The sequence below is a fragment of the Diadema antillarum genome, unplaced genomic scaffold (assembly GCF_040938485.1).
Source record: "Diadema antillarum isolate AM-2024a unplaced genomic scaffold, OU_Dant_1.0 seq00000906_RagTag, whole genome shotgun sequence".
Classification (NCBI taxonomy): Eukaryota; Metazoa; Echinodermata; class Echinoidea; order Diadematoida; family Diadematidae; genus Diadema; species Diadema antillarum.
Window position 1 is genome coordinate 511,847 of NW_027271764.1, and position 123,439 is coordinate 635,285.

The 123,439-nt window shown below is 39.9% G+C and overlaps 4 protein-coding genes across 4 annotated transcripts; 2 read left to right on the top strand and 2 right to left on the bottom strand.

Annotated features, from left to right (window-relative positions):
• Positions 1 to 3,559: 3,559 nt before the first annotated feature.
• LOC139741154 (sarcosine dehydrogenase, mitochondrial-like) lies at positions 3,560 to 34,809 on the bottom strand. The gene is made up of 15 exons (XM_071651745.1): positions 34,502 to 34,809; positions 33,584 to 33,762; positions 30,658 to 30,837; positions 30,011 to 30,134; positions 29,475 to 29,680; positions 27,884 to 28,013; positions 27,073 to 27,250; positions 26,324 to 26,465; positions 18,574 to 18,657; positions 14,613 to 14,726; positions 11,132 to 11,270; positions 10,156 to 10,417; positions 9,177 to 9,436; positions 8,541 to 8,709; positions 3,560 to 6,668 (listed from the first exon to the last, which is right to left on the bottom strand). The coding sequence occupies exons 1-15, from the start codon at positions 34,797 to 34,799 to the stop codon at positions 6,404 to 6,406; spliced, it is 2,730 nt and encodes a 909-aa protein (XP_071507846.1). The 5' UTR covers positions 34,800 to 34,809; the 3' UTR covers positions 3,560 to 6,403.
• Positions 34,810 to 49,111: 14,302 nt separating this feature from the next.
• LOC139741155 (uncharacterized) lies at positions 49,112 to 60,480 on the top strand. The gene is made up of 9 exons (XM_071651746.1): positions 49,112 to 49,240; positions 50,286 to 50,349; positions 51,107 to 51,208; positions 52,034 to 52,147; positions 52,571 to 52,612; positions 55,440 to 55,567; positions 56,688 to 56,788; positions 58,314 to 58,455; positions 60,272 to 60,480. Exons 1-9 carry the CDS (start codon positions 49,112 to 49,114, stop codon positions 60,425 to 60,427), a joined length of 978 nt encoding a protein of 325 aa, XP_071507847.1. The 3' UTR covers positions 60,428 to 60,480.
• A 10,086-nt stretch (positions 60,481 to 70,566) lies between these two features.
• On the top strand, positions 70,567 to 74,110 carry LOC139741140 (uncharacterized). The gene is made up of 4 exons (XM_071651727.1): positions 70,567 to 70,775; positions 71,983 to 72,086; positions 72,931 to 73,119; positions 73,992 to 74,110. The coding sequence occupies exons 1-4, from the start codon at positions 70,567 to 70,569 to the stop codon at positions 74,108 to 74,110; spliced, it is 621 nt and encodes a 206-aa protein (XP_071507828.1).
• Positions 74,111 to 96,272: 22,162 nt separating this feature from the next.
• On the bottom strand, positions 96,273 to 108,778 carry LOC139741156 (palmitoyltransferase ZDHHC12-B-like). Its single transcript, XM_071651747.1, has 5 exons — positions 108,614 to 108,778; positions 106,080 to 106,213; positions 99,442 to 99,585; positions 97,765 to 97,931; positions 96,273 to 97,032 (listed from the first exon to the last, which is right to left on the bottom strand). Exons 1-5 carry the CDS (start codon positions 108,723 to 108,725, stop codon positions 96,708 to 96,710), a joined length of 882 nt encoding a protein of 293 aa, XP_071507848.1. The 5' UTR covers positions 108,726 to 108,778; the 3' UTR covers positions 96,273 to 96,707.
• Between the last annotated feature and the right edge of the window lie 14,661 nt (positions 108,779 to 123,439).

Genomic DNA, 123,439 nt, shown 5'->3' on the forward strand with positions numbered 1-123,439 from the left:
CGCTAGACCCCCGGGTCTCTTGTTTTTTTCTACTTTGTTGTTGCTCAAGTACCAATTGCTTGATACATGTATTTGCAATTAAATACATGTATGCAATTTCTGTATTTTACTTATCATCTCATAGTACATTGTATCACTTCACAAAAATTTAGTGTGATTTTGTGATGATTATCATCAGTATTATCATTATTGACATCATCGTCAGCTTCCTCACTGATGTAAAATACCAACCCTTTATCATCAACAATCTACAATGTCACACAGCAGTGACACGACATTTGCTCCTAGTCTTATTTCTCCAAGGACTTAAGGGTTAGTGTTAGGGTGGTGGTAGGGTTTTAGGTTTAGTTTGATGTGAGGATTAGAATTAGGGCTATGTTTGTGGGCAGAAAATGTGTTTGGCCTAGCATGCAGATACAATGTACTGTATTTCAAGGGAGCAATTGTCGCCATAGCAAATGTCATGGAACCACCACAGCAGATAACTCACATAATTAAAGAAAAAACAAGGAAAAGTAGAAATTACGCGGTGCGTAACATATGTCCCCGCCGGAAGTAGCATTTTGTAACAAAATGTGCAATATAGGTAAAAAATCAAGGTCAAAGGTCAAAGAAGTCAAAGGTCAAAATTCTGTGTAGAAGTTTTGAAGCCCTCACCTAGTGCCATCACATAAAGCAAATGGAATCGAAATTGGGTTAGAAATGGCGAAGGAGTAGCATTTTGTAGCCAATGTACAATATAGGTCAAAAATCAAGGTCAAAGGTCAAAGAAGACAAAGGTCAAAATTCTGTGTAGAAGTTTTGAAGCCCTCACCTAGTGCTATCACATAAAGCAAACGGAATCGAAATCGGGTTAGAAATGGCGCAGGAGTAGCATTCTGTAGCAAAATGCACAATATAGGTCAAAAATCAAGGTCAAAGGTCAAAGAAGTCAAAGGTCAAAATTCTGTGTAGAAGTTTTGAAGCCCTCAACTAGTGCCATCATATAAAGCAAACGGAATCGAAATCGGGTTAAAAATGGCGAAGGAGTAGCATTTCGTAGCAAAATGTACAATATAGGTCAAAAATCAAGGTCAAAGGTCAAAGAAGTCAAAGGTCAAAATTCTGTGTAGAAGTTTTGAAGCCCTCACCTAGTGCCATCACATAAAGCAAACGGAATCGAAATCGGGTTAGAAATGGCGAAGGAGTAGCATTTTGTAGCAAAATGTACAATATAGGTCAAAAAATCAAGGTCAAAGGTCAAAGAAGTCAAAGGTCAAAATTCTGTGTAGAAGTTTTGAAGCCCTCACCTAGTGCCATCACATAAAGCAAACGGAATCGAAATCGGGTTAGAAATGGCGAAGGAGTAGCATTTTGTAGCAAAATGTACAATATAGGTCAAAGGTCAAGGTCAAAGGTCACGACTGAAATTCTGTGTAGAAGTTTCAAAGCTCCCATGTAGTGCTATCATATAAAGCAAACAGAATCAAAATTGGCTCATAAATGACAGAGAAGTAGCAAATTGAAGATTTTGATCACACACGGACGCACACACGGACACACGGACACACGGACGGACGGACGGACGGACGGACGGACACACGGACACACACACGTACGGAGCCCGTTTCATAGTCCCCTGCTCGAACTCGTTCGGCGGGGACAAAAAAAGACTGGAAGTACTGTAAAACATAATATATTTGCAGCATGAAATTTTCACGAATTGGAGCCGACAGCCTTTTTTGAAGCATGAAATTTTCGCGAATTGCCACTGGCATTCAACGCATATAGTGTAGACAAGAACTTTCGAAAGCATTTTAATTTCGCGAATCTTGGCGCTAAATTAAAGTGCAAGGGAACATTCCTCACTTTACACTAGTCTCGAATGTGATAGTAGGGCTGTTTTGATTTTGCAAAGAGAACATCCGATCTTGACATCAACCTCGCTTTGACTTCTGTTTCGTCAAAATCTGCACAGCTCCGTCCAGAAATGAGCTTGGCTCACATGCCATGGTGACTACAGGAAATACAGGGACATGACTCAAAAAGTGATCATACTTGATAAAGATATTTTTATTAAAAATTTCAATTGCATACAAGATGTGAAATCATACAAATTAAGAGATAAACAAAACACGAAGGAAAAACTCATAGCTCATGGATTTGAACTGTGATAAGTTCCTTCCGTTGTGAGTTCCCTGAGAGTATGTAATACATATATGGTAAATGTATTCTGACCCTCATGAAACACATTCTTTATAATGATGTCACTTTAACAATAGAAAGTTCATACTTGCCTACCTTAACCATATAAAAAAATATACAATTCCTCAAAATGTGAGACATGATCACTCTTCATCTTTGTTACAAATTGAGTCCAGGAGAGCTGCCACTATTTTGTTCTTGCATGGTGTGGACCCTAATGGTAGAAAGTACTCTGATTATTGTACTATCACAAGTGTAGCTCTTGATAAATTCTCTATGACACTGCATACATCACAACACTTTCCATACATGTACAAGGAATTTGAGATTTGCACCTGTGTTACCTACAGAAAAGAACAGGAGAGGTATAGCCCAGATAGGTACTGACGTATCCTTGTCACTATTTTTTTTTCTTTAATTGGCAGTAGTCCAGTACTGGCAGTAGAGATGTTAGGCAGGACACTAATTAGGTCATGTCTCAATATTTTTGAAAGTGTGCCACAATACCAGTACACATGCCGATATGTGGCAGAGTTTTTGGTTCTTGATTCACATCTATGAATGCTTTTGTAAATAAAGTACAACCTATGTGAAAGTACTTAATTCATGCTCCATAAAATTGAGAACGATATTATCTGTCACTACATCACAAATCAACATGGAATTGTACAAGCACATATACCTAAAATGATTTGCATTGATTTTGATTACAGCATTCTATATAGACTTCCTCACACACAAATTAATAAACTTTCATCAAAAAGAATCCCAAACTCAACAACAAGATTACTAAATCATGTTCATAAATGTGACCTCATCACCCTAATCTTATGTGAAATACACTGGCTGCATATATAAAACCGGGCTAAAGTCCAGATTCTTTCATCAACTTTCTTTTGCTCACCAGGTTTTGGCCCATTATCTCTGCACAAAGAACTCGTCCAAAAATATCAACAAGGTAGAAATCATCTTTTAAAGTCCAAATCTCTCATCGTTGCAACCCCTTGTCATGACAAAATTTGATGGAGCATGAGTTTTGGCAGTGGCAGCGGCAGGACTGGAATGGTCTCCCTGGTGATATCACATATACAAAAGCATTTTAATTCTCTTAGAATGATGCAAAAAACACATTTATCATTTTACAATAAAATGTTCTATCTTTCAATACCACTCTAGATCTCACTATATCAATAGAGGGGATCCCCCCCCCCCCTCCATCATCTACTCTTTCTTGTCTCTTTTCTTCAACTGTACATAGAGACTTCTTTCAAAATGAGATATGAGCTATAAAAAAAAAAACATTTCATCAATATTATAATTGGTTTGCCCAGAGCTCCATATTGAAAAAAAAAAACAACAATAATTATGGTGGAAGACTATTCAAAAAAATATAACAAGGCTGCACAACAGAGAGAGAAAGAAAGAGAGAGATAGGAAAAAAAAAAGAGCATAGGGTGCGAGCAGTCCTTTAAATTTGAGTCAATCAGGATTATTATTAGTTAGTATTCTTTGCTTGGTTGCCCCAATCTCTTATACTTCAATGATCATGAACTAAAGAGACAAATGTATTACATAAATGCATAAAAAAATGAACAGATAAAACACACATGGCACTTATTGGTCATATGATGCAGAACTGTGCAATTCTTAATATGAATATTATCATGAAGGAAAAAAAATGGATAGTTTGATAAAGAGTAACTCCTTTTCAAGAAACTTTCTGCTGCACTAAAAAATGACATCTACCAGTATTTGACCCCAAAAGACGAAAAGACTGAGAATTCACTGTGTTCTGGTGTAGCATACACATGCAGTAACAGAGGAAAAAAAAGTAAGGCATGCTTTGAAAGAAGACAATGGCACCCTTTGTTAGGATCTGGGAAAAGTGTGGAGGAACCATCCAGTACTGTTAGGGTAATACATATTGAAGATCTGTACGAGGTTCGTCATTGGTCTTTGTTCACATTGGACCAAATCTTGCATTGTAGTTATTCACCATAGCCATCGTTCAAATAGGTTCGAACAGCAACAACAAAATACATCCACGTACAAGCCAGCAATGCTACACTGTATGATGAGATACTCAAGACGGCAGAATTCTTCTCTTCATAACAAAATCTCCTGCGAACAAAAAAAGTCCATACGTTGCTTCACAAATATACAAAGGGTAGAAGGACTACAGACTGTTGTGACACATGGTACCCCATTTACTGACTCCCATTTTCATAAAGCACACTTTTATGAAGGAAGGCCTAAAACTCACTCATCTTTAGATCCTACATGTAACTCCTGCACAAACACACACACACACACTCACACACACATACACACACAGTTGTAAACAGCTACACGTATGCACATGCATTGTAAATTCATATGGACAAACGGTGCAATATAGCCTTCAAGACAAGACACACACGTAGAAATTACTTTCACCCAATAGATCGCCTTTAACATACCTGTAATATAAACTGTGTCTAAAAGGCAACATCGTGTGGGAATGACTTGTCATAATCTTTGGTATACCGGTACTGTTTTAATACTCTTCTTTTGGCAATCATTGATATTGCAGAAATATTCAAGTAAAGTTATAGAGTTCTGGTGGGGGGGCGAAGGTTACATGTTATTTTACAGAATGCGCCTCACTTTATATAGAATGGAATCTCCCAAATATCACCATTGCAGAGATCAACTAATTTGACTAGTTGCAAATGACATGATTTTGTATTGGGTTATTAATGAATCAAGTACCTGACTACGCAACAACACATACTGTACTGTGTTAATTTACCAATTGGACACTTCAGGTTCAGGCCATTATCTTTCTAGGCAGCATGAAACAAGGGCATTTGGATAAAGTTGGGCTTTGAAACTTCATTAGAAGTCCTATGAACAATATTCGTCCATTACTTGAAAAGGAATCTATACGCAATAATACAGTGCTGTCAATGGGACCACTCTGGCTACAAAACATCACAACATGAGAACTTGAGACGTTTTGCAATACACATCCTCACTACTCTGAAAACTCACAATACTAGCTTCGACCCAAAAAAACTGAGAAGTTTCTGAAAGAACTGCACATTACTCATTCGACCATTCCAAGCATGCTGTTCTGTACGTGTGAAAGGCGATTGGATAGATGCAAATAGCGCAGTTGCAGATATGAAACTCTCCGATACAGCCACTTTCATGTCTAATTGTCACATGCTATAATAGGAGGAGAGGGAGCGGAAGTCATGTGAGCGTAAACGCAATTTTTGTGCTGCGTGCTGTCTCATTACAAAACACCTGACAAAGCTTTGTGCCAAGTCAGAAAAATTGCACTCTGGTTTGAAATTTTTGGTGTGAAGTTTCCTGAGGAAAGTGGGAGAGCTGCTCCGTTCAACTTTTACCCAAGTTTTGGGATTTTTCTAACTTCACAAGTTTTTAAGCCCCATGAGAATGGCCCGTATGTTCATGAATCAAAACCGGAGAGATTCCAGAAAACTTTTGGGAGGACTATCGTGAGCCGCACCCCGGTGGGTGAAATCAGATTCCAATCGTGGCAGCTTTCACATTCATCCCTCATGCTTCCAAGAAATAGTCACTGAAACAATTTCATGAAGCCTCCAGCAAAATCAAGAAGAACTGGCAGGTACTGCAATACAATCTACTTAATCAACAAGGACATAAAGGAATGATTCATGAAGAATACTTGCAAAGTTCTTGTGCCGTGCCACATGCACAAGTACCGAAAATTCAATTCAGTACACAGCTTCTACAACAGAGAAGTACTCAGAAAGACTGACCTAGAATCACTCAGATTTTGTTATCTACACTTGCTATTTACTTGCAATCTACAAGTGTAATTAATTTGTTATGCTACTTTCTTCACAAATTTGAACGCATCGATGGCGAGTTTCGTGATGAAGAAAAAGGGCAGTGAAAATGAAAAAGAATTACAAACACACACAATTAAGACTCGTAATTACTTCCAAACTCAGTTATTACAATTTTACCCTGTACTGCACAAAAATTCCTGCCGGCCACCTCTTGTAACGGACTGTAATCCAAGCATTAGTAATTTTTAATCATCACAGGTATGTTACAACCACTTGGCGACTCATAACCTCCAAGCAAGCCCAAGTCACCTGAACAATACTTTGTTGGCATTTCAGTCAGTTTTGTCCCGACTGTGGCTTGTCCACATATATAGCTGATCCTCGTCACCCAATCTCTAGTTGTAGATGCCCTTTATTCTCTGGTTGGTGGGGTCAAAGGGACTCTTGAGGTGGATCTGGGCCGGGTGGACATCCCCCATTCTCTCCAGGGTGTACTCCCCTTCCTTCAAGTAGCTGTTTGTCACCTTCCCACCGTCCGGCCGCGTCACGTAGCCGTAGCCGAGGCTCTTGTTGAGCTCAAAGGCAAACTCGGCACGGCGCAGGAAGCCGACGACCTCGTCGTTGCGGCGGATCAGCTCGTGACCCAAGAGAGGTAGGGAGCTGCCGGGGAGAGAGATACAATCGACAGAAGAGATTGGAACCTGCCCTAACACGGGAAGGGGGGCATGGCGTGTCAAATGGGAACCTTCACTGGTTAATGTGGCAGGTGCCTGCAGGCACTGCTAGCTTGACTAAAACAAGACAAAATCAGTACCTTGCTTGAGGACACTACGGCTGTTCCGGGTTGGATAAGGTATTACCTACAAAAGTAGAATATCTCAATCCTTTAGAGCATTACATTTGCAGGCAGGTGACACATGCCACGACAAGTACACCCTATTGCAACCTCCATGTAACACACCGTCAGGTTTTGTCGTTAACTATCACTTCAGGAGTCTTATGAAAAATTATTTTCTTTCTTTTTTTATATGTACAGAAATATTATATGTAATGCAACTTACTTGAACGACCGCATAAAGAAAAATTGATTCATAAAAGTTAAAACCTTTGGGCCAGAAGGAGCTATGTGATGGGACAGAAATCTTTTTCCAGTAGCAAAAAGGCTGCCCCATTAATTGACCAGTAAAGAGAGCTACCTTCACTCACATAGTTTTTTTTTTCCCCCTCACTGGGATATTCATTATTCTCTTTTATCTGTACACGTAATACATCATAATATTTCAAATAACATCATATTTCAAATACAATACAATAATACATATCAAGAAAATAGGTGTCTAAATAGACACCATTTTTTTCTGAAACACTTGCAACTTATGATTATTTCTTGCAATGAATTTCTCTTTATCATAATATTCCCTTTTACTATATCTACATAAATCAAAACGAGGTATCATTTTTCTTATTTTACAAACATAAATTTCATATCTCACAAGCACAGTAATACAGTTCACTCATATAGTCGATCACCTCTTTCGAGCTCTGTTGTGCTAACCCACTTGTGCGCCTATGTTCATAATATGCACAGGTATTCAGAATCCAACCCTTAAAGGGAAGGTAAACCCAAAGAGCAATGTGGATTGAGTGAAAGCAGCAACATTAGTAGAACACATCAGTGAAAGTTTGAGGAAAATCGGACAATCGATGCAAAAGTTATGACTTTTTAAAGTTTTGGTGATGGAACCGCTGGATGAGGAGACTACTAGAGGAAATGACGTATGAGTGGACAACGATACAAAGAAAATATAAAGGAAATTCAACAAAAATTCACTTTTCTAGAATTATGAAAGAGCAGTGGACCAACTGCTTTCAGAAAGCAGGGGGAATAATTGCTACCCTTAACATATGTCAATATCAAGTTGATGGAATTTGTAATTTTCATGAAAAATGGATTTTTGTAGTATTTTCTTTATATTTTCTTGGTATTGTTGTCCACTCATACGTCATAACCTCTAGTAGTCTCCTCATCCAGCGGTTCCAACACCAAAACTTTAAAAATTCATAACTTTTGCATCGATTGTCCGATTTTCTTCAAACTTTCACTGATGTGTTCTACTAATGTTGCTGCTTTCACTCAATCCACATTGTTCTGGGGTTTATCTTCTCTTTAATTAGCTCAGAACACATTACGAAATCCCTATTGCACCATGATGGCCTTCATGTGGGAATATTCACTGCTACAACCTAGTGGATTGTCAAAATTACATGGCTGCTAGTCTGTCTACATGCTTGTTTGTTTTGTTTTGTTTGTTTGTTTGTTTGTTTGTTGTTGTTGTTGTTGTTTTTTTTTTTTTTTTTTTTTTTTTTGGGGGGGGAATCATCCAAATGCCAATAAAGGGTGTTGCTGACTGCACAGGTGCATAACAGGTTAATAGCCCATATTGGGAGGGCAGGGGGCTCGTGCAGCTCTAGTTTATTCCATGAAAGAGGAAAGAGGGCTTTCTTTAACTGGAAGAATACTGAAATACTCACGGATCTGCAGTGAAGCAGGCAATCTTCTTCGTCAGTCCCTCCGCCTTCTGTCGCTCAAGAGCTTCCCTCCCCAGGAAGGGAGTATCCGACTTCAGCTTGCAGGTGAAGCCAAGGGCGCCCTCAAGGGGTGTGTCGTCTGCACGCAGGTCTGCATGCCAATGCCTGTAGCCTAGTGACAAGGAGACATAAAAACTTTTAAACACAGAATTGGACCAGGTAACACTGCACAAACAGCGCCCTCACACTACCTTCAAGCATATACAGCAGCTCTCTGTGCTAAACCCTCTCATGTGTACACCAAAAAGCATCTACTGAGTGCTAAGTTCTTGTTAAGAAATAGTAGCAGCCAATTACCCAGCAGGATGTCAACCCACTGCCATGGTAGTTGCTACTATTGCAACTTAATTCTACAGAAAGCCTTTGATAGAACAAACTAGTTATCAAACTTCAAGGTTGAAGAAGGGTTGTTTTTCAGGCATCACAATTGCTGAAACATTGTCAGAAAATCAGATGTTGCAATCAATACACAAGATGAATCAAAATATGTCACCAAGGTGCTTTGATAGCAAAAGAATGCTAATTAAGGCAGAGTGTATAGAACTTTAAGCAATGAAACCATTACACAACTGTCAGTACCTTTCTCAAGGCTAAGGGAATCTAGCGCCCGGTAGCCACCATTGGCAATGCCGAATTTGGAGCCTTCTTGCATGACGGCCTTGTAGACGTCGACGGCGGCATGATTCGGCACATGGAGCTCCCAGCCCAGTTCGCCAACGAAAGTCAGTCGGATGGCACGCACGGCGTGCCCTGCAACGGTGACAATCTTGTGCGTGGAGAATGGGAAGGCATCGTTGCTGAGGTCCGCATCGGAGATGAGTGCCTGAAGGACATCACGACTGGACATTTTCAAGAAAGAGCAATAATATAAAAGATCTGGGTATTGACCACATTGACAAAGCTCAATAGCTCTAAATTCTGCTTCAAAATGGTGGATGCTACAGTGCTAATCAAATATTTTAGATGTCTTTAATGAATAAAGTAATGCAAACAGAGGAAATTTCATCAGAAATTAGACATGGATTAAGAAAGTTACAGAATTCCTTAGGTCTCATGGGAAGATTTTAATAGCACATACTCATTTCTAACATCTATATTCTGGTACTCTCTAACTTTGTCATGAACATGCATCCAACAAGATGCAAAGTCAAAATGCAGATATACTCTAAAATTGATGCTCTGTGGAATTGTCTTTGGGGCTGTCTATGTGGCACGCTACATACAATGCAATCCAATCATTTCTCTAAAATATATCAGGGCAATGGCAAAACTGATGAGAAAACACATTGACCAGGATGAACAAGGATTATCAACAGTCAAAAGCCACTCCTGGAATAAGGCACCCACGACATCATCCTCTGCCAATACTGCAAAACAGAAATTTTCACACACATGAAACTTTATCGAATTTCACGAGGAGCCAAGATTTGCATGAGTACAATGCATGCAAAATAAAGTGTTTGCCAATACACAATGAATTGAATGCCAGTCGTCAATTCACAAAAGTTTCATGGCGTGAATGTTTATTTCTTTTCAGTAATGACCTTTGACCACTGACCTCTTGCGCCCCTGCACACTGATCACCCCCATCTCCTCGGTGACGTTGATCACCTGACAGTCGAAGTTTTGGTCCTGAATCTCCGTCAGCATGTGGACCTTGACGTGGTCGGCCGCGCCCCCTCCCGCCGCCACGTAGAAGCCCCGCCCTTCGAAGCTGGGGGCCAGGGGACCAGAGGTCATGGCTGGGTCAATGACACTCACGGTGAGGTCACCCTCTGTCTGCCCCGCCGCATTGCACATACAGGTGTAGATGGTAGAACCTGTTTGTTGGGTATTTTCAGAAAAACAACAAAACATATACATATAAATGGTTACAGCTTTTATTCCATTGTCATTCCGTGCAGGGCACACATTCACACTATGTGACTTCAAATTTCAATGATGAATAATTCTTAGAATTTTTGTTCATGTACATGACCTTTAACCCTGACTATGCTTTGTTCACTGATTAGAACGCACACTGCAGTGCCATCCCATTGATGTGGATGTCCGAAAACTAAATGTCACTGAATACAAATTAACTAATCTCCCCCGCTTGGGAAAATTCGGGAAAATTTCCAGACCAAAAAAAAATTTTTGCATTTACAGCATATCAATATGAGGTCTGTACAGACATTTCCATGAAATATCAAGTACCCTTTGACATGACATATGGGATTTTTGGTTCTAGGACTTTCAACAAGTTATGCTGTGAAGCTGACAAGTACATTTCTTGGTTAATATTTGTTTTTAATTGATTTGAGGCTTTAAATACAGCTCCCTACTTCTACCAAAACTAAATTTCCTTTTCCATCCATCAAAGACAAGATTTCAAACACCTTAGGGTATCTGACAGCGCAGTGGCTACTGCATACCTTCTCCTTCAGACTAGGAATTGAATACTTTGATCCAACAACTTTATGAGTAGTCACATGACTTTGGAATGGCCAAATTCGGACAAGAGAGGGCAACATCAAGTCAGTTCCTGTCCTCACCAACAGGCTTGTTGACATTGTTGGTGAAAATCCAGTCTGCTGCTGCTTGAGCATCTGGGCCTGTCAGGTAGAACTGCCCAAAATAGGACATGTTGAAGATGCCGACACTATTTCGCACCGCTAGGCACTCATTTCCAATCTGAAAGTCAAATACAAACAAACAAATGAATTTGCAAACAAGTACAACATAGTCATTTCTGACCCAAATATATTTTTCTGAAAGATACGTAAATAAAACACACATAAAATTTTGTCTTCACAGCAGGTTCAGGTGATGGAAATAGTGGTAGAAATTTCATTTCTTTTTTATAAATAACAAATGTCACACTGAAATCATTATTTTCATCATTGGCATTCAGTATAATTCATGCTGTTTTTCATTTAAAATTTGTCTTCATTCTTTCTCCCCCCCCCCCCCCTCTCTCTCTCTCTCTCTCCATTCCTGGTAATACATTCAAATGAACAGTCATTTTAAACATAGCATTTCATTATTTCTCTTGCCAGATGATCCGCACCTGACAAAGTGCTTTACAACCATGAAAACTTTACAGTGATTTCTGCCACTTATGGCAGCAACTCTGCAACAACTTATCAGCTTTACATACATGTCTTTCATTTGCTGTCATCATAAAGTGGCATCGCTTGCAAGTACCCAGCGGAGAAGAGGGGTATGATGATCATCATTATTATTATTTATAATCTTTTTTAACACAGGGCACAGAGAGCAGTTGAGAATTGCATTTGAGACTAGAAATGTCGCTTTGGTGACTGGTATGCCTCCACCATAATGCATGATTTTCCCAATAGGTCTAGATAGTACATGTGGACAATGTGTGATTACATTTTCACAAAATTGGCAAAATATTGAAATGACAAGTTTGTCACAAATGTGTTCAATGTTCACCTTCCTTGACCTAGGTTTAATTGGATGAATAGGAGAGCATGTATCTAGGGATTTAAGGACTTTAACTTGACTTTGACCCATTTATACATTTAGGCATTGAGTAATTTTCAAGGTACAGGTGTGGAGAAAAAGTGCAATTTCTGAATTGAATAGTAAATTGTTACCATTTTCATCTGGCCCTTGACCCTAAAATTCATAAGATAATCACTTTCAGGTAAAACATGCATAATATGTACTAAGTTTCAAGATAACTTGAGCCACTTCCGAGATATGGAGGAAAAAGTTAGTTCAGCACTTTCACTTGATCTTTGACCTTTTGACCTTTGAGGCAAAAAAAGAAGAAAAAAAAACTTTCCAGAGAATTTCTATTAGGTTACACATGCATACACCAAGTGTAAAAAAAAATAACCCTGCTGGCATTGCATAAATATGAGGGAAATAGTAAAATTTTGAAGTGTTGCACTTGACCTTTGACCCCTGACCTTTGACCCCATGAACCCTACATTCTCTAGATAATCACTTCCAGTCAGTACATGTATATACTATGTTCCATGAAGATACCTTGAACAATTTTCCAAGGTACGGAGAAAAAAAGAAGTTTTAATATTTTTACTTCACCTTTTGACCTTTGACCTTTGACCTCATGACCAAAACTTTCACAAGAGAATCTTAATTGCGTAATACATGTATACACTAAGTTTCAAGAAAATATCTTCAGGCATTCAATAGATGTGGTGGAAATAGTGAAATTTTATGTATTTGACCCTGACCTTTTGACCTTTGACCTTTGACCTCATGACCCAAACTTTCACCAGAGAATCTTAATTGGGTAATACATGTATACACTAAGTTTCAAGAAAATATCTTCAGGCATTCAATAGATGTGGTGGAAATAGTGAAATTTTATGTATTTGACCCAGACCTTTTGACCTTTGACCTTTGACCTCATGACCCAAACTTTCACCAGAGAATCTTAATTGGGTAATACATGTATACACTAAGTTTCAAGAAAATATCTTTAGGAATTCAATAGATATGGTGGAAATAGTAAAATTTTATGTATTTGACCTTGACCTTTTGACCTTTGACCTTGAGCATGTGCACCCAAAAGTTGATAGGCACAACTTCACTCCCTAATACACATACATGCCAAGTTTCATTAGGATACCTCAACAGGTTTTGATAGTTACCTTGTCCACAAAATTCATTACGGACGGACAGAAGGACGGACGGACGGACGGACAACCTTACGGTGATATACTTGTGTGTCTACCCCTTTGTTCTCCCTTTTGTTAAAATAGACACACAAGCAAAAATTTTAGCCACACAAGCCTGACGGAATAAAGGCCATCTATTGTGCACTATTGTTTTCCTAGCCACACAAGCATACTCTCGTTAGCACGGACGGACGGACGGACGGACGGACGACCTCGCGGTGATATACTTGTGTGTCTACCCCTTTGTTCTCCCTTTTGTTAAAATAGACACACAAGCAAACATTTTAGCCACACAAGCCTGACGGAATAAAGGCCATCTATTGTGCACTATTGTTCTCCTAGCCACACAAGCATACTCTCGTTAGCACGGAAGGACGGACGGACGGAAAGACGGACGGACGGACGGACAACCCGAAAACATAATGCCTCCGGCACCACTTCGTGGCGGAGGCATAAAAAATGTAATATGTCTTGAGACACACAGCAGACGTAAAATACTGTATCACTGAATTCTGAAATGCCCATAGACTTAATACACAGAGCACCAGGTTCCCGTAAGGGAAGGGTAAACCATTCAACATTTCCTTGTATATATAGGTACCCATTCCATTCAAAAAGGGAAAAGCAAACATAATGCCTACAGCAGGGCTCCACACTAACTTTTATTATTGGTGGCCCAAAGGCAAACATCCAACCTTTTTTGGTGGCCCGATCAGGCCACCAAATTCTTCATTTCTGAAATTTTGGTGGCCCGACGTGCGTTTTTGGTGGCCCCGGGCCACCGGGCCACCGTTAGTGTCGAGCCCTGCCTACAGCATCTCTCCTGGATGAAGGCATGAAGAGAGACAGCACAAAAAACAAGGTGAAGGTATGCAGAAAGAGAGGATAGGTGAAAGCAGCTGAGCAGAGGACAAGAAAATACAGAAAATAGGAGCAGCACAGACAAGGAAAGGGAGGAGGGTAGAATAGGAGAAAATAGGGAGCTTTAGATTTTAGACACGCGGACATTCAGAGGAAAAAAACATGTTCTGAGCATGCGCAGAAGCGCGCGTCAAGTCAATCTATTTTTAGCTTGCGTCGCCTGAGTTTCTCACTACGCGTACTGGGCTATTTTTACGTCCGCACACTTTGCAACGTAGAGAGCTACTTCATGCACCGATCATTTGGGGGCGCGATTTTATTTTTTATACGTTGCGTCCCAGCGTAATCTAAAGCTACTTTTCTACATGACGCAGGGGAGAGGAGAACATCCAGCGCACTCGTCGGCTCAAACGTCTGCGCGTCAAAATCTAAAGCTCCCTATTAAAGAGAAGGAGAAACAGACAGGCGGATACAGTATGACACAACATCAGCTACATACCACATCATGGTGCTTTGGGAAGTCAAATGTGTAGTCGTCCTCCAGTCTTTCCTTATAGGCGTAATTCTCGTGCAGCTCGTTACCATAGTAACCATAGTAATCATACTCTCGTAGCTAAAAAACAATAAGGACGAAAAAAAATAGAGAAGCATTGTGAGATAAAATTCACATCTCTGGAAATGCTGCAAAAAAGAACAAGAGACCCGCGGGTCTAGCGCTCACCTGAGTATCGCAAGTTCACCTTTCACGCAATCACTAATCTAAATTATTCACAGCTCTACCAAAATTTGACCAGGCATTCTCAAGTAGAAGATGAAAATGTACAATAAGGGCCCAAATTTTTACAGATTCCTTAATTTGGGGGGATTGGAGCCCCCTGGGGCCCTCTGGGTGGGGCATGGTGCTCATTTTGATAAATTGAGATCCTGACCCCCTCGGGATGCTACCTGCCAAGTTTGATGAAAATCCGTCACGAGGTGTTCAGGAAGAGAAGATGAAAATGTACAATTCAGGCCCCCATTTGGACCTTCCCAACCACCCCCCCCCCCCACCCCTGCCCCCAAGAGGGGCACCCCTGGATCTCCTATGAACAAACTTGAAACTACAGTCATTAATGTACTCACTCGTAGTATTATCTTAGCTCTATAACTTCTGATTCTAGAGAAGATTTTTAAAGATTCCTTCATTTTGGGGGTGTGGGCCCCCCTGGGGCCCCCTTGGTGGGGCATGGTGCCCATTTTAACAAATTGAGATCCTAACCCCTTAGGGATGCTACCTGCCAAGTTTGGTGAAAATGGGTCATGGGGTTCTCAAGAAGAAGATAAAAATGTACAATTTAGGCCCCATTAGGACCCCTCCTCACCCCCTCCCCTGGGTCCCAGGGGGGGGGGGGCACCCCTGATTCTGCCATGAACAAACTTGAAACTACAGTCATTAATGTACTCACTCATAGTATTAACTTAGCTCTATCACTTCTGGTTCTAGAGAAGAAGATTTTTACAGATTCCTTAATTTTGGGGGGTTTGGGCCCCATGGGGGCCCCCTGGGTGGGGCATGGTGCCCATTTTAAGAAATTGAGTTCCTAACCCCCTACAGATGCTACCTGCCAAGTTTGGTGAAAATGGGTCATGGGGTTCTTAAGAAGAAGATGAAAATGTACAATTTAGGCCCCATTAGAACCCCTCCCCACCCCCCTCCCCTGGGTCCCAAGGGGGGCACCCCTGATTCTGCCATGAACAAACTTGAAACTACAGTCATCAATGTACTAACCCATAGTATTAACTTAGCTCTATCACTTCTGGTTCTAGAGAAGAAGATTTTTACAGATTCCTTAATTTTGGGGGTTTGGGCCCCATGGGGGCCCCCTGGGTGGGGCATGGCACCCATTTTAACAAATTGAGATCCTAACCCCTTAGGGATGCTACCTGCCAAGTTTGGTGAAAATGGGTCATGGGGTTCTCAAGAAGAAGATAAAAATGTACAATTTAGGCCCCATTAGGACCCCTCCTCACCCCCCTCCCCTGGGTCCCAGGGGGGGGGGGGCACCCCTGATTCTGCCATGAACAAACTTGAAACTACAGTCATTAATGTACTCACTCATAGTATTAACTTAGCTCTATCACTTCTGGTTCTAGAGAAGAAGATTTTTACAGATTCCTTAATTTTGGGGGGTTTGGGCCCCATGGGGGCCCCCTGGATGGGGCATGGTGCCCATTTTAAGAAATTGAGTTCCTAACCCCCTACAGATGCTACCTGCCAAGTTTGGTGAAAATGGGTCATGGGGTTCTTAAGAAGAAGATGAGAAAATGTACAATTTAGGCCCCATTAGAACCCCTCCCCACCCCCCCTCCCCTGGGTCCCAAGGGGGGCACCCCTGATTCTGCCATGAACAAACTTGAAACTACAGTCATCAATGTACTAACCCATAGTATTAACTTAGCTCTATCACTTCTGGTTCTAGAGAAGAAGATTTTTACAGATTCCTTAATTTTGGGGGGTTTGGGCCCCCTGGGGGCCCCCTGGGTGGGGCATGGTGCCCATTTTAACAAATTGAGTTCCTAACCCCCTAGGGATGCTACCTGCCAAGTTTGATGAAAATCGGTCTTGGGGTTTTCAAGAAGAAGATGAAAATGTAAAAAGTTTACGCACGACGCACGACGGACGACGCACGACGGACGACGGACGACGGACGACGGACGACGGACGACGGACGACGCACGACGCACGACGCACGACGGACGCCGGACGAAGGGCGATCGCAATAGCTCACTTGAGCCTTTGGCTCAGGTGAGCTAAAAAAGAAAAAGCAAAAGCAAAAGCAAAATAGCAAGGACGACAAAAGGTTTACACTTTTCAGTCACGAAATAATAGAATCTCATGCCTGCAGAGTAAAATATAAACATTACACAGCAAATCTGCTGTATACATCAAAATGTCTCAAAACTCAGCTAAAAGCGCAGAGATATAACAGCACTTTAGTCACCTAAAAGACAAGTATATCTCAATCCGTTTGGAAAATTGATATCAAAAGTTCACTTTTAGACAAAAATTATTCTCTATCTCCTTCCCCAACACTGCTTTATAAAGGGGTGGAGGCCACAAGTTTTGACAACATCAGTCTGCAAATGTGTGAAAAAAAAAAACTAGAGCACTCCCACAGGAGACCCGTTCGAGCACATGTATCCCCCAAACCTGTCTCCCATACCCCATCTGGATTACTTTTTAGGCCAGAATGTTGTATAATATGGCAACTGTCACAGGATACAATAAAATCCGACGAGAAATGAGGCTGGTATATAGCACATTTAAGGAATATGACATGTCATCCTATAAAAGTTTGAACAATGAGAGCGCTGGTAATGAAAACTTTTGTTACCTTGAATAACTCCCCATAAACCTAAATAGCTAATTTGAATAAAATCCGACAAGAAATGTGGCTGATAGAGCATGCACAAGAAATGTGACTGGTATCCAAGTCGGAGCACTGAGGGCACCACCACCACAAACTATTGTGTCCGACATGAACATGTAGAATGGCCATCCGTTCACCGATTCTTAGCAAGTCTGAATAAAATCTCAGGAGAAATTAGGTTACATGTAGTATGGCACATACAAGAAATATGACACAGCATCCTTAAAAGTCAGAACAATGAGGGCGCTGTCAATGGAAACTTTTGTTACCTAGAATAACTCCCCACAAACCTCCATAGCAACTTTGAATAAAATCCGACAAGAAATGTGGCTTATAGAGCATATACAAGAAATGTGACATGGCCTCCAAGTCGGAACACTGAGGGCGCCGTCACCACAAAGTGTTGTGTCCTTCATGTAGAATGACCACCCATACACCTCCTTAGCAAGTCTGAACAAAATCCAGTGGGCAACAATCAAGTTATTGCAGAAATAAGCACTTTTGCAAATTTTGACATGATCAGGGTGACCTTTGACCCTGTAAAAGGTGGAACAGTGAGGGCAGCATTATCAATAGGTATAGGTGTATAGATTTGACTATGATACATTTACAAATCTGAAAAAACATCGGTCAAGAAACAAGGCCAGCGTCGCACACACAAACAGACCCTGTTAAATTTACCTTTTCATGACATGTATAAAGACGGAACAAGCGAGGGCGCCATCACCAGAAACAACAGGCATTTACTGTAATACACCTTCATGCAAAATTTGAAGATGATCTAAGAAGAACTGCAGCGAGTAGAGCGCTCACAAGAAAATCTCTGCGGCGGACGCGGACGCGCAACGAGGCCAAATCCATAGTATCCTCCAAACTCTGTTCAAGGGATACAATTAGTTGCATTTTCCTTTTTTTCCAGGCAAATTGAAAAAAAAAATGACAATCACAGGGAATCCTGCAATCTGGTACGTGAATGGGGTGGTTGCATCTGGCTGAGGTAAACCAGACCGGGATATGATACAACGCCAAATACTGGTAGTATTCGCTCACTTTTGACACGCCCTTTGGTGAGAAGTAACCTGGTCGCTCCCAGCCCAAGGCCTCCTGATACACGCAGCCAGCATCCAGAAGAACCTAAGTATAGATTTAGCCAAACACACAACAAAACAAAATTACATACAAGTCTGAAATGGAATCAGCTTTTCTTGTGTGTGTGTGTGTGTGATTGTTTTGTTTTTTTTCTGCACAGGCAGCACTACAAGTACCTTAAGTTAAAGGCATAATTAAAATTTACCATTTGCAGATGAAACAAGGAAAAGTAGAAATTACGCGGTGCGTAATATATGTCCCCGCCGGAAGTAGCATTTTGTAGCAAAATGTGCAATATAGGTAAAAAATCAAGGTCAAAGGTCAAAGAAGTCAAGGTCAAAATTCTGTGTAAAAGTTTTGAAGCCCTCACCTAGTGCCATCACATAAAGCAAACGGAATCGAAATCGGGTTAGAAATGGCGAAGGAGTAGTATTTTATAGCCAATGTACAATACAGGTCAAAAATCAAGGTCAAAGGTCAAAGAGGGCAAAGGTCAAAATTCTGTGTATAGTTCTGAAGCCCTCACCTAGTGCCATCACATAAAGCAAACGGAATCGAAATCGGGTTAGAAATGGCGAAGGAGTAGCATTTTGTAGCCAATGTACAATACAGGTCAAAAATCAAGGTCAAAGGTCAAAGAAGGCAAACGTCAAAATTCTGTTTAGAAGTTTTGAAGCCCTCACCTAGTGCCATCACATAAAGCAAACGGAATCGAAATCGGGTTAGAAATGGCGAAGGAGTAGCATTTTGTAGCAAAATGTACAATATAGGTCAAAAATCAAGGTCAAAGGTCAAAGAAGGCAAACGTCAAAATTCTGTGTAGAAGTTTTGAAGCCCTTACCTAGTGCCATCACATAAAGCAAACGGAATCGAAATCGGGTTAGAAATGGCGAAGGAGTAGCATTTTGTAGCAAAATGTACAATATAGGTCAAAAATCAAGGTCAAAGGTCAAAGAAGGCAAACGTCAAAATTCTGTGTAGAAGTTTTGAAGCCCTCACCTAGTGCCATCACATAAAGCAAACGGAATCGAAATCGGGTTAGAAATGGCGAAGGAGTAGCATTTTGTAGCAAAATGTACAATATAGGTCAAAAATCAAGGTCAAAGGTCAAAGAAGTCAAAGGTCAAAATTCTGTGTAGAAGTTTTGAAGCCCTCACCTAGTGCCATTATATACAGCAAACGGAATCGAAATCGGGTTAGAAATGGCGAAGGAGTAGCATTTTGTAGCAAAATGTACAATATAGGTCAAAGGTCAAGGTCAAAGGTCACGACTGAAATTCTGTGTAGAAGTTTCAAAGCTCCCATGTAGTGCTATCATATAAAGCAAACAGAATCAAAATTGGCTCATAAATGACAGAGAAGTAGCAAATTGAAGATTTTGATCACACACGGACGCACACACGGACACACGGACGGACGGACGGACACACGGACGGACGGACGGACGGACACACGGACGGACGGACGGACACACGGACGGACGGACGGACGGACACACGGACACACACACGTACGGAGCCCGTTTCATAGTCCCCTGCTCGAACTCGTGCGGCGGGGACAACAAAAACCCAGCATTAGTGCTTTAAAATAGTTATAAGATGTGAGTTAGGGATAGAAATAAGCACTGTAAAAATTTGAATTGGTAAAATCGATGTGAAGTATTGTTAAATATACAAAATACTTCCAGACTAAACCGCCTACAGTTACGGTTTATTGAGAAAAATACAGATATCTCCTAATATTTTAGGCTTTATCGTGAACATTTTATATGATAGGAGGTTTTGTGATACAACAGACCTACACATATGCATCAAATGTCATATCTTGAAAAATTTTTAAATCACTATTCCCAAAGGTAAACAGGACCTTTAAGCCACAAACACAAATCAAAATAAAGACAAATACAAGTCTGAAACAGACATCAGTTTTTGGCTTGGAGATAAATGATGCATGTAAGTATGACACGATGGCCCACTTCAACACTGCAACTCAATTTGATTTCATAGTACATATTCAAAGGAGGGGAAGGGTGGGGGGTCCAGTATAAAGAGTATGAGAAACTGGGTCTAGTCAATACACACACACAAAAAAAGAAAAATTAATGCAAGTCTGAAATGAAACTAAGTTTTGAGCTTGGGGTTAAAAGTGAACATGAGTCACTCATAATGGGCATATACATTTTGCTTCAACACTTCAGTTTAGTTCTCATAATACAGCACACATTGAAAGGGGGGGTCCAATATCTAGGAGGACGTGGATTTAGCCAACACTCAACAAAATTAGATACAAGTCAGAAATGGATATCAGTTTTTGGCATGGGGTAAATGATGCACATATCTTTTTTTCTTTTTTTAATCTCAGTAGTATTATAAATCCTGCATCATTTAGATTGTATTGAAACATGTTTGGTGTGTGTATGTGTGTGTGTGTGTTTGTGTGTGTGTGTGTGGGGGGGGGGGGGGGGGGCTGACAGTCAGAGCAGCCGGAGAACTAAAGGTGCTTTCAAGGCTGGCACAGTTTTGCTTGGGGCCCTAGCTGTATGATTCAAGCATTTAACCCCTCACTGAATTGTTCTGCACATTTCCCTGACAGAATGCATTTATAGACTGGTGCAAGCTGGGCGTAGGTGTTCGCCACCCAACTGGTTGAAACCGGCATTATCCAGTCACAGCATGAGCACATGACGAGGTTTTCCAATATTCAATGACCTAGCTGTGCAAGCTTTGAATCATGAATGCTGATTGAGCACATCATACAGGAATATCATGGGTGGAAAGATACCTAGTGCACTTTTGGGGGCATTAGTGCAAAAAGGGCAAAGAAAGAAGGATATGAAGGATGGCATTATTTTTGCCTTCTTTAATAGAGGACTTATTCATTCAACAATATGAACTCAAAACAATAAATGACAATGAGCAAAAAGATACAAAGGTCTGCAACAATCAATCACAGAACTACACTTGAGAACAAACCAGCTACACAATTTGTGACTGTCCAGCTCAAAACCCTAAAAAAGTCACAATTAGGATTTGATCTCTATAATGGACCAAAATATGTCACTTAGGTTGACAGACTGAATTTTTGAGTATTTCTTTGCAGGGAGAGTAATCTTTCTTCTACCAAAGTACTGTCAAAAAAAAACCCCAACAACAACCCTGGTATATTCTTGACCCACTTGGGCAAAATGAGTGAAAATCACCCTCAACAACTACGGTATATTCCTGACCCATCCGAGCCAAAAATGTGCTAAAATCCCTGCTTTTAACTTGGATGTACGTCCCGGCCATCCCTGGGTACCCAGGGGTTGGGACTAATATTAACAACTGCATGATTTGAAGGTGGAGGTTAGCATGGTGGTGTCGATAACGAAGATTGAGTTTACGGTTCACCATGTGGCAGTCCTAGTCCTGAAAAGGACTGTTGGAAGAGGAGATAGTAGATAAAGTGAAGAGGGAGAGGTAAGAAAAGGGAGAGGTGAGATGGAGAGTAAGCGGGAGTAGAGGTATTCTTTCTTGAAAATGTGTGAAGTCCTGAAGAGGACTGTGAACAAAAGGAGAGGGCAAAGAGGTTCACAGTCATTTTCAGGACTTACCACATGGTGAAACGTAGAGTCTTCGTTAACTAGCTGCATAAATTGCTCATTGCTGGTATCAGTATATTTGTACACATCTCTGAATGCTATGTAGAAAATGCCCCACTGCCCCACTACCATTCATTGTTCCAGTTAAAATGACTCCATGTCACCAACAGCCAAGATAAACATATTTGCAGTCAAGATGAGATAAACTTTAAAGAGAGCCATTAGTAGACACACAAATGCACTTACATACACACACACACACCACACACACACACACACCCCTTCCTGTACGTGTGCCAGACTGGTAACGGACAAACCGGATCAGAGCTTTTATTCATAGTGCTGCTTCAAGCGGGTTCAAAACAAATATCAAAGGTCTGCCGTGGATAAATACTCCAAGCCTACAAGGATTTGCTGAATCAGCGAAATGCGTGCAAACACACACAAACACACATGAACAGAGATAAAAGTGCAAAGAAATGCCCTTCCCTCCTACAGTAATGTCAACTCTGTGAAAGAAGTAGGCCTACAGTTCACTGCACCAACAGTAGCATTTCTTACATCCACCACTACCTACACTACTGCAACCAATACTTATGTAACCCGTTGAGAACAGGTCCTGGGTATACTAGGGCAAGTGTCTATATGGGAATTGCCTTTTGTAGCAAAATCAGTCCATCCTCAACTGGTCAATGATACTACTTTGCATTAAAAATGTCTACAACATAAAATGTTGCCACTGAAACACTACCAACTGAAGGCAAATTTGATGTTCATTGATGAATATTGATTCAATTTGACAAGCGAAACAATTTGCATTCTCTAAGACTGACTAAGATTGATATCTGGTATTGTATTCAATTGCCACAGAAGTGTACAGTATCTTCCGAATTTATAAAATGAAAAGAATGTCCACTAATGTGTAATAAAACAGAGTATGTTCACACATCAATGTCCCCTCCTCTCCATCCCCCTCCCCTCTCAAAATCTGCAGACAATGGCTCGTATTCAGGGAGGTGGTCTAAATTTTGTCCGCGATTAATACAATTTTTTTTTCCGTACAAATTGTGTATCAAAATGTGTGTGACAGATCACGTACACCAAGAGACATCCCATGACAACCCTACAATGATACTTGCGTGCGTAAGGTACTTTTTTTTTCAAGCTTAATTTAGTCAATGGACTAAATGTGGACCATGATTTTGACCTGAATCACCACCTCTGTGAATATACTGTACAAGCGCCATATATTTCGCGAGTCTAAATTTTCGCGAATCGGGACTTCCCGACAATTTCGCGAGTGGTTAAATTCGCGATCGTGGAGTCCTGTACTGAATGGAGAAATGTATATTCGTACGTCACATTCATATTAGCATTAGAGTCAATATTTTCGCGTCTTTAATTTCGCAAATAGCAGCTGACTTGCGAAATTCGCGAAAATAAAAACCTCACGAAATATTTGGCATAACAGTAGCCAAAGCGCCCCCTCCACCCCCCCCCCCCCCCACCAAAAAAAAAAGAAAAAGCCTTTACATGAACATCTTGATACGGTATCAAACAGCTGCTAAAACCATAGGAGGATGTTCTACCAGCCCTTGCAAGCAACAAAACCACATGTACATGCATCAGCCCATGTTTGCACTCAGATACGAAAGGTACATTCGCAAGATCTTTAACTAACAGCTTGGCTTGGAGTTGTAAACTCTGATAATCGGCTGGTAGTTTGGTATCATAAAAATGCACTCAAAAATTGGCTATCTTACAGATTACTCAATGATTAGAGCCACATGACTTCTCGAGGTTTAGACTCTATACAAGAGCCATGTGAACCCCCAACTCACAACTCACCATTATGTGACACTCGTTACAGAACACACTCATGACCATTTGTTATTCATATATCAACACAATACACGCTGAAGTATCAGCATCAAAAGTCTAACATGGCGTCCTTCGGGCATTCAAAAAAGTTAATTCCTCATCTATTTGTGTTTTGAAGGCCACTTGTTTTACATCTTAACAAGGGGGCTTTTCTCCATGAGCTGATGACAAGTGAATCAATAATCCATGGTGGAACACACACACACACACCATTCCTTCAAGTGAGAGGTAAATATCCTTACAATTTACAGAATCAATCAATTGAATTCAGTCATTCCATCATTTTGTATTTATTTATTCATTTATTTATTTATTTTTATTTATTATTTTATTTATTTTTTTTTTTTTGGGGGGGGGGCACAAAAACATATCTCGTACCCTATAGAAGAAACACAGCCACGTACACACATACAGCACAATAATGTAAGATTCATCGATAATTTCAAATGGTTTACAACGAAAACATTCCGGGCATTCTAAATGTTCTTTTGTGTGTGTGTGTGTGTGTGTCATAATGAGGCTACAAGCACGCAAACAATGGCCTCGATGGTGAATATTCCTCCCCCCTCCCAAAAAAAAAGAAGAATATAACAAAGGTCACATTTTTCCTCCTTACTCACAAATTTTACAAAAGCACACACACACACACACACACACACACACACGCACTGTCTGTATTCACCTGCCGTATCATGAACACAAAAGACGACCAAGTGCCTTTGTTCACATGTGCATTCAAACGTGTTATTTGTGCACCTCTTCCACACAATGGATCAATGGCTGCTTATTATGTGTACATATGATAAGAATCAAGAATAGCTGGTGATTTTTTCCCCCACTACGCGACGGTTACCAAATTAAAGGGACAGATGAATGAGCAACCTGAAAACACAACACCTCTGGCTACCTTCAAGTTTAACAGGGGCATACACAAAGAAACAATATAATATTTGACATAGAGGGGATTTGCTGGACAGAGAAGGTTTTATTTGTTAACACAAATATTGTCCTTTTTTAGAATTATTAGGAATATTTGATATCAAAATAGCTGTGATGTGTTCATGAGTGATATATCTGTCACAAAGCAACAACAACAAAAACATTTTTGCCTGGCTGTACCCTTTAATTCTGTGTGTTGGGAAATTGACTTCTGATGCAAATATAGTCGGAACTACAAGTGTAATTGCGCCGGCATAGCCTCCCAAGGTCAAAGTCCATTTACCTGTATGTAACACAGCATTTGTGCTTCAAGAATTGTTTCTCTTGCTGCTATTGAAAAGAGAACTTAAACACTTCTTGAAAGCCCACCTCTAAAGGTATTGTTAATCATTGGGAGCAGTGATTTTAAAAATGTTCAAGTGATCATATTTGATACATCTGATATCTCAAGTAACATCTTACCATAATGGATATTTTGGAATAAAGCCTTAAATATGAGGGATATTACTATTTTTCTCAATAAAGCATAACTGTAGACAGTTTATTCTAAAAGCAATTTTTCATCAGACCTACTGTTCACATTTTGTATATCAAAAGACACTTTGAACACTGATCAAATTAACATCTTTACATTCGTTGTTTCTATCCCTCACTCACATTTTAGAACTATTTTGAAGCACCAAAGCTAGATTTTTGTTTTATCTGCAAATGGTAAATAAATGTGTCAAAGGCAAAGTATTGCATGTGACCATCAATGCATCATTACATCTTGCATTGTACATCTCCACATATCCACAAGTTCTGTCAACGCTTTAAACTTAAACTTAAAGGGACTATACAGTACTGGTTGAGGTGAGGATTCAGCTTGTAACGTTTTGTGAGATATCTAGAAACCACTCTATGAAATGTTAAAGAGCATACAATTCTAATGGGAATCAAAAATTTATTTGAAGAAAATCAGTTTTGAAATGACTGAGATATCGAAAAACAAGCTATACTACTAAAAGTCATGGCCTGTCAATTCTATTAGGATCGCTTTTTTGATATCTCAGCTATTTCAAGGCCAATTTTCATCAAATGAACTTTGAATCCTTTTTGAAATTACATGCTCTTTCATATTTCATAAGAGGTGTCTCATTATCTCACAAAAAAATGTTATAAACCTGAATCCTCACCTCAACCAGAAGGAACAAAACGAAATGAAATAAAAAATCACACACACACGCACGCACACACATACACAAAACAAATGAAACGAACAAAAACAAATAAAAGCAAGTGAATAATTGCTAGGAAAAGGGGCTGTCTTACCTGATGGAGGGCATCTTTCCTCATATTCCTGGAGGCCAGCGGTTGATCGTGTGGGAACACTGTGGAGTAGTTCTTAGCGTAAGCCTCGTGGCTCCTTTCCGTGATCCATTTTTTGTCGTGGACCAGGGACTGAGCAAATCTCCTACAACATAGGACAACAGACACAGCAAAGACATTATCCACTGTGATTTCGCCGCACTCGGATTAAAAGCATAGTCTCAACAGATATGAACCTATGCACTGTATGTCTAACTCCTATAAAATATTTTATTTCTATTTGCCAGAACTGTATTGCCCACACTGCAATAGAGATGGACTGGAAATAGCTTTACTGTGAAAGCTGTCATTTTCACAAGGGTTTGATTTTTGCCGATTTCATGACTCATTGTTGGGCTGTGAATTCAACAAAATGTGAAAATACTGCTATCTGATCTTTGCCCCATTAAATCTTTGGACAGGATTATTGCACTTACAATGGCCTCCGTGTTAAATCATAAAAACGATATCTCGCAAAAAATGTCTGTGTCCTCATTTGTGAAATAATCTTCATACGAAAATATCAGCTCTTACAGCATTTGGAAGATATTTCTAACCTGCAATGTATTATACTTCTTTGTACACTGTGAATAGATTTTTACTGAGGCAATATTTCTATGACACATACGCAAACTACATCGATATCAATAACCTTCACTTATTCCTAAACATCACACTGTGGAAAGTGGCAAACCTGTTGTGTGTAAACTCACCTGATGTCATAACTGTACATATCAAGGTCTGGTCTGCCGTTGACTATCCATTTGGCTAGCTCCCGACCCGACCCTCCCCCGTACATGAGACCGGAGCTGTTGAAACCGCACCCAAGATAAAAGCCCCTGAGCTCTGGGGCCTCCCCCATCAATGGTTTGTGGTCAGGTGTGAACGACTCTGCAGAACAACAACACAAAACACACACATATATGCAACATGGGAGTGTGAACATGCTCACTTACATCATATAGCAATCAAGGTCTTCTTTTTGTGATAATACAATGTACAATGTATTGACAGTATCTCTATCACAGTACTCATTTTGTTATCACCTAATGCACTTCCGCTGCACTGTCAAAATATTGTAGACAACTGAAGAACAGGTATTTCATATCTTTTTATCTAGATATTCTAGATATGAAAAGTTCATATAAACTCAAGCAACATGCATGTATCTTCCAATTATATAAAACCTTAACTAACCAATTATGATATGCAATGTATACACACAGCTCATAGTCATCACACTCCAGTAGTTAGAAATACTATAGATTACAACCACTATTGGGGGGGGGGGGGAAGAGAAAGAAAAAAAATGTATGTATGTCAGTTTCTACCCTCAGCCAATGACTTGAGAGTATGCAATTTAGATCTAAATAACTCTACTTGATAATACAAACGACAACAACATCAACAACAACAACAACAACAACAACAACAACAACAACACATTAAACTAATCAGGCTGAGTAAACAACTCATGGAAAGAGTAAATGTTGCTGACGTGACTGACTGTCATATAACACTTACCTGGCCCACAGACTGTGGATTTGATACCAGTCTCTCCTATGATTGGTAACCGGTGAACATTGCCCTCAATGTGAGCACTGAAAACATCCCAGTCCAGGTCGTACAGTGAGAAGGCAAAGTTTGTCTTCATCTGCAAGTCGGGGAAAGATAGAATGGGTATCATACTCATGTATAAAGGCGGTTGTGGAAGTGATGAAAGAGAAGGAAACAGAGACAGACAGACAGACAGACAGACACACAAGCAGGTATATAGCAGACAAACAGATAAGCACACAGGCAGGTACATAGAGAGACAGGCAGGGATAGACAGAGAGACAGACAGATGGATAGACAAAAGGGTAGACAGGGTAGACAGACAGACAGACAGACAGACAGACAGACAGACAGCCAGAGAGACAGACAGAAAGACAGCCAGACAGACAGACAGATATGGGAAAACGAACAGACAAATGAACCGATGGACGGACAGACAGAAGAACACAAGAGCACACAGATTGACAGACAAAAAGAGATGTGCAAACAGACAGACAGATAGATGAAAAAAAAGACAAGACAGGCAGACAGCTAGAGAGAAAGACAGACAGACAGAGACAGACAAACAGATGAACAAACAGACAGACAGATACAGACAGGTACTGTAAAAGTAGATATTTTTGAATAAGTAATCTTTTGCATTGGCCATGTGAGATGCATTTTGCATGTTTTTAATTCTGCAGGAGCAAGACTTTAATTAGTGGAACATATGGCAAGCAAACATATTTGCCTGCTTTGACAAGATGGGCACCCTTAATGTTGACAAGTGTAGCTTTTACTGTGACTTCACCACACCAGTGAATCAGGTTTTATGTATGATTCTGATTTGTATGTGCTACTACATGTACCAGTACATATGTTTTGATTGATCTCTATTTATGCAAGCTTGTATTGATGTTTTGAGAGAATTTGATTGATGAGTGATAACTTAGAGACATGTTGGATGTGTCTTCTACTGCGTGGAAGATAGTAAGCAAATAATCAACGTTGGTGAAAGATAGCGTACACATTCAGATTGCCAAGGAAGTGATAGTTTGTCTCATTGCCTGAAACTAAAAGTTGATTATTTGCTTTATATTCCACATCTAGGGCCCTAGATATTCCCATTTTATTCCACATCTGAAACCATTTTAGCTGTCTAAGGGTATCCTCAGGGCTTAGGCTACGTAGTTTACTTTAGACATATGCGCGTAGATGACAAAACAACGAATTTGCTCCGCGCACCGCACGTGGCACCAAAATAAAAGTGCGTTGCACTGTGGTTTATCACTTGACCCAGGTCAAATGATAGACCACAGTGCAACGCACTTTTATTTCGCGCGTACTCCAAATTGTAAGTTATATTACGCGTTAGGACTGTGTGGACTAAGAGATCAGCGAAACAAAATGACTATTATCATAGAGTGTAACGAACTTTCTTCTCAGGTAATGTGATGGGCAAAACTACGCTTTATCACATGATCAGCTCTTGACCAATCCTATAGCAAAATTCTTTAGTATGTGGAATATAATTCTGACTAACTCTGAATGAACTGAGAAAAGTGAGTTTACGGGGTACCTCGTCCAGGATGATGGGGTTGGCCTCGTAGCCTCCAATTGACAACGCATCACCCTGGAGCTTCATGTAGATGGAGGCATCGTGGTCCCGGACATTGGGCATGTTCTGGATGCCCTCAATCCTCTCAGTGACGATGTAGGCGTGCTTCATGGGAACCAGGGGTACGGCCACGCCCGCCATGGCACCAATGCCTGGCGCCCACACACCTGTCAATGACACAGCACCAGCAAAAATCTGTCACTGCTTGCTCTACGACTTGTGTTTCCCCATGAGTGTATCAAAACATGTTTTTAAGTCAAATTCATGTTGAAGCTATTTCTTCAGTCCACATAGATTCCACTTAGGTGAGGTTGACTGCTCTTCTAACAATACACTCATAGCAAAACAGCCAATATTAACTTTAAAAGTAGCTCTATATAAAAGCAGGATTAGGAGCACATTCATCACATATCTTACTACAGGCAAGTCAAATGTACCAGGTTTCAACTACAGACAAAAACCTATAGATACGAATGAATCTAAAGCTCAGTACACACCTGTGCAGTTAACGACAACGGGCGTCTTGATGGTGCCTGCGGACGTCTCAACAGCCTTGACCCGCTTGACCCCAAAGTCGTCCTCACCGGTCTGGATTCCTGTCACCTGACAGTTGGTGATGACCTGCATGTATGTTCCACAAAAGTGCACTCACCTCAATCTTTCCAAGTGACAAAGTTAACTGTCGTACTGTGGAGAATACCTCCATCTGATAAAACTTTTGCAGTAATACTGTATGTGGCACAAAAATGGAACTTAACAAAATATTGAAGGCAAAATATATCAAATCTATGATGATATTGAATGCTGCTAGAATTACTGCCTGTTCCCCTGGAGTGGGAAATTTAACTGACTTTTTAAGTTTATGAAATTGAACACAACTCCAGAGCAGTTTAAATATTGCTGTATATTTCTCAACGAAATTTTTCTGTAGAAAAAAAAACAAACCTGACACTAAACTACTACAAGTACTTTCTCTCACATTTTGAGGCATGAATGTCCCCCCCCCCAAAAAAAAAACAACAACAACAACAACAGCAACAACAACAATGTTATACCACAGTCAACCAATTTTACAAATGTTCACTCAAAATGTTCTCAAGCAAATATAGTTTGGTACAAATAAAGAAAAGACTAGGGTACAGACTTTTGCTCCAGCTGCTGTTGCAGACCGCGTGAGAGCGGTGCAGAAGCCAGCAGGGTCGATGGTGCCATCCCCAGGGCTGTAAAGGGTGCCGTAAAGGTCGGACACATTCATCAATGGGTACAGCTTCTTCGTCTCTTCAGGGGAGAGGACGTGGGATTCTACTCCAAATGCCTTACCCAACTATAAAGAAATACACACACATACACACACTCTTAAATAAAAGGGAACATGGGCAGTTACATAAAACTCTGCACTCTATCTGAACAGTATATGGAAACAGCTCTGTATGTAAAACTGAAAAAAAAAAAGACTCTTCAAGCTCATTATTAAAAGTGACACAGAGTGTCTCAAACACTTCAAAATGGCAGGCAGAAAACAGATCTTTAAAACTGAAGATACAGTATGCCAAAACACCAAAGGGTCAATTAATTGACTGTTTATCGAGAAAGTGATATCTCCGTATATTTTAGGCTTTATTGCAAAATTTTTATAAGATAGGATGTTTTGTGATACAGCTGACCTCCAAATATGCATTTTAAAAAGTGATATCTCGAACATTTTTTAAATCACTGCTCCCAATGGTAAACAGTACCTTTAAAAACAGGGTATAGCAAATTCTGGTTATTCAATATTCTGATCAATTATCTGATATTTCTTCCACAATTGTTCCTGAGAAGGATTCTTTATGCAAGTTGACAGAGAACCAACAGATTGGTAATCCACCAGTGTGAAAGCAGTCAAGCGGTACACGTATGCCCTTTCCATGGTCCACTACATGTACTATCAAATAATAAAAAATATCACTTAAGGTGATTAATACCCCCGCCCCGTGACGACAGTCTTACCCAAGGAATGAACTTTCCTTGATCTTCTGCCATTTAAATGCCGTTACCATGGCAACGCAGCTTCCGACACGTCCGAAAAATATGTCTTGCACATCTTCCCACCAAGACTATTGTGTGTGCCACATTTCATAAGCTTTTGTCAAAAACTGAGGAAGTAGTTCAATCCACTAGATCTTTCCTTGATCTTCCACCATTAATATGCCGTTACCATGGCAACGCAGCTTCCGACACGTCCAAAAAATATGTCTTGCACATCTTCCCACCAAGACCAATGTGTGTGCCACATTTCATGAGCTTCAGTCGAATACAGAGGAAGTAGTTCAATCCGCAAGATCTTTCCTTGATCTTCTGCCATTTATATGCCGTTACCATAGCAACGCAGCTTCCGACACGTCCGAAAAATATGTCTTCCACATCTTCCCACCAAGATCAAGGTGTGTGCCACATTTCATAAGCTTTGGTCAAAAAACTGAGGAAGTAGTTAAATCCGCAAGATCTTTCCTTGATCTTCTGCCATTAATATGCCGTTACCATGGCAACGTACTTTCGGGTACGGTCAAAAAATGCGTCTTGCACATCTACAACCAAAGGCACACATCTATACCAAGTTTCATGGAAATTGGGCAAAAACTGAGGAAGTAGTTTGCAACACAAAATTTTCCATCATTTTGGCTCATAATATGTGAGCTGTTACCATGGCAACATACTTTTTGTCACTGTCAAGAAATGTGTCATGCTGACCTATATCCTAAGACAAACATTCAATATGAATTCCATGAAAATTGGAAGAACACTGATGAAGCAGTTTTGCCATGAAGCATTTTGCCCTATATTTTACCAATAACATGCCGTTACCATGGCAACGCACTTTTTGCCATTGCGGAAATATGTGTCTTGCACATTAACATATTCAGATAAACATCTGTACCTAATTTCATAAAAATTGATCAAAAACTGTGGGAGGAGTTCGCGATGCAAGATTTGTACCCATTTTTGCCCATAATATGCCATTACCATGGCAACATACTTTTGGGTACTGTCAAAAAATATGTCTTGCACATCTACAACCCAAGGTACACATCTGTGCCAAGTTTTATGGGAATCGGTTGAAAAATGAGGAAGTAGTTCGCGACGCAAGATTTGCAACGGACCGACCGCCCGACCGCCCGACCGCCCGACCGCCCGCCCGACCGCCCGACCGACCGCCCGACCGACCGCCCGACCGTCCGCTGATTCCTATATACCCCCTTCAAACTTCGTTTGGCGGGGGTATAAAAATATCGTATGAATAGAACGTGCGTTGATGGGCTCACAAACTCTTTTGTTATACACAAAAGAGGCATCTGAACAGGGTCAGCAAAACCAGAAATCTATTGAACTCAACTTTCCCTGACATCTTCATACAAGTTTTATAGCAAAACAAAGTGCACACTACATTGGATAAACGGCAAATAATTCCCCAATAAACACACTTTTCATACAGAAAGAAAACATATCGATACAAAAAACTCGAAATCTTTCTATCAAAGCCATTTTCTGGGCAGCAGAATAAAAACAACATGAATTTAGGCCACCAATGCAGGCACTCTTGTCTACATTTTGGGGACCTGGTATACTGGCTCCTGTAAAGGAACGGGTTAAGCGTGCCATTATTCCCACCTGCCTTCTGAAGGAGGTATTACCAAGTCAAGCACTTACTTTATATGCTAAAACAATGAAAATGTGTGGAATTTGTCTAAGTTACAATCTTTGTATCATTTGAGTACTGTGACATCATATACAGGTACTGTTGTAGCCTTCTTACAATTGTATCTAGTGAAAAATGGCACATGGATTGAACAAGAACTATTAAAATTCAGAACTATCGAGCAGGTTCAACTTCACTGACATGTTCTACTGATGTTCCTGCATTTACTGATTCCACAAGAGCAGTAAAGTCCACTTTAACAAATGCAACCAAACTCATCATGAAAAGAGTGGAATGGATTCATGTTCAATTGAACCAGAAAGGTCAAACCGTCCCCCAAAAGTACAGAAATTCCATGAGGAAATTCTCAATCCCGAGAGAAAGGCATACTCACCGTGCCCATGCGCTTGTATTCATCCAGCCTCTCCTTATTGGACGCTATGAATAATCCCCCATTTTCGATCCAGCCCGGTACCACACCCGTTTCTTCCTCTAGTACGTTGCGGACAAGATGCCGCATGTAATTGAGGAGTTCCATATCTGTATCTGCTGGACGTAGTCTCCATACAAGCCCTACAGCGTGATTAAAGCAACATAAAATGTATGGAAGTATCAAAAATATCAATGTGCTGAGCTATTTGGTTTAGTTCTTCAACATTAAGTGACTGCTGGCATTAAAAAAAAAAAGAATGAAGAAAGGATGAACTGTATAGAGTGTAATTAGGGCCCCACTTGCTGCACTTTATTCAAAATGCAGGGGTTATCTGTAAATACGATCATATTTCTTTTTTTTTTTTGTCTTCATCACTGACTAGTCATTTTCACTTCCCTCGCCAAATTGACCCCTGACCTCTGACCTTTGAGATGGAAGATCTAAAACGGTACCACACAGCATCTCAATGATTTGCCTGCCACAAGTGAAACCCGCAGTTAGATAGAAATGATAAAAACCTTGCATTGTCCTAAAAGTTGTATGAAATTAGGTTTTTGCTGTGACTTCTCACCTTCAAAAGTCTGTCTGGACCTTGTAAACATGATCACATACAGAAAATTTGAGCTCCATCAGATTATCACTGTTGGTGTGTGGATGGACACACCAAAAACAAAGTGCAACCAGGGGGGCATTTCATGAAGCATTTTGTTCGGATATTTTTCTGACAAACTGTTACAAGCTACTGAAATCCTTGCATCTGATTGGCTGAGAGCAAATTTGTCTGACAACTTTGTCGGACAAAATGCTTCATGAAATGCCCCCCAGGACTGTTGCAAGGTAGAGGTGTCAAGCCGTCCTGAAGGCAGGATTTACTCTTACCTGCAGTGTGCCACGTTGTTCCTGCGGTCAACTGATCCTTCTCCAAAAGTACAGCACTCTTCACACCGCACTTCATGAGATGATACAGCGTGCTACAGCCGATAGAGCCCCCACCGATCACCACCACGTCTGCCGACTCCGGGACCGTGGTGGGACCCTCGGAGGCAGTCGCCTTCAGTTGCGTCTCGTACGGGACACCGCTCTCTGCCTTGCCAGTGCAATACCTGGCGCTGGACAGTCCTGTCCAGCGCTGTAAGAGGGAGCGCCTTGCCAGGGAGAGCGTCGCATTTCGCCACATCCTGATTGTTTGTCCAGCTGGTGTTTACACACAACCAAAAAGGAAACCAAAACACAAATACATGTGGGTAATTCTGTGAAGTTGGGGCACAAAGTGTGACATTTTAGCATAACTCAATACTAATTATGCTATACATATATTGTTTATAGGCTTTACATTTGTATTGAGACCATACATTTTCCTGGAAATTTTGTGCCATTCAGACTCAATTTTGATGAAGTTATCAAAAAGATATGTAACGGTGTCCTGTAGCATCGTGACGTGTCCATGTAGCATCGTGATAGTTAAAATCTGGTCCTAAAAGACAAATTAATGCAATTAGCTTGACCAAAATTTGATATAATATGCATAATTACTAGATTAGTCAGATACTGGTAGCTAAATATCTTAACTCTCCTTTCCACAGTTTTACTTTTACAAGAAAATTACACAATGTGTCACTATGCTACGCGGTGTCCACCAAATGTCACAAAAAAGGACACCGCATAGCATCGTGACACATTTTGTAATTTTCTTTTAAAATTCAAACTGTGTACAGGAAATTTGAGATATTTAGCTATCTCATTCATATCTTGTAAATATGCATATTGCATCAAATTTTGGTCAAGCTAATTGCCATAATTTGTCTCCTAGGACCAAATGTTAAAATATAACGATGCTACATGGACACGTCACGATGCTACAGGACACTGTTACATATTGTTTAATAACTTCATCAAAATTGAGTCCGAATGGCACAAAATTTCCAGGAAAATGTGTGGCCTCAATGCAAATGTAAAGCCTACGAACAATAGATATATAGCATAATTAACATTGAGTTATGCTGAAATGTATTTTTTAAATATCCCGATGCTACATGGACACTGCCCCAACTTCATGGAATTACCCATGTACGAATGCAGATTGACTGAAAGCAGCAATGTGAATAGTGGAACACATAACTGGAAGTTTGACAAAAATCAGACAATCTGTTCAAAGTCATGAATTTTTGAAGTTTTAGTGTCATCATCCCTGGACAAGACTACCACAGTTCATGATGTCATATTGGGACAATTTAAAGAAAATATAAAGATGCATATATATATATTCTCACTTTTCTAGCATAATGAAAGATCACTTGACTCACCTCTTTCAGAAAGCAGAGAGAATTATGTCAGCAACAATTAGATGGAATGTGTACTTTTTATGAAAAATTACATTTTGTGGAATTTTCCTTACATCTTCTTTACAATGCATTGTTTCTTTCACTGGTGTGTTGTACTGATGATATTGCTGCTTTCACTCAATCCATATATTCATACCGGTATTTGGGTTTCAGTTTCCTTTAAAAAGGAGATTGACAGCAATAATGATAGTCACTGGCAGTGATAAAAGGGGGAGGAATCAATCATGGTACGGTATATAGATATAGGCCTCACAGCTGTCTTTCGAAGCTATAGATGGCTGGGAAGTTAATCAATGTCCAAACACAGGGGAGCTTTGAAGCATTTCTTTTTTGTCTGGTTTCATGTCTCATGCAAGTGGCTGCATGCTGCTTCCGAAACATATCATAAACTAGAAGCACTCTGAGAGCGCAAACTTCCGCCAAACAGCTCATTTCCACCGCTGATCTTGTCCACTGACCCACTGATCTCGCTCTTGCAGAAACTAGAGCATGCACTGTAGTGCGCATACTACATGCAAACCTCAAAAAATGCACAAGCTTGAAGTTCATTGACCCTGTCTGCCACAGTGTTGAAAATTCTTCATAAAATCCATAAGAATTCCCGGATCACTACCAAAATTTAGTCATCTGTTCCTTGTGTCATTCTCAACCTTTCCTGTAAGTTTCATCCCAATCTGTTTACAACTTTTTGAGTTATTTGGCACACAGACAAACAAGCAAACAAACAAACAAACAAACGCCGATGAAAACATTAACCTCCCTTCTTGGTGGAGGTAATAAATCATCTTCACACACTTATGACAGATTCAGCTAGCATGGGGCAACAGAAATTCCCAAAGGCAAGAGGAAGTGCTACAGAATTGTAATGTCAATTGCAGAATGCATCTGGCCAATCCAAATCATCAGGGCACATAGTGCAGACATGTTCTTTGTAATTTGAACGTGATTGCAAAACCACATGCATGCTGTTTTCACACTTTTTCATATTTTGCGAACACTTTACCCCTCTAGTACTTTAAGGTTGAAGGGTGCACAAATAAAGACAGTATTAGTGTGGAATGGACCAAAGTTGAGGCTCCAGAATATTTTGAAGTTTTCTTCCTGTGTGTGATTATATTGCATTTCTCTTTCTTTTCTTTTTTCCATTTTCCTTTCACAGAGGGGTGTCATTTGTCAAATTTGCCAAGCCATTATGGTCAAACCATAAATATTTGCTTGCGGCATGACATTTTTTCTTGTGAAATTTGAAAAATTAAAATGCTTGCGAAAGTTTTTGTTTACTCTAATGCACTGAATGCCACTGGCAATTCACAAAAATTTCATGCTGCAAAAAGGGATGTCTGCTCCAATTTGCAGAAATTTGTGTCACAAATATTTCTGGTTTTACAGGTTAGGTAACTGATGCACAATTTCTCTGCTGTGAGAAGAGATGTTTCCAGATGATGAACCTCGATAAATGAGCAAGCAGATATCTACTGTACAGTGTAACTACTGGTAACACGTCCTTGGCAGATAATGGGACTTTTAATTTACCCCTCCTTTAATCCTGTCAAAAAAATGCCCACTGCCATTTGTTTGTTTGCTTATTTGTTTGTTTGTTTGTTTGTTTCATTTTTCCATCTGAGAAGATGGCTGAATAACCCATATTCAGCTGCACTACAATAGCTGGTCTTCTGATGGGGTCCAGTTTGATATGAGGCGAGACCACTTCAACAAGTTACGCTCCCTTATACTCTTTTTGATGAATGAATGAAGCGGGATATTTTACATGCATGAGTTGTGATTCCCTCACACACAGGACTTCCATTCAATGTCCTATCCGAGGGACAGAGTGTTTTCCCTTTTACTTAGGGAATGGTATAATTACACACAATAGCAGATAGACTCAGGAATCAAACGCGAGCCCTTTGGATCTGGAGGCAGACACGCTATCGACTGAGCCAAATCACCGCCCATTCAAGTGTGCAAGCTATTCATCACGAGCAGACCAAGGCCAAAATACTAGGCTTTACAAAAACATTTCCCACTTTTGATCTCTAATAGTTTGAAAACTATATTTAACAACTGTAATTGAAATGAGTAATAGCTGAATAGCGTAGAATATAGTTGGAGGTGATTTGAATATGAAAGCATGAATCAGTTTCATTAAATCCATGATTGATTAGAATTAAAGTTAAGTTCCAGAGTCTGGTTAAATTTGTTCCCTCTGTACAAAACTGAACTTTACACAGGAACCACTGATGTGTACAAGAGTGTGTGCTTACAATGACCCTGAACAATAGACATGAATACTATGAATAAAATGTACCTTTTCAGAGCTCTGCTGACTAGGCTTCTGGTCTCTTGCTTCAAAGCACATGTTTTCGTGTGCTTGCATACTCTATATTTCAGGATGAATACAGACAAGCTGTGATAGTGCCTAAGGGTGGGATTTCACGGAGCACGCGAACGATTTGCGAAGGACGCGAATGGCAAAATCCAGCATTCGCATTTTGGTCTGCAAAAGATCGCCAAACGAACGTGAGGGTTCGGAAACGTCGTCAATTGTTCGCGAATGTCGTTTTTACTTCGGCGAGAATTTCAAAAAAGTTTGAAATTTTCTGCGAACCTTTTCCGCACACTTGGTCGTGATTTGCTCGTGAATTGTTCTCGAAAGTGTCTTTAAAGCCTCGTCATATGCGCAAGACCTTAGCAAGACACGCGCGATGTTCGCAAAATGTTCGTGAAACCCCAAACAGACTCCGAAACTTTGGAGAATGTCTCGCGTATGTCACGCGAAATCTGCGAAGTTTTTCCGATCATTTTACGACGTAATCGCAAACTGTTCGCGTACCTTTTGAGACATTCTCGCGAACATTTAGCGCACGTTTGGGGGATGTATGACCTATACGTTTTCTACAAATAAAAATCGTAGCATACACCTAAACATCAAACAATTATTAACAACTATAGTAACAAATGAAATTAAAGACTAGCAAAGAGAAAGAAATGTTTGATATATTAAAAAAAAATCGCAGAATACAGTTAAAATTAATCCAAAAGTATGTAGAATTTTATTTGAAGTATAGAGATTCTGCAAAAAAAAAAAAAAAAAAAGATCATATGCTTTACTAGGGAGATACGTCCTAGGAAAAAAATGTAGGCAAGCACACAATAGAAAAATGAGAAAAGAAAGGAGAAATAGAGGAAAGAAAAAAAATTCAACTCAAGACAGCTTCCACCTCTCCTTGGGTACATTTTCTCCCATGATTATTGAAAATTTTTCGTTGTTCGCATTTCCGTCGCGTGTTCTTCGTGTACGTAACAAGCTGTACTTTAGCAATGATACACACGACATTCGTACATACGTCGTGGAAACTTCGCACAAATTGCGCAAGAATAGTTTTCGGCTTCATTGTCGGAAAACATTTGGAGAAAAACTTTTCCGAATGTTGGATTTTGTCATTCGCGTCCTTCGCAAATCGTTCGCGTGCTCCGTGAAATCCCACCCTTAGTGGAATTTCTCATCAATATGTAATAAGAGCATTCAAACCCTGGTCATTGTCTGGGTGTTTAATAACCACACACTCTCATAAATACCAATTGACTCCTGAGCAAAGTTAAATTTTGTACAGAGGGTTGAAATTTAGAGCAAAATCAGAGCCCCAACTTAAAAATAAATCTTGAATTGAATGAAACTGCTTTATGCTTTCATTTTTAAATTACCTCTAACAAAATTGTACACTTATTTGGCTATGGTATAGCTCATATCAATGTCAGTGATTAAGGATCAAAAGTGGGAAATGTCTTTTGTAACACCTAGTAAAAGTTTGAGGAAAATCAAACAAAGTCAAAAGTTAAGAATTTTTAAAGTTCCAGTGATGTCACTGCTGGATAAGAAGACTACTGCAGTTCATGGCATTGATTTTGGACACCAATACTAATAAAACAAAGAGAGAATTCCACATGAAAAGTATAGCTGTACACATTCCATCAACTTGTTACTGATGTGCGCTATGGGTAGTATTTATTCTGCATCTGCTTTTTAAGAGGTAAGTCAAGTGCTCTTTCATTTTGCTACAAAAGTGAAAATACACATATTGAATTTTCCTTTTTACATTTTTTTTCATATTGTTGTCCATTACATGCTTTCATGAAGTGCAGTAGTCTCCTGTCCAGCATGAAACTTTTAAAAATTCATAACTTTTGAATTGATACAAGTCTGATTTTCTTCAACTTTCACTGATCGATGTTTTTTACTACACTACCTTCAATATTACTGCTTTCACACAATTCATGTATATTCATATTTGGCTTTGGTTCCCTATAAATGCCTCGTCACTTGTCAGAAAAATGATAAAGACCAATCTACAGTGATTCTCCCATTTGAGATGATCTACAGTACTTCATATACAGGGCTCGACACTAACGGTGGCCCGGTGGCCCGGGGCCACCAAAATTGAAAGTCGGGCCACCAAATTTCAAAAAAGGGCAAATTTGGTGGCCCGCCTCGGGCCACCAATTTTTTTTTGAAAAGTGTACGTCAATTAATTCGTAACTTTTTGCGCCGGAAATTAGCAGTTATATTTGTTTAAAGGATGGATGAAAAGGACTGAATGAGTGCCTTAGAGTGAGTGTTGCGAGTTTGTTGAGGTTTATTTATGAGTAGATGTATGTCCAACTTCCAATTCTTACTATGACTGGATAAAACTTAGATATTTGACTCAATAAAAAAAACAGGACTTTTAATGTTTTTTATTGTTTTTTTTTCGGGGCCACCAAATTTTTCTCTCGGGCCACCAAAAATTTGAAATTGAGGATTTTGGTGGCCCCATCGGGCCACCAAACAGAAAAGTTAGTGTCGAGCCCTGATATACAATTTTAATTCTATAATGCTTCATGCATTATTACTTTTCCATCATCTGGCTGCACAGTGAGCATGTACTGCAAACCACAATCATTCCAATAATTCTTCAATCATTTCATTCCCTAACTGTTATATAATGAGTTGAAAAATATGCCAAGTTATTTTCCTTTTTTTGTGTGTGTGTGTTGATTCTGGCATCATTACTTTGGCGCTAAAACAATGTTCCCAGAAGTGCTCAAAGTTCATCTTCTGCCAGTTGGAATCTGCTTGCAACTTATCAAAAGGGTCATTAAAAAAAACTTGTCTGGCTGACACTATTTGTCAGGATAATGAGTCATTTTGGAGTACTTTGAAATCAAAAGAGTAAAACAATTTTGATCATACGGGTAGCCGGGGTAGAAGAGCCCTTCTCATTCAGCAGTGGGTGGGTAGAATGCTACATGATGATTGATCTTGCCCGAGTAATTGCATTTCCCAACAAGCTGCATGCGATATGCTCGCATGCAGAAGATCGATGGATAACTGCTATGGCCCGCTTGGTCCATAATCATTAATACTGTAAAAGTGGATATTTTCCCGTGACTAATTTTTCGCTCTCGGCTGGGTGAGAAGAGTTTCACATGTTTCTAATTCCGCGGAATCCAGACATTGAATACTGGAACATATGGCAAGTAAAAATATCTGTGTGCTTTTATTTTCGCGCTGGTTTCGGATTGCGCGAAATGCGCGAAAATTTCAACACTGCCAAAATTTCCACTTTTACATTATTGATAAACATACAGCATTAGGTAACAACAGCGATCAGGTTTTCAGATTGCAATACTGGCAGCCTACCTTTTTTATCTATACAACACATTGTCATTGTTATCCAAATGAAACAATGTTATCATAACTAACTGATTGATATGCAAACATATTTTATGCGTCCATTTTGGAGCAAAAGTTTCTGCAGGCATTTGAGACAGCGTTTAACTTGAAGTATGTAAATTATGCAGATCTGTGTGGGCCTTGTTGGGCAGGGAAGAAGTACGCACTTGTACCAAGGTAGAAATACACTGCATTATACTGTATGTATCTTGCCTTAGTCCAAACATGGCTGCTGTGAATACTCAAGTAAACACCTTAATCCTCCACAGCACCCATACACACAAAATACAGACACACACACAAAAAAAAAAAAACAGAAGAGATATAAAAACAGGCATTTATCAGAACTGTAAAAGTCGATATTTTCGCGCGACTAATTTTTTGCGCTCGGCCGGGTAAGAAGAGTTTCGCATGTTTTAATTCCGCGGAATCAAGACATCAATGACTGGAACATATGGCAAGCAAAAATATTTGTGTGCTTTTATTTTCGCGCTAGTTTCTGGTCGTGCAAAATGCGCAAAATTTCGACACTGCGAAAATATCCACTTTTACGGTACCAGGTATAGCAAAGTACAGAAGGAGGCTTAATCTGTCCAAAAGAAGGGGATAAAATGGTGGCAAAATGATACAGTGACATAAATGTGTTATCACCGGATCATCTTCACAAATCCAAAAAATACAGTTAAAGATGGAAAATATGATTGGTAAACCAAAATACTTGCTCTCACAGCCTAGTAGTAAGACTTACGTACATTGTACTGTGGAGTACATGCTACCAAGTGGTATACTCCATGTACATGTAGGTCTTTAACACTACCTTCATATTATCTACAATGGGCAGGAGGATCAGAAGTTTAGAACCACTGGCTGCTGTATAGCTGGGAACTGATCATGATATAATCTAAGGCAAACCCCTCCGGATATGTGACCTCCTATCTATTAACCTTGGTACTGATGGTACATTGAGACCACGAAACATGCACAGCTGCTGTGCTACAAGTGGTATACATCACACAACACATACTGTCTTTTACCCTGATGCTATTATACTGAACCATGCAAGAAACTGAACAAGCAAGAAGTGTACAATCGTCTTGTAGTTGTATTATACCTGATATGTGTTTGCGAGGAAAAGTGGTTTTCAAAAACACCATATTCTTTCAGACAGGGTATGCAAGAGGGACCATTAAGAATTTAATTCACTGGAAGTCATGATTATGTCAGTAGTTCAGAAATGTGCCAGCTCCATGTATAGAGTCAGGGGTCTGGCCAAACACTTATTGGAGACTACTCAGATATTGGAGACTACGCAGATATGGAAACTGTTACACAAGGTGGGTGTTGTCCGATAGTCTATGTATACTGACAAATTTGGGACAGACGACTACCCCAGGTGAACACAGTGCAGTGTCTAAGGATGCAGAGTTCTCTGGTGAGAGTCCCTTTGGTATTGTACCCCTCCCCCCCCCCCCTCAAAACACACACACACACACACACACACACACACACACACACACACACACACACAAAGAAAAAAACAAACAAGCAAACATATTTTACATAATTGAAAACAAAATGTCCAACCATATTCATTAGGCCTAATTGCTTAAGTCATAAAAATTACTAGTTTAGGGTTAGGTCAGAATGTCGACAAAATGTGATCTGTCCTGGATTCTGGAGTTCTTCTATACTCCGGAGAATCAAGTAGTTAAAGCATTACATAATTAATATGTAATAATTGTTTTATAGGCCTAATGACAACGTTCCCCCAAATAAAATACCACACCCTAGAAATTCATTCAATACCCATCAAAACTGTAACAGTGTCAATTAAGTTAGTGTTACCCTCAAATTTGAGTGGTCCTACTAGTGGTGGAATACAGCCCCCCCCCAAAAAAAAAAAAAAAAATACATATACAAAAGTAACTTTACACAGGTCGCTGTAAAAAAAAAAGCAACTGGGCTGTGTATACACGTAGTTAATACAAAACAAGGTCTTTCAGATTCAACTAGAAAAGCACTCTGAGAGGACAGACCTCCGCCAAGCAGCTACTTTCAAATTCCACCTATGATCTTGTTCTTCCATAGGGATCAGTGATTTCCACCTATCCTTTATGCCTGCTGACAAATCACTCAATTTCCCAATTTATATAGAAGCCTTGGCTTTGGTATGTCATAAAACCTCAGCTGGGCAGTGTGCCTAGCTCTAGCAGAAACTAGAGCATGCACTTTATTGCGTGTATGAAAACCTCACAAATGCGCAGCTTGAACTCCCAAGTTCATTGACCCTACCTGCCAAAATATCAAAGATCCTTCATGAAATCCATACAAATTTCCGGATCACTACAAAATTTAAATCATCTGTTTCCTGTGTCATTCTCAACATTTCCTGCAAGTTTCATCTAAATCTGTACACAACTTTTTGAGTTATTTTGCACACAGACAAACAAACAAAACCAACGATACCTACCTGTGCCTATGGATACCTATACCTATGCTACGGATCTAATACTGAATGCAGGCTTTAGGCCTCGTATGTATCAGATTCAGATTCTTTGGCTAGATCATGTGTAGCTCCATGGTCTGGACAAGCTTTGGCAGTGTGAACCCATGAATGCCATTCCACCTGGCCATGCATCATGCCTGATCTAGCCATGGAGCTACACTGTCACTAGCTCCATGTCCAGACCAATTTCAAACTGTCTAAATCATCCAAATCATTGATAATTATATTCTCTTTTCTTCTCAGATATCAAATTTATCACATCAACTTGACAGACAATGCAAATATCATCCACTTGGAAGTAGAGTACATCATCAGATTCAAAGTACAATACACTGTGCATAGAATTCTGAAACAGACAGCATTTGATTGACCACTTGGCACTGACATCAGTGACAACTGTAGTGTTAAGAGTCTTTACCAAAGTCAAGAGGCTTTGTTTGATGAATGTCAAGAGTCTTTCATTGAAATATTTCACAAATTTGATTTTGATAGGATTAAATACTGTGTATCATGCTGGGGGTAGGATCAGCACAGCTCAGGGTAAACCTACATCCAAGAATAAATTTTGAAGAACCTAACCAGCCTGTGACTGCGACCCTGGCCCTGTGCGTGTGCGTGTGTTGATTGTCTTCAAGACACGTACACAGATCTATAGTGATATACAAATACTATTCTTGTGCCACTTTCGAATGTTCTACTTTCCGAGGCGAGGCAGATTTCGATTTAAAAAAAAAAAATGGACAAACATTTACGATATAAACATAGCAATTTATTACTTACCCTATACTATCACGAAGAATTACGTACACGTTTGGTTTGTCGTGACAACCGATTTTCAACGGGAATTCGACTGAGGTCCCCCTGCGGCCTGCCGGCTCTTCGACAGGCTGCTGCTCAGACTGCACTAGGCATCCAGCTAGCTGCGTATTACGTAAATAACACAGCGCCAATCACCACTGCACAATTCCAAGACGCGGCGGGTGCTTGCCGGTGCGGATACGGTGGGCACCGGCGCGGTACGCGGTACAGGGTACGGAACAATTTTGGAGGGGCACTTTCCAGTGAAGTAGACAACCTCTACATGTACGATGTACATTGTGCGGCGTTTATCATGGGGCGTCGTTCTCTCAAAGGCTCAAAGGCTCTCTCAAAGAGAGGGGTGATACAGTTTCGGTTGGGATGGGGCTGGGTTCCAACTTTTTTGTGTTGTCGTGTGTTTTTTTGGATGATGATTTTTTTTTCTAAGATTATAAGAAACCTCCTATGATGTATGAAATAGCATAAAATTTTAAGAGGAATTCAAAGTTTATTTGGAAGCAAATTGGTTTTAGAATGACTGAGATATCCAAAACAAAGCGATCGTAGTAACGCAAGGTGGGACATTTGCATCTTTTATTATGATTGCTTTGTTTTACTTTGTCTTTGGATATCTCAGCCAAATCAGAACCGATTTTCATCATATGAACATTGAAATCGTCTTAGAATTGTATGCATTTAAAGGTTTTCGAAAGTGGTTTTTAAGTATCTCGCAAAAAGTTAAAAGCTGAATTTGCACCTCAACCAATATCATCCCTTTAATGCTTTCATCGTTTATCGAACAAAATGAGAACTATCACAGAAATCAAAACGAACGTTTTCTTTTAGGAAAGATGTTTCCTCTTTGCGTGCTTTTGCCACTGCATAAAAACTGACAGATCATCTCTTGACATGATTAGTCCCATGATGATTGAGTTCTTTTCAAAGCTTCTTTAAAGTGCCACTGAAATACACGCTCTGGTATCATACACTGTTATCATTTCTTACCATGCTCCTCGTATTATTAAATCACCATACTCTTACGATATTTTCTAGCAGTTCCTCTTTATTGTATTATCTTGTCTTGGAGAGCACGTAGCGAGTCTCAAAAATGTCATCTACTCCTACTTGGGGATAATGTGGAAAACTGCGTGATTCATGAATGCAAGAATTAAAGTCTGAAGAACATCTTTACGGCTCCTAACTAAACATGCAGGGGCTGCAGAATGGGAGGGGGGGCTGAGAGCTGCCCCCAAACGCAGATATACACTCACACACACGTTTTTGACAATTTGAAAAAAAAAAAGAGAAAAAAATCGGAAAAATCACAACACCCATGACATTCCAAAAGGTTCCGTCCTTTGATCGTTCCATTGACCTTGGCCTCCCGGTCGTGCGGCCCCCGAGTTTTAACCACAGAACTCGGTATAGGCCTACTATGTAGAGTTCTGTGATTATAACCAAAATCTGTGCTAAGCTAATTTGTGTACTTATAGGGCCTATTATGAATTATGGAGACGTGTTTGCAGTGGAAAGACTTTTCCATTTTACACGTTTACACCTATATAATATGTACATATATATTATATATATATGTATACATATATATATATATATATATATATATATATATATATATATATATATAACTTTATTGCGAAATGAGCTAAGAGCCATTTTTAAACATTTGAAAGTTTTATTAGTCCATCATCAGATAGAGCAAAACTTAACCTTTTCAGCAATAACTCACTTGTGACATAACAAGGCATATTCTAGAAGTTATGATTAAAAATGTTCTGCTCTAATTATTTTCTTTGTTTTTAGCTGTTTTAATCACAAGTATATCAACTTAGCAATAATGGAATTAGCTCGAAGTTTGCGATAAAAACTCTTCATGATTAAGGCCTGAGAAGATGCATTACAAAAAGTTATGGGAGTAAAGTGAGTCGGCGCGAAATGTCGATGTGGTGTGCAGGATTCATACGTCGACAAAGCTGTGGTCCTCTAATCAATTCATTTCGCCGAGGAATTATAAGCATGTGTAGTGCGTAAGATTCAACTTCTTCAAATATAATTGGTCCTATATATACATATATTATATATACCTGTATATAATTTTATATTGAGTATAAGTCGTCCACGTGTTGGCGTGATGATACCATCAAAAACAAAACTGAAACAAAGTTCATGCTGTATTCACAAACAGTTTATTTCGGCACACAAATTTTCGAGCGCAATGTGTTCGCACTCTCCAAAGTGTTGATACTGCAATGAGAGAACAATGTTGTTATTATTCTCGGCAGTATCTGTTCTCTCAGTATCAACACTTGAGAAAGAGCGAATCGCTCAAATTGATTTGTGTGCCGAAATAAACTGTTGGCGAATACAGCATGGACTTTGTTTCAGTTTTGTTTTTGATGCGATGATGATGATGATGATGATGATGATGATGATGATGATGATGATGATGATGATGATACTTTGTTTATGTGGTATCCACTTGAGTCTCTCATTGAAGATCTCTCACCAATTTGTTTGGTTTGGTTTGGTTTTATTTCCCGTCATAAAAGAGACATGCAAATGAAATGACTTTACAAATATACAGAGTTTACAGAAATACAATGTTTTACAAGCGTAATTATATGCAAATAAGAGAAAATTAACATCGTTGAAAAGTAAGAGTTTACAGAGAGAGAACATAAACAATAACAGCAGAGAAAGGGTAATAGATGAGATAGAGTATTAAACGACTGGACAAGCCATACTTGTATTCTTTTGTTGTTGTGATATTTTCTGTCAGTCCATTAGAAGATTAGTATGGAATAGAAATCTTATTCGTGGCGAGAGAGAATACTAACGATGATCGATGTTTCTGTGTAAACTTGTAAAATTTCAAACCATATTTTTTTTTTTTTCATGCAGAATATCAAATAGGGGCTCGATAATGCATGTATAATTACTCTGAATGTGCGGCGTTATCATTGTCCGGTTTCCAAACTGACTTCGGCACATTTACGACGGCAGATCTTGCTGTTGTGATTTCAAAAGGTGCAAGCATCGATCAGAGGGTTCCTATACGTGTATTATGAGCGGACTAGCACGGGAGAGCCCTAAAATGACCAAACGACATAAGATTTTGAAAGTGACCGTTGGAAGTTCGTCCGACGTTGACTTACCCTGCATTGAATTACCGAATTTTGCTATTCATGATACATTATTGCTATTTTTCTTTTTTTAGAAACAATAATAATTTATAGTGTTTGGTGCATAATATTATGGTTAACAGTCAGAGAGCGCGGCGGCCGACGTCCGTCCCCAGACCACTGCCCTCCCATCTGTCCCAAACCAAAGCACGATCGAGTTTAGAGATGATCGTAGCGTAGAGCAAGGAGAGCAAGATCCAGAGCGGGTTGATAGATAGAGTTGCGACACCGGAAGTTCGCGCTGATTGGTCAATCCCTCAAAATAGTTCCCCCTGGTCGTATGATGTCGATAAGACCTTAGAAAACCGCGTACCATATTATGACGCAAACAATGCATTCATTGTTATTTTGCTCCGTGGCTCGCGCAAAGTAGAGTTACGCGCTCCGCGCATGGGTTTTGCGCGAGAGTGCAAAATAGCTTCCCCTCGTCCTCATAACAACAATAAAGACCCACAACCCGGGATTTTGAATTACAACAACTATTGTAAAGGAGTGGGACTACATGATATTTCCGTCCTTACATTTTGACGTTCGCCCATCAACATCATCTAGGAGTGTTAAAACAACTCTGAAAATATTTCATCCTTTCCGGTTGTTTGCATCCGTTTCCTTGACTTCGACAGTAAGTACTCCTTTCTCTACTTCATCAAGTTTACATGATTGCCGTAAAAACAGGACATTTTTCTCAACGAGTCACACTCCCGTCGCAAGCAACAATGGTATCTCACACTGCCGCTGGGTCCGGGTACTGCGCGCCTATGTGAAAACCCTGTAGAAATAATTCGTCGACATCGACGACCAGGGGGAACTATTTGACGTGACCTTTGTACCCCAGTGTCGCAACTCTATCTATCAACCCGCTCTGGCAAGATCAATAGACCGCCATCTAGCGGCAAGAACACGTACATTTTCCTCCAGTAAACAAGCAAGATGGGTGCCTTTCAGTCGAACGCCGACATAATTGATGTCCTTGACGACAGTACTAACAAGTGGCCTGTCCTAGAACTTGAGAAGCAAATATCTGTCTTCACTTATGATGAAGACAAGCCGGAAATCAAGGTTAGTATCGACGTAACGTCGACCAATGACATCTTGCAGAAAAATAAAAAAACTTTTCTCTGACGTTGTCACTCCCTGCTTTCGCTCGTACGTACTCGAGCCGAGCTAGGTTACAGTGCTCTGCAGTGCTGTAAGCCCGCCCCGCCCGACCAGGGGCGCTCCGCTGCAGCTGCTTCGCATTCGGGCTGCGGTCCCGATCCCATTTGCACTCTAGTGCAGTAGGCCCTAGCCAAGGTCTAGTTAGGCGGTCTAACAGTTAACTACGTATCTGTACTCTATAGATCTACAACGAGTACAATTATTATAACTGCTGAAAATAACTGAAAATAACGTTGTGAAATGTAAGCGGGTTCCCATCCCGTGCCGTAGAACTAGAAGTTGGACAGTAAATTGACGACCCGATCCGACCTGCCCTGTCATGTCGCCGAGCCACATACAGCCGCTCTCTCTATTCAGTAGTGTAGTAATAGTATCACACTATTAACCTCCCTGCTCTATGCTCTAACTGCGACCAGCCCAAACGCCGTGCCGAAAGTAAAGAAGGCTATTAACGTTAACGTTTTCAGGTCCTACACTAGGCTAGTCTAGGGCTGCCTGTCTTTGTAACCATTTTTGAAGATTGATTAAAAAGGGACATCACACGAAAAAAATACATCATGACTATGTATTCGGGTCTCAACGTAAGAAGAAAACTAGGCGTGGCACCATTGCATTAAAAGTTTGTACTTTGTTGCTTAGAAGTTTACACATATTGAGGATGCATGGGCCATGGCCAATACTAAGCGTTTTTTACTCAATTGAGTACGAACATTTCCTTTTTTTTTTAATGTGTGCAAACCTTTGCTTTGAGTGCGTATGCACAAACTCTCGCTACAACTTCACAAGTGTGTACACCATAACATGTTTATCATCATGTTTACAGTGCAGTGGCTGTTCTCTGTGAGACAGCATGTGGCCAGTAAAAATCAACACACAGCTCTTGACCAATGAGATCACAGGATTTTCACTATCCACTCTATATAATATTTTCATTCTATTCTTACAGGTCTTGGTCTTAGGCGAGACGGTGTCTGCAGATTTGCTTCTAAGAAAGGTTGCCAAAGCCCTTGGTGAGCAAGATATGAATATGGGGGGGGGGGGGGGCGGGCAGGGGGGCGGGATAGGATTAAGATAGGCAGAGGGGCTTCATGAGCTTCAGAAATAAAGAAATTAGAAGAGGATATTTTTATTTGACTTTATATGTTGGTTATCATTTGTATTTTGTCAAGGACCATGGCTGTTGACTTTCTAGGAAAGTAATTATTTTGATGTCTTTCTTCTCGAGAATTTCAACTTCATTTTAGTCAGTCCTTCATGTGCATTGCAACAGATTTAAAAAAAAAAGAAGAGAATGAGATAATTATTTGATATCATTTTCCACGAGGATATGCAGAATGATCAATGGTTAAGCTCAGCTGTAGTATGGCAGAGCTGCAAAATCACCCTGATTCTGACGTAGTTTTGAAAAAAAAAGAAAAGAAAAGAAAGTTTGGTTACTGCCAAATTATATATTGCCCTGACAAGACAAAAGAAAAGCAAACTAAGGGCCTATTGGCCACTCAAATAAAGCAACTATTACATGTATCTCCAGCTGAGATGCATTAACACACATGCATCTCCTCAATAATGCGTTGGAATTGCCCTGAATATGATGAAGTGGTATTAATGCCTATAGCCGGGGAATTGTGGTTAGTTGCCTCTCGGTTAATTCCCCAGAATATCATGAAGCTTGTCACTGACTGACAGCAATGTTAAGTCATGCATAGCATTACTTTCTACATTTTTACCTTACCTGTTTTTCTTCACTCTTTTTGTTTTCTTCTCCAGATATGAAGGCGAGCAGCCTGAAACATTTTGGAATCTGCGAGGGACTTCACACCCCCATAAAGAAATACAAATGCTCCGATCGCATCAAAACCAACTCAAAAGGTGTTTTAACTTTTAAGATTATCTAGTAGTGTGAGAACATTATTTTCTTATTTGCTTTGAGAAGCACATATTTTGTTAAGGACATTCTACTGCTTCAACAGTAAGATATGGAAAATAAGGCATTGAATTACTGCAACTCAGGGTTGGAAAAGGAATGGACATCTTTTAGTGCAGCATTAAGTACTGTGTCGTTAGATTTTAAGGTACAAGTAGTTACAAGTATCAGTAAGTCTATTACATTAATTCAAATCTTCACCATTTGAAGTAATCTGAAAACTAAAAAGTCAATGTAACTTTCAAACAATGAAGATTTTGGTATTGAATATGTATTATATATTAGACATTAGATTATCTTTTAGTCTGTGGGCTAACATTGTGCACCATGATATAATATTATAGGAGACAAGGGTCTTTCTTCTTTAAACAGGAGATCCTAATTATAAATCTTGCTCAGAGAAACGACTCTATAGACAAAATATTCAATGTCCAGTGTACTGTCCATCTTGACCCTTGTAGAAATATGTTTTCCTGGCATTGAGGGTTCAACAATAGTACGTACTGATACAGTACCAGTTCTGATACTAATGAAAAGATCCTTGGGAACAGTGGTGCTGCCACTAAGAAGAACATGGTATTAGTATTGTGTCAGGTATAGTGTTTTGTTTTTGGTTATGGGTTTTTGTTTTTGTTTAAAACTGCATAGTGGACAAAGATTAGTCTCCACTCAAGACATTTATGGAACAAAAAAAAAGTAGATCCAGAAGCAGAGAAGTGTTTAAGATATTGTCTTGTATTCTCACCTGTGACCTTTGACCTTTGCCACAGGTCTCAGTCTGCAGAAGTGGTGCTTTGACCTCAAGCTCGAGAAGCAGGACATAGTGAATGACCCGGTGGCCTTGTATTTGACCTGCTTACAGGCGCGATCCCAGATAATGCAAGGTCAGTGCTGCGCTACACGTCAAGATTTCATTCGTTCCATTATCTATACCAGTATAATTATCTTTGCGCACTGACACACCATTACACAGGATTTCAGTGATGTGGAAGCTTGTGGAAATGACAACCTGAAATAATCTATATTGCAAGAATCAGCTCTGTGTAGAGTATGTGTGTATTTGCATGCCATGATCACAATTTTATTTGCTGTTGTCACTATTTGATATAATTATCATCACCTTGGTCTAAGGCATTTAAAATCACTTATTTGTAGAATAGTGGTATTTACCCAAGTTATTGTATGATAGACACCGTCCCTCCCCTTACCATGCATCAATATTTGTGTACATCAAGGAAACCTGTTCATTTACAGTGTATTTATATGCATTCATTTACTCTTCCTGAACATTGTTTATTTTTATGCAGGCATACTTAATCCATCACCAGAACAGTTAACAAAATTAGAAGGTAAGTCTGATTCAGAACATTCAATCACTCCACCATGCTACTGCATTACAGCTCCTTTGTGCATAGTAATATGGTACTGAATACAGGAATTCTTGTTAAAGGGATCGTATAGTTTTGGTTGAGACCTAATTTCAGGTTTCTAACATTTTTTTTTGAGATGATGAGAAACCTCTTATGAAATATGAAAGAGCATGTAATTCCATGAGGAATTCAACATTTATTTGATGAAAATTGGTTTTGAAATGGCTGAGATATCCAAAACAGAGCGATTCTAATAGTTGTGGGACCCACACTTTATTACGATTGCTTTTTTTGAATGTTTCAGTCCTTCCAAACCCGATTTTCATCAAATAAACTTTGAATTCCTCTTAAAATGGTTAGCTCTGTACTACTTCATAAGTGTTTTCTTGGTATCTCGCAAAAAGTTAAAAGCCCAATTCTCATCTCCACCAATACTGTACTATCCCTTTAAAGTCCTTAATATGCAATTATCTCTCATTACTCAGGGGGAAAAAATACCATGCTATTCACAAAGAGAAAATAAAACATAACTTTGTTCATTGCATAATTTCCTGAATCATTTCCTGGTATTTTTGTTATCTGGCATGGCATATTTCCTCCCCATCACCCAGTGTAAACAAATATTCTGGCTCATATGTATCCAGTGGTATGTAAATGATCTGCATATGGTGTTTCCTGTAAACATATGCACAGGGCCATTCTCTACAACCCCCCCCCCCCCCCCCCCAAGCAAAATCAATTTCAGTCACATGCAATAAATTACAAATAACCTTAGTTTTGAGTGAAAGATTTCTTTTTTTTTTTTTTTACCAAGAGAGGATCATGTTTTATGTATTGTAGCAATGATTCTTAACAACTAAATTGTGGAAATTTGAGGAAAAATGCGCAAGAAGTAAAGAGATTTCACAGTTTGATGATATAATATGACATAAAGTAGCACTTTGTTTGGACCTCAAAATGGCTGCCACCTTGTTCATGTGATCATGTGTAAAAATCATATTCTCTTTTTACATACAACAACCAAGCTGGTTTTTTTTTGCTTCCTTTTTTTATTTTTGTGTTTGTTTTTGTTGTTTTTTTTAAAGGAAAAATCCATACTTTTTTTTTTGGGGGGGGGGGAATGTGTAACAACAAAGCATCCTTGAGGCATACAAGCAGATTTTAAAAGAAAATATGAGAAACATATTTTTCAAGAAAATATTTAGTCAGTTATAATTAATGTAAAAAGGAGATGTTCACCATTGTGTGATCAACATGACAACCGTATGACCAACACACTGTAAAGTGCAAATCTATACACAAAGAGTCAAGGGAGCCTAGATGATACTGTGTTTAACAACTTCAACTCTTGAAATACCTTGGCAGTTATAACCTTACTGTTTATGTCCAGTGTAACTCTGACTGACACTGCCTGGTTGCATTCATCAACAGTTTTCTTCTTGGAGTAGATTATCCTTTCAAAGGAAGTAGCTGTCTCTTGGATCATGTCATATTTCCTCATAAGATTTGTTTCTGTACAAAGTTCAGAGAATGCACCCTGCACAGTAACATATAATGGCAAGCTTCCACCAAGCATTACTTGTCTTCTCAGTACAGGCATGTTGTAACTTGGACATTACGACATTACATTCACTTTCTTTATCTAGTATTCACAAAATGGGTATCATTCTCGGCATCAACAGGAAAATTCAGATATACTGGACCAGGTTTAGTTTGTATTTCCCACCATTGAACTTCTGATTTAAAGGACAAGTTCACCTTCATTAGCTTCATAGACATGTGGGTAGAGAGAATGCAGCAATATTGATAGAACACATCAGTGAAAGTTTGGGGAAAATCCGACATTCCGTTCAAAAGTTATGAATTTTCGAAGTTTCTGCTCGGTCACGGCTTGATGAGAAGACTACTATAGCTTGTGATGTCATATGTGTACAACAATATAAGAATAAAGATAATTGAACATAGTTTCACTTTTCTTGCATAACAAAGAAATACTCAACTTCTCTCTTTCAGAAGGCAGGGGGAATAATATTACCCTCAATATATGTCAGTAACAAGTCGAAGAAATGTGCACTTCATTCAAAAAGTAAAGTTTTGTGATATTCTCTTTTTATTTTCCTTAAATCGTTGTATACCTGTGACATCATACACTCTAGTAGTCTTCTCATTCAGCAGTGACTGCGCGACACTTAAAAAATTAAAAAACTTATGAACAGATTGTCCGATTTTCCCCAAATTTTCACTGATGTGTTCTACTAATATTGTTGCATTCACTTGAACCACATGTATATGAAGGTAGACTTGTCCTTTAAGTATGACTTAAAATGTAACCTGAACTAGTATTACTCCAAAGCCTTATCTCTAATTCATCAAACTAATATGTTTGTTTGTTTGTTTGGTTTTTTTTTTTTTTTTTTTTTTTTTTTTTTTTTTTTTTTTTTTTGGGGGGGGGGGATTACAAGAAGATGTAACGTCTCTAAAAGAGGATGGGAAACCTGACTTTAAGCTAGTATCATCCATGTCTGACCCAGCTTTCATGCAAAGATATTATTACATGATTAATGATAGTGATTAATATTATTATTATTGTTATTACAATAATAACAATAATAGTAATGATACTGATGACAACAACAGTAATAATAATAATAATAATAATAATTATTATTATTATTATCATTATTACTATTATTATCATTATCATTATTATTATTATTATTATTATTATTATTATTATTATTATTATTATTATTATTATTATCATTGTTATTAATATCATTATCATTATTATCATTCACACATGCAGATCACAATGAGCCAGGCTTCCTGGACTCCCTCTCCTACATGTCAGTGTGTCACTGTATGGAGGACTATATGACCGCATATTTCAAGCACTGTGAGCTGAGAAAAGAGCTCTTAATTGGAAACCTGAAGGTGAGTTAAAGGAATCTCCTGATTTTTTTCCCCTCTTAAAGGCACCACTTGGTGTAACTTTTGGTGTATTTTTGTCAGTATGATGTATGATAAACAAAACCAAAGCAGACTTCAGTATGGAAAAGAAAACTGAGCATTGATTATGATCTTGCGGTTATCTCCTTTCATAATTAACACTATGGCATTTTAGTCTGCTCAATCTATGTCTAATCTGCTGAAAGAAAATGTCTTTCCAATGCTTTCGGAGTATGGGATGCACTCTTTATGGTAAACGTTACATTGTAACTATGAGCTGTAAGCTGTACCAAGCATATACAGCTGTAAGCTGTACCAATCATGCAGCTGTATTCTCTTTCCAGGCACTTTCTTTGTTGTACCACTGACTGGCTTTGTTTGACCTTTGACCTTTGAGGCAGAACTAAAGAAGCCAATGGATACAGTGCTACAAAACAGCCCTGTTGTCAGTGTCTCCTTGGACTGCGCCAAGGAGAAAAAGCTTCTTGACATATGAGATTGATCCTTCTGATTGTGCAACATTTATATTACATTGGGTGGCAATGAATGGGATACCAGGGGATATTGCACGAGTTAGGGCCAATATTGCACGAATCGAAGATAATTGCAATGTTAGCCCTAACAAGTGCCATATTCCCTAGTATTCCATGAATCAAAGTCTTCTAATATAGGTATTATCATCTATAATCATTATTTTGAGATGGAATAAACTGTTAAAGATTATGATGCTTCTTCTAGACTTTGAAATCGACACTGCACTGAAAAAGGAGCAACTCACACAATACTTGCGTATGTAGCAAGATGTTTGCATGCTTGTGAAGTGTAACAATTAGAATGGCGCACTCAGTACATACCAAGAGTTTGCGCGCTCAGCAAGTGCTCACGCTAAAGACGAGGCATTGCAATAGGGTGTATTATTGAACAGCCAGTAACAAAGGTAGCCTATGGAGAATTAGTAAATTGGCCTATGCATTTCATTCAATAATATGCTCTCGTATTGCACAATAAAAATTGAGCGGACAACAATACGTGTTTTTAATGTACGGCTAAATCGTCCTTTGTAGATGATAATGCATAATATTTGTTGTGGCTCTGTCTCCAACAGCTCCCCACTGGGACGAAGTTCACCCTCCGTGCCAGCAAGCGAGGCATGCGGCTACAGGTCTACACGAAGGAGTATTTCATCTCATGGAGGAAGATTAAGAGGTGAGAGAAGAGTCCGCTGATAACATTTTCGAGAGCTTTGCCACATTTTGCACTCATACCCCCACAGAGACTCCAACTCTCCCGTTTTCGACGGTAGATCTCCTGCCGAAAACCCATTTTTGCAAAATCTCCCGTTCTCCCGCTTGAGATTTAATTGCTCCCGCTTTGGCTCTGTGTCTCCTGTTCGAAAGGATTTCTTACTTATTGCTATTGTATGTTGAAAAAAAAAATAAGCCTTAGAATACGTGATAGCACCAGAGAGCATCTAGAACCCTAGGAACTTCGCGCTTCGCACACATCAACTTGGAGTCTCCCGTTTGCTGGGGGTTTCAGGCGGGAGAATCTCCAGATCAGAAGGTGCTTTGGGTTGGAGTCTCTGCCTTCAGAGCATTTTTCCTTGTGCTATTACACATTTCAAAAGTTCAAGACTTTTTTTTTTGGGGGGGGGGGGGGTTATACATAAGCATATAGCTGAATCTATATAAAGAAAGACAACTCAGGGAGACCATAACTGTGGTTTGTACAGTGAGATGTCTTTGTGATTAGGAGTTGTATTGAGCCATTTTTGATTTGAGGAGACCCATTCATTCAGTTACATTGTTACAACACAGATGCTATAAGCTGCGCTGGACATGAGCATGCCGTGCATTTTGTATCATTTCAGCAACCTGATAGATATTGTGTGGCATAATGAGGAAGCCAGGTGCCTTTGAGTGTTCTTTGGAGATAAATGGGGCTCATATAAATGATGTTCATCATCATCACCACCATCATCATTACCATCATCATCATGAACAGCATCATCATCATCATCATCATCATCATCATCATAATCATCACCATTTAGGCTCAGAACATTATATGAATATGGACATTGTGTTTAACCCGTTGAGGACGAGTCCCGAGTATACTCGGGTAGGTGTCTATGGGAAATGCGTGTTATAGCAAAATTAAACTGTCCTCAACGGGTTAAGTTCATACATGTATAATTTTAAGCACACACATTTCTCGTTGTCCATGAAATTACAATGTTCACTCAACTGAGCTTTGTTAGGTGGGCTTCCTAACCCTTTCTACGCTTTTGCTGGCCCGGTTTCCACAGTGAGTTTGTGTCTTATCTTCTCTAAGCTGTCAAGTGTATGTTGTCATGCCATTCTTCATTCTTCATTCAGAGATATTCTGAACAAAAGCAAATTTCTCGATGTAAAGGATGAATGTTGTCACATAACCCATTTTTGTGTGTAGGTTTGGTATGCTGTTTCAGTACATGTAATCAGTTCTTTGGAACAGTGAAACACATAATCTATTGTGATTTGGAAAAGCATTGTATTCATTATACAGATGCATGAACCAGGTTTCATGAATTAATTATTACATTGCCATCTGAATAGAATATCAATCACTGTAAAATATCAAGACCTACTCTTGAAAAGTGATTTCTATGTTACAGGTAGATACTTTGTCTCAACTCTGTAGAGTCTATCATTTGAAAAGGAGGACATTTCTGGGATTGTTTTTGTTTCAGGTGGACAAAAGCTGAAGATGACCTCTATGTGACCTATGAACTGTACTCCGTGACCCACGACAGCAGTAGTACCCTTGTGATTGAGACGCCACAGGCTCCTTACCTGGTTGCTGTCACCATTGAAATGATCAAGACGCTGCAGGTATGGGATAGCAAATGATTGTGAACCATAAAACCAGAATTCACAAAGGTAGCTTAAGTTTAGTCCATGGTTTATGCAAGTTATGACTTTGTATTTGAATATGACATATCATGTTCACCAACAGACCTCCAGTAATAAATGCATGCTGACATGTGCATGTGCAAGGTAGACATGCATATTTCAAGCTTGTTCGTGCTTGTGGACTTTGAATTGAACCCATGCATTTCATGTAAACCAACTACAACATGTACTTTAAAGATAGCCCTTCCCTTTTGCATTCCTTCCCAAATAGCACAGAACATGATATATTCTACCAGAATGACAAGACTATTGTAAATCTATAACATTTATGTGATATTAGAAGGTTGTTAGCCATTAAAATTCAAATAATGCACCAAACGCTCACCGTAACGTATGCTGTGTACTAGGCACAGCTGCATACATTAATCCTACTGTGGTTGTAATAATTATACTTGTACTTCGAACAAAAGATATCCATATTAAAGCTGTCAGCTAGAAATGAAGAATTCACTAGCTTCTCTTACTTTGTTGTCGATAGCAAATAACAACACACCACTTACATGAACTACATGTGCAACTAAGTGCATCACACAGGTCTGTAAAACTAGACTAGTAGTTTTGATTTGTATTTTTTTTTTTAGTACGAAAAAAATATTCATATCTTAACGGTCAATTTTCTAAACAAATAAAGACCCTCTTGAGGGCAAAATTTACAGGAGGTTTCCAAATAATGTTTTCTTCAATACATAAGTGTTCTCACCAATTTTTCAAAAATTTGCATGTAAAAGGGATTGGCTGTCTTTAAAGGGGATGGCTAGTAATTGATCAGTGGGAATCAGTGGGAATTTTGGGGGATGATTGTTCCAATCCTTGTGGGATTCATTTAAGAGCACATGTATTATATATCTATTGTTGTGTGAAAATTGTTCGCTTCAGAATGGTCTCATATTAAAGTAATGTGCAGTTTAAAGGGTGTGTACAGTTCTGGTCGAGGTGAAGATTTAGCTTTTAATGTTTTGTGAGATATTCAGAAACCACTCTATGAGATGTCAAAGAGCATGCAGTTCTAAGGGGTATCAAAAGTTTATTCGATGAAAATCGGTTTTGAAATGGCTGAGATATCCAAAAACAAGGTGAAACAAAGAGATACTAATAAAGTTGGGGCATGTCGCCTTTTATTATTAGCACTTTTTTGGATATCTCAGCCATTTGAAAACCAATTTTCATCAAATAAACGTTGAATCCTTCTTGAAATTACATGCTCTTTCATATTTCATAAGAAGCTTTTCATTATCTCACTTAGGAATGTTCAAAACATGAATCCCTACCTCAACCAGTACTGTACAGTCCCTTTAATGTTTCCAGGTTAGCATGCTTGTACAGTGACGGGGCATTGAACTGCACATTACTTGAATATGAGACCGTTCTGAAGCAAACAATTTTCACATAACAATAGATATATAATGTACTCTTAAATGAATACCACAAGAATTGGAACAATCATAACCCAGCATTCCCACTGATTCCCACTGATTCCCACTGGCCATCCCCTCGTAGTGAAATGGAAGAGTTTCAATGCAGGTGGAGGTAACTGGTTCACGTGACTAAATGATTACAAAATAAAAGATGGAAATAGTGGGCAAGTTTCTGTCGAAATGATCCAGACACTGTAGCTTTAAGATAACAAATATTGGTCATAGTTTTAAAGGCAAAACATAGTTCTCATACATGTATGTCAGCAGGAATCATTGAATTTTATTCTCACAAAGTTGTTCATCTCTCTTTGATTCTGTAGGCGGAGATGAACGGTATGATCTTTCAGACGTCAGATTTGAGAATAGGGGAGAACGGGGAAGTAGTGGAGTGGAACAATATCACCTTTGACCCCAGGCAGTTCACCGCGGAGACAGAGGAAGCCAGGCGGTACACTGACCTTGCCACGCTCGCGTAGGACAAAACCCTCCGCATCATCCTAGTGATGTAGATGCAGCCCGCATTGCAAGTACGGAGTGGCATCACTTTCACTTTATGCAGATGCAGATGGTTCTCTTTTCGAGGAGGATGAAGAAGCAGCCATTTCATTTGCTGGTGTTTGATTGGAAAGGGGTGGCGCAGATACTCCTCTGTTGGCACAAGATTTGAGCGCACAGCCCAAATAACATCATGTGGGACCGGCTGTGGGTTCTTCATGTGAGCACAGCGAAGCTGACTCGTGGCATCCATGAAAGTTGTCTTCAGATGTTTTTGAGAGCAGACCACATCAAAAGCAGTGCCAACTAAACAGCCTCTTATTTAGGGAAAGCCTGTTATACTGCTCAGTCTGTTCCTGCCCAGTAGGTATTGTGAGCTAAAGATCAGATATGTCAGAGAAGATATACCGGTATATACATTTTTCAAACCTCCAATTGAAGGCCATTTTCTTACCAATTTCTACTGCAGAAATAGAGGACTCTCTATATATCAGGGAGCGTGTGAAGTCAGCGAAGTAAGAAAAGCCAAACTGTACTTGGTTTGATATGAAGATAGAGATTTCTACTGAAAGTGTATTTCTGTGAAGAATATAAGTTATAGAGTTTAGCTGGGTTTCTTGATAGTTTTTCATACTCTGACGAGATGTGGAGCGAATTTCAAAAGTTAGAGGAAACTGATATCCCACTGTACATGTATCAGTTCATGCCAGATGCAAGAAAGTAACTCTTTTGTCAAATTACTAGATTCGACTTACTTCTCAACATTTTATACCATGACTCGCTTTGCAGTAATGGATGTAGGCAGACTTTTACCGCAAATGGTGGATTTCGTGTGCATTGGTGACTAAACCTCCTTCTCTGCTCATGTGATACTGAATGATGTACATTGTACAGTGGCTGTTGGCTCTTGTGCAGCCATTATGATTACACTACCGGTAGACATTACAAAAATGCCCTAAGGTCGGGCCCTATGGTGGAGACTTAGATACTAAAGTATTGTGTCATGAGGTTTATGTGCAATGTATGATAGTTTCACAATATTCTGCCATACAGTATGCTCCAGTTGTGGTTGCTTTAGAATCCTAATCTCAACCAGAAAAGTGGAAGTCATTACACGCATAAATGATATTTTTCCCACTAAAAGATGAAGGCGATACTGACACAAATGCAGTATTCTTACTTTGAGATATGCTGAATATTTATCTTCCACAGATAACTGTAAAGTAAGATATTTTTGCAGCATGAAATATTTTGTGAATTGGAGCTGACAGCCTTTTTTGTGGAGTAAAATGTTTGTGAATTGCCACTGGCATTCAATGCATACACTGTAGACAAGAACTTTTGTGAGTATCTAATTTCGCAAATCTTGGCTTTCATGGACTTTGTGAAATTAAAATGCACACAGACAGTTCTGGTTTTACAGTAAGTCCATGAGATATGTGAATTGTTCATGTTTGAATCTTCTACATTGAACTTGATTTTGCAACTTTGAAAAGAAATGGTATGTGTAAATTTGCTGAAAATATTTCAAAAATGATCAAATGTACATGTGTGATCAGTAATGAAAAAGAGGTCTGAAAAGTTCTCTAACTTCCTTTATTGTTCCCTATTTCCTTCTTAAACCTGATATAGACTCAGAACATTATATGAATATGGACATATAAAGGGATGGTACAGTGTTGGTGGAGATGAGAACTGGGCTCTTAACTTTTTGCGAGCTACCAAGAAAATCGGGTTTGGAATGACTGAAACATCCAAAAACAAAGTAAAACAAAGCAATCGTTATAAAGTGTGGGTCCCACACTTTATTAGAATCGCTCTTTTTGGATATGTCAGCCATTTCAAAACCAATTTTCATCAATAAAAACATTGAATTCCTCATAGAATTACATGCTCTTTCATATTTCATAAGAGGTTTCTCATTATCTCACCAAAAAATGTTAAAAACCTGAAATTAGGTCTCAACCCAAACTATATGATCCCTTTAATACCACACTTGTTGAGTGGGATACTGTAGGTTTAACTGTACCATGAGTTTACATATTCAATGCCTACCTTGTACTAAATCAACAGGTTTGTTACTACGGGTACCAGTGTTTGAAAATGAAATGTTTAATGGCACCTTATTCTCAGATATGGATTTGTGCCTTGAGATAGGTAAACAATATGTGCATGGCTTGCAAATTGTTATACATGGTATGGTAACATGATAGAAACTATACAGTGGACTGGCAAAAGATGGTCTCCATATTCCAGCATGACATACTCTTGGCATGTTTTTTTTTTTTTTTTTTTTTTTGTGGGTAGATTTTGATGTTGTAATCAACATCTTGATTGTGTAGTTTCGCTCTACTAACACTGACTTATGTTTTTATGTTTGCTTTCTATCTTTATGAATCAGTTTTTAAAGAGGAAAAAAAAGTGTTGAATGCTTTGATTGCAAGTTTAATAGCAGACCATACTATGTACCAATTTGTTGTCATATTCCAACAAATGGTATGGTTTATTCAGTTGCCAGTTGCAGAAATTTACATTTAAGTGACTTACAATGATGATCATATTCCAGTACTACTTTGATGCTCACAGTGAAATTAAGGTATTTGTGTAGTTTGATTCAATCTACCACCAGATCTCTTAGTTGTTGTTTTTGCATGTGTAGGAATGCGGCAATGAAATATAGCAGTTTATGACTCCTGTTCAGAAGTACAGAAATGTAAAATCACATATTAAAGAGTAACCAATAGTACTAGCTTAAAATGGAATTTGAAAAAGATATGAACATTGTTCTTCAGATTTACAAGATGTTGCATTAATGAAGTAACTATATATATATATATATATATATATATATATATACTGTATATATATATAATGATTGAAAGTATGTAGCAGAGAAGTCTAAAGATTTTAAAAGCATGCTGAAAACTACATGAATTCACTGTGAAATAGCCTGCTTATCCTTGACCCTAAGGAATGTATTTCAAGTAATGAGCGCACGTAGTTACAAGGCAGGCAATTTTACTAATTCAAGTTGATACAACTGTACAAAAATTTGTTATTTGTTTCTTTCTTCTTTTTCTTAACTTTTGTTTTTTTAAACAGGGCCGTTGACATTGATACTTGAACATCTCAGGCCTAGATTCTGGTTCAGTTTAGTAGTGGTGCTGTTGAAAATGCTAATAGCATGAAGAATATAGCATTTATTTGAAGCGAGAGATTCTGCAAATATCTGCAGAAACTGCTTTAAAGAAGTCTTTCACAAAATTTTCACATTGATTCCTGGCGTGCTGTGCCTTGCCTTTGTTCTTTCAAGATCATTTTATATATTGAATTTACTATCCGGGGAAAAAAAAAGAATGAATATGCATGCTGTGGTAATACATTTCCAGACGGTGTGAAGACATCTGGGGATAGGAGGGGAATTAAATCTACCAATGTGTATAACTGGAAGAACAAGTTTCAACTCCACTGGGCATGGTTTTGATGGTCTAAATTAAATCAAACACCAGTTTGGATTGAATCTAGGAGATGTTTGGGAGCTTTTAATGTGGGACGATATGGCATTCAGGATGTATATAGGGTTAAGCCATCATGACCGTCTTTGCTCCGTCCTGATTTGTTAGATGTTTTAATTTCTGAGGACAGGGATGTTTGCCTCCATTGTACTGTGTAAGCTGTCACACACGAGCTGTACCTAAACATACAGCAGCTAACCGCTCCATCCTTTTTACAGACCTAATGCTCTTTCTAATGAGAACAGCCCTGTTTTTCAGGATGGAGAGATATTCGGTTTCATGCATGTGTCGATCGATTTTACGTTTCACCTACCATCCTGTGCCTGCTGGGATAAAATCCTTATTTTTCGTCAGTGTCTTTCATACCTCAGATTTTCTCTAGCCACAGGTACAGCACTAGCTACAATACAGGATTGATGTAATTCAGTAAGTGCATTTTGGGGCTTTTTCTACCCACACTGCGCTTTAAAGCAATTTGCTAATATTGGCAGTAAAACTATGTGTCGTTATGGAACTATTTTCACTTTTAATCTGCGTCTCAGCAAAAATTGTGTATGATGTATGAAATTGTGTATCCATGTATGTGTATCAAGATGCAATAAGTAGTTTGAGTCTTGATAAAAATTTGTGTTCCTCAATATTTGGGGAGTCTAAGGTGTTTCCCCCTAAAATTTCAAGAGGAACATGACTGCAATGAATAAAAGTGTGTTCTCTTTGGGAGGGGAAATTTTTTAAATGTGTAGCCCAGAATTCTTTTCACCAATCCACCTGCTTGAAGTTAGTCTTCCACTTAGCACTAGGGAAAAAAAAAAAGTTTTAGTGCCAGTTACATCACCATGGTAACTCAATGTTTATGGGAATGTTTGCTCTGGATAGTCAAAATTTTTATGGCATGATTAGCATATAATTCTCAAGATCCTGAAATTATTTCAGTATGAATGCTACCATCTTGAAACAGAAGGCTTTTAAGACTTGATTATTTAGTCTGTTCAATTAGATTTTAAAAGGAAGAGCGGAAGAAAATGTCCATACCAGTTGTCCATCTGTGGAACGTTGTATGTTCAAATTGCTAAATTGAAAATGAGAAGAATATTGTAAGTGTATGTGTCAAATTTGTGTGAATGAGTATCTTATCAACTTCAAGATTTATATAAGAGGTTTTAAATCAGTAATAGTATGTAACCATGTATTAACATTTTGTGTGTATGTGTCTTTTACTTTCAGTTGAGAGAACACCTCGCAACACAACCCAGATTATGTGTACTTGTCAAAATGAGATACATAGAGTATGTGTAGCATGGAGCTATGTGTATACCTGTCTTGGCAAGACATGCTGTTCTCAGTTACCCTTTAATACTGCTTGTGTGTCTTACATGAGTGATCTGTGAGTGCAAAACTTCTTTGGTAAAACACTGCATCTTGTTGTGGATTGTAGCAATAAGGTCAGATGTGCTTATTAGTCATATTCTCCCGTCCATTTTTTTTTTCTCTCTCTTTTTTGTGGTTACTGTCAAGAAAAGAGTATTGATGATTTCGCATGAATGTTTCTTGTCTCTGTTCACAGCATATCCTGATAAAAAGTCCAGTTTTGAGGTGTGGCATTTCAAGATTAGAGCTCCCATACAGTATTTTGAAACTATTCATACTAGTATTTCAAGCGTAAATTGTATAGACTTTACCAACGAACACTCAAAGGATTCTCTATTTCAATATTATGATGCATTATTTCTTGTATGGGTTTCCAAACTGTAAAGACAATGGAACTTCTTCTTTTTTTTGGGGGGGGGGGGGGAAGGGGGGTGGGAGAAAAAAATTGTTGTAATGCTTAATCTATAGACACTTACAACCTCCCTTCTGAACGTGGACTTGGGTATGTGCAAATATATTGTGTGTTCTTGCGCTGAAAGTTGTTCTACGATTTCTCAATGCTGTCATAATGCAGAGCTAGTGGGACATGATTGCTTTATCAATTCAATTATTTCTCATGACTTTATGAATAAATTGAGTGATATTTTCATGGGAAGAGAAGTGACACTGTATTTTTCTTACTGTTTATTATAATAGTAAGGATGGGTAACTTATGAATGTGTTATGGTATCATGAAATACTAGTACTTTGGTCATTTTTGCATGGAGGGATTAAAAGGTGCTGTAGGCCACCAGCTAATCACCAGTACAATACTTTGGCTAAAGAAGGCAACAGACTTGTTGAATCACCAGCAGATGACCTGATAGGTAATATGATTTCATGACTGGTGTGTCTGGCTGTTTATGAATACTTTAGGGCAAGACTCCTGATGCATGTGTGGATTGAACATCAATGACAGGGGCGGATCCGGGAATTCCGTAAAGGGGAGGCGCCTTTACAAAATGAAAGGCCCCTCATTTTTTCCTTTTATTTCTTATGTTTTAACAAAAAATAAAGAGGGGATGCACATGCCCGGCGCGCCCCCCTCTGGACCAACCACTGAATGAGCTACTAAGAATTGGGATCAGAAGGTCATGGAGTCATAGCCAAGACTGAGAAATTAACACTTTGGGTCATTTTTTATGAAATTTCTTTTAATTGTAGCTGATTGAGCCACCATACGGGAATTCGCCATTGCCATTGTGGATGAATGTGGAGGAAATCATAATTTGATTGCTGAAATGTTTTTATTCTTGCCATAACTCCAAAATAAGTATTTGATGATATTCAATCTAATCTGGTAACAAGATATGTAAAGAGAAAATGACAGGGTAAGGGCATTTTTCTTAGCAAGTTACAAAATGCCGATCATATTATGAAAGTAATATACAGGTCATTGAGGTCAAGCAAGACTGAGTATTACCTGTATCAAATTTACAAACCCAAGTTTCCATGTTGAATTTCAATTTTCAATCCAATTACTGACAAATCCAAGGCAGACCTCTGAGAGTTCGGCAATTTTAACCTTTTGAGTACCACATTTTATTCCCTGTCCAAAGATATGTGCATGAAATTTGTGCACATTTGATTCATTGACATAGAAAGGGTTAATGAAAATTATGCTTTTTCAGAGACTTTTAAGGATGCTTATTATGTTTTGTGGAAACATTTTGTTGCCTCCTGTTGGTACACCTTATTAGGGCTCACTGTTTGCTCAGCTCCCCCCCCCCCCCTTCCCCTTGCTGTTGTTGCTATTTCACTCTTTTCCTTTCTTTATCCTTCTGTTGTTCCTTATCTTCTAAGGTGTTGCCTCCCTATTCATCCTTTTCCTTGAATGGTTGCCCCCATGATCCTCATGATCATTACTGACCCTCCTCTGCCTTATGTCTGTCCACCCTCCAGCTATAATCCCCCTCCCTTTACCTGTTGGGCTCCTTGCCCATGACCTCCTACCCTCTCCTTTTGTTTTCTTTGTTCTCTGTACCCAGCCTATCCCTGACTATTCTTGTTGTGTGAAGTCCTTAGTCTATGTGATTGCTTTCCTGACCTGTTTGTCATTTGCCTCTGACCAAGATTCTGCTAGGATTGAAAGCTCAGGCCCCTTTTGACTGCATTTTGTGGAAACAAGTACATCACCTTATAAGTGGAATGCAATCCATTATATTGTCTCAGTATCCAGAAATTATAGAATATTTTTGGTATTTGGATTGCATCAGTTGTTGAAATTAACTTCATTAATGCACAGATTCTATTTTGTATATTTTATGTTTTGTTAATTTGATCACACAAAAATGAACTTCATGACTAGATGCTTTCATTGTATATTGCCTCTAATGATTTCCTTTATGTATATGTACATACCATATTTATAAGAGAAATACACCTGTCTTTGAATTTGTAATAAAGTTTGTCAGTTTATTCTATATTAAACACTTGATCTGGAATGTTGGTGTGTTTCATATTCGAGATACTTCATCTGTTTCTTTTATAGAGAGAGAAAAATGATTCAACAAGCATATATATATGTCAAGTCAAAGAATGTGTGTTTGTGTGTGTGAATATATATATATATATATATATATATATATATATATATATATACATACATACATGTATATATAGTGCAAGAGATAGTTCCCTTCCCAAACGTATGTGGTGACTCATTGTGGGTAGCCGCATAGAGTGAAAGAAATTAGACTTGAGGCGGATGTTGCTCTTGATCTTTTTCTCCCTTTTAACCCGTTGAGGACGGTTTCATTTTGCTACAACACACATTTCCCATAGACGCTTGCCCGAGTATACTCGGGACTTGTCCTCAACCGGTTAATCAGTCGAGCTTTCAGCCTGTCATCGGGCCTTCATCAGTGATGATGTTAGATTGTATTTTCATGTTGAACTGAATGATAAAGGTAATACTTCCGAAGATTGGCATTATATGACATTGCGTTATATATCATGACATATTAGGCCATTTAGATAGTCTTGTTCCGTTGGTAGATCCTGATGAAGGCCTGATGACAGGCCAAAAGCTCAATTGATTAAAAGGGAGAACAAGATCAAGAGCAACCTCCACCTCAATTCTAATATATATATATATATATATATATATATATATATATATATGTGTGTGTATATGAAGGGTTTGTTTGCAAAAACCGATAAGTCCAATTTTGAAGATTTTGAAGTGCGATCTCTGTCATAAAGTTCAAAATAATACCTTTTAAATGATATATTGTTCACTACATATAATGGTATATTCTTTAAGTTATGGTCAAAAGAAGCAAAAATTTTCTTATTATTCTCTTTATTTTTCTTGACCTTTAATCGCAAATATCTCCATTTGACAAATATGGACTTATCGGTTTTTGCAAACAAACTCTTCATATATATATATATATATACATATATACATATATATGAATACATGTATTCATAATGATGGACATGACCCTATGATTATGTATACCTAATCATTGTTTTCATTCTATCACTGTTTTTTTTTCTTCATATGTGATATCAAGCTCTATTACTGTCAAATGTGTTGTTGATCATGTATCTATCGTATACTTACTGATACATTGATTGTACGTGTATCATTATGTTAGCATTTTTCCCGCGGAGGCGCAGTTTCTGTGAAGAGAGAGAGAGAAAGAATGCGAGTCCTTCGCCAGAGTCGAGTGTCTCTTTCCAGTCATGTGTGAATAGTAACGAGGCGCAATAACAGAAAGGCTGCAGCTCCCGTTGGCTTATGCGGACAGTGAACACAAGAGGGCGACATAAAGGCCAATACGGACACACACACAAAAAAGGACAAGAGCCTTGTCTGGCTGCAGAGGGGCATCGGCGCTGAAGCGTTCGCCCGACCGGCCGGGCGGCTGGGCTATGCAAGAGTACTAGAGCGTGGTACGCTAGTTGGTGACCCGTGTTCGGCTGGCTTCGTACCACATTTCGCTTGTTAGGTATCATCATACCATCACTGGTTGTTACTTACGGTGTGTATTTTGATGACACGTCCTTGTCCCGTCTTCTGGCATAAATTCGGGCCTAACTTCGTCATAACAGCAATCGGTATGTACCACTTTGAAAACATGCCACGTTAGTAAATAAACGTTGTTACATATTCCGAATTATTCGGCAACGTTTTGACGCTATTGCTAATATTGGTAGGCATATTGCTGTAGAAGTACAACTTGTATACAGCAATAATAGCGTCAAAATGTTGACAAAATATGTAACAACGTTTATTTGTTAGACTTCTAGACAGTCTACTAGAAGTTCAGTTAACCATGACTGGTCCATGGGCATGGTTAGACTTAAATTTACAGATAAATTCGAAATTTAGCATGGTTAGAAGCCTAGATAGAGTTGTGCATGTTCCTCAATCGTTTAGCACGTTTTATTACTAGGCATCCAGCTTGCCCTCCCCCCCCCCCCCCCCCCCCCCCGCCCATCCCCAGGATTGCTTTATTACTGTATGATCTAACGTTAGACAGAGAGATCTGTCTGTCTGGAGAAGTCTTTTTTTTCTTAAACATCATCACTCTCCTGGGGATTCAGTGAAGCCAGACGCAGTCTCCGGCCGCGGAACGTATCCCCAGACGACCAGATACAGACCGATCTTTTGCCTGGCTGGTCAATGGATGATCGTGGTCATGCAGCAGTCTTACTAATCATACGTGTATCGGCTGACTACATTTTATATGCATATCGTTTATAATAACTATTAAAACTAGAAGTAGAAACTTAACTGTTTGAATGGGAGAATTAAATGATGGAATGCGATATCATATCAGATACGAACTGCTAGTGCTACCAGCCCAGGGAAGGATCCAGGGAGGACAGCAACCGGCGCACGCCCCCCCTTTATTTTTTGTTGAAACAAAAGAAATAAAAAGAAAAAAATGGGGGGAGGGGTGCGTGCGCCCCCCCTTTATTTTTGTAAACACGCCCCCTCTTTACGGAATTCCTGGATCCGCCCCTGCAGCCTGAACACGCCAAGCGTTTGGCTGCAGTATAAACTGTGAAGAAGGAGCGCTCCGGGCGGTTTAGTTGAGTTTTATCATGCAACTCATTCACCTCCTGATTATAAATCAGCAGTGCAGTGTCACTGTAAACCTAAAAGATGCAATTGAATTTTATTCTCATCATTTTGCTCCTGCTCAGAGTGAGACGAACTCGACCGAGAGACAAGACTGAACATGCCTGGGTCGGGCAGACTGCAGCTTCTGGACACCAAGCAGGTACTGGGGGAGCATCTCTTCTCCAAGGTGACGGAGCTCCACCCTGAGAAGGCGGACCGCATCACAGGGATGCTGCTGGAGGCAGAGAACGAGGACATCATGAAGATGCTGGAGGACGACTCCCTCCTCAGGCGGAGGATAGAGGGCGCTCTTCGGGTCATGCAGGAGTGAGTTGCATTACGTATGAACAGAGAGTAGAATGGTTCATAAAGTCCCTGGCCTATCTATTCACAATCTAATGCAATATAAGGAACAAAATAATACACTAAAATTGTGAACCTATTTGACATTTAATCTGTACAGTTATGCTGTAAGGCCCATCCCAGTATATTGGCTCAAATGCAAAAATCAAAATGCTGAAATTAAAAGTTATTTAATAGACATGTATGACTATTGTTAACTTTCTGAAAGGAAGCCATGAACTTCAGAAATATCTTTCTGACAAAAGAAACTTTAAGTACAGTGGTGTTGTAGGTCAGGAGAACATTGATTCACAACCTCGATTTTCTTGCTTGAAACTTACATTACCACTCACTTCCAAAGAAAAACATTCAGTGAATCTTTTCTAGAGGATGTGACAGTGCAAATAAACATTACAAATGTTACATTGTTGAAATATAGTTTTCAAACTTTCTAGCAAATGGTATGCCCTACAGTATTGCTGTTTTGAATACAGAAAAACAAGCTTTTGAAAATACATGATCGAAAAAATCGTTGAAAATATATGGAATGTTTCTAGATATTCATTCTCCGCAAAAGTGATGTTGAGGGTACATTGGTATCATAAATCAACACAAATCAACATGCATTTGGATTTCACGGCCCCTTTAAGATAGATTGTGGTATTCTTGAGTACATCCAACACATCAGATATTCATATTCAGGCAGTTGGTATGGATGTATTACAACTTTTATGTAAATTTGTCACTTGCCTGGCAGAAGAGCCTTAACTAAGGCTTGAGTGCTCAAAAAAAATCACAAATCAATGATATTACAACAGCTTTCTAAACTGTGTCAAATTATGTCACATTAGTATACCAAAATTCTATTTGGGGGTCAAAATTTCATGCTGATGCCCTTCTGCTGGGCTGAAAGACATAAGAGCTTTTTATTTACAATTGCTAGGCTCTGTCAATGGAGGACTAAAATGTAAATGGAGAAAAATATTCTTTAGTGAACCTTAGCATGTTTACATTACTTCACTTGGCTACCTGTGCCTTGAATTTCATGTCTGGAAATCCTTACTGAGAAACTTTGCCGTGCTTTTAATGTGACAAAGAAACAGTGCCCTGTTGGTCTGTGATAACGATTCAGATCGTCATCAGAAGATATATTCAACGTCAAAAGTAACCAAGTGGTGTTCGTTTTCTCCAGACAAGACAACATCTGTGGTGGTGGTGGTGACAGGGAGAAGTATGGAGAAGAACTGTATTCCCAAATTTCTGAAATAGAGCCCATCCAGTGTGCAAAAATAACAGGTGGGTATGGTAAAGGGAGAATTTTTCATAAAGTAGCATCATAATTTTGTTTTGTTTTGTTCTGTCTTGTCTTCACTGAGAAATGCATTCTTTTTTTTTGTACCAAGACAGCGGATGTTGATTTCTGTAGCACATGACACTTGTTGACTGGATTTGAAAATGTCAACCTAATGGCGTAAAAACTATAAAAAGCGAAGTAGCAACAAGAATTAGTGAGAGATGAGACAATGAGATGTGAAAAATGTCACATGAAATGTGTGTTTTTTCACATTCTAAGTCAATTGAGAAGCATGAGCCTTTGTATGCATACCTCCTTGGTGTCCAGCCAACAAAATGTAAAATCAATTCATAGATGTGTTTCAGCTGTCTCTCTGGCAGTGAGAGAGCAATCGCGTATACTTACTTCAGCAGGTAAGAAATTTGAATTAAAGTATATCCTTTCAGGCCATGCCTCTCAATATTCTGTTTACCTGAGGCCCGCTTTGGCTCCTCCAAAGTCTTTTGAGACCGAGTTAGATCAAATGTAAATCCTTTTCTTATTTATTTATTTTTTATTTTTGGAAGACAGCACGCCCCACTGGCTGAGAAACACAGTTTTGAGATATCCCCCAAGCAAATGTTTAGAGAAAATCAGGAGTAAATCTTGTTAGTCTAGAACTGATAGAATTGCAGGTCTTTCTGTGGTTGACTTTGAATGCTAGTACTTACAATGTTTGATTACAAACAAACATTACTGTTATTATTGCAGGGATCCACATGACAAGTTGTTACATGATATCTAATAAAAAAATGCGAATTCATTTTAATATCAATCAGAGTTCTTGTCATGATTGTCATTGTCCAGGCATGCTCCTGGAACTGGATGTTCCCCTCATCCGCCACCTGCTCTCCTCTCCGCCGGACCTTCGGGGTGCCGTGCAGAAAGCCATGGCAACGCTACGGGCAGACGGCGGCCAGAGGGAAGAACTCGGAGAGAAACTCTACAGGATAGTCGCTGGTCGATATGATGCGGATTCAGCTGCAAAAATTACAGGTACAATTCCTCTGAATAACCTTGCACTCTGTGAGTGACGATCTTTTTTTTTCTCCTTTTTTTTTATGGAGGAAAATGTGGTATACAATGTGGAGAATCATTCTACCTTTGTTCCAACTTGATTGATGTATTGAAAATATGTTTATTTTGAGAAAATGCATCAGTAGGTACATTTACATGATGCTTATCATTAAATAAAGAACTTGTAGGAAGTTAGCAACAAGCTACACACAATGATAACATCCTGATCCTTGTCTCATGCAAACCAAAATTGGCTCGCAGATTTTAATTTTAACACCAGAAGTAATTCATTGCTTGCAGGAGTTAAGCCCAACCACAAGCTTGTTTTAAAACCATGTTGCATCACATCAGCCCACTGACATCTGGTACATTGCATTGCTGGGTGCCCTACACTACCCTTATCATTAAGCTATGCACGTCCTAACCACAAGGCATCTTGTGGGTAGGAGCGTGGTGCTCATTTTCTTAGCTTTCCCATCACGTTTCCATAGTTTAAAGTTGGAGGCACATTGGGTACGTCTGTCATCAATGTTTGCCAGCTATGAGTACTAACGTTAGGTTATGGCAGCTCCATATGAATCTGACCAGTGACATTTTGTGTAAGCAGCGAATGACAGCTCCACGACATGCAAATCATCCAGTCTTTTACCAAGTTTGCTTCACTTGAGATGCCTACATGAAGTAGTGTTGAATAGGCCCTACTCATAACTTGTAATGCTAACTTATGACTCATCAGAGATAAATCCAGTCTTTATTGAAATATTTGCCTTCATCTTGACAAACACCTCGTTAGAACAAATTCTTCCTGTAGTCCTAAATGACCTGTACATACTCTTCAACTGTCATTTCAGGGATGCTCTTGGAGATGCAGGACGCCCAGCTGACCCGCACCATGCAAGACCCATCCCTCCTGGAGGACAAGATACGCCTGGCGGAAGAGGCCCTCTCCAGGCAGCAGCAGGCAAGATGACCTCCGACCTCAACTGCACCCTTTGCATACCAATGGGACAAGCAAGGCCAAGTTTGTAAAATGCATAACAGAGAAGTTTTGCAGTTTGCTGTATGAGAGCACAAACCTTAATCTTGCCTTTATCAGAAGCGATATAGCACCATACTGGAATGTTGCTCTCAACTGGAAGAGGGATTTACTCGGAGGTGTTCAACATTTATCTTTTTTTTATGTAATTGGAGCTTGACTTTCCACCATAAAGTTTCAGTATATCTCTTTACACATTATTTTATGTCTGGAATAAGAACATAAACAGGGCCAACGAATAATGCTTTGGGGTTAGACTTTGGAATAGTTCTTCCTATTTTGTGCTGTGTGGAAGACCTGTCCCAGATTACATCAACAATATATTGCTTTGGTTTCCTGCAATCCTGTCGACTAACAGGATATGGATGTCTGTGATTTGTGATTGTGGATATGAATTTTGTGGTTGGGATCGTACAAGATAGTATCAACAGATTTGAAATCAATGTACAAATTGGCTGGCAGCATTTTGTGTTGCAGTTAAATTGTGTTGAGAATAAATTTGTGAGATTTCCCTCCCAGATATGAAGTAAGCCTGTTAAGATCCTGAGGGGCAATGATATTAGCTATGCCCCAAATTAAAAGCAGTCTACAAGTATATCTGTTTTTGTACTCAATAGAATTAATGAAAAATTTACTTGGTTTATTGCAATCAATTTACTTGCTTTATTGCAGTCATGCTCGCCAGTTCACACATCAGATGCTGCCATAGACGTTTACACTGTGATCACATCATACATGGGTCACCTCTTCTGCTATGGAAGCCAAGTGTTTATAGTACATGTACACATTTCCGCGTATGTACCATATACGTACTAAACAGAGAGTAGTTTAGTGGTATGGGGCCGTTTAGCGCTATGGGGGCAGTTCGGGTCCTATGAGACTATGGGCAATTATTTCATTTATGATCCCGATGTCAGCCAATCAGACTCTAGGATTCATCAAATGAGGTATGTAGTGAAATATACCTGTAGCAGTTTGATGTATACTAGTAGGATTTAACGAGAACTTACCTTTTGATGTTCGCATGCATAGTAAATATTCAAAACTACAAATGTGACTACTCTCTGTTGTTCATATTAGAGATTCTACACTTCCATTTGAATTTTTTTATGGGTGAAGAGGGCATGTAATAACTTCCTCTTCAATATTCATATATGAATCTAACCACCCTACTCTCAACCAGCTCACCCGCCCTGGTCTGGGGCGACCAGCGGCAGGGGGTAGGCTGGGCTTGTGTCCGGTCTGTAAAGACGCGAGGGGATTGGTCAGTGCACTCACTGACTCATCTGCCACATTGCCATAAATTAATTTAGCTAAACAACAACAAATCAAAAAAAACAATATTACGCCAATTTCATACGGCTAATCCTCTTGTTAATTTGGCGCTGAAGACACAAAATTCAACTCGGCATGTAAACATTCGTATATATAGTTTCCGTTGCAGGACTTACAAACACAGCATCGATGCAAGGTGTAGGGCAGGGGGAGGGGATTAATAGAGGAAAGGGGGTAATTGTCAGCGGCCACGTAACCACTCAACAATATAGCTCTTTGCAATCTTCTCGCCTTATCACCTTATTGCTGTACCACCAATGGGTAGGGGCCTACTCACTAATACAGTGAAACCCCGTTATAACGAGTTCGGATATAACGAGGTACTGCTTATAACGAGGTGATCTTGCTGGTCCTGTTTTCCTTTGCGTGTTAATCTATGGCAGAGCGCTTCGGTTATAACGAGATTCCGGTTATAACGAGGTAATTTTCTGTGTATCATGATAAAGAAAAACATAAGCAATCTGATCGGATACAACAAGGTTCCTTTTCTTGACTGAGCGCCTCGAATGCGCGACGAATAAAACACCGAAAAAAAGGACGAAAACAACTAACCATCCACCTTTTTCCTGCTCTGCAACTTACGTGTGCAGCAGCTCCATTCGCATGTTGGGCATTCACCCAGGTAGGCACCCTATATGCAGGTATAGTGTACATTTTACGTACATACACAACATTCCGTGAACTACTCAGTACTCGTCGAAGCACGGAGACATGGCTGTAACACACAACGATTTGTGTGTGTAAATCTTGGCACACGGGAAGCCATCTAACTTGTGTGATTGACAGAGTGGGCGTGACTTCTGCAAATTGCGAAACATGTAGCGTATACAGATGTATGTAGTACTCTGACGTGCACAACCATACACACACGTGTGCCATGTGAGCTTTCAAAACTGCTTGCGTGCAGTGCGTGAACGGCGGCGCTGTGGTTAGTTGTGTAGATTTTGCTGACGCATGGCATGTGAAATAGAGCATGTGGTCCCCTCCTGCTTGGTTCTCTTTCCTGATTGGACAACAGGTAGTGTCGGAAATCGGGGATGATTCATTCGAGGAAGGGTAAGATGTGGTGCGAGAAAATCAAAGGAAGAATCCAAGCATTACGTAAATGTCGGATGATTTATCGAGTGTGTAGAAACCAAGCACCCATTAGTACAATGGATTCTTCTCTGGCTAAACAGAGCTCAAGATAATGAATTATTCATTAGGGTAGTTTTTTGTCTGGGAGTGATTACCCTCTTTCGACACCTACGGGATGTAGGCAGCTTGTACGTAATTAATTTTTTTTTTCTCTCTCCTTTTTCTTTTTCTTCTTGTATTCATTTTCTTTCTTTTTCTCTTTTTCTTTTTTCTTGTATTCATTTTCTTTCTTTTTCTTTTTGTTTTCATATTCTTGTTTTCTTTTATTTATTCTTTATTCATTCTTTTATGTTTCACCTTCATTTGTTTTCTTTTTTTCACATTCATTCATTTTCTTTCACACTACACATTGTTTTGCTGTACATGGGGGTTTGGGAAAGTTGTATATTTTGTTTGGCATTTGCTAAAAGATCGTACACAGGTACCGGTACATATAATTGTGTACAGGGTGGGGTGTTTTTGTTTTTTTTCTCTCATTTCTCTTTTTCATTTCGGTGTTCATCAAAGTGTGAAGTTACTTCAACACACGTTTGTCGCATTCGTAATCAACGGCTGAAAAACTCTGTTATCTTCTGCTGAACGAGAGACTTGTCACGACGCTTCTGCACGAACTCCTCCAGGCGGGCAAGTCACTTGAACTCGTCGTCGGTTTTTCTCTTTCTGGCTGTAGAGAAACTCCTTGACGTGGGACAAAGAGCAGAGAGCATCTGCTGCAGTCGGTGGTGGAGGAGGAGGAATCGTCTTCCTCGTCGTCTTCTTCTGTTTGCCCTGCCTGCTCGAGTGACGTCCTCGCCGCTTTGACCTTGTCGATCAGCTCCTCCTCTGTCGGGGTAACGCTGCATATCACGTTGTGGTCAGCCATTGTGTACTCCTGAAAGGAGGATGAGAGTTGCATGTGACGACCAAGGCGATTCCAGATATTCCGGTCGTCACGGAATGTCTCGTCGGACTGATCTCCGGAATCAACGTCGTGAGGAGTTGTTTCTAGTGCGGTATGCCCGATCCTCTCCCAGATGTTGTCGGGACGAGATGATGGCCCAGGAACATCAACATCGATGTCGGGTTCTTGTCACGCCTCCTCCATCAGCTTGAAGCCTGCCTTGGCGTAGCAGTGTTGGATGCACGATTCCGTTACCTGCTGCCAAGACGCCTGAATGAGGTCAATCGCGTCCTTCACAGTGATGGGGGCGGGTGAATCTCCAGCCTGTTAGCTTTGAAGGAGCCGCTTTACAAGGCGTCGTCGGTAATGAGTTTTGAAGCTCATTATGACACCTTGATCCATTGGCTGGAGATGGGACGTTGTGTTTGGCGGGAAGAACTGGAGCTTGACTGCCTGTAGTCCTTCAACATTCGGATGTGCAGAACAGTTGTCTACGGAGAGCAGGACACGTCTGCTTTCGGCCGCAAAGCGTCTGTCAAGTTGCTTTACCCAAGCGGTGAACTCCTCCGACACCATCCAGGCCTTCTTCTTTGCTGTATACGAGACTGGCAGCGATCAAACATTTTTCAGTGATCGGGGTTTTTTTGCCTTGCCAATGACGAGGGGCTTAAGTTTTTCTGCCCCACTCATTTTTACACTGAGCATCACAGTCACTCGGTCTTTATTTTGTTTTGTTCCGTGGCATTCTGTCCTGGAGAAGGCCAAAGTTTTGTCTGGCGTCATCCGGTAGAAGAGCCCCGTCTCATCTGCGTTGAAGATATCACGCTGATCGTAATCCTTCACGATTGCGGGAAGTCTCTCCGTGCGCCATGCATCCACGGTGACCTCGTCCACACCGGCGCTCTCACCACACACTCGTAGCTGGTGAATGTTGTGTCTTTCTTTGAAACGGGCAAGCCAACCGTTGGAAGCCTTGAACTCGGTGTGTCCCAAGCTTGTAGCGAAGAATTCTGCCTTCTCCTTTAACAGTGGGCTGCTCACTGGAAGGTTTTTATCCCTCACATCGCAGAACCACTTGATAAGGGCCTCTTCGACATCGTCAAGTGCGGCTGTACGGAAGCGCTTGCGTGACGGGTCGAACTTCGCCGATTCAGACTGCTCCTCGATTCGACGTTTATTTTTTATGATAGTGGACATCGTGCTGGAAGAGAGTTCGAATTCTTTTGCGACATCACTCTTCTTCCTCCCACTATCAACAGCCCGCAGAATTTCGATCTTCTGCTCTAGACTTAGAGACCTTCGCTTTTTCTGAGACGCCATTCTTACAATGGAGATTCGACGAAGTGAGAGGACGAGCGAGATGCAGGAGGCGCGAGATACTGAAGAATCCTCCCTCTCAGCAGCAAAGAAAATTTATGCAAATATGCAAATACAGTACTCAACCATCAAGCACGGGAGGGGGAAGCTAATCACAATTAACTCCATTCTTGTATAACATTTTAATAATTATGAAATATCACATTTTATATGGTTGTAACACACACACCTTACACTGATTCTTAATCTTTCATTGCTGCTCAATATATTAAACATATTTACATTACTCTTTTGTCAACGATATTGCCCCACAGCTAGATTATGAACAATCCAGTTGATTACTGTAAAAGTGGATATTTTCGCGCGACTAATTTTTCGCGCTTTGCCAGGTAAGAGTTTCGCGTGTTTTTAATTCCGCGGAATCAAGACACCAAGTACACAAACATACAGCAAGCAAAAATATTCGTGTGCTTTTATTTTCGCGCTGGCTTCTGGTTGCGCGAAATGTGCGAAAATTTCAACACCGCGAAAATTTCCACTTTTACAGTAGTCCAATGAAATCACTGTTACTAAGTCATTAATCCCACCATTTATCCAGTCAAAGTGCACTGTTTTGCATACGTACACTGCTTTCTCACCTTGTTGTTCAACATCACTAATCTTATCTTTTCTGCTCGTTGTAATAGTTTGTTCCCACATCCACTGCCTCCACCGAACACCCAAACAGCACCTCATAGAACCTCTTTTTTCTTTTTTTTTTCGCTGGATTAGCACCTCTACTAATTGGATTCCGTCATCTCTCTCCCTCGTAATCGCGACCTATACAAAAGCTCTCTCGCTCTTAAAACTTTCTTCGGTTCGTTAAAAGAGAAAAACAACATACCTCATTCAGATTTCAGTAGGCTAAATTTTGCGCAGTGAGCGTTGAGACCTTTAAAATATTAGATTATAATCTCCAAAAGAGTTGGCTGTGCGTACGGATATAACGAAGTACCGGTTATAACGAGGTAATCCCGACGGTCCCGAGGACCTCGTTATAACGGGGTTTCACTGTATTGTCAAATAACTGATTGTCATTAATTTGACCAGTTTCACCTGTGGCATTTGGCTCAACATGCCAAACCATGGCCTCATTCTGCCCTTCATCCAGGGGGTCATCATCAGCTAGTTTCCTCCGATTCAAAAGGAGGAGGGGAATTAACATCTTGTTTCCGTTTGAGACCAGAGGCCATGGTCACTTTGGGGATGAAATTACATGGCATTAACCGATTTCTGTGAAGCATTTGCATTCTCTTTTCCCCGGTTTCTGGTCAGACTTGGTACGCAGGTTTATCTTCATTTGGCTGATCCACCACAACGTGAACATCTCTACCCCACCTATCAGGTAACTTCTGCTTCCGCTTCAACCCTACGTTACGAATTAACACCCTATCACCAGCTTCAAGCTTATTCTCCGTAGTGTTTACATCATTCTTCTTCCTATTCTTTTGAATCTGCTGGTTGGTTTCCGAAGCAAGTTTGTATGCGTGTTCCAGTCTTTCACTTACGCAGGCAACATATCCATCTGAGAAGATAGACTGCTCATCTGCACTCACTCCTAATAAGGCTTCTACTGGTACTCTGGGATGCCGCCAGAACATCACGAAAAAAGGGGTGTACATAGTGGACCCATCTTTAGTGCAATTGTAAACATGGACGAGTGTAGAAACATGCGCCCTTCTAGTTCGCTTTTGCTCCTCAGGAAAGGTACTGAGCATTCCTTCCAAAGTCCTATTCATGCATTCACAGGCAGACGCTATTACCCTGGGGATGGTGAGGGGTCGTTCTGGTTTTCTTTATGCCAGCTAATTTACATAACTCACTCATGGTTTGTGATTTAAAATTGCAGCCTTTGTCGGAATGGACGCGCTCTGGAAAGCAGTAGTAGAGGAAAAAATGTTCATACAGTTGTTTCCCGGCTCCCAGGTAACTGGGTTGAGTTCACAATCCAATATCACTTTCGATCTGTATGCAGAGAATGATGTTCAGTGGTCCCAAAATTTTGACGATTCATTTTAACAATACCTATAAATGAGCAATATATTTCTATACTAGTGGTCATCAATCCGTTACTGGTGCGTCCTGTCCGTCGTCTCGGCATTCTGGGATGGCAGGCTCGCTCAGGGTGGGTAAGTTATAGGTTGACCATAGGCTTGGCTCCTGGGATCCTGGGTCCATGGTGGTGTCGGGTATCTGGCTTTTCTGCATCCTTCTTTTGGATCTGCAGCTTCTCTGCGAGGAGATGGAGTTGGTCCTCGTGGAGACGGTGCATGCCCTCCTGGACCCTCAGGGTGACCTCTTCCAAGCTCATTTTGGTCGATCGGGTAGATGTCTTTTAGCCAGGTACTGGTTGGAGGCTCCAGGCTATGGTCCTAAAAGTTGGCTAATGTTTGACAGTTTATGATATACTTCTGTGGCGTCCTTCTCTTTGAAGTGGGCCTTCAGAACTGTCCTCAGAGTGACCAGGGTCAGGCGGGTGTGGTTCTCAAAGTAGGACCTTAGGCGTAGTCTTGGGGTGATGGCTCTCACTACTGCCTCGATCACTTCCCTCTCGCTGTAACCCTTCGAGAGGGCAGTCTCTATCTGGTGGTTGAGGCTGGTGCAGGTTAAGCGATCCCTCTGATTCGGTTCTTCGATTTGCCCACTGATCCGCAGTTCCTTCCAGAAAAGTGGAGGAACAGTTGAGGGTGGCATAGCCATCGCATGGTCCGGGCTGGTGGCAGCAGGTGGTGGCGTGGAAAGAGGCAAGGAATGCGGTTCTTCTTGTCGATGCGGGTTCTCTTCAGCACGGGCTTCCAAAAGACGCAACCTCTCCTGGAAGTCGCTCTCCTGGAAGTCGCTCTCCAGCTGGCTCATCCTGGCCTTGTGAGCCTCTCTTAGCACCTGCATCTCGTCCTTGTCATCACTGGAACCACGCTTATTCGCATCAATCCGTGATTTCAAGGTCTCCAGTTCTTCCTTGGCTCCCTCCTCCTCCGGGCTTAATTTCCAAAGGGAAGACTGCACCATCCGCACTAGGGTTTGTCTGGACCGATCCTCGTCAGGTGTGGTGTGTGGGTATGCCCAAGAGAGGACATACCTGTCGTAGCTCCTCGATGCAAAGACCAAACAGCTTCTCTTCTATCTCAAACTGAGCTTCCTCAAAGGCTTCCATGTCTAAAGTGTAGAGTTCTTGGATCTGCAAGGTCAGGCTCTCTGGCAGCTTCTTTGCTGATTTTCTGCCCCTTATCTGGCCCTGTAGACTAGCTTTCCTTCACTTCCACCCAAGCCTTCGCTGTGAAGTCTCTGTATGTACAGCTCCGTAGCCGATTGGTCATCCCATCACTAGGTGGTTACGCCAGGTTCAGTATCCAAGGACATTAAGTCGTCATCCTTTAAACCTGTTGATTTGCTGTCTTGGCAGGGTCGCCAGAAATGTTACCCGGGTCTCGGGTAACTGGGTTGAGTTCACAATCCAATGTCACTTTCGATCTGTATGCAGAGGAAGATAACACACGTCCAGTCAGGATGGATGCAGGGATGAAAGTGTGTCTTTAAATATTCTTAGTATAAATCATGCTGATTTTCAGTGATCATATTGTGGCGGTCCACCCCGGTGACAGTCTTCGATCTTATGCGAGCGGCTGGACCCAGGGCAGATGCAGTGTTGTGTTCACCTCCACTATCGTCTATTGTGGGCGCTGTTGCCATCGTCCCTCAAATTGTCTTAGTTCAGTGCTTGTTGGAGGCTTGACGTGAGGCCGTTTTCTCCAAAGTATATGAAGTGTGGAGGTTTGGGAGATTGACTTTTCCGGGCCACGTCTTAGATTTGTCTTCCCAGCCAGGGAGAGGTGATAAGGGTTGTGTAGTGAGAGAGTGTGAATTAGGTCATTGTGAAACCTTCCACTGAGGTGTATATTGGGATACTTATAAACTGTCTATTCTTTTTAAAACTGAAACTCGCTGCAGATATAGCTCCCTAAAATGCATTCTGGTTGAATTATTCTCACTCAATAAGTTACAAAAGTTATTCTATATGTAGCAGGCTTGGTCTGCTACAATATTTCTATACTAGTGGTCATCAATCCATTACTGGTGCGTCCTGTCCGTCGTCTCGGCATTCTGGGATGGCAGGCTCGCTCAGGGTGGGTAAGTTATAAGTTGACCATAGGCTTGGCTCCTGGGATCCTGAGTCCACGGTGGTGTCAGGTATCTGGCTTTTCTGCATCCTCCTTTTGGCTCTGCAGCTTCTCTGCGAGGAGATGGAGTTGGTCCTCCTGGAGACGGTGCATGCCCTCCTGGACCCTCAGGGTGACCTCTTCCAAGCTCGTTTTGGTCGATCGGGTAGATGTCTTTTAGCCAGGTACTGGTTGGAAGCTCCAGGCTATGGTCCTAAAAGTTGGCTAATGTTTGACAGTTCATGATATACTTCTGTGGCGTCCTTCTCTTGGAAGTGGGCCTTCAAAACTGTCCACAGAGTGACCAGGGTCAGGCGGGCATGGTTCTCGAGGTAAGACCTTAGGCGTAGTCTTGGGGTGATGGCTCTCACTACCGCCTCGATCACTTCCCTCTCGCTGTGACCCTTGTGAGAGGGCGGCCTCTATCTGGTGGTTGAGGCTGGTGTAGATTAAGCGATCCCTCTGATTCGGTTCCCCGATTTGCCCACTGATCCGCAGTTCCTTCCGGAAAAGTGGAGGAACAGTTGAGGGTGGCATAGGCATCGCATGGTCTGGGCTGGTGGCAGCAGGTGGTGGCATGGAAAGAGGCAAGGAATGCGGTTCTTCTTGTCGATGCGGGTTCTCTTCAGCACGGGCTTCCAAAAGACGCAACCTCTCCTGGAAGTCGCTCTCCAGCTGGCTCATCCTGGCCTTGTGAGCCTCTCTTAGCACCTGCATCTCGTCCTTGTCATCACTGGAACCACGCTTTATCACATCAATCTGTGATTTCAAGGTCTCCAGTTTTTCCTTGGCTCCCTCCTCCTCTGGGCGTAATTTCTGAAGGGAAGACTGCACCATCCGCACTAGGGTTTGTCTGGACTGATCCTCGTCAGGTGTGGGTATGCCCAAGAGAGGACATACCTGTCGTAGCTCCTCGATGCGAAGACCAAACAGCTTCTCTTCTATCTCGAACTGAGCTTCCTCAAAGGCTTCCATGTCTAAAGTGTAGGGTTCTCGGATCTGCAAGGTCAGGCTCTCTGGCAGCTTCTTTGCTGATTTTCTGCCCCTTATCTGGCCCTCTAGACTAGCTTTCCTTCACTTCCACCCAAGCCTTCGCTGTGAAGTCTCAGTATGTATAGCTCTATAGCCGATTGGTCGTCCCATCACTAGGTGGTTACGCCAGGTTCAGTATCCAAGGACATTAAGTCGTCATCCTTTAAACCTGTTGATTTGCCGTCCTGGCAAATGTTACCCAGGTCTCGGGTAACTGGGTTGAGTTCACAATCCAATATCACTTTTGATCTGTATGCAGAGGAAGATAACACACGTCCAGTCAGGATGGATGCAGGGATGAAAGTGTGTCTTTAAATATTCTCAGTATAAATCATGCTGATTTTCAATGATCATATTATGGCGGTCCACTCCAGCGACGGTCTTCGATCTTATCCGAGTGGCTGGACCCGGGGCAGATGCCGTGTTGTGTTCGCCTCTACTATCGTCTGTTGTGGGCGCTGTTGCCATCATCCCTCAAATTGTCTTAGTTCAGTGCTTGTTGGAGGCTTGACGTGAGGCCGTTTTCTCCAAAGTATATGGAGGGTGGAGGTTTGGGAGATAGACTTTTCCAGGCCACGTCTTAGATTTGTCTTCCCAGCCAGGGAGAGGTGGTCACTAAATCCCCCTTTTTGTACTACTTGTGGTACTTGTCAGTTTTTGAGTGACTGTGTAGTGTACATGTGTCTATGTAATTCTCATACAGTGCTTTCTCTATTTATGGTGTGGATGTTTCATGTGTCTGTGCATATAGCTCTGAATCCCAAACGCTTATTATTATCTACACATTCACTCCAATCATTTCAGTTCGGAAACGACAAATCTGGACTTTGCCAGTTTGAAGTTTAATACACATAAATGAACACCGTATATATATATATATATGTATATACATATACATGTGATTTATTTGAACGCCAGTGTCTTATGGCCAAAAAGGTAAAACACTTCAGAGTTATATGGACTATACATGAATGTCTTTATTAGAGGTTCTTAATCTTTCACACATAAAATTTGGACTTAAACATTTTGCATGCAGGTTTGTTTGCTGCCTCTGCCTAATGCGATGCATACACCACCACTGTGCCTTCCGAGATAAGTCTGAGCCCCAGTGGCTCGACAGTATATGCCTCAGTGTAGTTTCGGTACTTGGGAAATTTTCATCTTTCGTCTATACGTCTGTGTACAAAACCTTTATCTTCTGGCAGTATCATCTGTGTATACACAGCCCTTCTCATCTGTAGCCTGTAATAGCCAGTATCGTCTGTGTACTATGCCAGTATCATCTGAGCCCTCACTTCTATTCGTTTTCTTCTTGGAAGAGATCCCTGGCTCGTCTGTAGGTATCAGTTTACATCTTCGTCCCCGTTTCCGGTGGTGGAAGTGGTGGTTAGTGCATCATGCCTAGGCGGAGGAGAGCTTCCTCTTACCTGCTTGGGCTAAGTGCCCAGTCCCACTGAAAATTCCTGTGCTCGCACTTGCTTTTATAATGGATCCTAGCCAATCAGCTTACACCTCTTCTCCGTAGCTTGTAACATGTCAGTCACAGAGCTTTTCACCAATAAAAATATGAGGAAGGCTCCCTGGTATCCCAAACCGCACCCACTTACTACACTACAGGCTCTACACACGGACCGAATGGGTATGACCCTAAGGTCAAGCCGTTCCCCTGGCAATGGGTTGCCTGCCTGATAAGGGTTGTGTAGTGAGAGAGTGTGAATTAGCATAACACATTTACGCTTGATACATCATGTTTACAAAACATGTCCCAGTGTTGTTTGCATTTATACACATCGCTTATATTGTGAGATGAGGTATAGACAATCGGCAGGGGGAGCAGAAAGGAAGTGGGAACAGAAAGTAGCTGTCAGCATGTCAGAAGATCTTGATGAGAGAAAGAAACCAGAGAACTATAACAGCTTGACTGTGGAAGGGTGGTGGTGAGATGGATGACTATAGAATGAATGAGACATGCTGTTCACTGTTACACCATATAGACATAATACTTCTTGTATAGACACAATACTGGCTGTCATTGCATTGATACCCGGTACGTGGGCATTGACGATCTAATCAGCGGGCTCGGCCTATCAATGTTTTGGTCTTTTGGTCTCAAGGCAGTCTCTCATTTTCATAAGAGACTGCTTTGGTAAAAACCTCTTACAGCTCTTCGTTGGTGGCACCCTCTTTCAGAACCAGCCTTAGTTCATGCTTTATGGTAGCCTTTTGTCAAGGCCCTCTTGCTGTAATGGGCGAGCAAAGCGAGCCCAGCCGAGCGCGCCAGCGTGAGGGCCTTTTGAGATCTGCTTCACACATTATTATTTATGACACGTGAACCCTTCTGAGTACTCATTTTAATGGGTTGCGGTCAACCAATGGAATGGCGCGCTCCCCGCATCCTCAGTCTTGGTGTTGTCATGCCTGTTCGCATGCATCACTGACCACCCGCAGAGGTCTGCCACAGAACTCTACGCACTCAGTGTGTAGAGTTCTATGAGGTCTGCGGCGTGCATTCGCTCTATTCAAATCAGGTTCGAGCAGACAGACACGCAGATTGGTCGACTTTTGCTCCCGAAATCGGGGAGCAAAAGTCAGTAATTCAAGGGCTAACAAAAGGATGCGAAGCAGATCTCAAAAGGCCCTCGCGCAACCCCACTCAGCTGGGCTCTCTTCACCATACAGTGAGAGGGCCTTGACAAAAGGCTAGCTTTATGGTTGCGTGCTCATCCTCTTCATTTGGACACCGTTGCAGCCGATTGTAGCTCCAGACTCCTCTTCTGTTAAGACTCTCCATTTTGCCAAGTCTGTGAGGCATTTCTGTGAAGTCCTCCTTTTCGTCAGGCTTTTTGTCCTTCTTTCTTAGGCCTGAGTCCTGGGTTTTTTCCTAGGTCACTTTTCATTTGATTTAATTTGATTTATTTTTCCATAAAATCATGTATATAATACAAACAGTAAAAGATTACAAAACATCAGTGAAATTATTGATAAACAAAACATATCAATTCTTAATCTTTGTAGAGGGACCCACTGTGGTTTCGCCTGGCAAGATTCCAGTTGTGCTCAGCATTTTGCTGGTTCTGTGACTTTAGGGCGGTGTTTCTGTTTCCTGGCGTGGCCATCTTGTTTGCGGATTTTGGTTAGTAAAAACTTTCATTGTCCAAATCTGTCATCTCCATTTCTCAAAATTCTTCTAGAAGACAAAGAAGAGTTTCTCTCTGTATGGAAATACAGTGTAGTTATTGTGGGCTGGCGGCCTTAAAAGAAAAAAGAAAAAGGAAGATATAAAGCCCAAATTATAGTACATGCACAGTGCATTTTGGGTGTTGAGGGAAAGTTGCTTTCCCTGTGTATTTTAAAGGGAAGGTAAACCCAAAGGGCAATGTGGATTGAGTGAAAGCAGCAACATTAGTAGAACACATCAGTGAAAGTTTGAGGAAAATCAGATAATCGATGCAGAAGTTATGAATTTTTACAGTTTTGGTGTTGGAACCTCTGGATGAGGAGACTACTAGAGGTTATGACGTATGAGTTGACAACAATACATAGAAAATATAAAGGAAATTCAACAAAAATTCATTTTTCTAGCATTATGAAAAGGCACTTGACTAACCGCTTTCAGAAAGTAGGGGGAATAATTAATACCCTTAACATATGTCAGTATCAAGTTGATGGAATTTGTAATTTTCATAAAAAATGCATTTTTGTGGAATTTTCTTTATATTTTCTTTATATTGTTGTCCTCTCATACGTCATAACCTCAAGTAGTCTCCTCATCCAGCGGTTCCAACACCAAAACTTAAAAGATTCATAACTTTTGCATGGATCGTCCGATTTTCTTCAAACTTTCACTGATGTGTTTTCCTAATGTTGCTGCTTTCACTCAATCCACATTGCTTTTTGGGTTTGCCTCCCCTTTAAGTGTGCAGCATTTTGACTGCTGCTGCAGGAGTGGGTCTCATGTAATAATGATTGGAGTAATATGAAATAAGATTCTCTGTGAGGTTTAACAAGAAAAGGGGGACTATTGCAGATAGATGTTTGTAGGCATTTCATTGTATCCATGACTCTGCTCTGAATATGAAATTCCGTGTGGTGTGTAAGACAGCACAGCATAACTTTGTATTAACACAGGTGTGTAGTGTTAACCCATTGAGGACAGTTTGATTTTGCTACAACACACATTTGTCATAGACGCTTGCCTGAGTATACTCGGGACTCGTCCTCAACGGGTAACAATCGTTCAACACTCACCATGCTGTCCTGATGAAGTGACAAGTCCGTAAGAAGAGAAAATGTCACATAAGGTGATCACAGTAAAAGATTTTTTTTTTTAATCGTTTTTGTTGTTTCTTTTTAAAGAATTTAAAGTTTGGTATCCACACTTCCTTCCTAAAGTTTGTTGTCTACAAAGGTTTAAAAATGTGTGTTCGCTGAAACATGTTACTACATTTGTGTCTTTTTTCACTTTGTATCCATCTTTTAGCTACCTCCTTCCTGAAGTTATGTCTACAAGAGTCTCAAACTGTTTTTGCTGAAGCATGTTGCTATATTTGTGTGAATGTAGCCAAGTAGGTGGAGACTCGGCATTGAAGTTGGCTGGAAAGTTGAGAAAGGATACAGGCTATCTGTTGTTGTGCTTATGTAGCCATCCAAGAGTGATGTAATTAGCTGTAATATGTATAATGAATATTGATATGTATGGCATAACACATGGTGATACAGTGTATTAATAGTACAACAAATATCGTTACTCGGTTCATGTTTCATAATGTAATGGCATTACAGCTCAAAACCACAAATGAATCTGTGAATGCAGACATGTGAATTCCATTTCTGAATTTTATTACCAATAGTACTTCAATGTTAATTGTTACATGTGTTACTGAATGCTGATCATGCATTTATGAAATATGTACAAGCAGTTTTTAATAAATATATTCCAACTATCTCGTTCAATTGTTTTTTCCATGTTTCTGCTTTACAATCTCTTTTGACTTCAAAGTTTCGATCATTATGAGCATGGATGATATCACCTCATATCCAAATCAATCGGCAAGTAATGCTGTGAATACATCCTCACAACATTCACATTTTCTTAGCCTATTACAAAAGATGTATGAAGTGCATCTTGGTATGATATATACCATGTCAGTCAGTTAGGATGGCAGCTAATTCTAAAACACTGCAGTTTTAATGGTACATGTACTATATCATTGCACATCAACACTTCCCTGGTGTATTATGCCCATCCAACATCACCTCCTGTGCAGTCATTATGCTCAACACTCCTAGGTACAGGGAAACCTCATTAGGTAATGAGGACACAGAAAACCATAACAGTTACCTTATAAATATCAGGTTTCTCACTTAAACAGGGTACATAAACAAAGAAATATACATTGTATTTAGGAGTTGCAACCTGCAATATCTTGTTATTTTGTTATATTCATCCTTTCTAACAACGTTCAATTATATTGTGGTACTTGTATTAATTATGCCTGTTATCTTAAGTCTCTTATACAATGCCTACAATAGTCTAGTGTTACTGAGTAGTTTTAGTGCAGTTTGACACTTTCATTGGTTTGATTGTCGCTAATCACAACAACGGTAATTAAAAAAAAAAACAACACACACACAACTAAACATATAAACAGCACCAAACCAATATTCACCCATTATGCTACAATCTGATATAAGCATGGCAAATAAAGATCACCGAATTCAAATACTGAAAATGAATTTGCTTCATAACCCCTCCTCCATCCCCCAATAGAGAAGGAAAACATTTACCAGCTGTATACGAGGATGAAAAAGGAGCAAATTGCCTGCAATCATCCAAGTGCATATATCAGAAGTTGCTGAAACCTTTTTGCATTGAATTCCATTGTACAGCTATGGGTAAATACATGTATCTTCAACTTCATGTTGTCAACAAACTTCCTAACAGGTGAGTAAGTCCTATGTGGTGTTATTCTACAAAACATTTCGTTTTCACATTTGTTTTCACTTTGGTAACTACATTCTGCCTTTCATCAGTGTCTAAAAACACAAACCGTGTCAAACATGTCCCAAATAATCACCTTTCTTGTACACGTACTGTACTTTATGACGATCACACACAGAAAATCCACTTTACCTAATGTACAAGCAATACCTGGTAGGACCTATATATGTGTACAGAAGTAAATATCAGATGTTAATTTCTGTGGAGAAAAGATAGAATTAATAACACACAAATGGGGAATGTACACAAGTACCTGTTGTACATGTACCATCTCAACGTGGCATGGCAAATGCTCTTTCAGTGCAAAGCTTCTATCGAGCATGTCATATCTACACTGTAAGTATACCGTAACACACTACAACGTCACAAAATGGAGAGTGCTATATCTTTAATACTTGACAGACTCCGTGGTATGATTTGGATCTGTGTGTTGTACAAAGCAAGGAGCATGTAACAGTGCATGCCAGGACCACAATGCAAGCTTGCTGGGTTATGTACTACCGGTAGTATTATACAACAAGTTCCACATGGTCTGTCTGTGTTTGGTCTTCGGGGTTTTCCTATTTCCCCTTTGGTCAATGCAGGTGTGAGATAAGATATGGAATATTTCACGATGGAAAAAAGAAAGAGAATGAACACGTGTGATCCAAGTCCTTTTTTGCATGGACTTGGTGTTATGCCGTAATAGATGAGGCCGACTACAGCTCAACATGCTGATTTTGATTACATAGACAACTCTGCCTGATGTTATTGATAAATGCTCCAACACAGCAATAATGCCATCTTTGTCTGTTATATTCATCCCGGTAACTGCTCATTGAGACTGATTGGAATACATGTACATGCATACACTACATCCTGCAATCATACTCCCCCCCCCCCCCCTTAGAAAGTATTTCCTCACTATAACATCACAGGGTTGTACATCCACGAAATGCGTCTTATATATGTTACATACTTACAGTCAACATGTCAACATGTTTTGTTTTGTTTTGTTTTGTTTTCATGCCTGACATGGTGTTTGTGTGTTTATTTGAAAATGGAGGAAATTAAATGCTTATGAGCAAGCTACCAAAAATGGCTTTAACACCCCTCCAAAGGACTGGGCAATGAGTGTGAGGGGCCTTAGCTAGGGGCACAACTGCTGCTGCTATCGGAGTTGAACCTGGGACCTCACTGGCTGAGAGTTCTGGGTCTTAACCACCGAACCGTGGCTATGGATCCTTTTGATACCAAGCGTGTGTAGAGCGTCATTCGATAACTAATACAAGACTTCCACAGTGAAAGGTCAGAAAAATTAACAACCATATGCTTATTAAACAACAACAACGAAAACATACAAGCATTTATCCAATGCTGCAATTATCGAATGCGGAACAAAATACACTTGCCTGGTATTAAGACAGTATGCTAAATCAGTGCCCTGCATGCAATTCATGCACTGATACACAAACCAAACGGTTGACAGCTACAGTGAACTACTATACATGGGCCTACCTGGTCTGACATAAGACAAAAATAATCCATGTTACAACGAACTCACTAGATATTGAATAAAATCATATTAATTCCATTATGAAAAACAATTTAAATTGTAGATAGCAAAAAAGACTGAAAGTAATACACATACAAGACTTTACCATTTGTGGCATGTCTATAAAACTCAAGCTGCTTTACCTTTTCTGTAATGAAGAGCACAATAACATAAAAATGTTCTGTCATTTTTTTTTTTTTTTGGTTCACTATTGTTACAAAGGAAACTTGTGAAGTAGGGTGGTGCAAATACTATTTGCTTGATTTTGAAGTGATTTTCTTTTGCTGTGGGTGATCTCCATAAAGAAGCTTACATAGGTATATGTTTCTGGGCAACATAAATATGTGACAAAATAAAGTCTGCAGTTTTAAGCACCCCTTACCTCTACAAAGTAAGTACACAGGCATATTATTCACACAAACACTATACACATACGCAAGTTTGATACTAAAATTGCCCCATGGCAGTAAACACACCACATGAAATCTACTCATTCTGGAAGCTCAGCAAGAAACGAAAACAGAACAAGGCATCAAAGAGAGCATGTTAGTCTGAAAGCAACATTTTGTATGTTCTGACTAGTACCATCACTGTCCATCATGCCTCTTAACCCATTGAGGACGAGTCCCGAGTATACTCGGGCAGGGGTCTATGGGAAATGTGTGTTGTGGCAAAATCAGTCCGTCCTCAACGGGTTAACCTTCCCCAATACAATTTGCTCTCTGGCCCCAGTGTCCGATCACTACTCTCCATTTTTACGTTCATACCTTTGCGACTCGCCTACTCAGTCTTATTTGCAGACTGACAACTCTCGATTAATTTCGAAAAGGCCACAAGCTGCAGAAACTAAGAATGCAAGATAAATATTTCAAAACAAAATGACCCTAGTACCAGAGCATTATTGCATAGAACATATATACATATTGTTTTTGCTACAATATACACAAAATCCAACAAAGGCATGCCTGTTTTGTACACTTAAATTAGTAGCAAAACACAGTATTTCCATACTAAAGGAAAAATTGCACTACACCGTTAATGGCCCAACAACTGAAGGGAGTAAATACACATAGATTTCATCGCTACTTAGAAAATTTACAGTAGTAACCACAACTCGCCGGCAATAAAAGCACTGCAACAAGTGTTCCAGAAGCAGCACGGAATTATATGTACCCACAAATTCTCACTTCTGTTGTGAGTAAACCCGTACATCCCGCTTCAAAGGGACAGAAGTTTTGGATTTATACCACAAACTTCCACAGGTAAAGGAACATAGTGTCTTAAACTTTTGAATAAACAGCAAGACTTATAACCATTAAGTGTAAATAATCCTTGACTTACCCTCACCTGAAATCACTGAAGCTTGCAAATTTATTTCCCTTTGTATTATCTGTAGTAACCATGACTACAGACTTAACTTTAATTAATCTAATTAAGCTAACAATCTACTAGTATGTCTACTATGCACTCGTAAACAGATACATACATTGACTAATTGTTCGTCCAAACATATATAGATTAACAATAATTCCTACAAAATTTTTGGGGAAAAAAATACATCTGTTTACACTTCAGTTCTTACGGTCACAGGTGAAGGGAGATTTACCATTATGATCTCTGATATGTAGGCCTCAATGAAGGGGGAACTCCGCTCTGTTTTCACATTGGCTTGAATGAGTTTAAATCAGCAATGTCAAACAGACCTGCAAGTTCCCCTTTTACTCTGAGGAAAGAGCAAGAAAGTTGTGAAATTCTGCTGCTCAGTTTGCAACATTTTCCTCTTTATAATCAATTCAAGTGGATTTTTTGATACAATCTTTTTTTTTTAACCTCATGAATACCCAATGTGAAATCCACAAGGCAGCATCTCAGACAAAAAGAAATAAAAGAACTACTCTATTTGCAATTATGCCATATATCAACAAAGTTTCATGTAAGCTCGAGGAACATACACATACAGTGTATACATATTTGAATTATACACAGGGAGTCGCCTTATCTGCAAGCTTTCCCGGACGCAATATATTCAAATTAGACATGACAAAAACCAAAAACAAAACAGAGATCGAATCTGTTGCCCTGTTTCAGATGACACCAATGTCCTTCTACAAAATCATTCACAAAAAAATGCCAAGTTTGATTGACTGTTGAGGCAACTTCCAGAATAAGATGTATGCTTATATTAGACAGGACGGCAAGTCCATATAAACCATTCATTCATATCACTCATCCAGTGCCCTATATGTATATGTGAGAAAACATATCTTTATAGCCATGAGGGCTAATTAGGATTCAATACAGTACACCAGTTTACCACAAATGCATAACAGTACATGGATATGACCAAAGATCATGACATGAAAAAAATAAATCATAAACTGCATGCATCACTTTCAATATAGGATCCAATTTTCCTCTGAATATCAATACTCAGTATAAAAAAAAATGAATGTGAAAAAAAAAAAATGTAGGAAAACCATATGGGCAATGTCTGAAAACGAGTATATATAGTCAATCCCTGAATGCCCACATAAATGTTGATGATCTGTTGCACTGGATGCATATTTTGATCACATTTTAGATGTGAATACAAAAACAAATACATTTCTTGAAAAAAAAAGGAAACTGCAGACAATGCTTCCAGAGAAATGGAACTGCTCATTTCAACCTATGGCACCTTGTAACAAAAAACAACAACCAACAAATAAACGAACAAACAAACGAGAAAGAAATACAAGAGATGGGGAAAATGAACAAGACAGAAAAACAACATGGAAACAAACAAACCAACAAATGAGAAGTGAGATTAATAACAATTTTGAAAGCAGAATGTAGTCACACACAAAGGGGAAAGAAACTGTGTGGAATGTACACTCTCATACTTCATAAATAAGTGCAGGAACAAATTTCTGCACTACTTTCATGAGATTTACAGTACATCTTGGTCCCGTTGCATAAAACTTTTTTAGCAGCAAATTTGGGCAAATCCCAACCTGAATTTTTTAAGGTTGCTAACCTAAGAACGTAAAATCCGTTGCATAAAAACTCTGGTTGGGAGTTTCAAACCGGAATTTTGTGATTTCAACCAGAAAAAAAATCCGGTTGGAGTTTTATGCAACGGGCCCCTTGTATTTCGTGCATACAGGAACAACAATAACAATGTACAACAACGCTGCTTGTCGTTCAATTTGCACTATATCAATGTGACTAATAAAAACGCAATGAGCACAGACAAACCAATGCACTGAATGACAAAAAGTTTCAGAAAAGCGAATGGATTATTGGAACCTCCGCCTGACAGAAGAGGGCGCTGTTTCCAAACAAACCAAATTAAAAAACAATAACAAAAATAGAAAGCCTTCACCTCATAGAAGGTTTTCAAAAAGATGTACAGGGTTTACAGTGAAATATGCAGTCAAGATAGCACAGTGTGGTATCTAAATGGCATAACACTCAATAAACAGACGCATCTTCTAGGGTACAAACTGTAAAATGAGGAATGTTCGCGTGCATTTTAATTTCGCAAATTTTGCGAGCACCAAGATTTGCGAAATTCAAATGCACGCGAAAGTTCTTGTCAGCACTATATGCACTGAATGCCAGTGGCAGTTCGCGAAAATTTCATGCCGCAAAAAAGGCCGTAGGCTCCAATTCGCGAAAAATTCGTGCCGCGAATATATCATGTTTTACAGTATGTACATGTGTACCAAATCACTGAACCAGTTTTATGTGAGATTTTAGGTGGTACTAAATACATGTCCGTGATAATTGAGAGAATCAAAGTTATGATTTCGACACCAATTGAAGTTGGAAAATAAAAATGCTCACCTTTGCTGCAGAGGTGGGCATACACTACAGTCATGCTGCCGAGATATTGTCTTGTACATTGTAAATTGAGAGACTTTGGAATACAACTAATGTTCATGTGAGTCTAATACCACAAGATGACAAACAAGTTTTCTTTTAAACACTGCTTGCCCTTACGCAGCAAAAATTTGTGATTTTTTTTTTTTTTCTTGGTGGATATTCCACTGCCTCCATCTTTAATTTGTGTTAGAAGGCAATAACAGATTAAACAGAAGTGATGTAAAATTGGCCATAACAGCATAACTGCACCCATCCTTGCACCAAACATCTCGATATGAGTTGTATGGAATACAAAATGATAAAAAATATCATCATACAAAAGAAAAAAAAATAAATGACTGACTGTCAAACCTAGTACAAGGAGGAAAGAGTGAAGAAAAGAAAGAGAAGAGGAAGGAGAGAGCAAGAGAGAAAGAGAGAGGGAGAGAGTGAGAGCTGTGCCATTTGATTACATGCTTGAACAGCTACTCTGTACCTGCTACTAAAAGAGTTGGCTAAAATACAAAGAATACCAAATGCCATCTTAAAGGGGACACACACACACGGACACTTTGATTACTGTAAAACGAGGAATTTTCGCGTGCATTTTAATTTCGTGAATTTCACGAAATTAAAATGCAAGCGAAAGTTCTTGTCTACACAATATGCATTGAATGCCAGTAGCAGTTCACGAAAATTACATGCCGCAAAAAAGGCCGTCGGCTCCAATTCGCGAAAAATTCATGCCGCGAATATATCATGTTTTACAGTATCTAAATGAGACAAGGGGTACATTTGAGCGCTTTTCTAAAGCGTACCATACCGTACCCATACAAGAGGAGCACTTGAATGCTCCTAAATTGTACTGTACCATACTACATCAAGCCAAAAGTGGACCAATTCGTGATGTGCTCCAAAAGCGTACTATAACCGTACTAGAAGCTGACATGAGAAGAATGCGCATGACACGCACATAGCATTGACTCTCTTTGTTTGGGACACCTGTAATGTAGCGTAAGCATGGTAGGTGCATGAGCCTGTTGCTACAAAACGTGCGACCACCCCTAAAAATAACTTATGAGGTACGCTACCTCCACAGAGCACTTGAACACGCCACATCAGGCATGATATGTTACAGTATGCACAGGACTAATTTGTTTTGGTTCGCTTTAGTGAACGCTTGAACATGTCCAAGGTAACAGAGGGTTAGATCTGGACAAAGAGAGACTGAGAGAGCGGGAGCTTAAGAATGATCAGGCCGAGCTCTTGGAGCTACTGCTGTACCTAACCAGCATGACGTCCCAGCTGCGGTAGGGGCAGTAGCAGAAGAACTTGAGGCAGTTGCGGCAGTAGCCCTCGTCGAAGGGGTTCGCCGACTCGTCCAGGTTGCGCAGGTAGGTGATGCGGTGGCGCGACATAAACTCCCACGTTGTCTGGTTGGTCAGAAGCATGAAGGTGTGGCAGCCGAGCAGCGAGACGACGGCCGCGGCGCTGATGCTCAGCACCAGCATGCAGATCAGGCAGAGGGCGTTGGCCCGCAGCCAGTCCTGGATGGTGGGGTGCCAGTGGAATCCGCCCCTGCCGGGATTCACGAGAGAGAGCATCGCAATTCAGCATTCCATACTTGAGTGCACTAGAAATAAATTCAACTCCTTCTTGCTTGCCTCATTTTCACTTAAATACTATTTCAACTTCTTAAGCAAAATAAAATACAACAACAACAACTGTATGCACCATGGAAGCATTCCACTGTCAAGGCAGATATTAGATTCCATATTCTTCCATTTTACAAATAGTTGCATTTCATTTCCACTGGAAGTGTGATAGCACTTAGTATGCAGACATAAGCCAATGTAATTTTTTTTCTCTAATCAAGTGTGTTTTTCCTCACAACAATCATGAAAATGTCTGGCTCCATCAATGACTGGTATGGACAGGAACAAACAGAATCCAATCTCACCAGGTCCATCGTTGAAGAGGCAAAATACTTCATTTACGAAGTGCAGGTACAGGTTAAGACAATGCCCAATAACTAATGTAAACTTTCCTCAAAGAGTATCAAAAGTCAAGTTTATGTAACAGTACAATAAAGTAACAACTGACATGTTTTAGTAAGACACACCATAAGATATTGGGGAGACAGTATGCCGTATTACAAAAGCTTTTGTAACCATAGCTCAGATATGTTTCTGATTTATATCTACAGGTAAAATACTCAGTGGTAGCTTGTAGTAACATGCAGAGATAGTGGGACCCTAGAGCATTCTAAAACTGAATTGATATCTAAGATTCCTTTCAAGTGTGTCATACCACGTGATTTTGATGGCCCAAATGATGAGAGTGGACTGGAAGAGGAGGAAGAACCAAAAGAAACGGTGGTTCCTCTCTCCGACACAGTTCTCCAGCCAGGGGCAGTGGTGGTCAAACCTTCGCACACATCTCCCACAGTCATCACAGTGCTTGGTCCTCACAGGTTGCTAGGATGCAATGGTAAAGGAATATCATTGTCTTAAACGTAACATATGGGTAGTGTTTTCCTGTTGCTAGGATGCAATGGTAAAGGAGACATCAGTGTCTTAAATGTAACATAGGGGTAGCCTCTCAGGTTGCTAGGATGGAATAGCAAGTAGAAATCAGTGTCCTTACTGTATTACATGGGTAGTAAGTCTCAGGTTGAAAGGATATAATGGTAAAGTAGGCATGACCGTCTTACAAGAAACATATTTTCAGGGTAATCTCTCAGGTTGCTAGGTAGGCTGTCATGGTAAAGTAAAAATCAGTGTCATCTACTTAATATAAAGGTTGTTGGTCAGTTATCAAAGATGTACTGGCGAAGAATAAAATATCATCTCAAGCCAAGATCTAATAATGAAAGTAGAATTCATGGTCTGACCTGTAGAGTAGGCTGAGAGTAGCCTCCAGAATCTAACATTTACCCCCCCCCCCCCACACACATATACACACACACACACACACAATTTCAAGGTATGCACTTCACTTTGAAAAGTCATGAGCACCACATTAATGCAATACATGGAGGGGGGAAATCATAATTGTTTGTGATCTTAATGAGAGTATTGTTGATATAAACAGAGTTGTTGTACCAGTGATGCATCAAAAACATTACAAATTAGAAGTGGGGAATGGTCCCAGAATTCAAAACAATCATTTTGTGCATTATTAAGTGGGTACTACCAGTGAACTCATTAAATATAGGCAGATGAAGGATCAATACAGCCCTAAAGTTCCTGCTGGCAACTACTGCTGGCAAGTAATTGACAGTGGTTGCTTTTGATTATATTCCACTGAAGCTACTGAGGCAGCAGATGCGCAACCACCGATCACCTATGGGCATTTTATGTGGTATTTGTTACTATGGTAACTGAACAAAATCTGATTGAGATACAGCAAAGAGAATGGCTGGAGTATGTGGTATGTTTGCATTACACTTTAATCAAAATGAATCTATTGACAGAGCATACCTGGGTGGCATTTCATGAAGCATTTTGTCAGACATTTTTTCTGACAAACTGTTATTAACTACTGAAATCCTTGCATCTCATTGGCTGAGAGCAAAGTTGTCAGAAAAAAAAAAATCTGACAAAATGCTTCATGAAATACCCCCCCCCCCCCTCCCCTAGTGACTGCATAGCATCTTTGATAAGACTCTCCAAGTAACAAATTGGCAAAGTACAAATGTTAAAACAAGTTCTGCACAAAATGACTTTCTGGAGTCCAGATATCAAAGAGTAAAATTACTGGAAGGACAAATAATGTAGTAGATGATGAGAATGTAGACCACATGTTTTTGACTTACAAACAAAAATAAATACAATATCAATTATTACAAGAGGATTACAGATCTCCATAAGAGATCAGATATCCCTTCACTAAAAACGAAATCAAAGAAATTGATGTCTGTGACTCAGAATGCAAAGCCGTTATGGCACAACAAACTAGCTTCGGCAGTAACCACTTCAAACCAACCTTCACTCTGCAGTAGCTGCACTTCCTGTTGGCCTCTGCTTTCTTCTTCTCTTTCACCATTTTGGCTGTCTCCCCACTGTCTTCTTCATTCACCGTCTCATCGGCACTCTCGTCGTCGCTGGAGTCGACCCTACTCCAGCCATTCTGCAAAGGAATTGAGGGTGTCAATGGTTACTGTCTTTGACGCTTTGTTTTTTCTTTCTATCTGCAGTTTATGTCCCTGAATTGATTTTACATTTTGTGTCATATCATAATGAACACCTCATCTCAGATCTACGTAGCACACTGAATCTTAAAGGGATGTTTTTCTTAAAAGCATGATGACTATCACAATTTAGTACTCATCTGCTAGTGAAACAAATTTGTAATTTTCTCTGATAGCAATATACTGCTCTCATACAATACATAAAACATCATACAAGCATACTACTGTAAAAGTGGATATTTTCGCGCGACTAATTTTTCGCGCTTGGCCGGGTAAGAAGAGTTTCACATGTTTTTGATTCCGCGAAACCAAGACATCACGCGCAGGAACATATGGCAAGCAAAAATATTTGCGTGCTTTTATTTTCGCGCTAGTTTCTGGTTGCGCGAAATGCGCGAAAATTTCAACACCGCGAAAATTTCCACTTCTACAGTATATATCCCTCTGTGATACAAAGACAGAATATGAGAGGAAAAGAAATGAGAGGGAATATAATTTGCTCAAGTTGATAAAGTGTGAGTATGCATTTGAGATGGAAGGGAAATATACATGAATACACTGTTTATACTGATCATATTTCCCAGAATATACACTATATTTATTTATTTATTTATCTCTCTATTCATCTACAGTATCTTATTTATTTACTTATTCATTCATTCATTTGTTTATCTATTTACTTATCTATCTATCTGTCCATCCATCTATCTATCTATCTATCTATAAGATTTATTCATTGTCCATATATAAATTTCCTTTTATGGGGGGGGGGGGGGAACCAGTAGATATTGGCTCTACTGTGACCAGACAGCAATTCTATTACATAACACTTCGTACAAGCTTTCAGAGGGTTAGCATATTCCTGCGTGCTTTGGCAGAGAGATCACACCAAGGAAATTCAAAGTCTTTTGTTATGATAATGAGTTTGGCACCCCAGTCCCTATAAATAGCAGGTATTCCCACTATTCGACATCTTTTCTTCGTGTGTTCGGCAGAGAGTTAGCTTGCACAGTGCGACTGTGCGTTATAAGCTTCGCTTACTGATCTTTTTCGACGTGTGACAAACCTGAGTGATACAGAAGACAACGGTTCACAGCCGCCGGTAACGGGGCTGTATATCAGGTAGAGCTGCGGTCTAATCTTTCGGCGCAGAAGAGTGAGATTCAATGTTTATCGGCCCAATTATCTCGCTTTATGGATGGACAGATGTCTGTCTCCAAAACCTCTGAGCCAGCCCGCCATGCGCTGCATGCGGGAGCACTTCAGACTGGCTCCTTCGCGGTGTGACCGCGAAGTTGATTTACTGAGCACTTTGTGGAGTCAATCAGCCAGAATTCTGCAACCACTCACCTGCTCAGCTCCTACCCGAAGGCGGAGTTCGAGAGCTTAGTGCAGGAAGCACAGCCCGTGGGAGGCAGTGCAAATGCCGCTTCGGCGACCAGCTCATAGAGCTGGAAGCAGACAATTTGTATGAAGGCCCTGAGGAATTCGGCCTCACAGTTTCTGATGGATTGACCGCTCAGCTGACAAGGCGGTCACATTGCCCCCGTAAAAGGAGAGCGTGGAAAAAAGAATCCATTCACTACAGTACATGACGCCCTCGACGCCCCCTTTCGGTGTGTGCACCGAGAGTCGAGGAGCAAACACCTCGATCCCCGGGAAAACCGTCCAGCTGACAGAAGTGCAAAAGACGGTGATTCAGTGAATGTTCCCTTTAGTAAATGCTAAAATCACCCGGGAGCTGCAGACAGCAGCTATAGGGAGCAAAGGTCAGTCCATTCAGCCCCCGTTGCTTGACTGGCGGTCAACGGAGTTACTCTGCGGGGTAAAATCCTCATATGAGATGAACATGAGACCCGAGAGGAGCTCAAACTTGCTTTCAATCAGAAGTACAGGGGCATAATAATTTATGCAGTAGATCGATCGACATAGGGAAAACGCTATTTGAGAAAGACTTGCAAACAACATGAAAAATGCTGGCGAGTCGCCCCTCGATCGTGCGTGGGCCAAAAAGTCACCTTCTTCGACCGACCGCGTCGTCGGTCGTTCGGTAGCACGCGGATAGAACATACCGTCATATTTTCCAGCAACGCACCATCTAAGGTAGAAAAACTAGTAAGTCCCCGTTTACATGCGGGACGACTCAGATTTTTCAAAGAGACGTGGTCTCTCATTATTTCTGATCCCTGGATTTCAGACACTACATGTATTTGCTGTTACAAGATCTTATTTGACGGTTATCCCAACAAAAATTATTCCTCGTCAATTACTACTGTCGGAGGAGGAAAATGCGGCAATTAATTTGGAATTTCTTTCGTTGCTAACCAGAAAGGGGCAACATCAGAAATTTCCCCAGGGGAAGCTTCATTTCTGTCCACTATATTCACAGTTCCAAAGAAAACCGAGGATCTCAGATCCTTCATTGATTTGAAAAATCTGAACTCGTTCGTTCAGTATGAGCATTTCAAGATGGAAATTTTTCGAAATGTTAAAGAAATCCTAATCAATGCAATCCGACTACTTAACGTCACTGGATCTCAAGGATGCATATTTTTCCATTCCTATTCATGAAGATTATCAAAGTATTTGTTCTACGTGGAATGGTCGTTTTTATTGTCTTACTTGCTTACCCTCTGGGTTAAGTTCAGCGCCAAGGGTATTTACTAAAGGAATGAAACCCGTTATTGCTTCTCTTAGAAGCAGAGGCATGAGAATAATGATTTATTTGGACGATATTTTAATTGTTTGCCCGCTCTAAAGAGGAGAGTATTGCTAACACAAACTGTGTTTTGGATTTACTGGCATCATTGGGATTGTCATTAATTTTGGGAAGTCACAACATCTCCGACCTACTCAGGCTTTAATTTGGTGGCGAGCCATCTGGACAAAAAAAATGACAAGATAAGGAATCTTGGGTATCCTATTTTGTCGTCTCCCTCGACAAAAATTCGAGATTTAGCAAAGTTCATTGGTTTCTTTCTTCTCCATTAACATTGACCCCGTACCGGCGGGTCGTTGGCATTATCGTGTTCTAGAGTCGTGCAGAACCAAAGCAGTGCAAGAATCAGGTGGTAATTTTGATGCATCTCTTTAATTCAATAAACAATAATGCCATTGAAGAAATTCGTTGGTGGCTTCCCTTGCCATGCAAGGAATTTGGGTCCTGCATCGACATTCCTGTCATCCATTGACAATATTCGTACAGATGCCAGCACCTCAAGATGGGGTACACTCTGTGTAAATGATAATTCCTTTGCTCAAGGTGTCTGGTCTCGAGAGGAAGCTAATCTGCATATAAATGCGCTAGAATTACTGGCTATTCATCGAGGCCTTGCCTCCCTGTGCAACACCTCCCATAAGCAACACATTCATATTAAGTCAGATAACAGTGCAGCTGTCAGTTACGTCAGGAAAATGAGTGGTAGTATTCCATTACTTAATAAGCTGTCATATGACATTTGGGCGTGGTCGCTGGGTCGCTACTCTTGGCTATCTGTTTCCCACTTGGCTGGTGTTGCTCATATAGAAGCAGATAATTAATCTATCTCGGAGAGATATGAAGAATTAAATTAGTCTTCGTCCTGATATATATTTTCGTTGCTCTTATCTATACCTTCCTTCAGACCCGAAATTGATCTTTTCGCATCCAGTGCCAATAGGAAATTGGTTACGTACTTGTCTCGGGAACAAGACCCCTAAGGCCATCGATGCCTTTTCAATATCATGGGAATTGTTACATCCCTACTTTGTTTTTCCTCCACTTTGTTTTTGCCTACTTTCCAGGGTCCTTCCCAAGTCCGCAGGGACAATATTAACTGCCAGAGAGCAGTCTCGATCACCCCCTTTGTGGAGGACACAATCGTGTCTCCCGCTCACCCGCGATCCTGGCAGCCCCACCCCTCCTACCAGGGACTGCCTGGTTCCCCTTCCCATTCCAATGCCTGAGCTGAGGTTACTCGCCTGACCCAGGGAGATATCTCCTCCCACCTCCCTGCCTGACCTATCTCAGCGAACGTTGGCGAGCATTAGGAATTTCAGAGCACACTTCCGAGCTCAGCGCAAATTCATGGCACAACACCAAAAAACATTATAACTCAGCTTGAAAGCAGTGGATTAGTTGATGCCGCAAACAATCGCTTGAGCCATTTAGTTCATCTATCACCAATATCGTAATGTCTGTCTGACCAGCATGTGTTAGGGGAAAATAGATTCGTATCGATCGGCCTTGTCATCTGTGCTGCCCTCTTCTGACGGGTTTTCCGTGGGAAATCACCCGTTTGTAGTACCTGTGTTGAAAGGTAGAACCTCCCAAACCACGGTACACCACCACATTTCTTAAGTTTCTCAATTATGTTCATTAGGTAATAATGCAAGACTGTTACTTCTAAGCGAGAATTTGATTGCCCTGGCGACTCTTGTTTCAACACAGAGATTGCAGACTCTGAGTTTTTTGGACATTACATAATGTCAATTCCTAATGACAGTACAGTCTTTCAAGGGGTTGAGTTACTGAAAACAACTACAGAAGAAGGGTATTGCCAACCAATCTATTAAATTGTCTTCTTTCTTCACAAACGAGAAGTTGTGTGTTTTATCAGTGCTCATGGAGTACTTAAGTCGAAAAGAACCCTTGCGTCAGGTTCACGGTGTGACTAAACTTTTTATTTCTACTAGAAAACCTCACAAAGAAGTAATCACTTCTACCCTGTCTAGGTGGTAAAAGGGCACATTGAATAAGCAGGCATAGATACATCGGTTTTCTGCTCACATTTACCGCAGTGCCTCGAGTACTGCAGCTTTTAGTCAAGGCGTCACCATTGAGGAGTTGCCAATGCCAAAACCTTTCGAGATTTTATTTTAAGCCAGTTCAAGAAGCAAAATTCGCTTCAACCATTCTCAGCTCATCTTCACAAGTTATAAGGAAGATGGGGGACACGATACGTATGTAACTCACAGAAGCTGTCAAAACTATGCACTGTTCTTTCCTCCTTGTGATCATGTGTTCATACGGAACATACACCTTGTCATGGTTACTACTCAGATTGCTCACGAATAAAATTTGACCTATCATGAACGCCCATGTGCAGCAGTTTTTTTTTTTCATTTGCCTGAAACATATCTCAATTGACAGTTTCTGCGTATTACTTTGAAGATGCTAACCCTCTGAAAGCTTGTACGAAGTGTTATGTAATAGAATTCCTAAATTATGCGAATAATATTATGAAGTATAATTAGAATTCTATTAATAACAATGAAGTACAAGATGAAGAGGGTCCCACCCAACGCGTTGTGGGTTCATAACATATTGTTTGATAACCCTCCCTCTCTCTTCTCGTCACAGAAACTGTCAACTCATTTGCCATACTACCTGCGGTCGCAACTTCCGTAACCAGGCTCATTACTTTACTGTCTGGCTTCATGCCTGTAAGATATATATGACTGATCCGGATGAATGATTGTTGATAAGTATTCTGTTCAATGTTAGTGGAGACTGACGTTGAGTGATCGTGTGAATGTTTGGATACTGCCTCGTATACTTTAAAAAGATGTCGAATAGTGGGAATACCTGCTATTTATAGGGACTGGGGTGCCAAACTCATTATCATAACAAAAGACTTTGAATTTCCTTGGTGTGATCTCTCTGCCAAAGCACGCAGGAATATGCTAACCCTCTTCATCTTGTACTTCATTGTTATTAATAGAATTCTAATTATACTTCATAATATTATTCGCATAATTTAGGAATCATATTCCAATTCTCGCTATCGCCAATGATGTAAAAAACTCCTGCGCACGCTAAAGAGCTCTGTCACAGGTGCACTGTGGGATTCCTCGGTTCATTGTTCGCTTCTGGTTGTCTCACGCGAGTCGCAGTTCCCATACAATTCAATGGAGTTCTTTGTTTACTTTTCCATTGTTGACCCTTTTTTTCTTGGCTATAATTCAGCATAAAGGAGTTGAAAGTGTCTATCCTTTACTGATTTGCGGTCACTAGAGTCATGGTTCACTACTGCAAGGCTTCAATGTGCTGGTCACATGATGGAAAGCGAAGAAATCTTTAACAAAAAATACCTCTTTATAAGGACAGAGCGTGTTGTTAGTGCATGTGCAGCCAAAACCGGGGCAAGTTTGCCCCATGAGCTATCCCACATTGCATCTAAAACGCTGCTCTGCGCACGGCACCTACGTATTGGCGATACCCTCAATTGTGTAATACATTTCTTGCCAGGCAGTATTTTCCACTACCCCTTCATGGCTAATCATACCCACATTTGTAACACACTGCACTCTTATGTTGCTTGTCATACAGCTTGCTTTTGCTCATTGTAATTGATTGGTCTTGTTTCGTTTTGTTTGTTGCTTCGTTTTGCTACAATGCTACATCACAGCACGAAGATGAAACACGCTTGATCGAATCAAGATGTCCACTTACCATTTCTTCATCATTTGTCACATAGCCTGGGTTCATGAGGCTGGCGATGAAGTAGAAGATGCTCGTGAACACAACAAGGCAAACGAATGCGCCTGTGTACAGTATGCTCCTGTTGTAGATAGCATGGTGTAATTCTGTCAAAAGAAAAATGACAAGGCAAGTGGCAAATTGTGTCTCGCCCATTCGCGTAGAAGTAATTAATGTTTTTCTAACTCTTGGAAGTTCATTGGCCCGCCTATGACCTTTGAACTTGTGGTGACCTTCAACTCTCCAAGGGACATTTACCATCTTAGTTTGGTCACAAACGGACAAAGGGATCAAATGTTATGAGCCATAATCGAAACGCGCCGTAAAAAATTAACATTGGGCCCAAAAAGTTCGTTGACCACAGTCTGTGACCTTTGACCTTGTGATGACCTTCAACTCCCCAAGGGACATCTATCATGCAAGTTTGGTCACAAACGGACATAGGGATCAAAAGTTACGAGCCATAATCGAAATGCGGCGTAAAAAATTAACATTGGGCCCTAAAAGTTCGTTGACCCCTGTCTGTGACAAACGGACATATACATCAAAAGTTATGAGTCATAATCAAAACGTGCCATAAAACTTAACATTGGGCCCTAAAGTTCATTGACCTCTGCCTGTGACCTTTGACCTTGAGGTGACCTTCTTGTTTGGTAAAATGTGTTACTTTGTATAACCACTCTTCCCTCCAAGTTTGATTCAAATTGAAGTCCTCAGTACAGAGTTACCGTAAAGTTCCGTGTATAAGACGCACCCGTGTATAAGACGCACCCCTACTTTCGGACCTAAAATTTAAAAAAAAAAAAGAAAAAAAAATTTCCACGCAAACATTGCGTGTCTCATACATATTATTTCAGCACAAAATTTCCCTAGAATGCAGCATGTATTTGCTCTATTTTTCGTTTCCTTTTATACTTTCTTTTAACGGTATTCATCGGACATCGGCAAAATATAGAAAACGCAAAATGCGAGACTTGTCTCGGTACTCACTTGCTATTGTTTCGCCTTTCAATCATGGTTCATGTGTCATGCATATCGTACTCATGAGTGTACAGTACGATCTTTGCTGTCATACATAGCAGAGGGTACGTGTTTCGCATATTGACGCATGTCAGACTGGAAGGTTCATTACGAAAAATAAGAAAAACATCAACAAGTGTAGCAGAGGGATCATACGGCGAGACGTACGGTGCGTACGGTAATTACACTCACTGTTGTTTCGCCCGGAGGGATTGCCAGTAACATGTGTGTCTCTTGTACCATGCTTGTATGCACAGTGCTAGCCTTTTGCAAAAGGCAGCTCGCTATAATTTCAGCACACGCACACAGAGAGCAATGGACTTGCACACACAGCGCGCAACGGGCAAGCGCGCTACGATCCGATCGCTGTGTGCACGCGAGTCCATTGCAAAAGCCTCTCTGCTCTGCAGCTGCTACCTTTGCCAAAGGTTTGCTAGCTAGCTAGCTAGCTACAGTGTAGCTATGCTACAGTATAGTATCCTAGCTGGCATCATGAAATGAAGAGCAAACGCATGCTTCACACATCGTTCATATTTACGGTGACATAGTGTCGATCCTACTCAGTATTTTACAGCTTTTGTCTATGGCCATATTGATACTAGTGCATTGATAAGTTTTACGGTATCGGTAATTTAGTAATGATACCTGTACATCGCGTATTCCAGCTACTAGGTTGGCTGTTAGTAGCTTGGTAGACTGACATCGGTAGAATACAGCAGTGCTGTTACAGCTGTTGTCTATGGCCAGATTGATACATCGTTACTGCACAAGGCCGATCGTAAGTTTATCTCGTATTTGCAGCTTTTGTGTGCGTCCAGATTGAAAGATCGCCCATTTATCCGTAAGTTTTAGTGATTGCTTACCTTCCAAACGTCGATGGGCATACATGGCCCCAAGTTGGCCTTATAAAATTGGGTGTACATGACAGATTTTTTTCCGTGATTCGACTGTACCCGTGTATACGACGCACCCCCGATTTTCAATGTTTTCCGACGAAAAAATAGTGCGTCTTATACACGGAACTTTACGGTATTCAAGTTTTTGTAGCATTACCGACGGACGACGACTAGACAAATGACAGACACCTCTGGTGGGCTCGACAAAAAGCAAAGAGAGGGAGACAATGACTAGAAGGGCACTTCATGGCATTAATCAAAATCTTTTAAACTTAAACCAGTGAAGTAAAGAAATGCTGTTGGTAAATGACAGTATTGCAGGGGCAGATCCATGAATTCTGTAAAGAAGGGGCGCACACACCCTCCCCCATTTTTTTTTTTTTTTTTATAAACAAAAATAAAGGGGGGCGCATGCCTGGTGCGCTCCACTGGATTCGCCACTTGTCATTGTACAGTTGACACTGACGCCTTCCCCAGATGCTTCATCACTACACCAAGGATCCAATTTGTGTAAAGATGAAAACAATGTTAAACACACAGGTTACACCCAACACTAGATGTCGGTGTTCTGACACGGGAGGGCCACATTACCTGTGTCGGTGAAGACCAGCACGCAAAAGATGCCCACTGTGAGTCCAGTGTGAAAGAGTCGGATGAAGATGGCCGATGCCAGACGGGACAGACGACTTCTAGCCTTCCTCATGACTCAGTCCCAATCTCAACACGGTGTACAAGCTTCTGCCCATATGACTCTATAGGTGTGTCAGTAGAGTCTCTGTAATGTCCAATTTGTCATAAATGTAAAACTGGATCCAAAGTCCAGAGTTGATCCACCTCAAGACTTGGCCATTCTTCCCCAGGCTGTCTGGATGGAAAAGATGCAGAAAGAACACATATATATTTTAACACCAAATCACAACACTTTCAACAAAATAATTGGATTTAACACAAAATGGCAGACTTTTAAATATAAGTGACAGATTAGATAACAGAAGCATGCACTAGCTGGTTGTTGTTTTTTGAATTCATGTAATTATTCACTGGTAGAAAGTTGATAAAATCAGTTTGCAGCATCAGCAGAAAAACAAAACATAATACACATACATAATTATAAAGGGCCTTTAGAAAGAATCTTACATAGAAATGTTAAAAAATAAAGCATGCAGTATGTATTTGTGTATCACGTACAAGTGATCGAGTACCTGTGGTACTCCATTGTCATGCAAAATCTCAAACAAGCAGTACGGTTAGTACCAGGTCAGGATGAGGTAAGTGTACTCTATGTTAAATGGCAATCTTTTCAATGTACAGCAGTGATAGATTCTTTCGGAGTATCTTAGTATCATTAACTTGTTTCTTTATCTCTAGATGTATTCTGCCACACTTATAATAAATGTTTTTTTTTTTTTCTGAAGACACAAGTAGTCATTCTGTTGGCAGTGCAGTAGTGACAATTCATGCAAATGTAAAATAATTTATGAAAGCGTCAAAATAAAGATGTTTATAAATGAGACCGAGGCAGAAAATTTGAATACGGACTAGTGCTACTACTAGGATATTTCATATTTGTAGGAATACCATACCCTCCCATCCCCAACCCCCTCCATAGAAAGACCATAAATCAGGAATGAAGAAACACACATGCACACACATACATAACAAAAAATGTTGTTGCACAGCGAGCTTGCTTACACAAGTCAATACCAGGGCCTTGATCTTTCATGCCCATACTACATCAATTGTTGTTCAGGATTTCAATACAAAATACAATATCAGTGCCTAGCCAGGAAGGAGTGATGCCTTATATGCTGAAAACATACAATAAAGATATTTCCAGTTAAAATTCATGCAATCATGGCTTACCCACTCACTGGTTACGGGCTTTAAATCATTATTTTTTTTTCTTAATTTCAGAAAATCTTCAATTTCAGACCATGGCTATAGTGTCAGTTGATTGTTTAATAATTCACTACCATACGTCGTTATTTCCACTCACAACATCCCAAATTTTGATCGTTTGTCTACTTCTTTCAGTGGACTGGACATTTTACCCATTACTACAAACGTAAAAAAGACTTTTCTCTTTGTCGTCCACTCGAGCTCGGTAAGATTAAGAATGTGTATGGTGAATCATGGGTAAGATTCTATGAATTGTGATTCTGGTGCACTGACAAGATGTGACAGACATCAATTATTCCATTACAAAAATCGTGTCCAGAATTATGATGCGATTTTACACCACGCTAAAAGACAACTTTTCATTTGTAGAGGGGTGCTTTTGAAGTCTATTTTCCAAAAATTGGAGTGAATAATTTTCACAATTTTGCTAAATTCGTAATGTTCAGGACTTTGTGAATGACTGGTGCTATTTTTGGTCGAAATTTCATCCTCTGAGTACGGAATTATGAGCCACAGAAGAAGAAGAAAAAAAAAAATCCAGTGAAACGATCCACTCTCTTACCTCAGCTCAGTAGCCCCCTGACTCTTTGAGCCGAGCCATGACTCATGAGCATGGCATGATGAGGGGTTCACTACAGTAGATATAGATCTAACCTTACTTGACGAACACTCGGAACAGTTCCTCTGTACAAATCTACAACCTTGTCAATGCAATGGAATGCTTGTCTCCCATTATCTGAAATTTAAGTTAAAATGTGATGTAAAAATGGGAAATTTATACACTCACATCTCTTTACGCCACAACATTCAAGTAAGCCGAGCGAAAACGTCAAAAGCGATAGCAGCTAGCAGCCAAGCAATACAATTATGCATACAACACAGCACACGGAACTGACATAATAATGCATGCGTATAACGCACAGCCCGAGTGCTATTGATGGCATCGGGGCCCCAGCTCACTGCGGCCGCAGAACGTAGCGGGTGAGGGAAGGGATGGGAGTGGAGCAGTACTCGTTCAGTGATGTTGCACCGCAGCGGCAGTACGAGTTCCGTACATGTACGTGTACCTCATCGACTTTGGCGTTGCAACCAAGATAAATGTCATCATTTCAACCCACGGACACCGTATTTCATAAATCTATAACTACCAAAAACAGTGCTAAAATGGTTGAATGGTATGTCAACACCATTTTCATGACCTACCTTGCTATTACCAAAATGTTGTAGAAGCTGGAGATGTAAACAGTCGTCAGATTGTGCTCCTCCCGGCAAAGTAAATAAGATGGGTGTGATAAAGTTTATTTTCCCATAACGATGATGGTATGGTAAAATGTGAAATAGTGCTAAATTCATTGTGTGCGCTACATTGAGGAGTTAGGACTGGTCCTGGACCGTTTCCGAACTAATTATTATTTATTCCTTATCGTCAACATTTTGCGGCTTCCTTTTATTTTCTCATCATTTATATATTTCTTATTATACTACACAAAACCAAGGAAACATCTTGGATTGTTCAACAGTTATGGTGATCATTATCAAGAGAGAAAACAAATGAAATTAAAGTATGTCAAAGACTCTTGTCACTTCAAGTGATTGCACACTTTAATATTATGAAGCTAAATAAAATATTTTGAAGATGCAATAGTACAGCTCAGTTTTCACCATTTATACTGATGCATGTACTACTAAACTTAGTTTATAATATGTCAAACTTATAGAATCCAGTGGCCAGATTTATGCAATACATGAAAATAAATGGTTATTAGTTAATTCATATACATGCCCTTTGTGTTTAAAGTCATATTCTCCACAAATGAAATACTAGAATATTACCCAAGCTTTATAAAAGCCACATGACCATGCATGCTTATTTCAAAGCAAAAAGTAATTCTGAAAATCATCCTTATTATTCAGGGTATTTACAACATAGGCCTGTTTGGAAAAATGTAACTCAGAAATAAGTCACTGGTATTTATCTCCAACATGCGCTTCATTTTTCACAGGGAATTGTCCTTTATTTCATTGAGTGCTCTTCAGAATCGAAAACTGTTTATAAGGGCGGACGTCCACTTGGGCGCGGACAAGCCCCGGAAGGGTTGCGGAAGCAAATTTTGTCATTTCGGCATCCTGTCCGCGACAGACGCGGAATAACTTTGTGAATCGGCTTGTCCTGGGACATTCCTAGGACTGTCCGCGGACAGTCCGCGGACTGTCCGCGGACTGACTGCGGACATTCCTAGGAATCACTCCGGAAGAGCGCGAAATACCTCGGAATATGCTAATCGTAGCCGGGCAGCGCGGAAACATCTAGGATTACACCAGGAATGAACGCGGACAATCAGGATGCCTTCCGGACAACACAAGTTAGGCATGCGGACAAACTGCGGACAATACCAGGAAAATGGAAAGGTATACATTTGGCACTGACTTTGACTTTTCCTCATTTGACTGTAGCCGTCGTTGATGTTCCTTGTTGTGATTCCGCAGTAGCTGCTGATATTATATATGATTGGTCAATATTATTTCATAAATGTGACCACCAAAAGTCGAAGAATAGGATTGTCTGCATGTCGACTGACGACTCATTTTTTGTTATAGTTTTTCTCATCTGGGAAGACAATCTTTTTTCTGCCTACAGTCACATGGATGATATATTCGCAAACTTTTTGAACCATATATATATATAATATACATAAAAATGTAAATGTATATACATTATATATATATATATATGTTGATAAGGTAGTCCACGTATTGGCAAGATAAAAAGATAAGTAACAAAACTGCAACAAAGTTAATGCTGTATTCACCAACGGTTTATTTCTTCACAAGAAATAAACCGTTGGTGAATACAGCATGAACTTTGTTGCAGTTCTGTTACTTATATATGTATATATATATATATATATATATATATATATATATATTATACTAGTATACATATTCTTTATTCCCTTTTTCTAGACCTGTGCTTTATCCATCTTGAAGTATATACATGTTTTGTCTGATACTTCTGCAGAGCATGTCAAAATGATCCTAATCATTCAATTTGTTTTTCTCTCTCTCATTTTCACCCTTGTGCATCTCTAAATCTCTCTTATTTTGATCACTTTTGAACATTTTGCAATGATTCAAGTCCGAGAAGTTTTTTTTTTTTTTCATGCTTAGAGCTTACTAGCCTATTGTCAATGAAGTGTAAAAATGGGGAAATATTTTTAACCTACTTTAATTTACTTTTTTTTGGGGGGGGGGGGGTTCAGCTGGGCTGTCAAATTGGACAATCGAGTTTATTTGCAACAAAAACAAAAAGAGAAGATAAAATCATTAGGTAATAACAACTACGAAAAACATTCAAGTAAAGAATATTTCTGGAACGATTTGTGATGCTTAATGTGTACTTAAATATAATTATACACTCAGCAAAAAAAGAAAGAAAGACAGAAATACTTTTTCGAGTTCATAATTTATTGCTTTTTCTCTCATTTCACTTGAATTTTGAATTGACAGAAAATTCTTCATTTTCCTCCATCATCTTTAGCTTTCATTGTTATTTTGGGCTTCAAAGATATTACATTGTAATGAGACCACAGGTATATCTTTGCAATTGAATTCATGCCTTTTAGTGTGATGAATTTGTCTTTTGTTCTAATATGTTGTATCATTAGAAAGCATTTACGTACGAATAACAGCTTGTTCATGTTTATATAATACATTAACATTTAGCTAAAAATTCTATACTTTGTTCTTCTGAGTGTACTTCCACCTACTTTTGTGATTTTTCAGCTGGACTGTCACATGGGACAACCTAGTTTGTTTGCAAATAAAATACGAAAACAACATAAAGGAAAATGTACCATAGTAAGAAATAGGAACCAGGGAAGTCACTCAGATAAAAGATAATTTCTGAAAAGATCAAAACAACATAAACTTACTAGGAAGTTAGTGGGCTGATTACACTTCTTTCTGGTTGCTTTTGGCACAGTCTCTTATACTACCTTCTTCTTTGCCTTCTGGGACCGGAAATTCCTTAGATTTACCTGTTCTTCATCACTAGACGAAAGGTGTGCCTGTGATGGGGATATTTGCATGGGGGCCTCACCTCCCTTCTTGCTCATTTTGCGTTTCATTGGCATGCCGCTCGCGGAAAGTGTCGACATTTTCGTGTCTGGATCGCAAAATTTCCGCATCGGTTCCGGACACTTGCATATATAGATCCGCATCGGCTCCGCGCTGTCCTAAAACATTCCTGGTGTCTTCCGCTTTCATTCGGGAAGCTTCCCCACACCGCGGGATTCTTTCCGGAGCGTGTGCGGAAGGAGCGGAAGGGTTCCGGACAAGCGGGACATCCTCAGGACATCGTCAGGACAAGTCGCCGAATGTGTCAGGAAGTTCATTTCCGCATCCAAATTTTGGTCTCGATCAAAATTTGGACGCGGAAATTTTTCTCTCTCCGGAAGGTGCGGAAACGCCCGGACATGTTTAGGACAGTGAGCGGACACGATCAGGAACGTGCGGACAGGTTGCCGAAGGAGTGCGGAATACCAAATTTGCATTCCGGGTCTTGTCCGCGTCTTGTCCGCGCCCTAGTGGACGCCTGGTCTAAGCAAAGAAATAAGTTCAGTAGTAGCAGGGTGGGGGGGGGGGGGGGGAACCCAACTAAAGAGCTGTTTAGCAAAACAGTAACAGCATGGCCGTGCAGATATCACCAAGTCTGCTATCCTCTGGGCCATCTTGACTATAGCATCCATTATATTTACTGAATTGGGATATCCGCGCCCTGTTGTATAAAAGTTGAGATCCCGTCTGTGAATACTCAACATGGCCAGTGGAAACAATGGGGGGGGGGGGGGGGGGGGGTGTGGAGGGGCTTGCCCCCCCCCCCATATTTTTTTTTTTGCACCATACAAAGGAATACATAAGGTGTCACCACTGGCTCCCTCCCCCCACACCTTTTTTTTAATCCCGAAAGTACATAAGTGGCACTAAAAAAAATAGAGACCTTGAAGTGTGAGCACGGTAAGGTTATGTCTTTGCGCTGAAGACCTTTTTTTCTTTTTTCTTTTTTTGATTGTTTAGCTCATGAAACCCGGCCAGAAGTGCCCCCTCCCCCACACTTTTGAAAACGCTCTGCCGGCCCTGCTCAATTCTGATTGGCTGATACTTGGCTTACGTTTGATTTTCCAACTAGCATGGTTGATTGCATTTTTTTTAATGTAACAAGGGGCCTGTTCTGATTAATGAAATTCTTCCTTCTACTAAGTTTTCATGCAACTGATTGACAAATTGCCCTACACCGACACAAATGAACATTTAATTGATTAGCATTATTTAGCCATGCTTATTGTTGATGTAGGGCAATATGTCAATCAGTTGCATTAGGGGCCTGTTGTCTTCTTATATCTCCTATCGTAGACTATGGCAGAAATATCAATGACATTGGGTAAATTCTCCTTCCCTCTCCTGGATCATTCCTGTCTCCTCACACCACTCTTCACAGTCTACGACAATCTCCTCCACTCTGCACTCAGCTTCTACACTCTACACCAGTTTCCATTATGTCTACACAAATATCCTTCACTCTACACCATTCTCCTCTTATCTACACCATTATCTTCCTGTCTACATCATTTTTCTCTTGTATGGACCAATTTCCTCCCATCTAACACCAACTGTCTACAACCACCTCCTGTCTACACCAACCTCATCTACTCTACACCATTCTCCTCTTGTCTACACCATTCTCCTCGTTTACACCATTCTCCTCGTTTACACCATTCTCCTCTTGTCTACACCATTCTCCTCGTTTACACCATTCTCCTCTTGTTTACACTAATCTCCTCCACTCTACACTGTTCTCCTCTTTTCTGCACCGTATCCACTCTATACCATTCTCTTCTTGTCTACACCATTCTTCTCTTATCTACACCATTCTCCTTTTGTCTACACCATTCTTCTCTTATCTACACCATTCTCCTTTTGTCTACACCAATCTCCTTCACTCTACACCATTCTCCTCTTGTCTACACTAATCTCCTCCAGTCTACACCATTTTCATCTTGTCTACACCAGTCTCCTCTCATCTACACCAATCTCATCCACTCTATATCATTTTCCTCTTGTCTACACCAACCTCCTCCACTCTACACCATTCCCCTGTTGTCTACACTATAATCTCCTTTACTCTACACCATTCTCCTCTTGTCTACACTAATCTCCTCTGATCTACACCATTTTCCTCTTGTATGCACCAATTTCTTCCCCTCTAACACCAATCACCTCTGTCTACACCAACCTCATCCACTCAACACCATTCTCTTCTAGTGTACACTATGACAGCACTCTCTCATTTGCACCACAGTACACTGTCCCACTTCCCTCCACACTTTACCACAATACCATTACACTTAACTATTGAGTGATGGAGTTAACTTTCTTTTTTTGTAACAAATTTCCATTGTACATACCAAATGACTCTGCAAAATTACTCCTGAATGTGTCAACACATTTGTTTTAATTAACATTAAAATTGTATGTGACCACCTAGCTCAAAACACACAAAGTTGTACATAAGGATTCTCTGTAAAGAGCCAAAATGTCATTTGGGTCAACTGACTCAAATTTTCAATCTTTGTCTTACCCGATAAAGTAATATATTCTATACTTACCGTCAAAATTTGATGGCTTAAAACAAAAACGAAATTGAGATATTAGTGTTTTTTTTCTGAACCACACTTTTTTTTTTTCATTCGTTGATACTTCCGCACAGCATGCCCGAGCGACTCCAATGTTTGAATATTCTTTTCTCTCTTTTCTATGGAAACTGCACCTCCTAATACTCTCTTATTTCAGCCAATTTTACGATGGGTTAGGATGGTCCAGTTGTAACAAGTTATCTATTCAAAACTTAAGAGTTTTCTTTTTTAAACTATATGGAAAGTGAAAATTCATTTTGGCCTACTTTCTCTGGGTTTTGAGCTGGGCGGTCACATATTTTACTAAAAAAAAAAAATTGTAGTCACACACACATTGTCATACAAATTTAAACATACAAACTGAATGAATCTGCTCAACATACTGCAGGACTGAAGCATATAAATCATACGCAATACCACAAACACCACACGAGACAAAAGCTCCATTTATACAAAGTCTTGATTACCCTGACTTGCTGAACTTTTATTTCACATCAGTGCTCACACGGTCTGACATACAGATATAAATAAAACATGAGAAAGAGCACGTCTTGCATGCAGGGACACAAAATTCAAAACTTCTCGACTTCTAAGAAATCAAGTGAAATGCATGGATAACCTATTTTTCCTCGGAAGGAACTATTTTTCCTCTTACTCCTCAAAAGTAAGATCACCTTGATTTTCCCGAGGAAAAAAAAAGTCCCAAGCCCTGACTTTCAGAAACATAAATAGTGACAGGACAGAACAAAGTCATAGTGAAGAAACAATTACTCATAAAACACCATTTGATTATTAAATCAGGGGGAAAAAAAGTTGCACAAGAAATGCACCTAACGAAGAACAAGTTATCAAGAATGAGACCAGAAGAGATTGGATACTTTTTACTGGACAGTGACATAACGTCGCTGGGGCGACAAGACCTCGTATCTGAAAAAATGTTCAGGAGAGCAAAATAAAAAACAAAACATGGCAGCCAAAGCACTGTATCCAATGGGATAGACATTCCTTTGACATGCTGTGGTGGCCTCATTTTTTTAAGATACGACAGCTAGGATTTGGACAGGACATCACTTAACTGATTATCTGACCATTGATAAAAAAAAAAAGTAATTTTCACCAAAATTTCAGATACAAGGTCTTGTCACCCCAGACATTGAGAATTACATGCTGCGTGAGGCGTCAGGTTTGGGCGTAAGCTATCCACTGCAGTCAACACAGAGAAATTTACACCAATATCTTTTCGGAAAGACAACTTTTTTTTTGTTTAAAACCAGCAGCACAAATCTATGAGGTGCCAAAGAGTTCATTCATTCATTCATTCATTCATTCATTCATTCATTCATTCATTCATTGTTCATAAATTTGGATGATATCATTTCCTCACATTTTATTGAAAGGATTCAATCAAGTAAAAAAATCAAAGGGCTGACATAATGACAGTTTCTTCAGTGGCGTTTGAATTTGAGAACTTGAATCATGCACAAAACACAATAGTCATTACCTGAAGAACAGAGGAGCAATAACTCCATCGAATATGTATATATATCTAAAACCCTGCTGATTTTCAGCAGATGATTTGGCAGAACAAAAATACTAAATGCCTTCATAACTCCAAAGTAACGCCAAGACAGAAATACACCTTGCACAAAAATAAAAATAGGAAATTAATCAATGCTAAATTATTATAATTTGATAGTGAATGACTGCAATTACATAGATAAACAGGATTCTTAATTTCTGATTAAACTGTGGATGGAGTGCTGACACTGATACATGCAATAAAAGTGTTTGTGTCACTCATACCACTTCTTGGTGTTAGCATTTTATTTTATCTGATAAGAATATCTATTTATTCATGGATAGCTGAAAATAATAAATAATAATCACAACTAAAGGATCCTCACAACCTTACATAGCTCACTCCAAGAGCATTGAAATCAGCAGGATCACATTGTCATGTTAGGTTACAAATTTTACTCATATTTGCAATATGTAAGTATGTACTGGTATAATCAATAGAGAAGTACATACTGTGTAAAGTACTGTAATGAATAGATATTATCTAATCCATGCATTCTGCAAATTTATCACTCACCAATGATTACATTTGGAACTATAAATGAAAATTACATAGTTCTGTTAATCTACTTTTGCTTGATAATGATTATCTGTTCTTTAACCATGCCAAGGTAAGATACATCATAAAAATATCAGTAAGGAAAGTACAAGATACAAATGAATTGATTCTACCAGTGATCATAGGAGATAGTAATACAAATTCATGCTCATCAATTTTTCATCTACAGATGGGAGATAACAGATTCCGGTTCTCATACATGTTGATACATGCCTAATCAGTCTGCAGCACAAGAGATTGGTCTGAACATATGCCTATACTTTGCTAAGTCACAAAACAAATGTTTTATCACAGAACAGGCTCTGACAATATTTGGAAAGGGCGCCATCTTGTGGTGGGATGTATGCAGTGTTCTGGCTCACATGATCTGCATTTATGATGACCAAAGTCAAAATTTAAACAGCTGTATGATGACGAATACATTACATATTCATGATTTAAGACATCAGCAGACATCTTTCAATATGTATGAATTACCTTTATGACAATGAGAGCAATTGTGAAATGTGAAATATCTACATCCCAAAAAACCTTTCACTGTTAAACAAAATTTCATTTGTAGCTAGTGATTCGTATCTGGACAGAAGTTTAAGTATTTTCTCAGACTAACTTTGAGTGCAGTAGTTAGACGACATCGCATTACTCGTTCATCTCTTCAATCTTTTACACACTTCATCATACGTCTTCTACTTCTTAAGACCAAATACCATGGGTACTTTAACACTGTTAAAGCTGATCTTACATGTTTAGCATGGAATGGAATGTTTGGCAGATTTCCATCATGGGCCATGGATTCAGTTACACATGGTCAATATCTTTCTGTACTTTCATACAATGGCAAGTCCTGCCTTTAATATATGCAAGGTTCATTGACCCTGACCTATGTCAAAATCTAAACTTGTGCACTGTTCAAGAACGACAAGACATTACTCGAAAGCTATGGTGACTTACGACAATAAATAGTTATTTCACAGCTGAAGAAATTGGCAGGATAAAGACACACGAATGTGTGAACCTGTGCTGCTTGGAACACACACAGACACATGAGAAGACAAGATGAAAGTACTGAAAATCACTCACTATCATCCATGTTTTTTTTCTTTGGCATTAAAAAAAATCAATTAAACATGATTCAAAACAAAATGTATAGGATGCAAATTGCATTTCGATCAGAATGGAAGCAAAAATAATGGGACATAAGTTATTTTCTAGCACAATACAGAGAAAAATTCCAAACAACCATCAAGAGTATAAATTAACTCTGAGTGAGGAACAAAAAAGAAGATAATGGCTGAATATGGCATTCCACATGACACTGGTGCACATATAGCCTACTTGGCAATCCTGTTATTGGTGAAGAGACTAACACCACAAGTCATCACACTTCTATAGGCATTAGGTTCCCTTTAATCACTATGGCAATTGTTGGCTGCACTTCCACAAGACAGCGGTGTTGTGCAAATTCTGTAAAGACAGCCAGGCATGAAAAATCCTTCGTTCCAGTTACGTTCGATAAATTGAAGTGCGCGATGTTCTATCTGTTTTTGTTTTAAGTTTTACATGCTATGTTTAGCAGAGTCTTGCCATGTCCAGACAAATAAGAGGTGGCGGGAAAGTGCTTTCAACCAGAAACACAATTCATTTACTCTCATTACATTACAAAGTGGAAAAGTAAGAAGGTCTACACAACAGTGGCAATTGAAAAAAAAAAAAAGGATTTTTGCAGAATGAACAAAATTTTAGTAAACTGGTAACTTTGATAATTAAACCAGCAAACATTGGGATTCAGTGGTATAAATGTACCACAAAAAAGAAAAGAAAAAAAGAAGGTAACATATATGTTAAGACCTTCTTCCTCTGAAAAGCTTTCACTGATTTGGAGATAAGGGTGCAATCACCATGACAACAGATCACTGAACATGGCATCTATTGAGAAACCAGACCAAGTTGAATCTCCTCACTTTCAGCCCTAGTTTCTTGACTTTTTTTTTTTGACCCCTGTTTATTGTGACGTTAACTGATCAAGCTGGGTATAAAGTGATGGGGATTATAAAATCAATTGTCCTTGTGTGAAACACGACAGCATCAACAACAGGATTATCTGGGGATGGATTAAGGGACGTCCTCTCTGAACAATGGAATGGCCAGTGTCAAAGTGAGTGCTATCGATTTGTTTCCAACGAACTGAAGGTCCATACTCTCCACGTAAAACAAGATGCCCAAAAGGTTTACACTAAGTGGCAGCTGAACAAAAATGCTTTTCTCATCGAGACACAATATTAATAAGAAAATCCCTCCTTTTTATAGCACACAATCTTCTAAGAAATGGAGTACTTTAAATACTGCAATTACTTGTGTTGGGCTTAGCAAATGTGTAAAAAAAACAAATGTAGCATTTAGTGTCACTAGGTTCAACCCATCAGAAACAAACCATTATCTTTGTTGAGAAGGTTGCTCAGCATTTTCTCCTCCTTTGGAAATCTTCTCATGAAATTGAGAACTTTGCATAATCTACCAATACAATCCTTAGGAAAAATAGCTTCGATTGATGACAATTTCGGGGGGGGGGGGGGGGGGGGGGGGGAGGGAATATCATGTTTGACACTACCACCAGAGCCAAGTTCTTATGAGCAGAGTGAAACAGCAGATTAAAGAATTAACAACAGTCATAATAACCAGATGATTGCAAAAACTTTGGTCGCACAAACCTCCACCATTTGGACATTTCTCTCAAGGTTTCAAAGGAAAGTGCTACACAGGAGAAAAAAACAAAACATCAACACATGTTTTGCAGTAGCAGCTCCAATAGTTAGCTTCATTGACATTAGCACTGATCAAAAGTTCTACCTCAATCATGCATCAGCTACACATCAGAGCGCAAAGTCATCCAGCATTATCTACGGCATGAAACCAACAAATGCAAATGAATATACATCAAATACTTCCTAATCAACACTACTGATTGCATTGGTGACAACAAAATCAAACAAATTTCTTCTAGTTCTTTAGCCAACATCACTGGACTAGTGTGTCTTCATGGAGAATGTGGGTGTGGCAGTGGATGTTGTTCCTCCACTGTTCGACCATTACCATAAATAATTCATTACATTCCAATGAAACAGTTGCTCAAAAATATTCCCTGCATTAAAATATACATTGAGTCTCTCTATAAAAAGTTCATACAATTCAAACTACTCTTGATAGATATCTCCACATCTTCAAAATGCTTTTTGTTTCTTATTGAACTTCAACTTGGAAGATAGACTCCGAAAGTAGCTGCTGTAAGCACCTAATGCATACATATTTTGCGTGAATGTGTTGTGCGTACATGAAATAATCTGAAGGGATACTACACTTGCAGAACATTGCCAGTTAAACGGTTCAAATTCGTTTTTGCTTTCGAGCCGGATTGTCACAGGGTTGCAAAAAAAAAAAAAGATAAAAAACTGATTATGCATGCCTGGGGTTTCTCTGCCTCAAGTTTAACAGAAAAGCAAAGAACAGAAAGATCTATTGATTGGAGACGCCCTACGTTTATCTATCAATACTGCCACAGGGTGATGTCCAATTATGACTGGACTGGTCAAGCTCTTGATTCATTCACAAGCTAAAAGCTGACCACCCAAGACCGGAAGTCTTTACCTGTCCAGTATTACGTATATCCTAGCACAGTGGGCAGTGGGGGGTCAAACTTGTGAATTGATTTTGATTGGCGCTCAAGCCAGTTGAGTGCTCCATCTACAACAACGCAGAAGATACATGTGCAGTTGTAAGCCCGCTACAATTGACAAAGGAAAAACTTGCAATATCAGTGCATGTATGATAAGGGAAGGGGTGATATCATGCCTTACAAATTCACAGATTTGTTACTAAAAACAAGCTAAATGTTCAAAGCATACATTTCTACAATGGAAAATGTCACCTATGATATGTGTAGAAACTCTGTTTGGAAACCATGGCTAAAGAATCACTTCTTTTGGTATACTTCACATTTTTGGAATAAATTTAGCAAGAGATGCACTGTTGTATGGCAAATATATCAGTGGGCTGAAGAATTCCCTTTTGTTTCCACATGATTACCAGACAAAAGTTTTTAAAGCTTGCATATTACAGAAAAAAAAATATGGACTGTTCAACATCCAAGTTTTAACTTATTTTGCACCTTTGCCATGAAAAGAGTACAGAATAAAATAACAGTTCAGCCAAGACACAAATAAGTATTGTTTCACAGCTATCTTCAATGCAAAACTTGAGGCTATTCACATCTAGCTGGGAAGTGTATGAAAAAAAACAAAACAACCAAAAACAAACAGCAATTGGCTGTCAAACAGACCGCATAAACAAGACTTTGTACAAGCCTTGTGAAGCACTTATGAACAGCAGATATGAGATACCATCAACCCTGTATGACATGAGTGAAGTATATTTGATTCTGCAGCAGGCAGATGGACAGTATCATCTAGACAATGCAAGGTGACCTCTCTGGCACAAGTACTATTCTCAAAAAGGACCTTGCCACTTTTACAGTCCTTGTATTGCCATGCACATTATTGCATATCTGTCTCGGGGGCTGCCGTGGTTATAACATTTTTGTCCCTGGATGAATGCACCATGCGGGATTTGAACTGGGAGGCAATAAAGAAGGAGTGGAATCTCTTTGCAAGTCCTGCAAATTAAGGTGAAGGTTAA

Coding starts and splice junctions, on each gene's coding strand:
- LOC139741154 (XM_071651745.1), bottom strand. CDS start 34,799: ATGTGGCGAAATGCGACGCTCTCCCTGGCAAGGCGCTCCCTCTTACAG. Junction 29,681..30,010: donor CGTTGTCGTTAACTGCACAG/GTGTGTACTGAG, acceptor TGTCATTGACAG/GTGTGTGGGCGCCAGGCATT. Junction 10,418..11,131: donor CAATGTCAACAAGCCTGTTG/GTGAGGACAGGA, acceptor CCCAACAAACAG/GTTCTACCATCTACACCTGT.
- LOC139741155 (XM_071651746.1), top strand. CDS start 49,112: ATGGGTGCCTTTCAGTCGAACGCCGACATAATTGATGTCCTTGACGAC. Junction 51,209..52,033: donor CATCAAAACCAACTCAAAAG/GTGTTTTAACTT, acceptor CCTTTGCCACAG/GTCTCAGTCTGCAGAAGTGG. Junction 56,789..58,313: donor TCATGGAGGAAGATTAAGAG/GTGAGAGAAGAG, acceptor TTTTTGTTTCAG/GTGGACAAAAGCTGAAGATG.
- LOC139741140 (XM_071651727.1), top strand. CDS start 70,567: ATGCCTGGGTCGGGCAGACTGCAGCTTCTGGACACCAAGCAGGTACTG. Junction 72,087..72,930: donor CCAGTGTGCAAAAATAACAG/GTGGGTATGGTA, acceptor GTCATTGTCCAG/GCATGCTCCTGGAACTGGAT. Junction 73,120..73,991: donor TTCAGCTGCAAAAATTACAG/GTACAATTCCTC, acceptor CTGTCATTTCAG/GGATGCTCTTGGAGATGCAG.
- LOC139741156 (XM_071651747.1), bottom strand. CDS start 108,725: ATGAGGAAGGCTAGAAGTCGTCTGTCCCGTCTGGCATCGGCCATCTTC. Junction 106,214..108,613: donor GCTGGTCTTCACCGACACAG/GTAATGTGGCCC, acceptor TTCTTTTGACAG/AATTACACCATGCTATCTAC. Junction 97,932..99,441: donor GCAGCTACTGCAGAGTGAAG/GTTGGTTTGAAG, acceptor ATTGCATCCTAG/CAACCTGTGAGGACCAAGCA.